Raw genomic sequence first — 103,575 nt, forward strand, 5'->3', positions numbered from 1 at the left:
TATTTATACCCAAGGTGAACACCGGCAGCGGCAGCAAGAAGAGTACTCTGCAGATCTCCCTGCAGCCCCGTGGCAAGCTGAATGGAGAGCTGGAGAACAGCATCGAGGGCGGGGAGCCAGGGGTCTGCGAGGTGGGAGCGGGCAGTGGCTCAGATGGGGGCTCCTGTAGAAACAGCACGGCCAGTGACGCAGGCTACTGCAGCAGCAGCAGCATCTTTGAGCCAGAGCTCCCAGATCAGCGTAGGGCAACCCAGGAGAGGAGTCTGCCCCGTAGGAAAGCCAGGGTCCCCCTGAGACGCTGCTCCTCCCTGGTTATATTTCCACGGAGCCCCTGTAATACACCACCAGCCTCCCCGGTCAGCCCTGTGGCTCTTCCCGCCCTGCCTCCAGTCAGGGGCTCCTACCAGACTTCTCACCAGCTCCAGTTGTCCCCCAGTGAGCCCCTGCAGGAGGACGAGACGGGTACCTCGAAAGCGTCCATCGCCACGGCGATGAACGGCCTGCGACTCTCTAAGAGCAGCTTTCCGTCAGTGGAATTCCGAGACGCCAGGCCCATGGTGCATTTTAACGTTCCACTTCTGGATAAACCTAAAGACAAAATGGAGGAGTGTGAGAAGACTGACCGCTCTGAAAATTTAGACCGACACTCTAGTGTGCTACTGCACTTTGCCCACCAGCGACTAATGTCTGGGAAGGCATCTACAAACAGAACAACAGTCAATGTTGAATGTCCTGAATCTCTAACCCAGGACCCTCAGTTGGAGGGTGAGTGTGGCCCTCGCCACATTAAGCTGTATCGCAGCACCTCGGCTTGCTTGCTCCCCTCAGCTAAACTTTCAGAGAGGAGCCAAAGTGCCCGTCGCGCAGATAATGGAAATGGACAGGAAATGCCTGAGGAAAACCATTGTCATCACGCCTTACAAAGGAGCTTTTCTCTGGAAGTCCCCTACCATAATACTGGTATTTCATGTCGCGTTTCCAACCAAAAACTAGCTAACTCTCCACATGTGCACATCCATGTGTCCCACGGCTCTGGGGCAAGGGTCTCTAGCCCTGTCATTGACGTAAACACTAACCACAAAAGGGATCACATACAAAAGAGCCCTGCAAGAAAGACCACGGTGAGTTTTTTTTACCTTCACTGAGTGGGGTAGGATAGGAGCTTAGCAAGGCTGAGAATAGAGAGAAATTAGGCCTATGCTTTGGCAAAATGTAGTAGAACGGGTGATCCATTTATTGGTTAACTTAAGGAATTGATGTTTTCAGCTGTGTAGTGTCATAGTGTATTGGCTCATTGTGGTTGGTCTGTATTTGTACTTCTAACCTTAATAAATAGAGATAGGGAACACCACAAAGTGGGGTATTTATGTTGTACTTGTTATGTCCATCACCCATAAGATGGCTTATCTGAAATGCTCCGTTAGTTTCCATTTTAAATATATTGTTCTGTTTAGTAAAGCACTAAACCTACTCTCTAAGAGAGATGGCTGAGAGTTTGTGTGTAACTTTCAGTGATGTCCATTTGATAATGCTACCTCTCTTAATTATATCTAGTCTGTACCCTACATGTTGCTCTGTTTACTCAACCTTTGGGCTCCCTGCGAGCAAGCAGAAGCTACGTTCAATAACTGAGAAGACAGAGTCAGCTAAGTCATGCGGTTAACAAGCCCAGTGTGGACAAAAATTCAATGGTATTCAGTTGTATAACAGTAAACCATTAACATACTTGAACCCAGCATAATGCTAAAGGAGAAAGAAAAGAAAGCCTCCCTCATGCAATACTTGTCTGCGACGGCCTTGTGAGCATTTGTGTACACACGTGCTTTGGTTTAGAGGGGTTTTCCGTTTTTATTGTTCTATTAACGCTTTGAGTAATCAGTTTAAGTATTTACCCCTGGCTAAATTTAGTTGTGAGAAAATCATCCCCCTCCCCCCCGCTATAAATAAATAAAGCTCCTCTGAAATATTCCCTGACTCCAGATAGTCTGTCCCGCTGATGCACTGGCCAACCCTGGCCAGCCCTATGAATTCAAATTGAACAACGTGATACTAGAGAAGCGCTCAGTTATGCCAGCCATCCGCAGGCCTGGGGATCATGTTATGTAGGTAGTGGGTGTTTGGCGACGGAGCCTTTTACAGTAAAAGGATGGTGTGTTCCCTTCCTCGCGGGTCCTCCTGCTAGACCGTGTTTGTAAAGCATCATGTGTCAGTCCTCCCCCTCTTTATCACTCATGCTCCATCTCCCTCTTTGCATTTAGCAGCTAGTCAAGTAAGACCTGCACCAGCAATTAGCCAGAACTGTAACCTTTTATAACAGCTGAACTCTTATATAATCTCATTTAGGACATGAGATCCCCTCCTCTTCATACCTCTTGCTTAAGCCCAGCAGGTCATAAGCATCGGTGCTCCTGTTTTTATGATTTATTTTAATCCAGTGATAGGCTCCTAGTGAAGCTCCTCTGGAAACATAATCTGAATAACAGTTGCAAAACATGTTTATTCCGTTTATTCCACAGGACACTTTTGTTGACATTTTTGACTGGTATATTAACTTTAATTAGCTCCAATCTGTGCTGTTTCCTGGCAATGGCTTGTGCCATTTAAAGAGGACTGACTGATGCCATATGTTCCTGTATTTTGACTCTGTCTCAAAGTAAGAGTTATCTCTGATGTAGGGAAACTAGATACTCAAAATGCTGGTGTATGTGTAGCCTGTCAGTGGAGTGTGAAGAGAAGGAAGACAAAAGCGTGCTGCCAGAATTGTGCCAGTGTGGTTTAGTCACGCGGCGAGAGCTTTGTTATTGGAATCAGAGGCGAGCCCTCATGGCCTCCACTGTGGCTACATCTCCTCACCCTTTTTTATTTTTTTCCCGTTATTTTACCAGGTAAGTTGACTGAGAACATGTTCTCATTTGCAGCAATGACCTGGGGAATAGTTACAGGGGAAAGGAGGGGGATGAATGAGTCAATTGTAAACTGGGGATTATTAGGTGACCGTGATGGTTTGAGGGCCAGATTGGGAATTTAGCCAGGACACCGGGGTTAACGCCCCTACTCTTACGATAAGTGCCATGGGATCTTTAATAACCTCAGAGAGTCAGGACACCCGTTTAAGATCCCATCTGAAAGATGGCACCCTACACAGGGCAGTGTCCCCAATCACTGCCCTAGGGCATTTGGGATATATTTTTTAGACCAGAGGAAAGAGTGCCTCCTCATGGCCCTCCAACACCACTTCCAGCAGCATCTGGTCTCCCATCCAGGGACTGACCAGGACCAACCCTGCTTAGCTTCAGAAGCAAGCCAGCAGTGGTATGCTGGGTGGCAAATCAAATCAAATTTTATTTGTCACATACACATGGTTAGCAGATGTTAATGCGAGTGTAGCGAAATGCTTGTGCTTCTAGTTCCGACAATGCAGTGATAACCAACGAGTAATCTAGCTAACAATTCCAAAACTACTACCTTATACATACAAGTGTAAAGGGATAAAGAATATATACATAAAGATATATGAATGAGTGATGGTACAGAGCGGCATAGGCAAGATGCAGTAGATGGTATCGAGTACAGTATATACATATAAGATGAGTATGTAAACAAAGTGGCAGAGTTAAAGTGGCTAGTGATACATGTATTACATAAAGATGCAGTAGATGATATAGAGTACAGTATATACGTATACATATGAGATAAATAATGTAGGGTATGTAAACATTATATTAAGTAGCATTGTTTAAAGTGGCTAGTGATATATTTTACATCAATTCCCATCAATTCCCATTTATTAAAGTGGCTGGAGTTGAGTAGGTGTGACAGCAGCCACTCAATGTTAGTGGTGGCTGTTTAACAGTCTGATGGCCTTGAGATAGAAGCTGTTTTTCAGTCTCTCGGTCCCAGCTTTGATGCACCTGTACTGACCTCGCCTTCTGGATGATAGCGGGGTGAACAGGCAGTGGCTCGGGTGGTAGTTGTCCTTGATGATCTTTATGGCCTTCCTGTGACATCGGGTGGTGTAGGTGTCCTGGAGGGCAGGTAGTTTGCCCCCCCGGTGATGCGTTGCGTAGACCTCACTACCCTCTGGAGAGCCTTACGGTTGTGGGCGGAGCAGTTGCCGTTCCAGGCGGTGATACAGCCCGCCAGGATGCTCTCGATTGTGCATCTGTAGAAGTTTGTGAGTGCTTTTGGTGACAAGCCGAATTTCTTCAGCCTCCTGAGGTTGAAGAGGCGCTGCTGCTACAATCATCTCCTTAGTTTTGTTGACGTTGAGTGTGAGGTTATTTTCCTGACACCACACTCCGAGGGCCCTCACCTCCTCCCTGTAGGCCGTCTCGTCGTCATTGTTGGTAATCAAGCCTACCACTGTTGTGTCGTCCGCAAACTTGATGATTCAGTTGGAGGCGTGCGTGGCCACGCAGTCGCGGGTGAACAGGGAGTACATGTATTACTTTGTCTCTCTCGTTCTGTCTTTCCCACTCTTCTTCCCTCTGCCTCTGTCCCTTGCCCATCTCTCGTGAGCTGACCATATGCCTTTTGGACATTGACAAGGCTAAGCACCATCTTGATCTGAGCTCTGATACCTCACTGAGCTTGATAAGTGACCATTTCTTCTGGTCAGTCGATACACCTTAATCGCTATTTGGCGGTTTAAAGAGTAGCAGCCTCAGAATCACGATCAGCTCAGTGTTGTGGCCAAACACAGAGGATAAACAAGACACCAAGCACAAGAATGAAGGAAAGGAGAATGAGATGAATGACAGTCTCATAATGTAAACAGTCAATCTCCCTAATCATGACGATCAGTCCCCAGGCAGTGAATTTCAACAGAGTTCAAAGGTCATGCTCGTTATATGCATCCCATCTGAGTGTTTTCCTGGATGATGTAAGAATTACCTGCTTTTCCTTTCAAGGTCATGTGTACAGATCCTGTATAGTAGCATAGCTGTTGGCAAACAACACTGTTTTCTAGGACCAAGCTGGTTAGCTACAGTAATTGGACTCTACCGAAAATGAAGAGCAGGTGACCGCATGCGTTGTTCCCTCTAATTTTTGCGGCACTGAGCAAATTTCAGGTCCGATGAGCACAAACTTCAACGTTGTGAAAATTCTCTGCAACTTCCGTTGTGAACACTGAGGTTGTACCCCTTTTAATTTACTGTTTTAACAGTGACCAGGTAGGCTACTGTGACTATTTGATCATAATCTAGGCCTACCATAAAAAAACTATGGAGAAAATGCATCAGAGAACCACTGTTTCCATATTCAAATGTTATATCATTCAGCCTACAGAAGGCCTACATTCCATGAGACTTTTGAAAAAAACATGCAGGGCTTGACATTAACCTGTTTATCCACTTGTCCTTCAGATGAGGTGGTGACTGAACATTTTTGTTTGATGCAAGAAACCACTTTACAAAATAAAATGTATTATTATTCCCATACCATTATTACAGAGAATCAGACACATTATGCTACCCTCTGCCTATTGGTTACTTAGCTTATTCAAGCCAAGGTCTACTGCAGCTCTGATTGGTTAGGGCGCACCGGTCTGTGTAGAGTGCAGGTCTGAGTCGTGCCTGTCAATGCAATAGAAATCCTACTCCGATGTGCTCTGCCAACAAAATCTCTTGCATAGTTAGTTTTGCATACTAATTATTTTTGTTTCGTTATGTTGCATTGAAAGTGGCTATTGCATTGATTCGATCACAATTCCCACAGTAAAGGGAAATGTTGATATTGTTAAATAATGGGGAGAACTCTAGAAAGTTGAGTAAAGTTCAATCTCGCACTTCTTTGCGCAGGCTGATATTTCTTCTGCTTGGCAGTTCTGACCACATGTACGTTTTTGTGTTCTTTTTTTGATGCATCAGAGCACCAGAACATATTCTTTTCTAAATTGCCTTAGATCACTATCAAGGTCACAAGGTTTACTATCAAAATGGTGTAATTTGTTCCCCCTGAACTCTTCCCTTTTTTTATCTGGCCTGTGATCTTATCAAGATCTGAGGCAACTGTGTATAAGACCTCTTGTCTTGCTGGATTTAGCTTCAGTAGAGCGAATAAATACAAAGTGAGTAGAGCGTATGGAAACAGTTTTTAAGATGAGAAAGGATTATGTGATTTGTCTTGTTTTCCATGTTGAGAGGCTCACTTAATGTCCATGGATATGTGTATGGACGTTTGAGCAGTACAGTATGCCTGGCTGAACCAGTTTTTCTGCAAGCTGTGCTTTTGGAAGCTGCTACAGGAAGGGGCTTTGTTTTGTGGCAGAGTGGCTGCAGAGCATGTGCATCCAGACCAGAGGACCCCACATGCAGACCCAACTTTGTCCCTCTCTGAGGTGGTTTGTTGGCAGGCAGACTCTCTCCATGGAGCAGAAAATTGTCCTCTTCTCCTGCACAGACCATTAACTAACTCCTTGCAGTTGAAACACTTGGCCAAGGCCGTCCTTTCCCTTACATTACCATCACAACTGAGGCTTAAAAACAGAGGCTAATTGCAAAGCATTCTTCGACTTATAATTATTTTTTATACATACCGGTAAGTGGATGTTTTATCTGATAAACCTCATCAAAATAAATCACTCTGGCCCTTCTCTACCCTATAATGGGAAAGGTCTGTTCAGTAGGAGCTGCACTTATTCAGAATTCTACACAGCTTTTTCATTGTTTTCTATTTTCATTATTGAACTTATCTTTTTTTAAATGACATTCTTTATGACAAGATAATATATCCACCACACCGGGGCTCCAGAGACCGAGAAAGAGAATTCCTCTACTTTGTGGTTTGACTTTAATTTTCAACATATGATGTGTTTTCCTGAGAGAACCAGGGCATGGAAGAAGAGGAAGATTATGAGTAATATAGTCTAGTACTTTCACATTTTGGATGGACTGTTTACTGCTCTGTTTGTGTAGAGGCCTTCCATACATTTGGTTTTGAAAACCAGTTCAGACATCGAGTCAGACAAGAAATATACATTTAGAAACACTATACCTTTTTGAAGTGGACTAAATCGTTGTTTTATTCATTTGAACATTTAAAAAAACAAGCACACATAAAACTTGAAAAAGCCATACACAGTATGGCAGTGAAATAATAAAACAGAAAAGAACATCTATCATCATTCCAGTTACATCATAAATTTTATTCATATGGGCATAGAAGACATCAAACATATTTTTACTTTATTTTTAAAGCTGCCCAGAGAGGATGTTGCTTTTATGGGCAGAGGCAACTCATTCCATTCTGAGGCTCCAGTATACAAGACAGTACCTTTCCCAGCATTACTCCTGAACTTGTATAAGCACATATCAGCAACACCTGATCTGGTGCTGTGATTGTGTACATCCCTAACACGAGGAAAGTCATCACTTACATATCTGGGCGCATGACCATAAATACTCCTGTAAACCAAACCTAGTCTAATCTGGGTCACCCTAGCCTCAACAGACAGCCAGTTTAGTTCCTGAAAGCAGCTCCTGCCTATGTGAGTACGTGGAATCACCTTCAATACTACCCTGATCAGCTTATTCTGGGCTATCTTGAGCTTCCCCTTCATATGTTTAGATAAGCCCCCAAACCAGGAAGTAATAGCAAAGTAAAAATGGCATTAAATAAGGGCAGTAGCTAGTACTTTCATGGAGTCCTTATCAAGCAGCTTGGACTTTCTAGCCAAAAACATAGTCCTGGTGTTAACCTTCCCTAGCACTTTATTGGCCATGCTCACACCTCCAAAGCTTCCATCAAGGATACATCCCAAGTAGCTAACATAGGTTTTAGTAGTCAGCACCTCACCCCCTAACTCAACTCTGATTTCAGATGACCTACACACATTAGGTCTGGATCCAAAAATAATTGCTTCAGTTTTGTGCAGAGAGAGCTTATTACCTCCAAGCCATTTGTTAATGTTAGAAAGCTCTGCGCTAAGTATGCTCTCCAACACAGTTTTACTTTTGTGAGACACAATAAGTGTATAGTCATGACTGAAAATCATACATTAGACCCTGTTTGTTAACATATTCATACATTTGCTCATGTACAACTCTCCATGATCTTTGATGTTACGGAGGATAGATACAGGCCTATAATTCCCAGGGTCAGATGTTATCCCCTTCTTATACAGAGGTATAACTTTAGCTTGTTTCATGTCCCTGGGAAAGGTACCTTGTTCATGAGAGAGATTAACGATATGCGTAGTACAAGGGCCAATTTTCTCAGCAGAATCTATAAGAAACCGTGCAGGAATATTATCCAGGTCTGTGGCTTTGGAGTATTTAAGCTCTTCCAGCATACTGACTATTTTGGCTGTTTCTACCTTTGCAAAAGAAAAAGAGTTTGGTTGAACCCCTAACTCTACATAATACTTCTTGACTTGGTTGCTTCCATACAAACCAGAACTGGTGGGCAGCTTGCTAACCAGCTTGCTGCCAACAGAAGTAAAAAAATAAAAGTTGAATTCATTGTCAACCTCTGCTTTTTCATATATCATCTCCCACTTGATGTTCAGTCCAATACAGTTTTAGTTTGTTTTTGGTAGTACTACTACAGCATAGTTACTTAAATGATTTTCAAAGATTTTTAGGGTAATTTGTGTTCTCAATTATTTACTCAGCAAAGTAACCCCTCTTAGCTTTATCCATCCTGCTCTGTGCTTCATTTCTGTGATGTTTATATAGGACAAAATCATGCTGCTCTTGAGAGTTCTTTACATTTTTTTAAAGTCCTTATTCCTTGCTAGGAAAAATTCTATTCTATTTCATGATTAAACCAAGGGCTAGATCTCTGCTTTACCCTGACCCCTCTAATGGGAACCATCACATTCACCACATCAAGGAATCTACATTTAAAGACTTCCCAGGCACTGTCTACCCCTACACTATCTTGCATAGGTGACCAATCAATTTTACCCACTTCCTCCCTAAACTTTTCAACACAGTATTTTTTGAGTCCTCTGATTCTAACGGTGTTGTGACACTTAAATAACATATCTTTAAAAAGCCTCCTTGTGCAAAATGTAATAAAATGATCACTGATTCCATATACTATTACTCTACTCTGCAATATTTTAGATTTATCAGACACCAATATTAAGTCAATCATACTTTGCACTGTTTCACATATCCCGGTGGGATCTTTTATCATTTGGGTCAGAGCAAGTAATCTACAAAAGTGCATAAATACATTGTGGGTTGGGCTATTCTCTTTGCAGACATCAGTATTGAAATCCCCTAACAAAATTATTTCCTTCAACAGGAGGAAATATGAACTTTGCACATATGAACTTTGTTTAATCTCATCAGTTATAATTGTTTTAACCATTATGTATACCATTAAATGCTGAGAAATTTTAATGACTGGTCAATTGGAGTGTATTTGAGCCTAGCTCAGTAATAGCAATAACAAACGTTCATGTTTTACGTTTTTGAGTGAAGAAATCCGCGCTCTTACTTGACAGTTTGAAAATTACCCATTTTAAAATCCAGACTTATTTCACCAGCTGGAAACCACCAGCTGAAAGCCTTTTTGTCTGGTGGCTTTGAATCCATCACACACATACACTTCCTCTCTTTTTGAATACAATCACAATGCCGTATATCCAATATTTGGAAATAGAAATAATGATGATGACTTCGTAAAGATATGCAAACTTGCGAAAATAACATTATCATTGCTATGACTTAGTCAGAAATACACTATGTACAAAAGTATTTGGACACGCCATCAAATTACTGGATTCGGCTATTTCAGCTACAGCCATTAAATCGAGCACACAGCCATGCAATCTCCACAGACAAACATTGGAAGTATATGGCCTTACTGAAGAGCTCAGTGACTTTCAACGTGGCACCGTCATAGGATGCCGCGAAGTGGTAGGCCACGCAAGCTCACATAACGTGAATGCTGAAGCGCATAGCGTGGAAAAATTGTCTGTCCTCGGTTGCAACACTCGCTACCGAGTTCCCAACTGCCTCTGGAAGCAACGTCAGCACAAGAACTGTTCGTCGGGAGCTTCATGAAATGGGTTTCCATGAGCAATGCCAAGCGTCGACTGGAATGGTGTCAAGCTCACCGCCATTGAACTCTGGAGCAGTGGAAATGCGTTCCCTGGTGTGATGAATCACACTTCACTGTCTGGCAGTCCGACGGGTTTGGCGGATGCCAGGAGAACGCTACCTGCCCGTATGCATAGTCCTAGCTGTAAAGTTTGGTGGAGGAGGAATAATGTTCTGGAGCTGTGTTTTATGGTTCGGTCTAGGCCCCTTAGTTCCAGTGAAGGAAGATCTTAACCCTACAGCATACAATAACGTTCTAGATTAGTTTGGAGAAGGCCCTTTCCTGTTTCAGCATGACAATGCCCCCAATGCCCCCGTGCACAAAGCAAAGTCCATACACAAATGGTTTGTTGATCGGTGTGGAAGAACTTGACTGGCATGCACAGAGCCCTGACCTCAATCCTATGGAACACCTTTGGGATGAATTGGAACGCCGACTTCGAGCCAGGATTAATCGCCCAACATCAGTGCCCGACCTCACTAATGTTTACTTGTTTTATTTAAAAATAATAATAATAATAATAATCACCTTTGACCATGTAGGCCAGTTGAGAACAAGTTCTCATTTACAACTGCGACTTGGCCAGGATAAAATAAATAAAATAAAAGCAGTGTGACAAAAACAACAGTTACACATAAACAAACAAACAGTCAATAACTCAATAGAAAAATCTTTGTACGGTGTGTGCAAATTTAAAAGAGTAGGGAGGTAAGGCAATATAGGCCATAGAGGTGAAATAATTACAATTTAGCATGAACACTGGAGTGAAAGATGTGCAGATGATGATGTGCAAGTAGAGATACTGGGGTGCAAAAGAGCAAGAGGATAAATAATATGGGCTTGAGGTAGTTGGGTGTGCTATTTACAGATTGGTGTGTACAGGTACAGTGATCGGTAAGCTGCACTGACAGCTGATGTTTAAAGTTAGAGAGGGGGTTCCAGTCATTGGCAGCAGAGACCTGGAAGGCAGTGTTGGCTTTGGGGATGACCAGTGGAATATTCCTGGTGGAGTGCGTGCTACGTTGCTATGGTGTTGCTATGGTGACCAGTGAGCAAAGACTTATAGATGACCTGGAGCCAGTGGGTTTGGCGACGAATATGTAGTGAGGACAAGCCAACGAGAGCATACAGGTCGCAGTGGTGGGTAGTATATGGGGCTTTGGTGACAAAACGGATGACACTGTGATAGACTACATCCAGTTTGCTGAGTAGTTTTGGAGGCTGTTTTGTAAATGACATCGCCGAAGTCAAGGATCGGTAGGATAGTCAGTTTTACAAGGGTATGTTTGGCAGCATGAGTGAAGGAGGCTTTGTTTGTTGTTGTCCACATATTCTAAGTCAGAACCATCCAGAGTAGTGATGCTTGTCGGACTGGCGGGTGCAGGGAACAATTGTTTGAAGAGCGTGAATTTAGTTTTACTTGCATTTAAAAGCAGTTGGAGGCCATCGATGGAGTGCTTTATGGTATTGAAGCTCGTTTGGAGGTTTGTTAAACCTCTTGAAGCTAGGGGGCACTATTTTTATTTTTGGAAAAATAACGTTCCCAAAGTAAACGGCCTATTTCTCAGGACTAGATGCTAGAATATGCATATAATTGACAGCTTAGGATAGAAAAGTTTCCAAAACTGTAAAAATATTGTCTGTGAGTATAACAGAACTGATATTTCAGGCGAAAGCCTAAGAGAAATCCAATCAGGAAGTGACTCATATTTTGAAACCGTTGTGTTCCTATGCATCCCTATTGGCAATTGAAAGGGATATCAACCAGATTGCTTTTTCTACGTATTCCCTAAGGTGTCTACAGCCTTTAGATGTAGTTTCACGCCTTTATGTTGAAGAATGAGCATAAAGGACCACATTGCGTAAGTGGCCAGCTGAGGGCTCTGAGTGATTCTTGCATTAAAAGAGGTAGCCATTTGTCCTCTCGGTCCTACTGGAAAGCCAATTGTCCCAGTTGATATTATCGAATAGATATTGGAAAAACACCTTGAGGATTGATTATAAAAACTGTTTGCCATGTTTCTGTCTATTATGGATATAATTTGAAATTATTTTCTGCGTTGTCGTGACTGTTATTTCCGGTGGATTTCTCAACATAACGTGACAAACAAACGGAGGTATTTTGGGTATAAAAATAATCTTTATGGAACAAAAGGAACATTTGCTCTCGAACTGCGAGTCTCGTCAGTGAAAACATCCGAAGATCATCAAAGGTAAACGGTTCATTTGATTGCTTTTCTGATTTTCGTGACCAAGCTTCCTGCTGCTAGCTGGACATAATGCTATGCTAGGCTATCGATAAACTTACACAAATGCTTGTCTTGCTTTGGCTGTAAAGCATAATTTCAAAATCTGAGATACGACAGGGTGATTAACAAAAGGCTAAGCCGTGTTTCGCTATATTTCACTTGTGATTTCATGAATATGAATATTTTCTAGTAATATTATTTGGCCGTTGCGCTATGCTAATTAGTGTAGTTGATGACAATTCTCCAGGATCCGGGATGGGTAGTTCCAAGATTAACACAGTGTCCAAGGAAGGGCCAGATGTATACATAATGGTGTCTTCTGCGTAGAGGTGGATCAGAGAATCGCCAGCAGCAAGAGCGACGTCATTGATGTATACAGAGAAAAGAGCCGGCCCGAGAATTGAACCCTGTGGCACCCCCATAGACTGCCAGAGGTCCGAACAACAGGCCCTCCGGTTTGACACACTGAACTATATCAGAGAAGTCGTTGGTGAACCAGGCGAGGCAGTCATTTGAAAAGCCAATGCTATTGAGTCTGCCGATAAGAATGCGGTGATTGACAGTCGAAAGCCTTGGACAGGTCGATGAAGACGGCTGCACAGTACGGTCTTTCATCGATGGCGGTTATAATATCATTTTGGACCTTGAGCGTGGCTGAGGTGCACCCATGACCAGCTCGGAAACCAGATTGCATAGTGGAGAAGGTACGGTGGGATTCAAAATGGTCAGTGATCTGTTTGTTAACTTGACTTTCGAAGAGTTTAGAAGGGCAGGGCAGGATGGATATATTGTTCTATAACAGTTTGGGTCTAGAGTGACTCCCTTTGAAGAGGGGGATGACCGTGGCAGCTTTCCAATCTTTGTGGATCTCAGACGATACAAAAGAGAGGTTGAACAAGCTAGCAATAGGGGTTACAACAATTTCGGCGATTGATTTTAGAGAGGGTCCAGATTGTCTAGCCCAGCTGATTTGTAGGGATCCTGCTTTTGCAGCTCTTTCAGAACATCAACTATCTGGATTTGGGTGAAGGAGAAGCGGGGGGTGGGGTGGGGGGCTTGGGCAAGTTGCTGCAGTGGGTGCTGAGCTGTTGGTAGGGGTAGCCGGGTGGAAAGCATGGCCAGCCATAGAAAATGCTTATTGAAATGATTATGTAGATTTATTGGTGGTGACAGTGTTTCCTAGCCTCAGTGCAGTGGACAGCTGGGAGGAGGTGCTCTTATTCTCCATGGACTTTACAGTGTCCCAAAACTTTTAGAAATTTGTACTACAGGATGCAAATTTCTGTTTGAAAAAGCTAGCCTTAGCTTTCCCAACTGACTGTGTATATTGGTTCCTGACTTCCCTGAAAAGTTGCATATCGCTGGGGCTATTCGATGTTAATGCACAACACCACAGGATGTTTTTGTGCTAATCAAGGGCATTTAAGTCTGGAGTGAACCAAGGGCTATATCTGTTCTTAGTTCTACATTTTTTGAACGAGGCATGCTTATTTAATATGGCGAGGAAAGCACTTTTTTTTTAAAGCACAACCAGACATCCTCAATATCCTTCCAGGATACCCGAGCAAGGTCGATCAGAAAGGCCTGCTCGTAGAAGTGTTTTAGGGAGCGTTTGACAGTGATGAGTGGTGGTCGTTTGACTGCGGACCCATCACGCACGCAGCCAATGAGGCAGTGGTCGCTGAGATCCTGGTTGAAGACAGCAGAGGTGTATTTCGAGGGCAAGTTGCTCAGGATGATATCTATGAGGGTGCCCATGGTTACAGATTTAGGGTTGCACATGGTAGGTTCCATAATAATTTGTATGAGATTGAGGGCATCTAGCTTAGATTGTAGGACGGCTGGGGTGTTAAGCATATCCCGGTTTAGGTCACCTAACAGTATGAACTCTGAAGATAGATGGGGGCAATCAATTCATATATGGTCTCCAGGGCACAGCTGGGGGCTGAATGGGGTCTATAACAAGCGGCAACGGTGAGAAACTTGTTTCTGGAACGGTGGATTTTTGGGCACAGACGTAGATAGTATGACAGAACTCTGCAGGCTATCCCTGCAGTAGATTGGAACTCCGCCCCCTTTGTCAGTTCAATCTTGTCGGAAGATGTTATAGTTAGGGATGGAAATTTCAGGATTTTTGGTGGCCTTCCTAAGCCATGATTCAGACACGGCTAGGACATCAGGGTTGGCGGAGTGTACTAAAGCAGTGAATAAAACAAACTTAGGGAGGAGACTTCTGATGTTAACATGCATAAATCCAAGGCTTTTCCAGTTACAGAAGTCAACAAATGACAGTGGCTGGGGAATGGGAATGGGAGTGGTGCTGGGGGCTGCAGGGCCTGGGTTAACCTCTACATCACCAGAGGAAGAGAGGATGAGTAGGATAAGCGTATGGCTAAAGGCTATAAGAACTGGTCGTCTAGTGTGTTCGGAACAGAGAGTAAAAGGAGCAGATTTCTGGGTGCGGAAGAATAGATTTAATGTACAGACAAGGGTATGGTAGGATGTGAGTACAGTGGAGGTAAACTAAAGGCATTGACTGACGAAGAGAGAGGTTTTGTCTCTAGAGGCCCCAGTTAAGCCAGGTTAGGTCACAGCATGTGTGGGGGATGGAACAAAAGGGCTATCGAAGGCATATTGGGCAGGGCTAGGGGCTCTACAGTGAAATAAGACAATTACTAACCAAAATCGCAATAGATGAGGCATAGGGAGAGGCATGTGTAGCCTACTGATCATAGGGTCCAATGAGTAGCACTCGATGAGTCAGGGAGCCAATTCCGTAGTCGCTGCTACGCTAGGTGAGCTGGAGACACGGCGATTCAGACCGCCAGAGGGCCGGGGCTAACAGATGGGCATCTGGCGACGTCGCAACGGAAGAGCCTGTTGAAACTACCTCGGACAGTTACGACAGACTAGTCGCGTTGGATTGACAGGGCTCCGTGTCAGCAGTAAAGGGTCCAGGCCAATTGGCAAAGAGGTTTTGTAGCCCAAGAATTGGCTGGTGGATCTCTTTGGCTAGCCAGGAGATGGCTAACTGGTGCTTGCTTCGGGACTGAATGGATGCAAGTCCCCACAGCGATGTTCCAACATCTGGTGGAAAACCTTCCCAGAAGAGTGGAGCATTAAAGGGGGGGGGGTCCCAACTCCATATTATCAAATCAAATGTTAGTCACATGCGCCGAATACAACAGGTAGACCTTACAGTGAAATGCTTACTTGCGAGCCCCAAACCAGCAATGCAGTTTAAAAAAATACGGATACGAAATATAAGTAACAAGTAATTAAAGAGCAACAGTAACATTACAATAGCGAGACTATATACATACGGGGTAGCAGTACAGAGTCAATGTGCGGGGGCACCAGTAAGTTGAGGTAATATGTACATGTAGGTAGAGATAAAAATAAATAAAAGTTATGCATAGATAATAACAGAGTAGCAGCAGTGTAAAAGGGGGGGGGGGTAATGCATAAAGTCTGCGTAGCTATTTGATGAGGTGTTCAGGAGTCTTATGGCTTGGGGGTAGAAGCTGTTTAGAATCCTCTTGGACCTAGACTTGGCGCTCTGGTACCGCTTGCCGTGCGGTAGCAGAGAGAATAGTCTATGAATAGGGTGGCTGGAGTCTTTGACCATTTTTAGGGCCTTCCTCTGACACCGCCTGGTGGCAGGAAGCTTGGCCCTGGTGATGTACTGGGCCATACGCACTACCCTCTGTAGTGCTTTGCGGTCAGAGGCCGAGCAGTTGCCATACCAGGCAGTGATGCAACCAGTCAGGATGCTCTCGATGGTGCAGCTGTAAAACCTTTTGAGGATCTGAGGACCCACACCAGTTCTTTTCAGTCTCTTGAGGGAGAATAGGTTTTGTTGTGCCCTGTTCACGACTGTCTTGGTGTGCTTGGACTGTGTTAGTTTGTTGGTAATGTGGATACCAAGGAACTTGAAGCTCTCAACCTGTTCCAGTGCAGCCCGTTTATGAGAATGGGGACGTGCTCGGTCCTCTGTTTTTCCTGTAGTCCACAATCATTTCCTTTGTCTTGATCACATTGAGGGAGAGGTTGTTGTCCTGGCACCCCACGGCCAGGTCTCTGACCTCCTTCCTATAGGCTGTCTTGTTGTTGTTGTTGTTGGTGATCAGGCCTACCAATGTGTCGTCGGCAAACTTAATGATGGTGTTGGATTCGTGCCTGGCCGTGCAGTCATGAGTGAACAGTGAGTACAGGAGGGGACTGGGCACGCACCCCCGAGGGGCCCCTGTGTTGAGGATCAGCGTGGCAAATGTGTTTTTACCTACCCTTACCACCTGGGGGCGGCCCGTCAGGAAATCCATGATCCAGTTGCAGAGGGAGATGTTTAGTCCCAGGGTCCTTAACTTATTGATGAACTTTGAGTGCACTATGGTGTTGAATGCTGAGCTGTAGTCAATGAACAGCGTTCTCACATAGGTATTCCTTTTGTTCAGGTGGGAAAGGGCAGTGTGGTGTGCAATAGAGGTTGCATCATCTGTGGATCTTTTGGGGCGGTATGCAAATTGGAGTGGGTCTAGGGTTTCTGGGATAATGGTGTTGATGTGTGCCATGACCAGCCTTTCAAAGCACTTTATGACTTCAGACATGAGTGCTACGCATCGGTAGTCATTTAAGCAGGTTACCTTAGTGTTCTTGGGCACGAGCACTATGGTGGTCTTCTTAAAGCATGTTGGTATTACAGCCTTCTGGAACAGCTGGTGCTTTCATGTGTCAGTGTTATTTGCCTCGAAGCGAGCGTAGAAGTAGTTTAGCTCATCTGGTAGGCTTGTCACTGTGTAGATTTCAAGTGTGCTTCCCTTTTGTAGTCTGTAATGGTTTGCAAGCCCTGCCACATCCGACGAGTGCCAGAGCCAGTGTAGTATGATTCGATCTTAGTCCTGTATTGACGCTTTGTCTGTTTGATGGTTCGTCGGTGGGCATAGCAGGATTTCTTATAAGCTTCCAGGTTAGAGTCCCGCTCCTTGAAAGTGGCAGCTCTAGCCTTTAGCTCAGTGTGGATGTTGCCTGTAATCTATGGCTTCTGGTTGGGGTATGTACGTACGGTCACTGTGGGGACAACGTCATCGATGCACTTACTGATGAAGCCAGTGACTGATGTGGTTTTCCATCAGAGGAATCCCGGAACATATTCCAGTCTGTGCTAGCAAAACAGTCCTGTAGCTTAGCATTTGCTTCATCTGACCACTTTTTTTATTGATCTAGTCACTGGTGCTTCCTGCTTTCATTTTTGCTTGTAAGCAGGAATCAGGAGGATAGAATTATGGATTTGCGAAATGGATGGCGAGTAAGAGCTTTGTATGCGCCTGTGTGTGGAGTAAAGGTGGTCCAGAATTTTATTTATAAAAAAAATTTAATTTTTTTTTTTTTTTTTCTCTGGTTGCACATTTAACATGCTGAAAGAAATTTTGTAAAACTGTTTCCAGTTTCCCTGCATTCAAGTCATCGATTTTATTCTCCAAAGATTGCACGTTTGCTAGCAGAATGGAAGGAAGTGGGGGTTTATTCGATCGCCTACGAATTCTCAGAAGGCAGCCCGCCCTCTGGCCCCTTTTTCTCTGCCTCATCTTCACACAAATCACAGGGATCTGGGCCTGTTCCCGAGAAAGCAGTATGTAGTCCCCGTCGGGCTCGTCAGACTCGTTAAAGGGGAAAAAACGATTCTCCCAGTCTGTGGTGAGTAATCGCAGTCCGTCATAAGAGACGGTAGCAGCAACATTATGTACAAAATAGGTTACAAACAACACAAATAAAAAAACACAATCGGTTGGGGACACGTAAAACATCTTCCTTCTTCTCTGGGACCCTTTTACTCAGTTAATGCCCATAATTTTGGAATGAGGTGTTCCACGAGCAGGTGTCCACATACGTTTGGTCTGTAGTGCAGTTAAAGCCTTTTTGGGATTGGGTTGATAGATTTACATGGAAATTAAGTTTATTTCCACCAGAAACCATTCTTGCTCCCATTCACCTCTGACTTGATCAATCACACACTCCACTCTTGGTAATTTTGATATGGCTGGTTTGACAGTTCTTTGAGTGATGTTAGTAAGCATGTGAATAATCCCTTAATGAGTCCCCTCTGTGATGTTCCTGAGAGAATGTCACGAGATCAGAGTAGCAAATTCTCAGGCTGTACATTGTGTCCCTCAACCTGGACTCTCCAAAGCCTGCTTGTCTTGGCTTCACTGCCAATGAAAGGCATGGGGAAGGAATGAGAGGAGGAGGGGAACAGTCTATATCCATTCAATTGAACCGTCTCCATACTATTGCTGGGCAGTTTGATGTGCCGAGGGTGTTTATTTGGTCATGAAGCTGACCCGCACAACACTGTGTTTTCAGTTGTTGGTGATGTTGGAAGGTGGGTGATGTATGTTGCATAGGAACATGTTACAGTAACTGCGTTATAGCAGTGGTCACATTGGAGCCTGTCTCTAGAGACGTCACTCAGTCAGAATCACCTTTTCTAGAAAGGACACTGCTCCACAACTACATATTAAAATGTCTAATGCTCTAGCTATACTGTGGGCTACCCCTGAATTATTCAATCCACATGTCTAATACAGTGGTTTCAAACCTTGGGGTGGGCTCCCCAGAAATTGAAATGGGGTCCCCTGAGAAAATGGGTGTAAAATGCAACCTTTTAGTGTCAGCCACTTACAATAACCTTTAACACTATTAGAATGCAATTTCATGTAATTATGTGTTGGGACAGCTTGCGGGATGTAAAATTGAGTGAATATGAATACACACCATTAAAGGGATACTTTGTGATTTTGGCAATGAAGCCCTTACCTTTTATTTTTTTTAATTGAACCTTTATTTAGCTAGGCAAGTCAGTTAAGAAAAAATTAGTATTTACAATGACAGCCTAGGAACAGTGGGTTAACTGCCTTGTTCAGGGGCAGAACATCCTTGTCAGCTTGGGGATTCGATCTAGCAGCCAACCAACTCGGTTACTGGCCCAACGCTCCAACCACTAGGCTACCTGCCACCCTTTTTGTCTTTGTATCCAGTATAAAGGAAGTTAGAGGTAGTTTCGTGAGCCAATGCCAACTAGCGTTAGCGCAATGACTGGGAGTCTTATGGTATATGCTCGCACTGCAGTTACATAGACTTCCAGTCATTGTGCAAACACTAGTTAGCAATTGCACTAACTTTAGTCAGCAACTTCCTTCAAACTGCACGCAGAGACATACAAATGCTATCCATGAGTTCATCTGACTCTGAGGAAGCAGATAAAGGGCTTCATTGTCAGAATCCTGAAGTTTTGCTTTAACTAGATATAATTTTTCCAAGTGGGGTCATCTGCATTTTCTAATGTCAATTTGGGGTTGTGTGCAGTGCCATTTTTGGAACGCCTTGTCTAATAAGACTGTGTATAATGTGCCAATGAATACATTTACAACTAAATCATCCATGAGGGCACATAATGTTGTGGTGCTGTAAAGGTGACTCTGTCATGGAAAATGTTTATCTATCTAGGCCAGTCATGTGGTATACTCTGTGTGTGTGTATGTGACTCATACCTTTTGTGCTTGAGCTGTGTGTGTGCGTGCATGCGAGTCCGCAAACATGCCCGATACATTGTAACCACTCCCTTGTTTGATGGACTCTCATGAATGACTACTGTACATGACTCCCCATTACAATCTCTTATATCCTTCCACAGACACGTGATGACTTTCTGGGGCAGGTGGATGTACCATTACACCAGATACCGGTGAGCCTAGTGCAAGGAAATAGTTTATTTAGCACTTGCATAATGTATGTGGAAACCAATTCTCCTAAATCAACATGTTTCCAATCCCATGTCTAAAGGAGTAGGATAGTCTCTGCTGTTTGGTGTTCCATGTTCTCCTTTAGATATAATTTGTCGGAGATCTGTACACTTTACATAGTTACTTATCTTCACCAATGAACTGTCATAGGCGCACTCAAGTAAACATAAACACCCTCATGTCAAAGCCCTTTCCACAACATTGTCCATAGTTATGGAATTACAGTCCTCCATGTTTGTTAACTTTGTTAACTTTGCCTTCCTTTTCATAGCATTTACAGCAGACCTACCTTACTGTCTATACAGGACTGCTGTTGATATACAGTTACTGCATGTGTAGATGTTATGCAGCAAATATCTTTATAGAGCATTTCAAATGTTTAAATACTTTTTTTTTTTTTTTTCAGACAGAAAATCCTAACATTGAAAGGCCATACACATTCAAGGATTTTCTACTTCACCCGAGAAGGTTGGCATTATTTCATGATTATTCAAGCCTCTTATCCTTCCTGGTTTAACATGGATTTACTTTGTGACATTTTCCTTGACATTTTTATCACATTCAGTCTTGGCATTTCATAAATTAATTTGAATTATATCTTGTTTAATTCCAGTGAGTTTGCCTTTCTTTCCTGAGGTGTATAAATTAAGCTCAAATAGCTACATAAAGTACATATTGATTTTGCCTTGGAGAAAGCTCAATTTCATATTTGAGTCAGTCACAATGATAGATTGTTGGAATGACATTTGTGTGTCTGATATTTGATACACCTAAGAGGCTCACATTACTGTTGCTTAGAAGGTGCACTGTTTTCCATGTATTTTTTGTTAAGTGTTTAGTTTATGTTTTGATGCAGTCACAAATCCAGGGTCAAAGGTCATCTCCGTCTGAAGATGACCTACCTACCCAAAAACAACTCAGAGGATGCTGCAGAACAGACTGAAGACATGGATGTAAGACCGCCACCCACCTAACCAACCTGCCCCCTGTCCTCCTGCCCTCTTTGCCCCCTGACCCCCTGAAATTGAATATTCCCACGCAGTCACCCCCCTCCTCCTTTAATTTTACAGTGTCTAATCTACGTGCCTTGGCTGTTGCTCAGCCGGCGTGCTTCAGTATATACATGTAACAGCATATTAGTGCTCAGAGCCAGGAGAAAAGACACCAGGCTCATTTTACCAGTGTCAAGCCAAGATGGCTGATTGCCTGCCATCTCCATCCTGATAGTTATTGATAAAACCAGCCAGTCATCATTCTTGAACATGCTTAATGTAAGCAGTGGCTAGGAACACCATGTCCAAAAGGCCAATCTATATTTGTCTCACCATGGGTCCAGGGCCTTTGATGAATATGCTGACATCTTCCTTAGAATGATTTGAAGCCAAACTTCAGTAAAGTATGAGTCCCTATGCTTGCCACTGAATTTTCTGAGTAGTGGCCAAGACATTGTTTGACTTGAACAAACATGTAGAGGATTTGGGCAATGTTGACATCTGCATGTGCCATGTTGTGTAACAGTTGTTTTTGTTGTGCAGCCTAGTTGGGAGTTTTTAGAGGGCCAGGACATGTCCGGTCCCAGGCACAACCACCTGCTGCCTGCAATGCCCCCTGGCTGGGAGGAGAGGCAGGACAACCTGGGTAGGACCTACTATGTCAACCACGAAACCAGGACCACACAGTGGCACAGGCCCATAGTACAGTAAGTCTGGGGTTCTCCTTCTTCTCCCAGTAAGTCTGGGGTCTTTATTCTGACAGCTTGAACTTAATCTAGCGCTATTTTAACACTTTGGTAGTATTGGAATACAGTAACACCTGGTTGGTCAAGAGATGAGAAGTTGACTGTGAGTGTGTGTGTTTCCCTATGTAGAGACAGCCAGGTAGAGGCAGAGCAGAGGCAGAACATCCACATGGAGGCGCAGCACGCCTTCACCGCCCGCAGGCAGATCTCCGACCAAGAGGACTCCAACGACAGACAACAAGAGTCAACTGAGGTTATTTTCAAGTCGAAATTCAATCAATGTATTGAAAAATTCACATTTAAAGTTAAATGTCACTTTAAATTCAAATGTAATTACAGTTATTCTCCTGAGTTTGATATTGAATTGGAGATGAGATTAAGTTTTATCTTTTTGTGGTCTCTGGTACGATTATGAAACAACTGTACGTGGTGTGCTGTCCAACTACACGACCTACCTAAGGTATATAGGCCCAGACCTATAAGGACCATATCTTACGACCATGTTTTCTGGTCCTAGCCCCTCTTTAGAGGCTGCTAACTGAGCAAATGACTAAATGTCAGGATAGTTCAGAGTGACCCTTAACAAGATCAAGTTCACGATCAGGGTGTTCCTCAAAGTCCCCCCCCCACCGTCCCGTCCCCCACCCCCCAAAAAAGATTGCCCTACTGAAATCATATCACATGTCAGTTTTATGTAATAAAACAGAACAAGCAGGTCAGAACTGTTTTCTTAGCTCACAACCAGATGAGAAGACAATGACTTAACACTATCAAGACATCCTTCAGAACAGATGGTAAACTCTTAATGTGTCTTGTTTCCTCTGCTCCAGAGTTGGGAAATCATAACAGAGGATGAGTCCACCTTGTACAACAGCCAGCGCTCCCCCCCTCCACCCCACTCCCCCTGGAGTTTCACTCCTTCTGTGACGAGCTCAGTCGCCTCCAGGCCTTGGGTGCCACATCCGGCAACCGACGTACCTCCCTCCAGGTGAATAATTTACTGGCCAGCGCTGACCGGGCTCCCATTACCAATCGGCCGACACCCAAAGCCAGACTGGGGATATGCTTCCTGAACAGGGTCCTTCCACAGTTCTAAGAAGGGACTGAAAATGCACTGTGTTATAACAACACAGCTGTAATCAGTCTCTCCAGTATTTCGCTGGGATTTTTTGTGATAGATTTTGCTACATCAATTCTAACATTTTACATGGCAGTTTGCAAAGTTTTTATCTGTGTGGCTTGATTGAACCATATTTTGCAGTAAATAGGCACTGCTGATTGGTTGAAATTGCAAGTCCTTGCATAATATTAAAGAAATTTAATGCAATTGCGGTATCCTTGAGGGACTTTAATATTTGAGTATTAGACAGGTATTAGTGCCTGTCTAGAGCTGGAGAATATGTGCCTATTAACACGTGTATGGGTAATGACTGTAGTTTCTGTCGTCTTGCTCTCTTCAGCTGCAGGGCCCTTCCAGTCATTCAAGTCACTCCAGTCGCAGAGGCAGTGCCCAGACTCTGACAGTAGAGGAGCACCCTGTTCATCCTGTGGTCAGTCATTCAAGTCACTCCAGTCGCAGAGGCAGTGCCCAGACTCTGACAGTAGAGGAGCACCCTGTTCAACCTGTGGTGTGTGTTACGTTCCCTGAATCCCCTGTGCCCACACACACACACACCGCAGCACAGGGAAGCACAACACTCCTGTATTATAGCAATATTTGTGGGATAGGGTCATCTGAGCTCAGCTTCAGCATGCAAGTGTGGCTTCCATAGTTTTCCCAGATGATGTAAGGACAGTGAGAATGCAGTCATCAGGTTTGAGCATGTAGCTCAGTGATTCAGAGGAAGTTATTGTTCTATTCACTTGAGGTATTGTTGTATGGATTGTTTGATGCCTCTCTCTATGTTGTTCAATAGTTGTTAGCAACCTCAGCGGGGCTGCCTCCAGGCTGGGAGGAGAAGCAGGATAGTAAGAGCAGACCCTACTACGTTAATCACAACAGCAGGATAACCACTTGGACACGGCCACTCATCCAGGTTGGCTGCATTGCTCATTTTGCTCTCACTTTCTCTCAAACCACAGTGCACTAAAGAAGTTTTCAAAGTCATGTGAAAAGACAATCAGCACCCACTTAACTTGTGTAGATACAGTGCCATTGGAAAGTATTCAAACCCCTTGACTTTTTCCACATTTTGTTACGTTACAGCCTTATTCTAAAAATGATTAAATATTTTTTTTCCCTCATCAATCGACACACAATACCCCATAATGACAAAGCAAAAACCGGTTTCTATAAACTTTTGCTAATTGATATTAAAAAATATACAAAAAAAATTATTAAATTTACATAAGTATTCAGACCCCTTACTCAGTACTTTGTTGAAGCACCTTTGGCAGCGATTACAGCATTGAGTACTCTTGGGTATGACGCAACAAGCTTGGCACACCTGTATTTGGGGAGTTTCTCCCATTTTCTCCCATTCCCATGCAGATGCTCTCAAGCTCTGTCAGGTTGGATGGGGAGTGTCGCTGCAAAGCTATTTTCAGGTCTTTCCAGATATGTTCGATCGGGTTCAAGTCCAGGCTCTGGCTGTTCCACTCAAGGACATTCAGAGACTTGTCCTGAAACTCTGTGTTGACTTGCCTGTGTTCTTAGGGTCGTTGTTCCAGTCTGGGGTCCTGAGCACTCTGGAGCAGGTTTTCATCAAGGATCTCTCTAAGCTTTGCGCCGTTCATCTTTGCCTCGATCCGGACTCGTCTCCCATTCCTTGCCACTGAAACACATCCACACAGCATGATGCTGCCACCACCATGCTTTACCGTAGGGATGGTGCCAGGATTCCTCCAGACGTGACGCTTGGCGTTCAAGCCAAATAATTCAATCTTGGTTTCATCAGACCAGAGACTCTTGTTTCTCATGGTCTGGGAGTCTTTAGGTGCCTTTTGGCAAACTCCAAGCGGGCTGTCATGTGCCTTTTACTGAAGAGTGGCTTCTGTCTGGCCACTCAACAAGAAAGGCCTGATTGGTGGAGAGATGCTTGTCCGTCTGGAAGTTTCTCCCATCTCCACAGAGGAACTCTAGAGCTCTGTCAGTGACCATCAAGGCCCTTCTCCTCTGACTGCTCAATTTGGCCGGGCGACCAGCTCTCGGAAGAGTCTTGGTGGTTCCAAACATCTTCCTTTTAAGAATGGAGGCCACTGTGGTCTTGGGGACCTTCAATGCTGCAGAAATGTTTTGGTATCCTTCCCCAAATCTGTGCCTCAGTACAATCCTCTGTCTGTGCTCTACAGACAATTCCTTCGACCTCATGGCTTGGTTTTTGCTTTGACGTGCACTGCCAACTGTGGAGACTTTTATATAGACAGGTGTGTGTCTTTCAAAATCATGTCCAATCAATTGAATTTACCACAGGTGGACTCCAAGTTGTAGAAACATGGAGTCAAGGATATTCAATGGAAATGGGATGCACCTGAGCTCAATTTTGAGTCTCATAGCAAAGGGTCTAAATACTTATGTAAAAAAGGTATTTATGTTTTCACTTCATCATTATGGGGTATTGTGTGCAGATTGCTGAGGATAATTTTGTATTTAATCCATTTTAGAATACGGCTGTAACGTAACAAAATGTGGAAAAGGTCAAGGGGTCTGAATACTTTCCGAAAGCACTGTAGATAATGTTGATGTAGAATCCAGTTCACCCTCCTATTGAGTATATCAATAGTGTTAATCTTAGTCTCTCCTTCCATGGTTCAGATAACCTCAGACGCAGCAGCCCAGGCTGTTCTGTCCCAGAACGCCACTGTGTACCAGCCCCCCATGCTTTCTCCTGAGGGCTCCCCCCAGCACTCCCCCGGCTCACAGAGGGAGTGTGGCTTCATGCCTGCAGGCTGGGAGGTCCGCAATGCTCCCAACGGAAAACCCTTCTTCATCGACCACAACACTAAGACCACTTCCTGGGTGAGAAAGCAAGCACCTGCATACCACCACTCTTAAAAGGACATGCAGTACCAGTAAAAAGTTTGGACACACCTACTCATTAAAGGGTTTTTCTTTATTTGTACTATTTTCTACATTGTAGAATAATAATGAAGATGTCAAAACTATGAAATATCACACATGGAATCATGTAGTAACCAAAAAAGTGTAAAACCAATAAAAATATTTTATATTAGAGATTCTTCAAAATAGCCACCCTTTGCCTTGATGAGGCACACTCTTAGCATTCTCTCAACCAGCTTCATGAGGAATGCTTTTCCAACAGTCTTGAAGGAGTTAGCTCATATGCTGAGCACTTGTTGACTACTTTTCCTTGACTGCGGTCCAACTCATCCCAAACCATCTCAATTGGGTTGAGGTCGGGTGATTGTTGATGAAAGATCATCTGATGCAGCACTTCATCACTCTCCTTCGTTAAATAACCCTTACACAGTCTGGGGGTGTGTTTTGGGTCATTATCCTGTTGAAAAACAAATGATAATCCCCCTAAGCGCAAACCAGATGAGATGGCAAATTGCTGCAGAGGTGGCCATGGTAACCTTGAGTTCTAAATAAATCACTGACAGTGTCACCAGCAAAGCACCCCCACACCATCACACCTCCTCCATGCTTCACGATGGGAACCACATATGCAGAGATCATCTGTTCACCTATTCTGTGTCTCACAAAGACACAGAGGTTGGAAGCAAAAATCTCAAATTTGGACTCATCAGACTAAAGGACAGATTTCCACCGGTCTATTGTCCATTGCTCGTGTTTCTTGGCCCAAGCAAGTCTCTTCTTCTTATTGGTGTCCTTGAGTAGTGGTTTCTTTGCAGCGATTCGACCATGAAGATCTGATTCACGTAGTCTCCTCTGAACAGTTGATGTTGAGGATGTGTCTGTTACTTGGACTCTGAAACATTTATTTGGGCTGTAATTTGAGTGTTAACTCGAAAGTAACTCTGGTTCTTCCTTTCCTCTGGCGGTCCTCATGAGAGCCAGTTTTATCATAGCGCTTGATGGTTTTTGTGATTGCACTTGAATTAGCTTTCAAAGTTCTTGACATTTTCTGGATTGACTGACCTTCATGTCTTAAAGTAATGATGGTGTGTCGATTCTCTTTGTTTATTTGAGCTTTTCTTGCCATAATATGGGCTTTGAATTTACCAAATAGGACTATCTTCTGTAACCACCCCTACTTTGTCACAACACAACTGATTGTCTCAAACACATTTAAGAAGTTCCACAAATAAAATTTTACCAAGGCACACATGTTAATGGAAATGCATTCCAGGTGACTACATCATGGAGCTGGTTGAGAGAATGCCAAGATTGTGCAAATCTGTCATCAAGGCAAAGGGTGGCTACTTTGAAGAATATATTTTTTTAATGATTTGTTTTACACTTTTTTTGGTTACTACATGATTCCATATGTGTTATTTCATAGTTGTGATGTCTTCACTATTATTCTACAATGTAGAAGATAGTACAAATAAGGAAAAACCCTTGAATGAGTAGGTGTGTCCAAACATTTGACTGGTGTCGTTTTTCTTGATCAGGTCACATGATCAATAAATACCCCCAGGCCCTACCTATAGGGTCTAGTCATGCATCATCATGGCCAGAATGACCAGTTATCCACTGGACAATACTGCCATTCTCACTGCTCCTTCCTGTTTGTGTGACTTATTTCCTTTTTATCTGGCTGTGAACAGGAAGACCCCAGGTTGAAGATTCCTGTGCACATGAGGAGGAGACCTTCGCTAGACCCAACTGACCTCGGGCCAATGCCGGTAAGCTTTACAATGATATCATATCCAATAGCATTCTAAGAAGGCAATTAGCAGCCCAGTGTCATGAGCCTCTTAAAGTTGAAAGTTGCTGAGTGAATGGTTGATTTTAAGGGAAAAATTATGTGAGTAATGTTTGCTACCCTTATCTTAGCCTGGCTGGGAGGAGAGGGTCCACAGTGATGGGAGGATATTCTACATAGATCACAGTATGTATGACATATACTACAATTTGTAAAAATGAGTGAAAAATGCATATGCCGACTACCAATGCTGAATAAATCTGATGTATTTTCAGACACGAAGAACACACAATGGGATGACCCCAGACTGCAGAATTCAGCCATAACTGGACCAGTAAGTATAGATGATATTTAAAAATAATAATAATAATAATAATTTAAAGCTATAGTTAGAGATTTTTATTTATTAGATTCTGGTAGAGTGATTTTAGGAATGCAATATGGCCCATTCTCTTTTTGGAGTCAGGTTCTCCAGGTTGGCCATAAAACCGAATAATTCATCATGTGTTCATAATTGATTTCTGGTCATTGGATCTCCTATCCTTGTCTATTCTAGGCTGTGCCTTACTCCAGAGACTATAAACAGAAGTATGAATACTTCCGGAAGAAGCTGAAGAAACCGGTGAGCAATGTTTTTCCCAAGACAGGGAATCATTGTAATTACTGAAGGCCCTATGCTCTTAATGTTCTGTTATTACAGCTAAACCTCACTTATAGGTCAGATATACAGCATATTCACACTGTAAAAGCCTATCTTGTCTTTCTCTCAATCATCCTCAAATCTTCTATGACATTTAGTCCAGCTACATCCCCTGACCTGATGTCCACTCACTCAGCATGCTCTATCTCCAATTCCAGGCTGACATCCCCAACCGCTTTGAGATGAAGCTCAGGCGGAACACCGTGCTAGAGGACTCCTACAGACGAATCCTGTCAATCAAGAGGGCCGACTTCCTGAAGGCGCGGCTGTGGGTGGAGTTTGAGGGAGAGAAGGGCTTGGATTACGGGGGCGTGGCCAGGGAGTGGTTCTTCCTAATCTCCAAGGAGATGTTCAACCCCTATTATGGGCTGTTTGAGTATTCTGCCACGTGAGTCTCTATTTGAATGTGTTAGAATTCCATTTTCAGGCAAGGAAAAATGGAACAGGCCCTTAATGGAGCTGTTAGTGAATAACATCTCTGATAGCATTATGAATCATTTTAATGATGGGATATGTTCTGGAATGGATCAGAGAAGGATTTGGATGACTTTAGAGCTGTGTTAAGTTTCTCCTCTGCATGTTCTGGGGCAGGGACAACTACACTCTGCAGATCAACCCCAACTCAGGCCTCTGCAATGAGGACCACCTGTCCTACTTCAAGTTCATTGGCCGTGTGGCAGGCATGGCTGTCTACCATGGAAAGCTGCTGGACGGTGAGTCTCACTGCTGGTGATTTCACTCATGAACTTTGTCTGTTAAAAGTTCATTAATTCGTATAATAGTTGTGTGTGTGTGGAGAAACTAAGAGCTGAGGACTGCTCTATGCCAGGGCCACAAGGATTAGGCGTGTTGCACAGATACTGACATGTTTTTTTCTAGCCTTCTTCATCAGGCCTTTCTACAAGATGATGTTGCAGAAGCCCATTACTCTACAGGACATGGAGTCTGTGGTAGGTACCTAATACTATCTAGATTACTCTCACATCTTCCCATCACCTAATCAGATAGTAGAGATGTGATAAATCAGACATCTATAACAGCAGTGTTTCACCATTAGTGGTAATGGTGTTTGTGTGTTGTTATTTCAGGACAGTGAGTACTTCAACTCCCTGAAGTGGATATTGGAGAATGACCCGATAGACCTGGATCTGAGGTTCACCATAGACGAAGAACTCTTTGGACAGGTGGGACCTGCTTCCTATTTGTTGTTTGGCCCAAGTATTTTCTGTTCTATCTTGTGCCTATTGACTGAAGGGGTTTTAAAATCGATGCTAAGTGGTACTCTGGTATCTGTCATGCTGACATCACATTTCCTCCTATTTAGACACACCAGCATGAGCTGAAGCCAGGAGGATCTGAAATAGTAGTCACCGATGACAACAAGAAGGAATACATCCAGTAAGTACCAGAGCCCTCTGCTGGTAGAAAGAGGAAACACGCCTCGTACTCACTGCCATGTAGTGCTGTTCAGCTGGTTACCTGTAGGTGACCCACAAGTCACATATTTGACGGGTTTGCAAATGGACAATGAAACCACCACCCACCACATGTCTGCATCATTAGATAAATGAGAAATTATTAGGGCTTTTGAATGCTTCCATTTCAAAATAAACAATTTTTTTCAGTCTTGTCATGCAGTGGAGGTTCGTGAACAGGATACTGAAGCAGATGACCGCATTCAAGGAGGTAAACACTAGGTTTTATTGAGATGTTTTGATTGTTGTGATAAGATTGAAAGAAACGGTTGACTTATTGCGTGTTCGTCTCTCTTGTCTTAGGGATTCTATGAGTTGATACCCCAGGATCTCATCAAGATCTTTGACGAGAATGAGCTGGAGGTGGGTCTCATTCCTATCATTCTGAGATGTATGCATGACTAAGAGCCTATCTTTACAGATCGTTTAGTGATGTTCTGTCTGTTTTTTTTTTTTCTAGCTCCTGATGTGTGGCCTGGGAGACGTGGATGTGAATGACTGGAGGGAGAACACCAAGTACAAGAATGGCTACTGTCCCAACCAGCCTGTCATCCTGTGGTTCTGGAAGGTAAGAGGATACTCCACTACTAGAGCAGAAGCCTCTGGATTCTAGAGTGTTTTTTTTAGGGATGCACGGTTTATTGGTGACCATATCGGTATCGGACGATAATTGGGTAAAAATATTATGTCGACATCTGTCTGATGTGGAGACAAAGGACAATGATGGGGACTGAAATGTATCCGCTATTAGTGGCAGAGACAAACTGAGCGGTCTGTGGCATTTTTTTAAAAGGTGGTCGGCACAACTTGAAGAAAAACTCATCCTATGAATTTGGCTTTAGCGTCCACATGGTTTGAGCTATTAGCTATTATTAGCACATTCCTGAAAGTGAAAACTCCCAGGAACACATTGGATATCGGTAAATATCTGATATTGGCCCAGAATTTCCACATCGGTGCATCCTTAGTTTTTGGGTGAATTCTCAATATTCATTACAGCTATTTGAATGATATTTTGTCATTCTCAGACTGTTCTGCTGATGGATGCAGAGAAGCGTATCCGCCTGTTGCAGTTTGTGACTGGCACCTCCCGGGTCCCAATGAATGGCTTTGCAGAGCTCTATGGTGAGTCCTCTTCTCTACTTCTCTGTATTAAGACTCATTTGTATAATACAGGGTACATTCTAGGTATGTTTTTAACCATTTTGTCATTACATAGATTGATATGAACTTTGAAACATGGATTCTGAGTTGTAACCAGAGGTGTTTGTATATGATTCTCTCCTCCTAATCTTGTTTTTTGTTATGAAATCACAGGGTCTAATGGACCACAGCTGTTTACCATTGAGCAGTGGGGAACACGAGACAAACTACCTGGAGCCCACACATGGTGAGTAACTAACAATACAGCAGTTTGGCTCATAGTCCTACCTGGTTACTGCAACAAATGTGCATTTGAATTTTGTTTTGTTTTACCGTCTTCAGCTTCAACCGGCTGGATCTGCCTCCCTATGAGTCGTTTGAGGAGCTGAGGGAGAAGCTACACATCGCCATAGAGAATGCACAAGGCTTTGATGGAGTGGATTAGGCGAGTGTGTGGCCTATGGCGCAGATGTTAAAATGGCAGTTACTGCCAGTGAACTTAGGGCTAGCACCAAGTTTTGTGCTGTAGTTCTGTTTAATGCTGATAAAACACACAATATTCAGGTCCAGACCTGATCTGCCAACCGCCTGAGAAGATGGAGAACAATCACAGACAGCAAAGTCTTTGGTGCTCCCCTCCCCTGCACAGTGGAAGGGATGGATGATGAGTGAAAATCACTTCTTAAATCACTCTTGGTCTGTGAAGTTTACAAATAGTTTTTTTGTGTCTCGTAATTATGTATGTATACTTAAACCAGATCTATATACCATTTATCAAATGCATTATATCATACAGATATTACTGTTCATCTATGATAAATATTCTATCATGAGGAGATTGACATTGGACTTCGATATACATTACCGTATATACACTGGTGTCGAAAGCGTTCCACAGGGATGCTGGCCCATGACTCCAATGCTTCCCACAGTTATGCCAAGTTGGCTGAATGTCTTTTGAGTGGTGGACCACGGGAAACTTGAGTGTGAAAAACCAAGCAGTGTTGCAGTTCTTGACACAAACCGGTGCGCCTGGCACCTACAACAATACCACGTTCAAAGGCACATAAGTCTTTTGTTTTGCCCATTCACCTTATGAATGGCACACAGACACAATCCATGTATCAAGGCTTAAAAATCCTTCTTTAACCTGTCTCCTCCTCTTCATCTACACTGATTTGAAGTGGATTTAACAAGTGACATCAATAAGGGATAATAGCTTTCAGCTGGATTCACCTGGTCAGTCTATGTCATGGTAAGAGCAGGTGTTCCTAATGTGTTGTTTTTTTTACAATCACAAAGTATGTGTCTGAGCAATGGACAGTGAATGCACCTTTTGTATAGCCTACTGGGGATATCACAGAACGGACGACTCCACATTAGACTCCATTGAAAAACCAAGTTGCCATTGCGCTCTCATTCTTGCACACACACTTGCAAAATATGTTTCCTCTGCTGATTTTTTAAAATTCAGTGATGGATGTATTATTTTTTTATTCCGCTATTCCAGGGCTCTCAACCCTGTTCCTGGAGCACTACCCTTCTGTAGGTTTTCACCTCCAACCCCAGTTGTAACTAATTAATATAATCAGGAGTGCTGGATTAGGGTTGGACTGAACCTACAGGACAATAGGTCTCCAGAAACAAGGTTGGAGAGCCCTGCTCTATTCATGGGTGTTGTAGAGCAGTATAATACTCTATTTTTAGTACATGTATTTTTTTTCAAATTGCTCTATGTAATAACTCTATTGAATTAATATCAAGAAATTGATAGTATCAATTCTCAAAGATTTCTGCGAATGTATTTTTTAGCCTTTGATTATCTTGAGGGAATTGACTGTACATATGCAGTGGTGTGCTCTATCAAAGAATGTATTGTATGAATGGTACAAAACATGTTTACACTATCTGGTATGTTTACAGATTGTTGAAGGAAAATATGTTTTTATTTTATTTAACTTAAATCAAAATGTTATAGTTGTGCTTTTATAAGGTAAAGCACTTTGTTAAAATAGTTATAAAAGTCTTAGTGTCTTGATCTTTGCCAAACTATCAATTTCAGAATGCATACGTTGAGTATGATTTCATGCTAAAATCCTCTGCTTTTAAGTGCACATTTGACTTGAGTACATTTTACTTGCCATGGAAGAAAAAAGCACATTTCATTTCACTGGTAATTAAGACTTACATTACAAATGAAGGCATTGTAATTTATCATAGAATTTGATCATCCTGATCTTTGACATGCTCTTATCCTTTAGTTGAATGGATCTATTGTTAACATCCGATACTCTATCATTCATTATTTTAAGAGATACTTAATTTATATATTGTGTCAAATGTAATTCTGACAACTAAGTGGATTTTCTATCATTGCTTTAATGAAATAAAACTTCTGTATCTTGTTGAAAACAACATGTTTTGATTGCATGCCAAAGTAAATGGCAACATATTTAGAAAATCAAATCAATTGAAAATGCCACCTTATCTTCTTTCATATTATTCTGAACAAAAATATAAACACAACATGTAAAATGTTGGTCCCATGAGCTGAAATAAAAGATCCCAGAAATGAGCCAGATGCATAAAAAGCTTATTTCTCTCAAATATTGGACACAAATATGTTTACATCCCTGTTAATGAGCATTTGTCCTTTGCCAAGATAATCCATCCACCTGACAGGTGTGGCATATCAAGAAGACGATTAAACAGCTTGATCATGACACAGGTGCACCTTATGCTGGGGACAATAAAAGGGGGGACCGTGCAATTGGCATGCTGACTGTAGGAATGTCCACCAGAGTTGTTACCAGAGAATGTAATATTCATTTCTCTACTGCCTCCAACGCCATTTTAGAGAATTTGGCAGTAGGTTCAACCGGCCTCACCACGTGTAACCCATGCCAGCCCAGGACTTCCACATCCGGCTTCTCACCTGCGGGATCATCTGAGACTAGTCACCCGGACAGTTGATGGAACTGAGGAGTATGTATGTCTAATAAAGCCCTTTGGTGGGGAAAAACATTCTGATTGGCTGCGCCCCTGCCCAGTTGTGAAATCCATTGATTAGGGCCTAATGAATTTATTTCAATTGACAGATTTCCTTATATGAACTATAACTCAGTAAAATTGTTGCATGGTGCGTTTATATTTTTGTTCAGTATAGTTGTTCGATATCTACAAGCCAGAGGATTACTTTTATAGACTAGTTCATTAGACTAGTTCATTTCATGCAGCTCTTTACTATTCAGTATGTGTCATATGCTCTTTAAGTCAACTGCAATAAGCACTTTTTTTGTTATATACCTTTAAAAAATAGCTTTTTCCCGTCCACCGGGATACAGAGGTTTTGTTTGACCACAATGAACACTGCCTACATATTGGCTGTGTTCGAGCGCATCAAATCAGTGATGTTGTTAGTCAATTTGGACTGATTCTAACCCTAACTTCATGCACACATCCCAGGTCAACCACAAACCTAACTCTAACCCTAGCTTCATGTCCACCATCCAGATCCACCCTCAACCAAAACCCTAACTCTAACCCTAGCTTCATGTCCACATCCCAGTTCAACCCTCAACCAAAACCCTAACTTCATGCACACATCCCAGTTCAACCCTCAACCAAAACCCTAACTTCATGCACACATCCCAGTTCAACTCTCAACCAAAACCCTAACACTAACCCTAGCTTCATGTCCACCATCCAGATCAACCCTCAATGACAACCCTAGCTTTGAGTCCACATCCCAGTTCAACCCTAGCCTCAACCACAACCCTAACCGTAACTTCATGTCCACAATCCAGATCAACCCTCAACCAAAACCCTAACTCTAACCCTGGCTTCATGTCCACATCCCAGTTCAACCCTAGCCTCAACCACAACCCTAACCGTAGCTTCATGTCCACAATCCAGATCAACCATCAACCAAAACCCTAACTCTAACCCTGGCTTCATGTCCACATCCCAGTTCAACCCTAGCCTCAACCACAACCCTAACCGTAGCTTCATGTCCACAATCCAGATCAACCCTCAACCAAAACCCTAACTCTAACCCTGGCTTCATGTCCACATCCCCAAATAAGTGAATGGAAGTCTCCCCCTCTAAAGCAGGCAGGGCTCATTCATACGATTCAGCTTAACCACAACTGTCCTCTTTTCCCCAAAGTGCTGGCTAAAGACCAACACCCCCAGGCTGAAGGGTCAGGTGGTAGGACACACACAATTCAGGCCAGCCTTTTGGATGCTGCTGGGGTCAGTGAGGATGGGTCTGTATGGAAGCAGGATGACACTGGGCTTGTCCAATAGCAGAAGGCCTTGGATGCGCCGGATACCCCCCCACCCCCCTTTTAACCTATTGATCTGGCCCCAGAGCTCGACCTCCATCCATGTGCAGTTCTATCTTAACTCCACCCCCTAACAGTGTCGTGTTGGCAGGTGCCCAAAACCAATTCCTAATCGAAACATCCTCAAGAGACCCCCCCCCCTTCCCATGTGAGGGGTCACCATAAATGAGGCTGCATATTCACTTTCACATTTTATTTAAGTGCAGGTTAGAATGGGTCACAAACAAACATCTTTCTAATACAATGATTTGTTAGGACAGTACTGTAGTATATCTCTACGCAGCCTACTGGACGTTATCGTGATGGATCACATGGTTGTAGTAATATTACATAAGAGGATCATAGTGTGTCCGCAATGATTGTTCAGACCAACAAACAATATTAGGCTAAGTGATTGTATTAGTTATTACAGTCATAAGGCACTATATATTGTAAATCAATGTGAGTTCAAAATTAGCAGATCTTAAATTAGATTTTTTTTTTCAATGAAGAATCATAAGTCCTTGTACTTGCATTTAACTTGAAATATTTCACGAGTTCAGTTATATTTCCTAAAATAGTTTTGTATCACCACTTTTACACCTTAGCTGTCATCCATTTTCTCTTTGTTGCAGTGCACACCTTGATCCTTGACTGTGAGAATCAGCTTTTGGTTTGGTTATATTTTGGGCTGGGGACACTCAAGGACACAACAGCTGGGCCTCGGGCCCTGCTGCTGAATGAGAGTCCAAAGCAGGGAGGAAGGTCAAACTCACTCCATAATACAACATGGACACTGGATCAATATCTGCATTTAAGCAGCAGCTGTCCTGCTCCTACCAATGCTTCCTGGTAATTGCTGAGCCTAGTTCTCAGTGGTGGAGAGAGTGCCTCATTTCCATAAACAGTTTTTTCTCCTCCAGAGTGACCATTTGCAGGGCAGTTGTCCTGTTTGACATGGAGTGACTTGTACCGGCCCATGTTGAAACAAACACAAATGTATCTATCTTTACCCATATGCCTTAATAAAGGTCTATGTGACCGAAACATTTTCATTTGTCAATTATGTTTAATTACGCAAGTATACACAATGAGTTCTTCAACCAGTTCTCTATATCCATGTCGTCACTTTCAAAGTGGGAACATTGGTCAAGATGTGATATAGAGCAAATTTTTCAACACCTTCTTTCCGTTGGTCAAGTGTCCCTGAGTTGTCTTAAAACGCATCATACTGGTGTTGGAATAGAGCTGTGTCCTTGAGAGCCATTAAAAATAAATGCATGGTGTAAATAGTATATGGCATTGGCAACTGATAGTGTGTAAGGCCAATATGCCAAGAGCTTTTAAAAGTTTTAAGATGTCTGTAAGTGTCTGAGCATTATGCAATGGAGGTTGCTATTTTAATGACACTTCAGAGTTATGTTGGCGGATATCTCACAAAGAAAGTTACTGAATTATTGAGACTAACTGGGAAGTGTTATGATGCTCTGTCAACCTAAACACTTATGATAGGTAATTATCACCACCCTCTTTATTTTCCTATTGTTCTCTAACTGTGGCTATTAGCAGTCTTAACTGCAACTCCTTTGTGTTAGAATACAGACTCGTCATTGAGGGGCATTACAAATAAATGCATGCTTGGAAGACAACATGATAACCAGTGGTGGAAAAAGTACCCAATTGTCATACTTAAGTAAAAGTAAAGATACCTTAATAGTAAATGACTCAAGTAAAAGTGAAAGTCATCTGGTAAAAGTCTCAAAGTATTTGTTTTTTGATATACTTAAATATAAAAAGTAAATGTAATTGCTAAAATATACTTAAGTATTAAAAGTAAAGGTATCAATAATTTCAAAATCTTCATATTAAGCAAACCAGATGGCCCAAATGATTATTTTTTTCATTTACTCATAGCCAGGGGGACACTCCAACACTCAGACATAATTTACAAACAAAGCACTTGTGTTTAGTGAGTCCACCAGATGAGGCAGTAGGATAACCAGGTAGGGTCTCTTAATAAGTGTGTGAATTGGACCATGTTCCTGTCCTGCTAAGCATTCACAATGTAACAAGTACTTTTTGGGTGTCAGGGAAAATGTATGGAGTAAAAAGTACATCATTTTCTTTAGGAATGTGAAGTAAAAGTTGTCAAAAATATAAATATATATATATAAAATATAAATATATATATAAATAGTGAAGTAAAGTACAGATACCCCAAAAACGACTTAAGTAGTACTTTAAAGTACTGATCATAACTCACCTTGTCAGGTGTAAAATATGTTATATGCTTTGTTGGACCAATATCCTTTTGGCTATATAGTATCTGAAATTAAATGCAATACCTTGGTTAGAGTGGGAATTTGATCTACAGTCTAGCTAGCTGGTATAGGATGGTTCTGAGTAAATCTGAATGGACTTTTGAACAGAAAATTGTTGGGATAACCTAATATGAATAAACACACGCACGCACACATAAACATTAGACCCAGAATATAACACGATGCCCTGGTTCTTTTTACAGACAGTATGATAAATTATTTATTGCATATCCAAACTATCCACATGAACTACAACTCTAAAGCCATTTCCACACAAACACACTTTTCCTAAGGAACTGATGCTTACCAGGAATTACATTCTTAGTAAGCAATAGACCATAGTCACACCTTGCACATTAACAACTGTGAGTTTCATGGTGGGTTTCCTCTAGTCATCATTCAACACTGCACTCAAGGCAGGATAGCTGTGCATAATGCTCCCCAGATCTATGAGGGCATGTGGATCATATTCTCTCAATGATACTCAATCATGTTCCATGGTTGAAACTCTATAGCCTTGTTTATTTAGGTATGTCTATGTCCAGGTGAATTATCATTCTAATTCCCAAGCCTCTTAGTTATCATTGAATTATCATTGATCCTGATGAGTCATCAAAGTAAAGGTCTGCTCCATGTTTTCAAAAGGCATAAGGGACATTAACAAACCATATGCATTAATCGCACAGATGTGTTGTATGCATTAACTTTCGTGTATTAACTTTACAGTAACACCTGACCAAAGTATACCTGCTATGGCACTCGTAAAAAAATAGAAGTGATCAAGATGTTGGCCTGTGTATTGATTCGCCGACTGATGGTGGCAAAGGAACTCTCCCATACATCTCCCCCATGAATTACTCAACCGTAGAACACAGCACTGGGTGGGGTGATGTCCATCTGCTCGGAGGAAAAAGTAATCCCTGCTGCGATCAGGAGCGCAGTCACTTTCCTCTTGGATTAGCACGTAGTTCGACTGGAGGTAGTGGTTGAGAAAGTTAGTATGCGAGAACAATTTGAATAAATGGAGTCTTTTAAAAGGAAATTATATCAGCGCTTCCTGTTTTTTGCGTTTTTCCTTCCAATCTCAGGTAAGACAGTTAATATTGTGTTTGAGTTTATGTCAAATTGAAATGATAGTGACTGATTTAGTGGTGGGAAAATGCCGAACTGGACATTGAACGTGTGTCCGTACTCATAACGTTACTCCTATCCTAATAGGGGTTGCTATTTAAACTGATACACATGAAGTTAGTTGACGTTAGTTGAAGTGGTCTGTACTAACGAATATTCCACATTGAAGAGTTTAGCCTTAGTTGCGATTTCTATAGATGAATGGACGCACTGCCACTGCCCGGAGTTTAGGGGGCAATGAAATGGCCACGCTGACAACTGACTGCTTCGACTATTGCCCTGTGTAGGCTATACATTTAGATAAACACAGAACCTATACATGTTTATGCTTGGTTTTTGCTTGTGTCTCGAGTTACATGATAACCCGGGTTTCTAAATAAAATTGAATACGTGCAGCACAACACAGCAATCAGATACACGTGGATTGTGCAATATTACCAGCCCTGGTTTGAGATATTGATAAACGCAAAAAAAACATATAGGTTAGCAATTCCTAACTCATGTTATGTTCATTCAGTACATACAACTGAATGATTATATCAATAGAAAAACTGGCTACTGATTTTCTCTCCATAAATAATCCACTTTGACGTTTGATGCAGTCAATTAAAATAGGCAATTAACAATTAATAGAATGTTGTGTAAATTGCTGTGGGAAGTAGCTGCTCCGAACATGGTGATCAGCTCAATGTTTAAAATATATACATATATATTGAAATTGATTTCCAACAATTTAATTAGTGAATGGTGTTGGATTTTTTTCTTCAAGTAGCCTACATCAAACCTTTTTGACAGCTTGTATTTTCCCCCTTCAGGAAATGTGTAGGCCAATTTGATTATCAAAGTGCATGTGGTATTTCTGAAATATATATAGTAGGCTATACTGGCCTATAATTTAAATAGGACATGTTTTCATCTATTCATTTACCTAATCTCCGGTGTTGTACCATAGAGACATGGGACGGGGTCCCCCAGCTCAGATGGAACTTGACCAGATCAAGTATAGTGTTTGTTTATTGGAGAATATGTGTTATAGAAAGTATTCAAGTGTTATAAAGTGTTATGTGAAGTCTTATACTGGTGAACATGCCTCAAAACATGTTGCCTGGGTTTATTTAGCACTAGTTAATTCTGATAAACCAAAGGTAGGCTACAAGGTTTGCAGTCTAAAGTGTTAAATTAAATGGTTATAAGCTGTGAATCCCATAGTGAATCCCATAGTTACCTCAGAATGTTTCACAATAAATTAGGAATTGTTTAACATGAAACTATTAGTAGCCAACAGAGCAATTAACAGTAGATGGTTGAAGCCATCACATTTGATTTGGAAAATTATAAAGGCTTTTGCTTCCTGCCTGGATTGTTACTTTATTACAGCTGGCAGTCTTATCATTCAAAGGGGAGCTACTTATGCTTTTAATGCTGGGGAGTGCAATAAAACATCTGTGACTGAATGGAGCCATGAAATCAGTGACTTCATAGCTTTGTGAGACATGAGTAATAGAATTCAATTGGAGCAGAAAGAAATTAAATAGGAGTACTGTACCTCAGTACACCGAGACCTGCTTGCTGTTGGATGGGCTCCAAGCCCTTGCCTGTAGTCACTATGATGTTAACATGCTTTCAAGTGTAGATCCTACCAAAGCAATATGCCTGTGGACAAAGTAGAATAGTTGTAGGTCCTGGCCTAGAATTGTCGCTAATTTCACATTGCGTCTTCTCCCACTCCAGCCAGGCACTGACTCTGTTCTCTTCTCTTCCCCACAGGTGTTTTGTGTTTTAGTGAGTTATTTTTTATCAAAGAGCCCCACGATGTTACTGTCATGCGGAAGGATGCCGTTATATTGGACTGTCAGGCGCACGGAGAGTCGCCTATTGCCATCAGGTGGCTTAAAAATGGAGTAAAAGTTGCAGAGAATGACCGCGTCTACATTCTCTCCAACGGCTCACTTTCTATTTTGGAGGTGGAGAGCAGGAGAGGAGACAAATCAGATGAAGGGTTTTACCAGTGCCTCGCTCAGAACAAGTATGGAGCCATCCTGAGCCAGAAAGTCTGTCTTACAATTGCAAGTAAGTATCATACTGGAGTTGTGTATAAGCATCACATGGAATAATGGAGAGGTTATGCAGGACCTCCAACCTTTGGGCCACAGAAGATGTACATCATTGGTCATGTTGGTGCCTGGTCATGGGGAACTTCATAAACACAGTAGAAAAGTAGACAACAATTTACATTGGATGTACATTGTACACTTACTTACTTATGATAAGTAACATAAACCATCCACATTCTCTTTCAAATCTCTTAGTTACTGTGTAGATACATATAATTACCATTTCATGTAACTGCATAGGATCTGTGTAACTTATTTTAATGTGTTTAATACTTTGAAAGGTTAGCCAAGGCTTACTCTGAGGATGTTATGTCATAGCATGTCATAATAACATTTAATTGATGAACAAAGGAAGTCATGAGTCACCATTGTGTTTTCATCTTGAAAGCATGGTAATGAAATCCGCTTTAGAGGTGAGCTTAGTACAAGCCCTGCACTATCAGCACAAGTTCTTAACTTCTTAGCAGGTATACAACTGAACAAAAAGTTTCATGTACGCTCTTAGAAAAAGGTTTCCAAAAGGGTTCTTCTGCTGTGCCCATAGGAGAACCCTTTTGGGTTCCGGGTAGAACCCTTTTGGGTTCCATGTAGAACCCTCTGTGGAAAGAGTTATACATGGAATCCAAAAGGATCTACCTGGAAACAAAAAAAGATTCTTCAAAGGGTTCTCCTATGGGGACAGCCGAATAACCCTTTCAGGTTCTAGATAGCACCTTATTTTCTAAGAGTGTAGAGCAACAATCCTCTGTGTTGAAATGATGATTTAACAGTGAGAGATCTTGCTGCTAAAATGTTTGCTGACATAGTCATTGCGGAAGCATAAAATAGGCATTTCCCAGCTCTGAAACCGAGGAAAAGGGGGTCTTTCTCTCATCACCAGCAGGGTGCTATCATTTTCTATGTTGTCTGGTGCGTCTATTCTCCTTTCTTTCTTTGCCAGTGTAATGCCCAATGTTGCGTTTTGGGCATTCCGGTTATCTAATCCACCTAATAGCTGAGGAAAGGAAGGCATTGGAGGCTTCAGTGGTGTCATTGGGGGGAAGGGGGGTTACAGCCTTCAAAGATTGGGGCCATAAACCAAAAAGATACTCTGAGTAGAGGAGAATATGTTCATTGGTGTGCAAATGAGGGAGCTGCAGGTTTGAAAGGTTAGGAGCTGTCCAGGATGCCGGTTACACCAGTGTTAAAGAGCAGATGACCCCTATTCACTGGACTGGGCTTTCATGTCGTTGCTCCATGATCACTGGGAATTGTTCTTTTGGAATGCTTTTTTTCTCTCCCAGTAGCACGTATATGAGCCTGCTGCCTATTCTTTTAAAGGGCCAGTGGAGCAGCTTTAGCCAGAGCTGCTCTTTAGGGACCCTGTTCCCTGGTGTCACCACCCCCCAGGCCATGTTTCTTGCTGTGCTTCTTTTGCACAAAGGAATTGGTCTTTTTTTTCCTCCCTTGCATTCCCTTTCACAGGGAAACCTGAGCTTTTACGTGGCACTTAAGACATGCACCCATCCAAGAATATTGTGATGGTTACTAATTCTAATTGTATGTGGAAAAGTTAAGTCCTGATCCATGTAAAATTGGGCAGGATTGTTGTGAAATTATTTCGTTGTTCAAATCAAATCAAATCAAATTTATTTATATAGCCCTTCGTACATCAGCTGATATCTCAAAGTGCTGTACAGAAACCCAGCCTAAAACCCCAAACAGCAAGCAATGCAGGTGTAGAAGCACGGTGGTTAGGAAAAACTCCCTAGAAAGGCCAAAACCTAGGAAGCTAAAATTGTTAAAATGATTTACAGCTGTGAGGTCATGGTTCCTGAAGAGCCCACTGGTTGGAATACCATTCTTTAGGAGCACATCTCCTGTCTGATATGATCCTGACAATCCACTGACAAGTAGATGTTGAGGGACAAGAATGTGTCAGTCCTGGTTCAGTTCCCTAAGCTGACCTATAAACCTATAAAACAAACAGACACCATTGATAAAATGTTTGCTTTCCAGATAGGCCTAGATTTATATGTAAGAGAGAAAAAGTTTTGGGCCTTTACAGGCACTTTTGAAATGACTCTCAGGGTAATCGCTCATGGACAGATCTACTTAAACATAACCGGTACCATCGCATCTGTTGGGAAGTAATGGGAATTGTTGGATAATGAGCAGCAGTAGTTACAGTGTTTGGGTTTTTCGCCACTGCTTATTTGGACAAATCACGATTTTGCAAGTGTACGTATCTTTCGCATTCCGGAAGGGGAGGGGACATGTGGCCCGTAACTTGCGAAGAGAGAGGGTGAAGCTCCTCGTTCTACCATCTCTTGATCCCTTCTCTTAACATGTATGGACCCAAAACTTAATCGATCACCTGACCAATTACGCAAGACTTTTGTTCTGGGTTAATCGAGATTACTATCAGGACAATTGAGTGCAATACAACCTCAATCTTTTTTTGTTTTGGAAGATGCCACACAGACTTGTAGATGCTACACCAATAAAATACAGAGTTAAATGAGTCTTGATTTGCATGAGGTACATGAAAACAGTGACTGCCTTAAAGCCACTAAAACGACATTGACCCTCTCACATGCTATACAACTAGTTTCAGTCCGCTATTACAGTGGCCTGTGTCCTTACTGTGATTTTTACAGGACGCTGTGTGTTTGTAGTTTTATTAATTGAGAGGGTTTGTGCTTTTATATTACGAACTTAAGAGGTGATAAAGGCTGCCAGTGGAGTTTATAGGCTTGTTTTAAAGGGACACTTAGACCTGCTTGACGGTCTATCTGGAAGCTCATAAAATTTGCACGTACCTGAGAAATGCTCAGTGGTAGAAAACAAAGGTGGCAGTGGGGGTTGTCGAGAATCACACACACACACACACACACACACACACACACACACACACACACACACACACACAGTACACACAGTACACACACACACACACACACACACACACACACACACACACACACACACACACACACACACACACACACACACACACACACACACACACACACACACACACACACACACACACACACACACACACACACACACACACACACACACACACACACACAGTACACACACACACTATTTTGAATTTGCCGTTCCCTCATACCACAGCCTTTCCTCGAGTGTCTAAATGGCCAAACTTTATTGCATGGCCAGCCAGTGAGGCAGAGGCTAGTGGTCTCCTCACTATGGTTTTCTGCTCTGCTACTCTGAAGAATTAATGAAAAGCTTTTCACTCTGGCCTTCTTTGTCCACCTTGCCCCCAACTGCCCCCTGACTAAAATGAGTTATTAGGGGGCATTTGTTTGTCCAGAGATCAATGGTTAGGACAGCTGGGCCTATTCACTGCAGACAGGGTAGTTATGACAATGGCACTGCAGAGTTTGATTAAACTTTTTAAATTTAGATTTTGTTTTTTTAAATCAAATTTGATTATACTAACTTCAATTATGCTTTTTCAATCAACTCTTTTTAAGTTTGAGAAAGTTACTTTTTGTAAATGATATGACTTTCCGAAATGGCCTATTTGTTTTGTATCCTTAGGTCTTAAGATTCTTTTTATTGATGTTACTGTGCCCTAGGTGTCGTTTATGACGCCCCTGGTTGCATTGAAAAAACACTCCTCATTGAATGCTGTGAAAAGATTTCAGAGTGAGCATTACTGTGGCTCTGAGCTTTTCATGTGTTTGCATCCTTCACCAGGAAGATTGTTTGTGCAACATGTGGGGACCTTTTGTACCTTCTGCCCAGAGGCTCTTCTCACCTCTGCCAAGTCCTTTCTGATTCTGGCCTTTAGAAAGACTGTGGCATTATTTAACAAAAAATAACACCAAATTTGGTTAATTGTTTTTTTATTTGATTTATTTCACCTTTATTTAACCAGGTAGGCCAGTTGAGAACAAGTTCTCATTTACAACTACGACCTGGCCAAGATAAAGCAAGACGGTAAGTAGTAATATGAGGATGAGGTAGTCAGGTGTGCTATTTACAGATTGGTTATGTACAGGTACAGTGATCGGTAAGCTGCTCTGACAGCTGATGCTTAAAGTTAGAGAGGGAGATATAAGACCCCAGCTTCAGAGATTTTTGCAATTCGTTCCAGTCATTGGCAGCAGAGAACGGGAAGGAAAGGCAGCCAAAGGAAGTGTTGGCTTTGGGGATGACCAGTGGAATATACCTGCTGGAGTGCGTGCTACAGGTGGGTGTTGCTATGGTGACCAGTGAGCTGAGATAAGGCGGGGCTTTACCTAGCAAAGACTTATAGATGACCTGGAGCCAGTGGGTTTGGCGACGGATATGTAGTGAGGGCCAGCCAACGAGAGCATACAGGTCACAGTGGTGGGTAGTATATGGGGCTTTAGTGATAAAACGAATGACACTGTGATAGTCTACATCCAGTTTGCTGAGTAGAGTGTTGGGGGCTATTTTGTAAATTACATCGCCAAAGTCAAGGATCGGTAGGATAGTCAGTTTTACGAGGGTATGTTTGGCGGCATGAGTGAAGGAGGCTTTGTTGCAAAATAGGAAGCCAATTCTACATTTAATTTTGGATTGGAGATGCTTAATGTGAGTCTAGAAGGAGAGTTTACAGTCTAACCAGACACCTAGGTATTTGTAGTTGTCCACATATTCTAGGTCAGAACCGTCCAGAGTAGTGATGCTAGTCGGGCGGGAGGGTGCGGGCAGCAATCGGTTGAAGAGCATGCGCTTAGTTTTGCTAGCATTTAAGAGCAGTTGGAGGCCACAGAAGAAGTGTTGTATGGCTTTAAAGCTCGTTTGGAGGTTTGTTAACACAGTGTCCAAAGAAGGGCCAGATGTATACAGAATGTTGTCGTCTGCGTAGAGGTGGATCAGAGAATCACCAGCAGCAAGAGCGACATCATTGATATATACAGAGAAAAGTGTCGGCCCGAGAATTTAACCCTGTGGCTCCCCCATAGAGACTGTCAGAGGTCCAGACAACAGGCCCTCCAATTTGACACACTGAAGTCTATCTGAGAAGTACTTGGTGAACCAGGCGAGGCAGTCATTTGAGAAGCCAAGGCTATTGAGTCTGCCGATAAGAATGCGGTTATTGACAGAGTCGAAAGCCTTGGCTACGTCGATGAAGACGGTCTTTTATCGATGGTGGTTATGATATCGTTTAGGACCTTGAGTGTGGCTGAGATGCACCCATGACCAGCTCGGAAACCGGAAACTAGATTGCATATTGGAGAAGGTACGGTGGGATTCGAAATGGTTGGTGATCTGTTTATTAACTTTTTTAGATTTTAGAAAGGCTTTTACGTTATAAAGATTTTAGAATATGTTTTTTTAAAGATTTTAAAATGGTTTTATGTTATAAATGTGGGAAGACCATCCCTAACACCATCTTAGGCTAGTTCTGTTTTCAGATCTGGTTTCTACTCTTTGAAAATACCTTTTTCCTCGGAGCAGATGCTGCCACTTTGAAGCCGGGGCTCCTTCTTTACCTGGTATTTTTCTGAACAAGTAAATGTTACAGTGTTGAGTCAGAGATAATGATTTAAGTCGACCATTACAGGCAGGAAATGGATGGTTTGAGAAATGTTAAATGTCAGTTGCCCTGAGAAACGATGATAGGGGATTGTGTCTTGATGAACGGCCATGTGACTGAGTAGCTAACCACGTGAGTGCTGTCAGTAGGCCTCCTCAGATTGATGGGGTTCTCCGTAGAGACAGTCTCATGTGTATGATCCCTCCAGGCATCCTAAACCATGTTTCCAGAGGTTCACAGGGCATTACACAATACACAGACATTGTAAAACCATGTCTTTATCCATGTCTTTATCCATATCCTTATCCATCGGTTCCGATGCAAGGTCTTACTGTGAGTGTGCTGGGATGTTTTTAGTTGATTCAAAAATTAGCTCCCAGTTGTGTTTTTTCGAGGTTACAAAACCAGTGTAGATAATATATCTTGCTCAGTGATTTCATAAGAGAGAATAGATAGGAGGCATAAAATATATAACGAATCACACACATCCCTGATGAAAAAAATTGCGTAGAACAGCATAGGTTGGTTCAGAACAGGTGCTTGTTTTGTTGTGTTTTCATGGTGTCTTCGCTGTATTTTTGTGGTGACCAGCTTTACCTGTATTTTTGCTGGTGACCTGCATAAGCTGGTCACCAGACCAGGATCAAGTCACATCATGCTGGCTTGCAATGTGATGTTTCATTCCTAATGGAATCCAGCCAGAGTGTGGATATCCAACAATTGGAAGTTTTTTCCCCCACAATATGCATTCAGAATGACTGCCAAGGTTAAGAAAAAGAAGAAGAAATGAGACTACCCAAATAATAAACTGGAACAACCATTTCAGTAATGGGTGCAATAAATCCAACTAACAGATTGGATTAGTTTTGAAAAATGTATGTTATTTATCTTTGTGTAGCATAAGATTAATTAATCAATCAATGCACATGCAAAAAAACACAACAAACAATTCTAAAAATCAACTGTAATGGAGCATGCTGGGAAATATGATAATGATGGGCGTAGTCAGACCAGCTTTCCCAGCTAAAACCAGCTTGATCACCAATATACTACACCAACATAAGCTGGTATAAGTCCAAAACACAGTGAAGGCTGGTCACCAATGTCCAAAATACCTCGAAGGCTGATCACCAGCAAAACTTGCTAGACCATGCTGGCCAACCAACATAGCTAGCTGGACCATGCTGGCCAACCAGCATAACCAGCTATAACATGCCGGTCAAACCAGTTTGACCAACATCTGTCCAGCATAGACCAACATGGACTAGCAAATACCAACATGGATCAGCTTGAAATGTATGCTGGTCTCTGCCGTTTTTTTTCAGCAGGGATTTGGGATCATTTTTGACTACCCCGATAAATGACAAGCATGTAGTGAAAAGACACTTGGCCCCTGGAGTAAGCATACAGAATACTGGTTGTAAAAAATGGAGTACATGGTTATAAGGATTCCTAATGCTGAACAGTTTACTAACTTCATATTGTGGTCCACAATAAAGCACCCAAATGACTATTCCACAGCAGACTTTGTGACTCCAACAAAATGGTTGTTTGACCCCACCAGCTCTTTCTGTGTGTGACCACAGCCCAGTGTTTATTTTGGTTGCTAAGGAATGTATTAGATCTGCAAAGGCTCTGCAGCATTAGGACCACAATAAAGGAAAAGCAAACCTAAAGGCACAGTAATGGATTGAAGTGAATGTTTGAAATAATTATTTAAGAGAAATAAGTCTCTGAGCCTGGCTTCTTTTCTCCCTCATGAGCATCTGGAATGGTTTCCATGGTTTCCTTGGACTGAAGTTCCAGAGGTCCAAGGTTTCTTTAGATTGCCCAAAGATGTTAGGTACTTAGAGTACTCACGATTTAAATCCTCCCTGCAATAATGCTAGACATTCCTTCTCATTTATCAATTACTTCAACAGTCCCCTCTCAGTGCCCACTCAATCTACAGGTATGTCTACCCGAAACATGTGTTATGTTTTCAAAATGTATTCCATTGGCATCATCTCCTATTGGATTTTGAGCACAAAGCCTTATTTTGTGGTGACTTGTTTTCATTTTAGAGAAACAAAGCATGACACTATAATTGATTCAGAGGGGTTGGGTTAAATGCGGAGGACACATTTCAGTTGAATGCATTCGGTTGTACAACTGAATAGGTATCCCCCTTTTCCCTTTCCCCTTAATTAAGTAGAAGACTGTACTGATTTGAAAATTAACTGTTTAAAACCAGCACTCTGATGAAGAGATTAGACACAATGAAAGCACTGTCTCTGGTGGGTGAAGGGCTGATGTTGAATGATTGGAGAACTTTGACACCAGATAAGAGATGGAAGGAGGGGGCAAGTGTCCCTGTCTTAACCCCACTCCCCCACTGGCCAGGGGACAGAGAGGTCACAGTGCTCATGGGATATATGCTTTGTTTGCCCTGGGCCAATGACCATTGGGCTGTTCTGCAGGCTCTATGGAGCTTCCCCCAGTAGCCTGCTTCCTGGCCCAGCCCAGCCCAGCTCGCCCGGCCAATGATTAATTTGTGGGGCTGTTCAACATTGCATTCTTCCCCTCAGTTGCCAGGCTGAGCATTCTTTTTCAGGAACCCTTATTATTTATTAAACGGGGAAAGACAAACGTGGTGTGGGGTCTTGGTACATTATGAGGGAACTCATCACTCAAGAGTTTCTTGGGTTCTGTTCCATTGGAGGCATTCCATTTGAAACTCATTAAATAGCCTCCTTTAAAGCAACACAAGGAAACAAAGCAAAGGATCGATTGGACAACACGCTCCTTTTGTTTCCACTCAGAGTTAAGGTTAGGAGGGTGAGAGACTAGCCTGAGCTATTCTTGTTACATAGTGTGGAATACCTAGAACTCATTCTGATGCGTGACGCATTCCAATGTACAGAAAAAGACCAAAGCACTACGTGACTCAGTCCCTCTTGAAAGAAAGAGAGATACCTGGGTGTTCCTCTTATCTTAATGGATAGTTTCTGTTATTTTCTGGGATTCTCAGTTCTTTGCCACCTTTTGACCTTACATAAAATGTGAGCAGCAAGCCAAGGCAGTGTCCATTTACATGAAACCTCAACAGTTTAATATTTACTGCTTGCTTGCTAAACTGGCCATTCATGTGTCATTTGCATATGAAGTCAGGAAAGGAGCGTTCCTCCCCGCCCACTCACCCTCCCGTACTGAACCCTTCCCTGCCCAGCTCTGTCCACAGCCCACAACACAGATCTGCTGTCCCTCATTTGAATGAATTGCACAAATCAATATCACCATGTCAAACATTTGTCAGATCATAGTAATTATTACAGATTTTTTTTTTCTTCTAGAAATTGGTTGAAATTAAAACCAAATGCTTAACAGCGTTAGTTGTGTTGTCTCTCTCTGACAGGTCTGATGATGTTGAATACTAAAGTGGTTAAATGTTCTATTGGGTTCAGTACAGAACTGTCAATATTTGGACCTTGAGGCCAACGATTTTTGTTGCAGTCATAAATAGCTGTTCGCTTCTTCCTCTCTCTTGTAATGCTGTCCAAAGAAATCATTCTTCAGTCCTACTGTTTAACACTTACAGTAATGTTATTTGTCCTGTCACTTATGACTCATAAGGGTGGGAGGAATCAATACTCCTCTATACTTTCACTGATTATGAGTAGGGCCCAGACGGTTTCCTGACCACATGACCTGACCAGGACCAATTCCAGTGTCTACCTAGTCATAGTGAAGCTGCAGGCCTGGCCCAGGTCATCTGCAGGAGTAGGGCCAGTATTTCCACTCAATTGCTCTGCAGATCTCTTTTGACAAGCTGCCAGAGCAGATCCCCCGACCAGCCACTCTGGATCTGGCCTCAGTGCTCATCCACCTTGTTCCAATCAGGAGCGAGGAGAAGCCACACATGTAGCCAGGGCCTTGAAGTAGATAGAAAGCTCCAGTTCTGTCCCCTGCTTGACCACTCACTGTGTTTGTCTACTGCTAGGAACCGAGAGGCCTGGAGGAAATTAGTGCTGCAGAGGAGACCTCAGAGTAGAGCTCTGAGCAGAGCTCAGCAGCAGCCATTGACTTGTTGACAGATGCCCTGGCGAAACTCTGAGCTCCTCTGCCCCTCCAAAAAAAAACGTAGTTACAGCTCAGAGAACAACAAAGTAAACCCCTGACCACAAAGGAATGTATCTGAATGCACACGTATACTGACTCTGCACACTTGCTTTATGGTTTTCTTTGCTTTTTATTATTAGTGGATTATTCATGATCATTGGGCACGCTCAGTGGCTGTGTTGAACATGTCCATAACAAAACCTCTCCATACAGCTCGTATAAAACACATTCTTTCCACCTCATTACAAGTATCTTTTTTACCTACATAGTAGTGAGGTAGAATTTGTGCCTGCAGTGTGATTCTTCAAGCTATAGTAATTAGAAGAGAGCATATAACTGCTCTGAATATTGGATTCCCGTTTGTTAAAGAGCATGTCCCCGGGTGGGGTGGGATGGGGAGATTTGGGTTGATAGAGAACCCTGTACTGTGGAGGAACCAGGGGGAAGGGGGACAGAGCTGGCCCCTGAAGTTTCTAAGGGAACCTTTGTCTGGGCTTGACCTGTCCACTGACCTGCTGTTTACTGAGCCTCTGGCTTCAGCAGGCCTCTCGAAAACAAAGAGATTGGCCAGCTGGGAGGCAGGGCACGGAATAATTCTATAGTTTAGTTCGGACATTGGTGAATGTGTTTTCAGTGGTCACTCACAGATTTTTTTTGTTGCTGTCAAACTTGTTTCTGTTTCTTAGGATAAGGGTCCAAAGTCTGCATGCCGCAGAACCTTAGAGCAGGATTTGAATGGTCATAACTAATAATGGAATACCCATCATTATCTTTTGTGTTAGAGATTTGATTTATTGTGAATCTCCACTTTGTTCATGATCAATAGCAACAGATTTTTTTGCAACTCATTACCATCATCTTCACAGTAAAGCAAACCAACATCTCCCATCTGCACAGTGACTAAATGAAGAAAAGCATTATGCAAAGCATTGTTTTACTGTGCCAGAATGGAATGGCAGTGGACAGGGTTTAAGACAAAGAGCATGTTAGCGGGGGCATTTCGTATCTGTAGGACGGATGAGTACCCTCCCAGTTTTAGGAGGCTCTGAGTGATTGATTGGCAGTTTGCAGAGAGCCAGGGGAACGTTAGGCCACCCCAGCAGTGCTGGACAGAATTTGTAGAGGTTGGAGGTCAGAGGTGGGGTCACTGCAAGGGGCAGATGGCCAGATCCTCTTTTTGTGTTTCTTGGCGCAGTCATTCACCCCATTATTAGAAACAAGCTGGACAAAACATCCGGGTAAACAATAAATTATTTTACAATTTAGCTAGGTGGGTTTGGTAGTTATATATTCTCCATGTGGTTGAATGAAATCATTAAGTAACATAAAAACACTGTGTAAGGTGGAGAATAGTCAAGTCACCTTTTCATTTATGGAGTCCTTTCTCAATAACTGGATACCCAAAGCTTCAGGGGGAGGTGCATATGATGAGCATTTGCTGGCAATACAGAGCACGTATTTTATTCTTGATGTGTTTCAAAAGTCATCTGTAAGGTGACTGGAAGAAGTAAATGGTAAATGGGCACACAGAGATAGTTGAAGGTATAATCTAGTCATTGTAGTGTGAGCCTCAGCTCATCTGCTTTAATATTTCATTTAGGAGCATTAGGTGCCGCCTCTAGCGACCATCATCACTCAAAGGAGATGGTCAATCACATATTTTGGGCAGCCATGTCAGTGACCACAGCTCGACAAACCCTAGCAGAATAGATTTTAGACTGAGGCTTAGTAGTTAATCAATAAGGATCTCTCTGTTTGTCAATCCAGCATTTTTTGTATCTGGGAAGCTCATCCTCTCATGCCCCCAGGCCCTGGGCTACTGGGATGGATGCCTCCATGTTGCATTGCTGCTGTTGTGCAACACTTAGGAATGTATTTGATGTTGATTAGAGGTTCCACATTTTATTCCTCCATGGGAGCGTGTTGCTGAGGGATGGGCCCCTGTATCCATTCAAAATCAAATCAAATCAAATGTATTTATATATCCCTTCGTACATCAGCTGATATCTCAAAGTGCTGTACAGAGACCCAGCCTAAAACCCCAAACAGCAAGCAATGTAGGTGTAGAAGCACGGTGGCTAGGAAAAACACCCTAGAAAGGCCAAAACCTAGGAAGAAACCCAGAGAGGAACCAGGCTATGTGGGGTGGCCAGTCCTCTTCTGGCTGTGTTGGGTGGAGATTATAACAGAACATGGCTAAGATGTTCAAATGTTCATAAATGACCAGCATGGTCAAATAATAATTAGGCAGAACAGTTGAAACTGGAGCAGCAGCACGGCCAGGTGGACTGGGGACAGCAAGGAGTCATCCTGTCAGGTAGTCCTGAGGCATGGTCCTAGGGCTCAGGTCCTCCGAGAGAGAGAAAGAAAGAGAGAAAGAGAGAATTAGAGAGAGCACACTTAAATTCACACGGGACACCGAATAGGACAGGAGAAGTACTCCAGATATAACAAACTGACCCTAGCCCCCCGGCACATAAACTACTGCAGCATAAATACTGGATGCTGAGACAGGAGGGGTCAGGAGACACTGTGGCCCCATCCGAGGACACCCCCGGACAGGGCCAAACAGGAAGGATATAACCCCACACACTTTGCCAAAGCACAGCCCCCACACCACTAGAGGGATATCTTCAACCACCAACTTGCCATCCTGAGACAAGGCCGAGTATAGCCCACAAAGATCTCCGCCACGGCACAACCCAAGGGGGGGGGGGCGCCAACCCAGACAGGAAGATCACATCAGTGACTCAACCCACTCAAGTGACGCACCCCTCCCAGGGACGGTATGACAGAGCTCCAGCAAGCCAGTGACTCAGCCCCTGTAATAGGGTTAGAGGCAGAGAATCCCAGTGGAAAGAGGGGAACCGGCCAGGCAGAGACAGCAAGGGCGGTTCGTTGATCCAGAGCCTTTCCGTTCACCTTCCCACTCCTGGGCCAGACTACACTCAATCTTATGACCCACTGAAGAGATGAGTCTTCAGTAAAGACTTAAAGGTTGAGACCGAGTTTGTGTCTCTTACATGGGTAGGCAGACCATTCCAAAAAAATTGAGCTCTATAGGAGAAAGCCCTGCCTCCAGCTGTTTGCTTAGAAATTCTAGGGACAATTAGGAGGCCTGCGTCTTGTGACCGTAGCGTACGTGTAGGTATGTACGGCAGGACCAAATCAGAGAGATAGGTAGGAGCAAGCCCTACCTAGGTTAGCAGTAAAACCTTGAAATCAGCCCTTGCCTTGACAGGAAGCCAGGGTAGGGAGGCTAGCACTGGAGTAATATCATCACATTTTTTGGTTCGAGTCAGGATTCTAGGAGCCGTATTTAGCACTAACTGAAGTTTATTTAGTGCTTTATCCGGGTAGCCGGAAAGTAGAGCATTGCAGTAGTCTAACCTAGAAGTGACAAAAGCATGGATACATTTTTCTGCATCATTTTTGGACAGAAAGTTTCTGATTTTTGCAATGTTATGTAGATGGGAAAAAGCTGTTCTTGAAATGGTCTTGATATGTTCTTCAAAAGAGAGATCAGGGTCCAGAGTAACGCAGAGGTCCTTCACAGTTTTATTTGAGACGACTGTACAACCATTAAGATTAATTGTCAGATTCAACAGAAGATCTCTTTGTTTCTTGGGACCTAAAACAAGCATCTCTGTTTTGTCCGAGTTTAAAAGTAGAAAGTTTGCAGCCATCCATTTCCTTATGTCTGAAACACATGCTTCTAGCGAGGGCAATTTTGGGGCTTCACCATGTTTCATTGAAATGTACAGCTGTGTGTCATCCGCATAGCAGTGAAAGTTAACATTATGTTTTCGAATGACATCCCCAAGAGGTAAAATATATTGTGAAAACAATAGTGGTCCTAAAACGGAACCTTGAGGAATACTGAAATTTACAGTTGATTTATCAGAGGACAAACCATTCACAGAGACAAACTGATATCTTTCTGACAGATAAGATCTAAACCAGGCCAGAACTTGTCCGTGTAGACCAATTTGGGTTTCCAATCTCTCCAAAAGAATGTGGTGATCGATGTTATCAAAAGCAGCACTAAGGTCTAGGAGCACGAGGACAGATGCAGAGCCTCGGTCTGATGCCATTAAAAGGTAATTTACCACCTTCACAAGTGCAGCCTCAGTGCTATGATGGGGTCTAAAACCAGACTGAAGCATTTCGTATACATTGTTTGTCTTCAGGAAGGCAGTGAGTTGCTGCGCAACAGCATTTTCTAAAATTTTGAGAGGAATGGAAGATTCGATATAGGCCGATAGTTTTTTATTTTTTCTGGGTCAAGGTTTGGCTTTTTCAAGAGAGGCTTTATTACTGCTACTTTTAGTGAGTTTGGTACACATCCGGTGGATAGAGAGCCGTTTATTATGTTCAACATAGGAGGGCCAAGCACAGGAAGCAGCTCTTTCAGTAGTTTAGTTGGAATAGGGTCCAGTATGCAGCTTGAAGGTTTAGAGGCCATGATTATTTTCATCATTGTGTCAAGAGACATAGTACTAAAACACTTGAGCATCTCTCTTGATCCTAGGTCCTGGCAGAGTTGTGCAGACTCAGGACAAGTGAGCTTTGAAGGAATACGCAGATTTAAAGAGGAGTCCGTAATTTGCTTTCTAATAATCATGATATTTTCCTCAAAGAAGTTCATGAATTTATCACTGCTGAAGTGAAAGCCATCCTCTCTTGGGGAATGCTGCTTTTTAGTTAGCTTTGCGACAGTATCAAAAAATAATTTTGGATTGTTCTTATTTTCCTTAATTAAGTTAGAAAAATAGGATGATCGAGCAGCAGTAAGGGCTCTTCAGTACTGCACGGTACTGTCTTTCCAAGCTAGTCGGAAGACTTCCAGTTTGGTGTGGTGCCATTTCCGTTCCAATTTTCTGGAAGCTTGCTTCAGAGCTCGGGTATTTTCTGTGTACCAGGGAGCTAGTTTCTTATGAGAAATGTTTTTTGTTTTTAGGGGTGCAACTGCATCTAGGGTATTGCGTAAGGTTAAATTGAGTTCCTCAGTTAGGTGGTTAACTGATTTTTGTCCTCTGGCGTTCTTGGGTAGACAGAGGGAATCTAGAAGGACATCAAGGAATCTTTGTGTTGTCTGTGAATTTATAGCACGACCTTTGATGTTCCTTGGTTGGAGTCTGAGCCGATTATTTGTTGCAATTGCAAACGTAATAAAATGGTGGTCCGATTAGTCCAGGATTATGAGGAAAAACATTAAGATCCACAACATTTATTCCATGGGACAAAACTAGGTCCAGAGTATGACTGTGACAGTGAGTAGGTCCAGAGACATGTTGGACAAAACCCATTGAGTCGATGATGGCTCTGAAAGCCTTTTGGAGTGGGTCCGTGGACTTTTCCATGTGAAGATTAAAGTCACCAAATATTAGAATATTATCTGCTATGACTACAAGGTCCGATAGGAATTCAGGGAACTCAATGAGGAATGCTGTATATGGCCCAGGAGGCCTGTAAACATTAGCTATAAAAAGTGATTGAGTAGGCTGCATAGATTTCCTGACTTGAAGCTCAAAAGACGAAAACGTCTTTTTTTTTTTTGTAAATTGAAATTTGCTATCGTAAATGTTAGCAACACCTCCGCCCTTGCGGGATGCACAGGGGATATGGTCACTAGTGTAGCCAGGAGGTGAGGCCTCATTTAACACAGTAAATTCATCAGGCTTAAGCCATGTTTCAGTCAGGCCAATCACATCAAGATTATGATCAGTGATTAGTTAATTGACTATAATTGCCTTTGAAGTAAGGGATCTAACATTAAGTAGCCCTATTTTGAGATGTGAGGTATCATGATCTCTTTCAATAATGACAGGAATGGAGGAGGTCTTTATCCTAGTGAGATTGCTAAGGCGAACACCGCCATGTTTAGTTTTGCCCAACCTAGGTTGAGGCACAGGAACTGTCTCAATGGGGATAGCTGAGCTGACTACACTGACTGTGCTAGTGGCAGACTCCACTATGCTGCCTGGCCGGCACCCTATTTCATTGTGGAGCTAGAGGAGTTAGAGCCCTGTCTATGTTGGTAGATAAGATGAGAGCACCCCTCTAGCTAGGATGTAGTCCGTCACTCCTCAGCAGGTCAGGCTTGGTCCTGTTTGTGGGTGAGTCCCAGAAAGAGGGCGAATTATCTACAAATTCTATCTTTTGGGAGGGGCAGAAAACAGTTTTCAACCAGCGATTGAGTTGTGAGACTGCTGTAGAGCTCATCACTCCCCCTAACTGGGAGGGGGCCAGAGACATCTTTCTGGCTGATTTAAAAGCTGAAGCTATGTTGCTCTTGGTGATCTCTGACTGTTTCATCCTAACATTGTTGGTGCCGACGTGGATAACAATATCTCTATACTATCTACACTCGCCAGTTTTAGCTTTAGCCAGCACCATCTTCAGATTGGCCTTAACGTCGGTAGCCCTGCCCCCTGGTAAACAGTGTATGATCGCTGGATGATTCGTTTTAAGTCTAATACTGCGGGTAATGGAGTCGCCAATGACTAGAGTTTTCAATTTGTCAGAGCTAATGGTGGGAAGCTTCGGCGTCTCAAACCCCGTAACGGGAGGAGTAGAGACCAGAGAAGGCTCAACCTCTGACTCCGACTCGCTGCTTAATGGGGAAAACCGGTTGAAAGTTTCTGTCGGCTGAATGAGCGACACGGGTTGAGCATTCCTACAGCATTTCCTTCCAGAAACCGTGAGAAAGTTGTCCGGCTGTGGGGACAATCAATGATGGTCCCAATCAAATGCCTGCCTGCACTTATCTCCACAGCAAATATTCATCTGCAGAGGGCCTGATACACAAGAGGCCTTAAAGCTCAGAACTAATTTAATTAAAAAGTGGCCAGGGGCTCAGTGAAAGGATCAGTCTCCTTGTCTTCAAAAGAACTTTACACAAAGAAATGGGCCTTTACAGCAACTGGTGGGACACAACCCATTAGATAAGTTAGCATTCCATTTGAAAGTCAAATACTAGAAGTAAAGCGCTCTGAAAATTAAAGTTCAAGGCAAAGTGGCGCAGCTCTCTAAAACTGGTCAGGGTTGACAATGTAGGTTGTGGCTCCCAAAATGAATTGGGTTCATTCTGACTTTGCTCATGAACGCTCTGCCCGTGGCCAGTGAAAAAAACAAGGAGGTCTTTACCTTGAAATGTCAGAAGGTCAGCTGCGTTTAGGAGGGACAGAATTCCCCTTGCCGCCTTCCTCAAGACGACATGGAGTAGATGTCAGAGTGCAGTGCGCTGATCAGGATTCACAGAGAGCCCAATCTGGCAGTCAGGGCTTTCCCGCTATTCAGCACCACGACACCTCGAAACCCAGGTTACGTCCAGCTATCCATATCGGCCGTTATAGAGGCCAGGACACAATTCAGTGTGTTTATGATGGGGTGGAGTTTACCTTTAGGCAAGGTTTCTTGAGAGCAGTGCTTGAGATTTACGTTGCTTTTAAGTAGTACTCTAAGAAAGGTTTGTTAGGGATACAGCTAGAAGTGCACCACTTGTGCTGCGTGCTGATTGTCAGTGAAATTTGATGAGTGGTAATAGTTAAATTATTCAGACTTAAAGTGCAAGAAGATGTTGATTGGGTTCCTCTCTGATGTCAGTGGCAACAGCTGTTCAATCAGAAACGATGAACCTTGCACCTAGTGAGGATTTGCCTCGCTTTAAATCTGAGCTCCTTGTAATCTTTACACGGCTCCTCGTATGTTTTCTTCATCTGTTGGCTCTTCCCCCCACTCTTTTCTCCCCTAGCAAGCCTGCTGTGTTTGATGTGCGTACAGGGTTTTTTGTGTGCAGAATTTAGAGAAGAGGGGTAATTTCTGTGATAAGGTTAGTGTGGGAGCCTCTGAAAGCAAACACTGGGTAGAGTATCTCATTGTTACACTGGGCTAGCGAGATAACTGAGCCTGGGGAGGGGGGAGAGAGTTGGATGGAGAGAGAGAGAACCCAGGAGAGGTACTCTGATGACCCTCTCCCCTCCCCTCCCCTCCCCTCAGACTGCCTCTTCATCTGTGAGTGCTGATGGCTGCTCGCCCCTGCAGCACAAACAGCATCGGATGTGTGCAGAGGTCAAAGAGCACTGCAGTCTTTTGTTAATCCATTACTTAAGTGGTGCGCATTGCATTCTGAAAACATGCAGCTGTTTTGAATCTGAAGACACATGCCACGTGTATCTTTGAATTATCTGATTCCTTTTTCTCGGGATAGTAAATGGGTGAAGAGGATTTTGTTTTGTGGTACTTGCTTTGGGTATTTCTGATGTAGTCTTCTTATATAGTCCTTCACTGATGTAGCCTAGTATGTTGGTTGCACTGGGTCGCAGTTGTTCCAGGAGTGGTTTTATTTGTTTATGATAATTAAGTTGATGTTATCCAGCCCTGGGGCTTTTTGGTAAATATTTTATATATTTATTTATTCCAAAAATGTGATTTAAATTGAGGTCTGTATCAAGAGCAGCACACCGTAATTTATTTTAAAGTAACTGTCCAGTGTTTCCAGATTTCTATGAAATATGATGTATTATTAATTACAACATGAGTGAAATCATTTTCTTTCCAAAAAAGTGTAACTAAGTGTGTTACAATACAGTTTTTCTGTGTTGGAATGGTGTGGGCATGTGACACACTCTATTCAAGCCACTTCGATATAAAGTGATTTTCGTAGCAGATTTGGAGAGCATTTTCACTGACCCTAACCATAACCATTTTCCTAACCGTAACCTCAGTCTCCTAATCGGCTTTGTTAAGTCTCCTAACCTGCTATAAAAAAGTAATTTCGGTATCAAAGTGGCATGAAAAGAGTGTTTCCAGTGTGGGTGTTCACCAACAACAGAGTAGAGTTGACTGGTCATATCATCCTCCTCAGTCGGTATCAAAGTGGCATGAAAAGAGTGTTTCCAGTGTGGGTGTTCACCAACAACAGAGTAGAGTTGACTGGTCATATCATCCTCCTCAGGATGACATCATCCTCCATGAGGTACTAGCAAGCATTTTTGAAACAGTCTGTTTGAGATACAAATTTTATGTAGGTTTTTTTTAAGTGTTTTTTTCTCCAATTTATGCTTTGGCCACAAATACGAGTATACGTACGAGTTAACGTATTATTAAAGTTAATTATATTATTTAAAGTAATATTTTCACTGGACAGTAACTTTAACAAACTATTGACCTGAGGTGTCTTTAGTTGAAAAGGGGGATGGGAGGGGATGACCTTAATGGCTTTTTTTTTTTTTTTACTGCTTAGTGACTGAAAAGGGGGGGGGGGGGTCATAATGTTCTAGATGATTTTGTATAACCTTTTTGAAACGATGAACAATTTATTCTAGACATTGAACTACTTGCAACATCATTCTTAACGGTGGATAAGGTTTAGGTGAAATCAGTAATGGGACACACGCTGTGTACATGAGGGTTCTCATGGAGTTTAGTTTCCATACAGTTTAGGTGGTGTCTGAACTGTATGGAATCGAAGCAGGATGTTGCCAGACCTCTCTACCAATCATCACCGTCCGGCTGCACTAATCCTCCTCTTTATCTCAGGGGGATTAAAGTATAAAATCAGTAGCAAATAATATGATGGTAACAGTTATAATTATGTATTAATTTCTATAAGCATATGAGACCTAATGTATCTGTTGTCTCTCTAGGAATAGACCTAGAGGTAGACCTAATTAGGATGCTGTGTGTCTGTGAGGACTGTGTGTCTGTGAGGGCTGGTTACATGTGATGTTGTCCTTTAATGCTACTGTTAGCATAGAGCAGTCCTTTTAGGTTCCCCCTGGCTGGCCATTCATCTGGCCTGTCAAAGGCCTCACTTTCAGTATCATCTTTCACTGACTGATCTTCCCAAACTCTGCTGCTCCATGAGGGGGAAATGAATCAATGATCTCAAACAAAATGGATCAAGCTTCCCCTCCTCCTCCACACGGCCTCATAACCAGCTGTGGGCTTAATGACTCTGTGTTCAAATATAAAGAGTTTTACAGCAAGCATATGAGGAATTTGATTTCAGTTAAAGTATTAGCAGTAGTCATTAGGTGGGCCACTAAAAGCTTGTGTGCATGGCACACATTTGACTGATTAACCTCTGCTCATGTGCGTAGATGTGCATAGTAGAGGAGCTAATTAATAAGATGGGCCTAGCAGAGATTTCCTCTGCTCTCTGATCTCCTCAGGGTTTAATGTGCTCCAGCCAGGATGAGCTGACAGGTACATGTAACATGCTGGTTTGTTTAGGTTAGTTAGGGCCTCGGGAACCCCGTCTGATATGTGATGTCTGGTGCTTGTATAACACCTAATTTGAGGGAGAACTGGAGCTTGTGCATTTTCAAAGAGAAGGTGAGAGACAGGGCATGGAAAAAAACAACAGCTGATTTCAATAGTGGACTAACCAACATCTCAGGGCAAGGGGTCTTCCTGTGACTGTCTTGATTAGACGGCAATGCATCAACACATGAACTCTGTCTAGGCTGTAAGGAGAGGAGGTCAGGGAGAGAATTTGTTTTAGAAGGGTAAGGTTGGATAGATTGTGGGGCTCTTCAGATCTTGCTGTCAACAGCCCATATGAGTATTCTTGGCAAATGTGCTAATGTACAGAATTTAGTTTGATTTGAATAGGATAGAGCTTTCTCATTGGGGCATGGCAGCTCCTTGGCAAGTAGTTTCATGAACAATTATATGAATAAAGAATAAATAGTAAAGATAGGCAGTAGTGATCATTTCGGTATAATTGTGCACATAGATTTTCCTATTTTATATATTTTTTTAAAGCTCTCTCTTCTTCTCCCCAATTTCATGGTATCCAATTGGTAGTAGTTACAGTCTTGTCTCATCGCTGCAACTCCCGTACGGACTCGGGAGAGGCGAAGGTTGAGAGCCATGCATCCTCCAAAACACAACCCAACCTAGCTGCACTGCTTCTTGACACAACGCTCATCCAACCCGGAAGCCAGCCTCACCACTGTGTCGGAGGAAACACCGTACACCTGGCGACCTGGTCAGCGTGCACTGTGCCCAGCCTGCCACAGGAGTCACTAGTGCGCAATGAGACAAGGATATCCCTGCCGGCCAAACTCTCCCTAACTCAGACAACGCTGGGCCAATTGTACGTCGCCCCATGGACTTCCCGGTCGCGGTCGGCAGAGCCTGGGCTCAAACCCAGAATCCCTGGTGGTACAGACCACTGCGCCACCTGGGAGGCCGCAATTTTCCTATTTTCAATGAAAATTCTAAGAATGAGGTTCAGCTTCACAGCACAACAGTCTCACTATCAGGCAGATACTGAAGTGGGTTGGCCTTTGCTGGGTATGGCTTTAGTGAGATAGTAACCTGAAAGTGAAGTAATGTATATTTATAAGATATGCCTGGCAGCTCAATATATTCCCTTATTTCCATAAATGTCATTGATTTCCATTTGAACTGAACAGTCCTAAGATACAGAGGCTTAGTTTGACTGATAGAAAGGCATGTAACCTTATCCACTAAGATGAGCTGCCGAGCAAGAGACGATATTGGGCCATGAACATACATTTTTGCGATGATTGGTATTATAGATCCAAATGGGGGAAAATGCAATACTAGAAAAACAATTTCAGAGTTCTTGCTTTCTAAAAGTTGCATGGCTTGCTAGCTATCTGTCTGATAGAACTTAGTGCACTCAATTTGATGTGCTTATGTCTGTTAAATTGTCTGTCTTTAATGGTGTGCCCCAAGGCTCTGTACTTGGTCATCTCTTATTCACTATTTATATAAATGATTTAGAAAAAAATGTCCAAAATGTGCAACTTCATTTTTATGCTGATGATACTGTTATTTACTGTTGTGCCGCGTCTCTCACAAAAGCTTTCCAGAACTTGCAAACTGCTTTTTATACTGTTCAACATACCTTGTGTCAATTGAAGCTCATCCTCAATACTGACTAAACTAAACTAATGGTGTTTTCTAAAGCAAGAAATAGACCTCTGAACCTTTCACCTATTACTACCTGTCAGGGCAAGGAGATTGAGGTTGTAACCTCATATAAATATCTTGGAATTTTAATTGATGACGGCCTCTCTTTTAAATTGCATATTCAACAACTTACAAAAAAATTGAAGCTGAAATTGGGATTTTATTTTAGGAATAAGGCCTGTTTTTCTTTTGAAGCCAGAAGGAGGCTAGTATCAGCTACATTTATGCCTTTACTAGACTATTGGGATATTTTATATATGAATGCTTCCGCTCAGTGTTTGAGATCAATTGACACCCTTTACCATGGCACTTTGAGATTTATTTTAAACTGCCAAACGCTTACACACAACTGCACTTTGTATACCAGGGTTGACTGGCCTTCTCTAGTCACTCGTAGGCTCAGTCACTGGTATACTTTTATTTACAAAACCATTATGGGTTTACTGCCTTTTTATTTGGGCATTTTTATTGTTAAGAAATGTGGTGGGTACTCTCTTCATTCGCTGGACTTTATCCTGCTAACTGTTCCAAATGTCCGAACTGAATTTGGTAAAAGGGCTTTTATGTACTCTGCGCCATCGTCTTGGAACGCCTTACAAAATACTTTTAAACTGGAAGAACTTGTTCCGTTTGGTATTTTTAAATCACTGATGAAGGATCTTGAGACTGATTCCCTGACCTGTCAATGTTTTTAATTTGTTGTTTTTGATTTTGTTATACTCTTGTGAATTCTATGGTTTTTACTAGATTACTTGTATTTTTTCATGTTGTTTGTCTGTAATTTTTGTAATGACTTGGTGCCTACAGTGGGGCAAAAAAGTATTTAGTCAGCCACCAATTGTGCAAGTTCTCCCACTTAAAAAGATGAGAGAGGCCTGTAATTTTCATCATAGGTACACTTTAACTATGACAGACAGAATGAGAAAAAAGAATTCTCCAGAAAATCACACTGTAGGATTTTTAATGAATTTATTTGCAAATTATGGTGGAAAATAAGTATTTGGTCACCTATAAACAAGCAAGAATTCTTGCTCTCACAGACCTGTAACGTCTTCTTTAAGAGGCTCCTCTGTCCTCCACTCGTTACCTGTATTAATGGCACCTGTTTGAACTTGTTATCAGTATAAAAGACACCTGTCCACAACCTCAAACAGTCACACTCCAAACTCCACTATGGCCAAGACCAAAGAGCTGTGAAGGGACACCAGAAACAAAATTGTAGACCTGCTCCAGGCTGGGAAGACTGAATCTGCAATATTTAGGCAGCTTGGTTTGAGGAAATCAACTGTGGGAGCAATTATTAGGAAATGGAAGACATACAAGACCACTGATAATCTCCCTCGATCTGGGGCTTCACGCAAGATCTCACCCAAAATGATCACAAGAACGGTGAGCAAAAATCCCAGAACCACACGGGGGGACATAGTGAATGACCTGCAGAGAGCTGGGACCAAAGTAACAAAGCCTACCATCAGCAAGGGCATTGAAGATGAAACGTGGCTGGGTCTTTAGCATGACAATGATCCCAAACACACCGCCCGGGCAAAGAAGGAGTGGCTTCGTAAGAAGCATTTCAAGGTCCTGGAGTGGCCTAGCCAGTCTCCAGATCTCAACCCCACAGAAAATCTTGGGAGGGAGTTGAAAGTCCGTGTTGCCCAGCAACAGCCCCAAAACATCACTGCTCTAGAGGAGATCTGCATGGAGGAATGGGCCAAAATACCAGCAACAGTGTGTGAAAACCTTGTGAAGACTTACAGAAAATTTTTGACCTCTGTCATTGCCAACAAAGGGTATATAACAAATCAAATCAAATCAAATTTTATTTGTCACATACACATGGTTAGCAGATGTTAATGCGAGTGTAGCGAAATGCTTGTGCTTCTAGTTCCGACAATGCAGTAATAACCAACAAGTAATCTAACTAACAATTCCTAAACTACTGTCTTATACACAGTGTAAGGGGATAAAGAATATGTACATAAGGATATATGAATGAGTGATGGTACAGAGCAGCATAGGCAAGATACAGTAGATGGTATCGAGTACAGTATATACATATGAGATGAGTATGTAAACAAAGTGGCATAGTTAAAGTGGCTAGTGATACATGTATTACATAAGGATGCAGTCGATGATATAGAGTACAGTATATACATATGCATATGAGATGAATAATGTAGGGTAAGTAACATTATATAAGGTAGCATTGTTTAAAGTGGCTAGTGATATATTTACATCATTTCCCATCAATTCCCATTATTAAAGTGGCAAAGTATTGACATAAACTTTTGTTATTGACCAAATACTTATTTTCCACCATAATTTACAAATAAATTAATTAAAAATCCTACAATGTGATTTTATGGATTTTTTTCTCTAATTGTGTCTGTCATAGTTGAAGTGTACCTATGATGAAAATTACAGGCCTCTCTCATCTTTTTAAGTGGGAGAACTTGCACAATTGGTGGCTGACTAAATACTTTTTTGCCCCACTGTATCTTGGCCAGGATGCTCTTGAAAAAGAGATTTTAAATCTCAATGAGCCCTTCCTGGTTAAATAAAGGTTAAATAAATAAAATAATGGCTGCATTACTAGTAATCATCTCTTCGCAAACATGTACTGTACATTAGAGAATGTGTCTACTCTTGTAGTACACAGTGTCTCACCATTCCTTGTTTTGTAGGTATCTCCCCCTTTACAAATCAGCCAACATCTATTGTGGTGACAGAAGGATCAGTCGCCCGTTTCACCTGCAAAGTCACTGCAAGCCCTCCTCCCATCATCACCTGGGAGTTCAATCGGGTCATGTTACCCCTGGCAACTAAAAGGTATGCATTCTCATTATTTCATTATCCTGCCATGTCATTAACTTTATCTGTAAATGGCATTTGAGAGTATTGTAAAGTCTATTACGATTTTAAACTGTACATGTCAGAGTGATAGAAATATCAGAGCTGTGTGCTCATCCACCATTATATATGATGTCAGTTGCATTGATTGTCTTTGTGTTCTTGTCTGTCACAGAATCACAGTCTTGCCCAGTGGCATTTTGCAGATCCACGGGGTGGAAAAAGGGGATGCTGGAAACTATCGTTGTGTGGCGACCAACATCGCCAACCGTCGCCGGAGTACAGAGGCAACCCTCACTGTCACTCCAGGTGGGAGATAGTGGAGAATTTGCACTTTTTTCAGATTTAAACATAATATATTTACAAGCATTGCATCAAACATTATAAGCCCAATAAAAGCCAAGTTTTATTTATGTTGAGTAGTGAAGTGGACACCCTGGTCAAATCCTGTCTCCCCTCCACAGCTCCAAGCCCCAAACTGCCTCAGAGGCCTCGTATCATCGCCGGGCCCCAGAATGCCACTGTGTCCCTGCACCAAAGTGCCGTCCTGGAATGCATGGCTACAGGGAACCCACGACCCCTCATCTCCTGGAGCCGAGCCGACAGCAAGTCCATCGATGTTTTCAACACCAAGGTGCTGGGCAATGGCAACCTCATCATCTCTGACGTCAAACCCCAACACGGAGGAGTGTACATGTGCAGAGCCACTACCCCTGGCACACGCAACTATACCATCGCCACAGCCAACATCACTGTGCTAGGTAAACACATGTTAGTCATCTATGTAGAGTGTCAGTTGTTATTACAGACATGGTTGTTGGTGTTTGTTACATCTATGACGTTTCCCTTATTCAGCTCCTCCGTCCTTGGTGGAGTGGCCGGAGAGCCTGACCCGTCCGCGCGCGGGCACGGCCCGCTTTGTGTGCCAGGCTGAGGGGGTTCCCCTGCCCCACATCACTTGGCTGAAGAACGGAGAGAAGGTCCACTCCAACGGACGCATCAAGATGTACAACAGGTCTGAGCTCTAACACCAGATCGTATTTGTCTCCCTCTCAATTGTTTATTTATATGATCATCCCATTGTTTTATAAATCCCTGCCTCCTAAACACCAACCATATTGTATGTTCTGCTGTATGTTAATTGAAACAGAATCCCTAATTCCTTTACCCCACAGGTAAGTTGTCTTTGTTGATTGGAAACTCAGTCCCAATTAAAAATTAATCAGCCCTTCACTACAAAAGAAAGGATGCTGAATAATTTACAAACGTGCTAATGGCATTTCAGTGGATTTCCCACTCATTTGCATCCTCTGCTAATACCACTGCCTTGGCTTGTTAACGGTTTCTGATTTGAAAGAGAATGATAGAGCTGGTAAGCGACTGGTTAAGTATTGGTAGGTGAAGCTGGAGGAGGGACAGAAGTCTAATATGGCCATGTGTGTTTTGTCCCACAGTAAACTGGTGATCAACCAGATCATCCCTGAGGATGATGCCATCTACCAGTGCCAGGTAGAGAATGAGCAGGGCTCTGTGCTGTCCATGGCCCGGCTCATAGTGGTGATGTCAGAGGACCGGCCCAGCGCGCCCAGGAACATCCGGGCTGACACTGTATCCAGCTCTGCCATCTTGCTGGCCTGGGAGAGACCACTGTACAACTCAGACAAAGTGATCGCCTACTCTGTGCACTACATGAAGGCTGAAGGTGAGATATGATGGCCAATTCAGGGGAGCCTCTTCTTTGTCTTGTACCTTTTCAAGCAGAACTCTTCTTGATGTTGGCAGGAAATAGTTAATGTCGTATATATTAGGGCATTCCATATTAATAGCCTTGGTAGCCCCAGGAGTTAACAGTTAACACTGTTTAGAGTCCTGAATGCTCCGCTTCCTCCTTGCCCCCAGAACGGAATGTGGGAGATTGACCATCTGTTGTTAATAGTTGGTTGCTAGGCAGAGGTCAAGGAAAAGGATGACTACTGCACCTAAGAAAGAACAGCAGCTTGCTCTGTACAAACAGGACTGGCCTTCCATAAGCGATCTCAAGCCCTGTGCATGGGTTTTAAAGGTGCAGGAACACCCTACACTAGATGAGATGCAGGATAGACAGAAAACGATCACAAGAATACAAGGGCTGCACTGTTGTCACTAGTCAACCCAGTCATTGACTGCTGGATCTTTAGCTTTCCTGGGAACCTGTATTGTTGACGAAGAGGCACCAAGAGTCACATTCAAACAATGTAACAGTTCAGCACAAATGTTATCCAGTTCATTCAGGCACTGTTGTTCATCGCCGGCTATGGAATACCATTGTATAGGCCAAATGTACGAATTCCATGCAGCAAAAGAAACACCTGCTAGGCTATATAAGGATAAGGACGTTAACGGAAGTAAGTTAGAAAATCTGCCCCTTTCTCCTTAAATAACTTGCGTCTTTAAAGGATTTGGTGCACTTGATTAAGATTACGTGAAACATTCTGTCCGGTCTCAGAGAATTGCTGGCCGTTGAGATTGACAGGAGTAGTAGCACCAATGCATTCGGCACCTGAGGTCTCAGACACAGAACCTTGGCACTAAATGGAGATTCTAATGAAAGGAGGAACTAATTAGTCTGTGTGTTGGAGTGTGCTAATCCAACAGAGGAGATTCTGTCAAGGCACTGGGACAGCATGAGCTGGACTGGGAGGGAGGCTTTGTATGTCTTTTCAGGGAGGTTTCCTGGGCCTTTCAGGCCCCTGGACAAGGCCTTTTCTGTTTACTCTCAAGGGTCTTGTTTACCAGGTCAGAAATCAGGCTGGACGATTCAATACGTCCTGGCTACAAGTGAGTCTTTTGTGGGACCTTCCTAATCTGTGCTAATTAAACTGCGATTAGGCTCAGCCAGCAATGTGGGAAAATTGAATGCTGGAATTTGGCTTGAGCAATGTTGATGAAATTGTCTATAAAAGGGGAAGGAACCAGTTTGATTGAGTTGACACTTTTTGTATATTGTCCATACTAAATGGACCAGAAGCCCACCGTTAGAGGCAGATGTACAGTGTAACTTTGTAAGAATCAGGCAGCTCAGACAAGGAGGTTCCTGAAGCCAAAGTGATTATGTTCTAATTGCTCTGTATACTGAGAGAAATCATTGAATGATGATTATGGAAAGTTATCAAAAGTTGTCTTTGTACTGAGAATGTATGCAAATCTTCATAGACCCTTTTATGATTAGGTCCCCCTTTAGTGCCCTAAAGAGTTTGCATTGAAGGATCAGATCCCCTCTGAACTCCTTGCCTGTACATGCAGCTTACAACTCTGTGGGTGGTAATTGATTAATTGATTAAATGTGTGTCCTTTTCTTCCCTAAAACCAGGCTTGAACAACGAGGAATATCAGGTTGTCATTGGCAACGACACAACCCGGTACATTATTGATGACCTGGAGTCAGTGCGGAACTACACCTTCTACATCGTGGCCTACATGCCCATGGGAGCCAGCCGCATGTCAGACCATGTGTTCCAGCACACCCTGGAGGATGGTGAGGCCTCGTCGTTAGCTCCCACATGCACAAACATACAGTCCACCCTGGCCTTTATCGGGCTGTAACCCAGGGAAACAGAGGTAATGTGCAGCCATAACTGTCACCCCAGGATGAATAAAAACACCCCCAGATGAATAGTAATGAGAATGCTTCATATTGATCCTGTAGTCATTGTGTAAGGTCTTCTATCACTCTAATGGAGGACTCAGAGGATGTTTTCCAGTGTGTTTAAACTGTAATGAATAGGCTGTAGAGAGTGTGCAGTACTGTAGGTCCTGTAATGAATCTAGTGGGGCTAACCCCTGGCTGTCTAATTGAGGTCGTCTCTTAGAGGTGCGCCAGAGTAATAGCGGAGTCTAATAAGGAAGGATTAGATGGTGGACCACTCGGCTAGTTAAACATTAGTCAGGCTGATATTTAGAGATCAGGAATGACCCTCTCTACTATGATCTAACTCCCCACAAGGGCCCTTCACAGTTCACACCACCCCATTAAATGTTTCTGCACTGTGCAACCGTGACCACCACTTATGATCAAGGATAATTACATTTCTTTCATATTCCACAGAAAATACTGGCCTATTGTCCTTGACTAAGGGAATATCTGTCACATGATTGCATACCAGTCTAAATCATGTCCCATCTATTTATTGTGTACACTTGCAGACTTACTGAATTGATTTTCCAGTATGACTGAGTGTGACGCACAGTGAGCTGATTTGTATCTCTGGGTTTGTTCATTATAGTCTCAGTAGCTAGCTGTTACTTTAGCAATCGCAGCTCTTCCTTTGGTCCCCACCAAAACACGATACAAAACGACCATAAATATAGACAGAAACACAGTAATGAACAAGTTGGTGACTGTATAAGCCTCAACATGACCACTCTGTCTCCCTCTCCACAGTGCCCCTGCGTGCCCCAGAGCTCAGCCTCACCAGCCGCAGCCCCACAGACATCCAGGTGTCCTGGCAGCCCCTTGCAGCCAAGATAAGCCGCGGCCGGGTGTCGGCCTACCGCTTGTCCTATCGTACCAGCGCTGACCAGGCCGTCACCCAGCTGGAGCTTCCTGGGGAGAAGACCCAGTATCTCCTGGAGGGCCTGCAGCCCGACACCATCTACCTCCTCCGCATCGCTGCAGCCACTAGCGTAGGCTGGGGGGAACAGTCAGCCTGGACCTCCCACCGCACCCCTAAGGCATCCAGCGCCAAAGGTACTTACACATGCTCCTCAGTAGTAGCGATGAGTTATTGGCTGCTCCCTGATGGTCCGATGCTCCAGGCATTCAGGCATGCACATTATATATTTTTTTAAAGTTAAACATGTGCTCTGTGTGTCCCAGTCTTATGACTAGGTTGCCGCGTGCACATATGATGCTTGTACAGATGATTACAACTGTATGACTTCTAATCAATTAAAGTCAAAAGACAAACATAAGCCATAACATGAACCAGAATTTCAACCTTAGATTTGTAAAGCTACCACATCACAGAAATAAACATGTAAGGCCTTACTTCCTGCACGGACTTATCATGCACACTAAAACCATCATGCCTTGCAGGCGCCCAGTGAGAGCACACTTCCCTCTACACATAGTCAATATAGGAGCAAAGAGGCTGGATTATCTCTGAACCTTTCTTCTTCCCAGTCCTCTGCTGAATGTGTGAGGGAGAGCCATGAGAAGAGCTTGCTCTAATAATCTTGTTAAGGCATTGCGTTTGTTACTTCATGACCTTTGGCCCTCTCTGTCAGTAACATCGGAATGGCTTCAGTCATGGGTCATAAAAGAGAGGCCTCTGGGTGGGAGGAAGAATAGTTATGTTTAGAGCTCCATCTGAGCCTCAGGGGTGGGGGAGGGGACTGCTGCCCTCTCTCACTCTGTCCTTTTGGAAACAAACAGGATCTTTTCTAGAATTCTGCCAGGATCATGTCGGCTGAATAGGCATTCTGTCAGTAGAACTAAGGACCTGGCTCATCTCTGCTATTGTGTGTTTGTGCCTGGCTGTGTATCTGTGTGTCAGGCTGGGGCATTGTATGGATGTACCTCTGGTTGGGGGCTGCAGGCTGGGAGCCGGTTATTTCCATCAGGTAAAGCCAGTGAGCAGCTGGGTGGAGATCATTCCTGTTTTCAAGGAACAAGACAAGCTACAGAGTCAACTTGCTCCCAGCCTACCACCCTGCATCTCTAACAATTCAATACGTTTTGGTGACTTTGCCCCTATTTATTCAGCAAATTATTTCTGGGAAATCTAAATAAGCATGTTTCTGCCATATTAAATGGTTTACTCTTAATCATTTGGGTATCCCAAACAAACGTGTGCCTGAACAAGTCCTTAATTTGTTTAGGACTAGCTAACCTTTCATAATAAATAGTTATGGACTGTTAATAGTAGCAAGGCTCTGAATGGTATCTGAATATGAAGCAAATTGACCTTTATGAACACATTGGTGTTGGCCATTGGGCTTAAGGTAAAGAAGATCGGGAAGCAGGGGTTGGGTGGGTTTCATATTCTCCCTTGACTTGGTACTATTTCAGATGAGCTGGTTAAAATAGACATCTGAATAAAAATGAATAGTCATGCAGGTTGAACTCTGTATATAAATAGTACACATGACATTTAAAAAGAGAGATTATGTTGAACCTTACATCCTCAGAACTGTCCTCAATAAATCAAATTGTATGGGTCACATACACATATTTAGCTGATGTTATTGCAGGTGTAGCGAAACGCTTGTGATAAGAAATAACACACACACACAAAAATACTGCAACGTTGCTTAGTAGCTAGAAGCATAGCTGCCATCTCTTCACAAAAGAATTACATTAAATAAATACTCAGATGTTTACTGTGACTCTAACCACAGGTCTCTCTTCATGTCTCCTCAAAGTGACTCTAACCACAGGTCTATCTCTCTTCGTGTCTCCCCACAGTGACTATAACCAAAGATCTATTTCTCTTTGTGTCTCCTCACAGTGCCTCTGGCCCCTGAGCTACAGTTGGAGCCTCTGAACTGCACCACCATCATAGTGCGCTGGCAGCTGGCACCAGGAAACTCTGTCAGCATCCAGGGCTACAGGCTGTTCTACCATGAGGAGAGCCAGGCTGAGAGTTCCCCCATCCAGCTGCGTGTCCAGGAAAACAGGCACACCATTGGTGGCCTAGGTGAGTAGACTCCACATAGTACACCCGCCCTATGATCTCACATTGTTGCTGATGACATTTGTCTTGATTTTTGATTTCAATTGCAAGATTAAGTATATGTTCTAGTCAATAGCATGGTTACACAATGAAAGTCCTCCTTAAATTGGATTTGGATCAAGGATGCTCTTAAAAAACATTTTCTGTGTCCTCACCAGGCATGTTTAAATTCTTTTTAGGATCAGAAAAGCCCATTAGTTTGGCAAGGACAAAGTATTTTCATGTGAGTTGTGGGGGCTCATGTCCATAGGTCCCCAACACCCCCATGACCTTACGGCCCTGGCCTGGTTTCCAATGTATGTCCCCCCAAAAGATTTAGAAATAGCTGCTAGCTGGGACTGAGGAAGGGGTGTTGGGGACATATGCTGGTTCTCTGGCCTCTGGGTCAAATTCATTTTGCCAAGTTGGAGAGTGTGGAAGGAAAGGGAGTCCCACACTACTGCAGTGGACAACTGACCATCTGTGGCCAGAGGAGGTCGGCCAGGTGGCCAGCAGCTGAATTTTGAATCAGGAAGCTCTGGCACTAGACCAGGATTAGAATGCATAAGGGGGAGGGGGGTAAATACAGTATGTGTCCCCTTTTACCTTTTTGTTTTCTTGCTACAGTATGTGTTTTGTTTTGTCATGGAGGGGTCTTACTGTGAAGGGGGCGATAAATATGACTGCTGAAACTTCCCCCATTTTGGCACCAGCTGTTGTTTAGAATGACACAAGTAGGTTTTAAAGTGAGGAGGTTTTAAAGTGCTGTACTTTATGAAGTATTTGTTGTTTTGAATGGATAAAAAAAAATTCAATAGAGAGTATTTTTATGAAGCTTGATGTAAAACCTATTGGAGAAATAGAACACAAAAAGTCTGGCTTTTTGTGTATATTCTCCTTTTCCTCATGAACCACATTTTCCTCCTGGAATAATGAACATAGTGGACAAACAAGTTGTAGTAATGTGACATAGATAGATATCACCAAAACACACTTACTATGCCTTGGTTTTTCATTAGTTTCTCATTGAAACAGTTTAAATATGCTTGTTTGATAGAATAGCTGGCAGAGGTGTATTCCAGGGTTGTCTTTAGAGGAGAGGGAAGCTGTTATTGTGGAGCAGATTTATGGTGTGTTTTATGACTGCTGTGAGCAGAGCATTTGGAGGAGAATTCACATCAAAGGCTTTCATTGTGTTAGGCTTTAAGGGCCACAAAAGAGACTTAATTGACCAAGAGTCAACCAAATTCAGCCCCCTCACTACTGGTAGCTGAGCTTTTCTGTAAATACATATCCATGGAATGTGACTTGTAGTATGACATGTTGAAGAGAAGTATGCATCTCATTTATCTTCTCAAAGGTTTCCCCCCTCAAGGAAGAGACTTCCTGTTGGAGAAGAGACACCGCAGTTTAATTTGTCACGTATTACTGTCAGTGTCAGATAGGTTTTAGGTACGACTTCAGTGCCTGCCCATGGCACCACATTTTTACAACGTTGATTTCAGTAAGTGGTGTGTTAAACAGAGAGACAGCTTCAGATAAAAATATTGACTTGACTCAGCTTTCCCTTCGGATATATGCTTTGGTCAGTTTGGTGTGACATTGATAATAAACCAATATGAGAAGTGTAACATCAAGTCATTTTTTATTTTCGTGGAGGTGACCCACATCTCCAAACAGGGTATTGTAATTAAAACGGGGTGTTCTTATCAATTTGGGTCTGCTTTAATGCCCATGTTTGCCCATAATTGAGTAGTCCCTGTCTCGATTTGACCTTCCATGCACAGAACTGCAGTGGAAAGGGCATTTCCCTATTGATTTTCTTCAATGTTGTTTGAGTGACAAACCATGACTTATGTCCTTTAATAAACTATACATATTGTGCCCGGTAGGACATTGTTTTCTTACTTACTTTTAATCAGTCTACTTACTATTGAATTGATGAAGTGTTTTTCCATTAGAAAACACTCTGGATTCGTCTAATAACAAGATTATTTACCCTCCGTGGCATATCTGAAGTAGAAAGCAAAATGGAGCTTCAATTAAAATGTTAATTGGATTTTATCCAGGATAAAGGATTACGCTGTAATGTCTCTGATAGTAATGCAATTAACAGAGGATTTAAATTTAACTCTTTACTTCACTCAAGGACACTTGTGACTTGTGACAGTCACACGGGTTTGGAAACAACCACAACCACACACAGACTAGAGAATGTGTTCGATCAGTCAGGGATTATGAACAACACCAATCTCACTGAGTGACTTGATAAGTATTTCAGATCCCTGGGACCTAAATTCACTTAGCTTTGATGTGGTAAAGACAACAAGCCAACCGTTACTGTATTATTGAGTCAATGTTGCTCTAAAGTGCACAAATAACATACCTCAGAAAAAAAGACATGAACATGGTTGAGTTCTAAATGTGTAGTAGAAACAGACCAGCTCTACTCTGGCTACTAAATGATCTCTTAAGACCATTCCACATGACTGAAAGGGCTCTCTAAGTTAGGAATGCGAGAGGTTGTAGCTCAGTGTATAAAAGACATGGTGTTGAAATACTGAGGTCCCATTCATGTTTATTCTTCCTGTGGCATAGTCGCGGTTGAAATACCTCCCATACCTGTTGGCACCAGGACTGGGTGTACGGTAGTATCTCATAGCTTGGGGCCACCTTGCCCATCGTGGAGTGGTCTTTTCTCTGGGAAAACATTAGTTATTGCATGCCTGGTGTCAGATAAAAGATAGATGGGTATTAGTGAGCCCACTACATCAATAAACTGTGTTTGCCTGTGTGTGTGTGTGTGTCAGAGGGAGATATACGCTCCCCCTATGGTATATGCTGCTTTGTGGATCAGTGTGGGAGTTGACATTTATGGCCCTGTCTCAGACCCTTCTTGCTGTGGCCTGGGGGGCCATTCTCAGGGCAGAACAAAGCCTTTGGGGCCTGCAGGATCTGCAAAACGGCTGTAAAAAAAATCAGGTGACCACAAACAGCTCAAGAATTTCCCCACAAATACAAACTGGCATCATAATTTATGGGGAGAGAAAAGCCTTGCAAGATTAACCCAACAGGCATGACGGGAAAATGAACCAACTTCACTTTGGTGCATCTTTACGCAATGACAGTAAGGGTTAGGCAGATTGTTTATTATTCTGAGGAAATTAGTTATGAACTTTTCTCAAGCAAAGTGAGTAAGGCACAACAAGTTTGAGTGGTTAGTTTTTGTGATACCTAACAAGAAACATTTGGCCTTGAATCCACACACAGGGTGATTATTGCCCATTTTATATGTGGCAACTGAAGCATATCTTATCTTTGTGAGGGATTTGGTATTGTTGAATGAACCAGGGCTAACACACATTTCCTTTTGACCAGGGTTTATTGTGAGTGGCGGTTAGTGCAAGCATGGTTGACTCCATACAGAGGGGGAGGTTTGTGTGGACACCTCTTATCTTCAACCATGGAGATCCCTGATAACCTTACCCAAAACCATGTGTATTACTCACTGATTTTAAAATGAACACTTCAATACATTTCCATTAAGTAAAATTCCATATTTTCTCCTAAATTGCTTATAGAAAACTTTTGCAAATTCTGAATTTGTTCAGTTTTCTGAATTTATACAGAAAACAAAGTAGAAACTTACGTCACTCCTATGTTTCAAAGAGCAGTTAAGCTGAACAATTGAGCTTGCCATATCTAATCATACTTTCATTATATCGGCTATGAAATTGCCCATTGAAGAGTTCTGCTCTCTCGCTTTACCATTTCCTCCTATTGACACTATTTACCGTCACCTATTTAGTGACTTTTTATTTTTGTCTCTTGGTGTTTTTCCCCCCTTTTCTGCACAGTTCCCCTGCTTGACCCTCCCCCCTGAGAGCAGTTTCCATAACCCTTCCTTTTGCAGGATTTAGCTTGCCCAGATTCCATGTCAAAGGTCATGGCCCAGATGTCAAAGCCCGCTCTCGCAGCCCCTCTCCTGCATAATTACTGCAGGCCCATTGTGCTGTGGGGCTGGGCAGGGTTGGGACTGTGAGACCCTGACTGCTCCTCTTCAGAGATTGGGGCCGAACAAAAGCCCCTGAGACTGTCCAAAGCCCGGCCAGCCTGTCTGTGGACACCAGAGTGGACATGTGACAGGAGGGACAGAAGAGAGCTATGCTAGTGTATACTAATTCATTGTCTTTTCCTAGAGAAAGTAAAGATATATGAACCTCACAAATATGTGCAATTATTTTCCTATCGTTATTTTTTTTAAATAACTAATTAAGATAACTAAATGTTTTCTGTAACAAATGACTACAGTAGCCTAGTCGTTGACCTATCTATAATGTAGAAATATAAAGAGAGAAGCTTCATATTTTTATGCAATCATATTATCAGTAACATTTCCTTTGATCCTATTCTAAGTTGTTGTATCTAATCTTTAGAGGATACCACATAGATTTTAAGACACTTTGAAGTATTTTTTTCTCCCCTCCTGCAAGTCACTTCTTTCTTTCCCAATTAAGGCTTAGGGGCCAGAGAAAGGGCACAGATTCTGAGGGAGAAAAAAAGAGGCTCAACTCGTATTCTACACCCATGACCTCAGATTCCTTCTGAGTTTTATCTAGGCCTGACCTGCTGGCTCCATTGAAGCTCCGCAGGGCTAGGGGTCTTAGTAGCTCAAACCACACCCCTCGGACTCTCCTCTTGCCCATCCCCCTGCCTCCCATAGCCCTGACTCCACCCCCTGGACCATCCCATAGCCTCAAGGCTCTCAGACCGATCCTTGAAAAAACACAGTTGTTTTAGAGCATAGTAAACATGATGAGATGGTTGTTCAACAAAGTGGTTGGATTTTTCACAGTGACTGTAATTGCTTTTTGATATGTTCAACTCTTTTGAAGATATAGAGCCTGCTCATCATTACAACATATATTTTCACACAAATGCAGTGAATTTGATCCTCTTGCAGTTTGTCAGATGATCAACATGGGTTACCCTTGGGTTTAGATAATCTAATTTAAGGTTTCCAAAACTCGGTCCTGGGGCCCCTACTGGGTGCACGTTTTGGTTTTGCCCTAGCACTACACAGCTGATTCAAATAATCAAAGCTTGATGTTAAGTTGGAATCAGCTGTGTTTAAATTGTTTTTATTTAACCTGTATTTAACCAGGTAGGCCAGTTGAGAACAAGTTCTCATTTACAACTGTGTAGTGCTAGAGCAAAAAACTAAATGGGGGGCAGGTCCAAGTTTGGGAAACCCTGATCTAACTGACTACCTTTTATTGGTCTCTGAGACATGATCACAGAAACTGTTAGTAACGTAGAACTCATAAATGACTGCTTCGGTGACTGGAACTGAGGATAGGCATGACTTCAGTTTGTATCCACACTCCTGTGCTCCTCTCAACGTATGCGTCCTGGAGCACAACCTAGTGGTCATGTTCTTCACTGCATTACTGTTCCATGGCAAAAGGGAAGGGGGATACCTAGTCAGTTGTACAACTGAATGCATTCATCTGAAATATGTCTTCCACATTTAACCCAACCCCTCTGAATCAGAGCGGTGTGGACGGCTGCCTTAATCGACATCCACGTCTTTGGCGCCTGGGTAACAGTGGGTTGACTGCCTTGCTCAGGGACAGAACGACAGATTTTTACCTTGTCAGCTTTGTGATTCGATCCAGCAAACTTTTGGTTACTGGTGCTCACTATTCCACTGATGCTAGTTATGTTATTAGTACCTGTACAACTTCTCATGAAGTACTGCGATCTAGCTGTATAATTCTGTAAAGCAGAGATGATGTTCTTCTATACAGCCTACTAAAGTTACCCCCACTCTTCAGTTGGATAATGATGTGTCATCCCACAGCCTCTTACGTAGACAGGCCTATGATGTGCTGTAAGATCTCATGTAAGGCCGTGCAGCACTTCAGTTTCCTCTAGACTAGACTGTATTTCAGTGCTGTTTCGACAACTGATGACTGAAATGCAAATCAATATGTCCCAGGTGTTTTCAAAATAAACGTATTGAATTAACACTCACAGATTGAAGCTAATTTGCTTAGATTCCTCTGCTTACTCTGTGTGTAATGATGGGTGACATACTTTGAAATATTGAAGAACCTTGGAATTCCTAGGAGGCAGTAAGTCATAAGTTTGATAGATCCTCAGCTATTTCAGCAAGGTCCTCAAGGTTGCAGCAGGAGCTTCCTGTAATTGCCTGTGTAATGATATTTTAATACACTGCAGCCGGTTCACCCAATACAGCTATACTCTAGCTCAACCAATTTTTCTGGAATGAGTTATACTATTGTTACGCACAAGACAGGGTAATAACACATTAATATGATGAAGTATTACCTTTCCAACCCTATCCTCCTTATCTGAATATGTCATGCACAGTAACCTGGTTATTCCAGGATGACAAGAGATCGTAGTCTAGGAGACAAATTAACCAATCAATGCCGATATGAAGTGAAACATTTGGATAGTGTTTGGCCTGAACATTATATCAGTGGCCTGTTGGGTACAGAGAGCACATTTAACTTAGCAGCGTTTGTTCTACCTGGGGTCTGTTATGCTACTGACTCTGGCCATGTGATTGACCGCTCTGTCTTTCCTAGGGAGGGCATTGTCCTGTGGTTTAACCCCCCCCACCCCACCCCACCCCACCCCACCCTGGAGCTGAATAGGACTGCCCACTGGCCAGCAGCCCTGGGTAGGGCATGACATTCTCTCCTACTCTCCCTGAAAAGGCAGAGTGATGGATAGAAGAGGCCCTCTATTGTGTGCCTCAGTGCCCTGAGCAGGGCAGGAACTGACCTAGGGACCGGCCTCCCAGCACTCAGCATCTGTCGCAGAGCTCCACAGCCAAACCACACTGACCTCTCAGCCATGCTCTTTCTGATCCAGCACCCTCACAGCCCACTTGTTGGAGAAATCACATAGCCTCTGGTTCAGTGTAATGCCCCCCAGTGGACAGATACGCTCACTTCCACTGTAAGGTCACATTGGTCAATTTGAGGTGAAAGTCTATATGATGTATGCAAAAAAGTATATTACACCCATAGACCTACAGTGAAAGATATGTACATGCTGTTATTTTTAGACCCAAGAAAGAAGTACCATGTGAAGCTCCTGGCGTTCAGTTTCATAGGCGATGGCTACCAGGCAGACCAGACTATCAGCACCCCTGGATGTGTCTGTAAGTTATTCACATAAAGCAAGCAACCATTGTCTATTGAGATAGATGATAGTTATCAATCCTTCGACGCATGAGTACCTCTAACATAAAAAAAATTCTGTGTGCATCAGCGGTTCGTGATCGTATGGTGCCCCCTCCGCCACCCCCTCACCACGTGTATGCCAAGGCCAACAGCTCGTCTGCCGTATTCCTCCACTGGGGGCGTCCAGCCTTCACCTCCAGCCAGATCGTCAACTACACCATCCGCTGTAACCCTGTGGGCCTTCAGAACGCCTCCCTGGTACTCTACCTGCAGACGTGAGTGTCCTATATAATACCTTCCTCTTCATACCCCATAGCACATAGTCATTTAACTGGATAGAGGGCACTTAGTATGGTCATAAAACTCAGGTTAGCACTTAGTACAGATTTAAGAATTTGCAGGTCAATTGCCAAAGTATTGGATCTGATTAATAATCTCCATATACAGTATATGTTCTAAATCCATTTTTATCATTGTGGTTCTCCTCTACAGTGCTGAGAAGAACATCCTGGTCCCGGACTTAGAGCCCAACACCAGGTATGAGTTTGCTGTCCGCCTGCACCTTGACCAACTGTCCAGCCCCTGGAGCCCTGTGGTCTACCAGAGCACTCTGCCTGAAGGTGAGCACCAACATGGCTTCATACAGCAGCACATTAATAGAATATTATCTCACCCTTTTTGGGCTCCGATGGTATTTCCTAGCCTACTGAAATAGAATACTTACTGGAATTATTGTGCCTGTCTTAAAAATCTCCCCAGGACTCTCGCAGTCACGTATCCATAAGGCTCTGCATTCTGCAAACAAATCACAAATAGAGCGCAACCACTTGACAGAGCCTCGCCAATGAGCTCTCATTTTCCCTCTAATGGGGTTTTGCTCCTCAAAGGATTAAAAAGAGACACACAGGAGCAAATTCATTGAACTGCACAGTAGTCTATATGCTCACTCTCTCACTGCATTATTACACACTGTTGCCGCCTGCTACCGACCCCCCTCAGCTCCCAGCTGTGCCCTGGACAACATTTGTGAATTGAACACCCCCCATCTAGCTTCAGAGTTTGTTGTGTTAGGTGACCTAAACTGGGATATGCTTAACACCCCGGCAGTCCTACAATCTAAGCTAGATGCCCTCAATCTCACACAAATCATCAAGGAACCCACCAGATACAACCCTAACTCTGTAAACAAGGGCACCCTCATAGACGTCATCCTGACCAACTGGCCCTCCAAATACACCTCCGCCGTCTTCAACCAGGATCTCAGCGATCACTGCCTCATTGACTGTATTCGCTACGGACCCGCAGTCAAACAACCACCCCTCATCACTGTCAAACGCTCCCTAAAACACTTCTGTGAGCAGGCCTTTCTAATCGACCTGGCCAGGGTATCCTGGAAGGACATTGACCTCATCCCGTCAGTTGAGGATGCCTGGTCATTCTTTAAAAGTAACTTATTCACCATTTTAGATAAGCATGCTCCGTTCAAAAAATGCAGAACTAAGAACAGATATAGCCCTTGGTTCACTGCAGACCTGACTGCCCTCGACCAGCACAAAAACATCCTGTGGCGGACTGCAATAGCATCGAATAGTCCCCGCAATATGCAACTGTTCAGGGAAGTCAGAACCAATACACGCAGTCAGTCAGGAAAGCTAAGGCCAGCTTCTTCAGGCAGATATTTGCATCCTGTAGCTCCAACTCCAAAAAGTTCTGGGACACTGAAGTACATGGAGAACAAGAGCACCTCCTCCCAGCTGCCCACTGCACTGAGGCTAGGTAACACGGTCACCACCGATAAATCCATGATTATCGAAAACTTCAACAAGCATTTCTCAACGGCTGGCCATGCCTTCCGCCTGGCTACTCCAACCTCGGCCAACAGCTCCGCCCCCCCGCAGCTACTCGCCCAAGCCTCTCCAGGTTCTCCTTTACCCAAATCCAGATAGCAGATGTTCTGAAAGAGCTGCAAAAACTGGACCTGTACAAATCAGCTGGGCTTAACAATCTGGACCCTCTATTTCTGAAACTATCCGCCGCCATTGTCGCAACCCCTATTACCAGCCTGTTCAACCTGTCTTTCATATCGTCTGAGATCCCCAAGGATTGGAAAGCTGCCGCAGTCATCCCCCTCTTCAAAGGGGGAGACACCCTGGACCCAAACTGTTACAGACCTATATCCATCCTGCCCTGCCTATCTAAGGTCTTCAAAAGCCAAGTCAACAAACAGGTCACTGACCATCTCGAATCACATCGTACCTTCTCCGCTGTGCAATCTGGTTTCCGAGCCGGTCACGGGTGCACCTCAGCCACGCTCAAGGTACTAAACAATATCATAACGGCCATCGATAAAAGACAGTACTGTGCAGCCGTCTTCATCGACCTTGCCAAGGCTTTCGACTCTGTCAATCACCATATTCTTATCGGCAGACTCAGTAGCCTTGGTTTTTCTGATGACTGCCTTACCTGGTTCACCAACTACTTTGCAGACAGAGTGCAGTGTGTCAAATCGGAGGGCATGCTCTCCGGTCCTCTGTCAGTCTCTATGGGGGTGCCACAGGGTTTAATTCTCGGGCCGACTCTTTTCTCTGTATATATCAATGATGTTGCTCTTGCTGCAGGCGATTCCCTGATCCACTTCTACGCAGACGACACCATTCTATATACTTCCGGCCCGACTTGGACACTGTGCTATCTAACCTCCAAACAAGCTTCAATGCCATACAACACTCCTTCCGTGGCCTCCAACTGCTCTTAAATGCTAGTAAAACTAAATGCATGCTTTTCAACCGTTCGCTGCCTGTACCCGCACGCCTGACTAGTAGAACCACCCTGGATGGTTCCGACCTTGAATATATGGACATCTATAAGTACCTAGGTGTCTGGCTAGACTGTAAACTCTCCTTCCAGACTCATATCAAACATCTCCAATCGAAAATCAAATCTAGAGTCAGCTTTCTATTCCGCAACAAAGCCTCCTTCACTCACGCCGCCAAACTTACCCTAGTAAAACTGACTATCCTACCGATCCTCGACTTCATCTACAAAATAGCTTCCAACACTCTACTCAGCAAACTGGATGCAGTTTATCACAGTGCCATCCGTTTTGTCACTAAAGCAAATTATACCACCCACCATTGCGACTTGTATGCTCTAGTCGGCTGGCCCTCGCTACATATTCGTCGCCAGACCCACTGGTTCCAGGTCATCTACAAGTCCATGCTAGGTAAAGCTCCGCCTTATCTCAGTTCACTGGTCACGATGACAACACCCACCCGTAGCACGCGCTCCAGCAGGTGTATCTCACTAATCATCCCTAAAGCCAACACCTCATTTGGCCGCCTTTCGTTCCAGTTCTCTGCTGCCTGTGACTGGAACAAATTGCAAAAATCGCTGAAGTTTGTAGACTTTTATCTCCCTCACCAACTTCAAACATCTGCTATCTGAGCAGCTAACCGATCGCTGCAGCTGTACATAGTCTTATCGGTAAATAGCCCACCCAATTTTACCTACCTCATCCCCATACTGTTTTTATTTATTTACTTTTCTGCTCTTTTGCACACCAATATCTCTACCTGTACATGACCATCTGATCATTTATCACTCCAGTGTTAATCTGCAAAATTGTAATTATTTGCCTACCTCCTCATGCCTTTTGCACACAATGTATATAGACTCTTTTTTTTCTCTACTGTGTTATTGACTTGTTTATTGTTTACTCCATGTGTAACTCTGTGTTGTTGTCTGTTCACACTGCTATGCTTTATCTTGGCCAGGTCGCAGTTGCAAATGAGAACTTGTTCTCAAATAGCCTACTTGGTTAAATAAAGGTGAAATAAAAAAATAAAAAAAACACATATCTACACATCTTGGTCTAGGTCCTGGTTCAGACATACATTTTCAGTATTCCTCAAAACTCATTACCAGTTACGAAGAGCATTTTTTATTTTTTTATGGCAGATGTACATCTTCATCAGTGATTTAGCCTCAGGGTTAAAACTGGCATTTCTTCTTCCCCAGCACCTACTCTGCCACCGTCAAGTGTGAAAGTGACTCTGATAGAGGACGACACAGCGCTGGTGTCATGGAAACTTCCAGATGAGCCCAACTTGGCGGTGACACGTTATACCATCTTCTATGCTTCCAGGAAGGCCTGGGTAGCTGGAGAGTGGAAGGTGCTGCAGAGGGAAGGTAAGCCAAAGAGAGCGAGAGAGAGAGAGAGGCTGCAGGCTAAACTGGGCTGCAAAGACAGAGCCCTACCCCAGCTCCACACCATACAGGCCATTGGAAATCAACAAATGTCATCCTCTGATCCATTTCTGTATGTAACTAGTCCTTGTGATCTCAGGTTGTTCTTAGATAACTCCCTCCTGTTGTCTTACCAATCAAAGGATGGATTCTATACTTGGAGCTTTGATTTAGCACTGGGGGGGGGGGTATGATCTGTCTTTTTGGCTTTAGGTCCAATATTCTCATTCTCCTCTTTTAAGTGAGTGAAGGAAGGACTTCAATCACTCAAGATTGTAATCATTCAACCTGAAACACACTGGTCAAGAGTGCTGTAGTTACTATGGACTACTACCATATAGTTAATGTGGCCATAGCAGCACACACATATGTTTTGTGTACCCAAAGGCCTGACGTGTGGCAGTAAGTATTACTGGAGTGTCCAGCTCCTGGGTAAAAACACAGATTCTGGGTAGCATAGGCGTAATTGAGAGCAGCTGACTCCAGGAAATGTGAGGCATCTGATCTTTCCTTTCTAAGCCACAGGTGAGGGGGTCAAAAGTGAGGCTGTTCACAAAGCCATCCTGCCTTGCCCCAGCCCCCCACCACTGGATATCAACCCTGTCGCCCCAACCGTTACTGCAGGGGAGCTGGGTGGTATTGGGGGGTTAGAGCCCTCTGATCCCCGACCCTCTGTCCTTTGCCTGACAATCTGGTCACAAATATCCCCTCATATGCCTCAGGTTTTTTCCACTGAGTTGTAAAACCCCTGTTCTTCATGGGTCAGTTGAAAATGGGAGAGAGGAGCAAACAAAATCAGGCCTGACATATTTCCTCCAGTTCATTTATTTAGAGATGAATTTGAACAGCTATATTTATTACCACGTGGTGAATGACAACACTGCAGCATGTTAAAACAATATTCACATTTCCATGTCCTTTTATTGCTGAGGCTCAAATGGGTTGACATAGGTCACTAATCACATATTTCTCGGTGATAGGGAGCATCACCATGGCTCTACTGGAGAACCTACAGCCGGGGAACATCTACCTGGTCAAGGTGTCTGCGTCCAACGATATGGGAGACGGGCCGTTTTCACACACCGTGGAACTGGCCGTGCAGAGCGATGGCTCCACCTCCGGTCACAACCCCAGGCGCTCCCATGGCTCAGCTACAGGTTAGTGACGAATGTGGTGCATACTTAGTCTTTCTTTCATTGACTTTCATGACAGGATTCCTCTTGTTGTCGTCACTTGACCTACTAGATGTAATTCAAATTCAATAGCTTGGCCTGCAGCCTTGGTCTCCTGCTAAATTATTTACACTGTAATACATCTCTGTGAATGTCAGGGGAGGTGATTGCCAGCTGTATTGATTTTGATACACAGTGTGGAGATGTAGTACCCACACAGACTCTAGATAGGAGTGTGTCTCCTGTGGCTGTCTACTCACTTGTGACAACTGTCTTGCAGTGTTCTCTAGTGGTTTCTACCACCTGGACCAGAAGTCAATGACAGGGATCATCGTGGGGGTTTGCATTGCACTGATCTGCATCATCATCTGTGCCTTCATCCTTGTCTGCAGAGGCAAAAACAGGTAACCATTTTAACAGATTTAGTGTGTTGTTGTAACTTGATATGAGATTACTTTTCTGACTGCCCAGTTGGTTTGGATAGAACCTCTGCTGTTATTTCTATATTAATATTGTATGATTGTTTGACAGGAAATCGTCAGCTACTAAAGCCATCAGGCAGGAGGCTGGTCAGGTCCCCTCTGCTTCGGTCCACGCTGAGAATGCTGATGTTATGGTGCCAATGATGAGAGCAGACCACTTCATTGATGCCAAGGTAAGGGGATATGGCTCTGAAACGCCCTTCCTTTCCTATAACATTTCCTCTTGCATTATGTCTCCAAAGTACATGGAAAATAACCAATGTAGACAGATTCAGAGCATTGCAAATTTTATTTAATTTCCAGGGGGGAACAAATCTGATCATCAATAGCCTCGGACCAGTTTATCCAATCACTGAGAAGAGAAATAAGTGGTTTTCCTTCAGTAATCAGAAAAAAATGAATGCTAAGAAAAGCCAGGTAAGAAAGATAAAACAAAAGTGTTCAAGTAAAATAACATTACTTAAATATAACATAATCGGAGGTGAGACCAGCTAGATATTCCTCCCTTTATCTATTTTAATTCCCTTCTTTGTTCTCCCTTCCTTACTTACTCAGATCCAGAGGAAGAGCCATGGAATCTGCTCGTACCAGCCAGGAGCAACAGTGCTGTGCTACAAGGATGAGTCTCTGTCGTCACCCAACCAGCCCACCTCCCTGCAGGTCCTGTTTGGTCCACCTTTTGACACAGAGGGCTCCTCCAACAGCGAGGGCAGCCACGAGACAGGCGACTCGGGCCGTTACTCTCACGACGAGACAGAGATGACCAACCTGTCCTCTGGTCCCAGCAGCCGCCCTGCGTCTCTAAGAGAGGAGAGTGGGGGGTCATTCTGCAGTCCTGCCCAGGAGAGTGAGGGGGAGCTGGAGGAGCAGTTTCACCTCGACCTGGAGATTGGAGACTCCATGGAGAAACCGTGCAACCATCACCACTATCAGGCCCCAGACAATTCCCAGCCTGCACTTTCTCTCTAGCAGTCTCTGTGACCTCCCATCAATCTCTTAACCCTAAACTCACTCCACTGTTTTAAAAGACAATGAGCAGAAATCCAAAAATCCAGGTCTTTGGAAGAACTGGGCTCTGGTTTGGGTTCTGGTGATTTCTATCAAAGAATCTTCTTCTAGTGAATATGTACTCATTTTATTTTTATTCAATGTTTGTGTGTATGTGTTTGAAAGAAAAATCTCACCCACCATGAATGTTTCAAGAGATCGTCAAAAATGTGAAATGTGACTTACATTTTTGACATTATTTAAGAGTTTATCACTGGAGCAAAGTGTAGAGTGAGCCCTTCTTTTGCTGATTATCTACCTCAGTTTACCTCTCGGTAAACTCCAACTATATATTTAATAATAACGACTTATACCTGAACTATATAAGGGGTCTCTTCCTTTATGGAACAACTGATACTTCCTGATGCCAATAATTAGTTTTTGCTAGGTAAAATTGATCCCGTATTCATTTTCCTCCTTGTTTATAATGAAGTACGGGATTGTAAGGGTACTGCAGATCTCAATTACAGCGTTGTTATTTTCTTCTTTATCACAGGTTATTTAGACTATTTCTCAGGTTACTTTACAATAAGCTTTGAGTGTTTGGCTATGGTAGATTAAGGGCCAGTACAATTTACTACATAAGTTGCTGAAATTCAATAATAAGCCAGTATGACACAATGTACTTTTCAGGTTATCCATAGTAATAATGGTTATTTATATAGTAGTAATAACCATAGTAATAATGGTTAAGACATTTTTCTTTTTTTTCTTTGTCAATGTGCAGTTGCCCTTACAATTCCTGTTTTATACTACCTCTTTTTAAGCATTATTTTGTTGTGTTACTATTTTCCTAAACTCAGGGAACAAGGTTTAGTACATTTGAAAAGCCATGTGTAATGTTCCATGGTTGACTGACAGGGTATCTTCTTAGTCCTGAACTGCTCATTGTAGATGGTAGTTGCCATAGATCTGTATTGAATGTATCTCTAGAACATTGTCAGTTACGGTTCAGAGCCTTGTGATGCCCCACTCACAGGTGGAAAAACTTCAGTTTGAATTCAGTTGGAATAATGTGTCTGTGGTATGGCAGGCTATCTTTTTGGTTATTTTGGGAAAGAACATACCAAAAATGCTTGTGTCGATGTGTTTCAACACAGCAGACCTTAAAAGCTTTATAAATGGCCTTAAATGGGGAAAGAGACCCTCAGATGTCGGAGACAAGCAGAAAGGATCATATACCAAAGTCCGATCCATCTGAGGTCCAACTCTTTGACACATGGGGATGGGAGAAGTGTGAAGAATGATTGTTGAAAACCAAAAGCGTTAAATCAGTGCGATGGAAGTGAATGGAATGAACACCAAAAAAACATTTTATCTCTAAAGATATCTATATTTTTGTTGACGTTTATGTACTACACAGTACAGATTTTAGTTACTTTTGTTCTTTAAGTAGTTGATACTTTCCCATAGAGTAGAAAAATAAGTTTAGCACTTGTCAGATTAGTTTGATTTGTTGATCACAGCCAATGTGCAGCGGTGACTGATGCTATCATACAAAGTAATTGTTTGCTCCCTCTGTTTGTTTTTGATCTCTCAGCAGGTCCCTGGGAAAATTACAATGAGGTTTTTCTCATGTATTAGACCAAAAATCTAACGCAGATCAGTTGAGATGCTGCTTCTAAGACAAAGCTTTGCACATGTGTGCCCCCGTTCTGTGACCAACTGAGTTGAGATGCGGGTTCTCTCAGAAAGTGCCCCCAGGATTTTGGGCCCTTGATAATGGTTAAAATGACAATTATAATCAATGTCATGCACACTAATCAAGTCACCCTATTACTGGTTTTCTTTAGAGCTTTACTGTTGCAACTAGATGTGTACATTGTAGGGAGAAATTATATTCCGGAGCTATATACAGAATATTATATTGATTCTCATCCTACATTGCAACAGTATTTTCAATCAACGGATTTGTAACTAATAGGATGACAGTTTGCATGAAGTGTGACACAATCAGTTTTACTTTCTTTTGAATGGCAAACAATGTATACCAAAGAATTCAGTTCACTGTTGCGCATTGGCAAGAGATCCATTTAGACATATATCTCTGCATGATATTTTCTCATTTTATTTGGTTCCAAAAGCTTTATCCCCATTTAGGTTTTGATTACTACTTAATAAATGGGTGTCTATTAGACCACAAACCAAGATGAAAGTGGTAAACAGTTAGTGCTTTTAAACATGCATTGTTATTTGTCATTGAAGCAAAAAATAAACTGATTTTTATACATTATTTTTTACTTTTTCTCACTGGAGGAGAAATACATATTATTGTTTTTTCAATGGGGTTTCATATACCCCAGTTTTGAGAAAGTACAAACTGAATTTAGTTTTTTCCTAGATGCCTAAAATGTATTAATCTTTGATACGAATGTGAATACTTCTTTAAACTGTTGTAGATGATCATTAGTCTGAAAAGCTGTGTTAAAATGTCAAGTTCATATTATATATGGAATATTTTAGTTATTTTTGCTTTTTATTTACATGTGTAATCCTCTGCATTGTTATAATGCCCGGTGACTGCAATCCAACTCTGATAACAACTAAAAGCTGGAATAGACAAGTTATTATTGAGCAGTTGCAGTAACAGTATTGTTTTTGTCTTTTCAATTGTGATAAAGAGTAACCATAGGTTTCTCATTCCTATATATGTTTTCAGAATCAGAATGTTTGAGAGGGTTCTGCATTCTTGTATTGGTTGTGAATGTCCAATAAGTGATACCGTCTTCTACCTCAGGTTCCTCTTCCAGCTTTTGATAGAGATGTGATGGATGCTATAGCCAGAGGGAGCCAAGAGATGAAAGAACGAGTGATGCAGATCCAGTCCTGTGTCTCTTAAATTTCAAGAGTTGTGTTCTCTTGAGTCCCCTTTTCTTCTGCAGTCACATTTTTCTGTAAAGGCTGTGCTGCTGGCTTAAGCTGCAGTGGTGGAGTGCTGTGGGTCATTTACAGTTAAACTCAGGGGAACCCACAGCTGCTCCACAGTTGTAGCGAGAGTAGCTTTGGGACACAACATTGGGAGTCTATGTAACCAATACACACTCTCGTTGTTGTGTTTTGTCATTATTTTGTGTCAATGTTGTTTTCCTTTTTTCTGTTTGCTCTTTGATCACAACACCAACAGCTTTTCTTCAAGGTATTCAAGCAAGCCTAGGTCCTTACAACATTCTTCATGACAAAAATGTTATAGCCTACTTGTCCAATTAAAGTTAAAAAATAATTGAAACAATAAATAATTCTGAGAATGACTGATTGAGTTTAAATAAACAATGTGAACTTTCTTGCACGTATTGGTATGTCTGTCCTCACCAATATTAGAGTAGTATTATAAAACTATTAGAGAGACTGTATTAGAGTAGCTAGTATATTTAGTACACACACACACACACACACACACATCAACACTGACTATAGGTTAATTTGATATTGTTGTAGGTGTATGCAATAGCTTAGTTAGCTATGCAAAGTGCCAGATAGGTAACCATTTACAGTAACTGCTGTTAATTTTTCCTCTGTCAATAAACACCATCAGTCGACAAAAGATATAGGATATAGCTAATCTGACCTTTCTGCAGCAGGTAGCTCTGCCAAGGCAGCTTTATCTTGTAGCAGGTTTAGGGACTAACTTACTTACACTAACTACTACTAGCATGTATGACTATAGCATAGCCAGTAACCTACTAGCCAACTTTGTTCAGTTGTTGTTGAGTTTGTTCTATTGGCATGCAAACTTTATAATAAGTGCTGCATCTTAGCTAACATTAGTAATTTTATCTTCCGGTCACACTCACACAATCAAATCCTCTCTTTGTGCTACCGACCTAGACTGTAAACACTCCCCCTAAACAATGAATATTCTATGAGGGGGTGTGTACATCTGGGTATGAATAAAACAAGAAACGAAAATCCCAAAATGTAATGATATTTTGATGTTATTTGTTTTCCATTATTCCTTGTCCAACTTTGACACAATAAATGAGAAAATACATTGACTTTGTTTTTCCACTCGGAAATCAAAATAACAAAATGTACACAGACCCTGGCGTGCACTTGTAAGGTCATGTCCTTTGGTCCATGTTGTGACAATGGTTGTCTTCCTCACCGAACTTTGGGTCCAAAGACTGAAAGCTTCCTCTTGTAGTCAGTTAAAGGCCCCTCTGGCATTACCTTCAGTTATTACAGTCCATCCAATCATTGGTCTTCCCTTATCTGAAAAAGCAGCAGTTAATTACTGTTAATGGATGAGAAACGTCAATACATAGATTGTTTAACCCCATGTGTATGACAGTAGTGCCTCTGGAAAGATCTGAAACCTACAAAAAAATGGTGTGGTGTCAACAGATGGCTGTGAGTAAGAAACAAAAACATCTATAGTGTAGCCTATACAACAACTTTATTATTTTAGTTTAGTAAAACATTTAAGCTTTTTGTAAATCCTGTAGCATATTCCTACAGTAAAAACAACTTTTGAAGTGTGTAGAGTAGTAGTTAGGCCTATTAGGCTGCAACTCCTTATCATGACTAAGCAGATATCACTTCAGAAAATGAATAGTGAAAAACTCAACCAAAGAGAGTGGTAAGTATGTAGTAAACCTCAAATAAACCGTTCTTAGACAGATATTGCCTCTAAATATCCAGACTGGATTTATTAGCTTCCGCCCCAGTCGCATCATTACAGTACACCCACACTTGACGGAGCGACAGTGTAGACACATTCAACATGCCATTGTGGAGGGGGTTCTGTGCTGTCACACAAAGGTTCCGTTTGTCAAAATCTAATATTAACCGTGCTTTACAAGTGCCAAACATGTGCCACGTGGAGAAATATGTGACAATGATACAATGTTAACAATAATTTCCCTGCGTGACACAGGATATCATGAAGTTGAATTTGTCTGCTCCTCCCAAACTTTGCAAACGATTGCAGCTTTCCTCGTCACACAGATAGTTGTGATTGCTGCTGGGGGAAGAGAGCGGTTGGGTACTGTTACCTTCTCAGCACAATTATGCACGTTTAAGTCATGTAAGAAGCTCTGTAATGTCAAACGAACAGGATAAAGATACCTTCTCGCTCAAAAGAAACCGAGGTAATGCGCGTTTTTGATATTTTTCCCTTCCTGCGCGTGGTATGTTGCTGTCTGTGGGAGCACGATACGCTGCACACAAGTCTCGACCATAATTACGACGTTGAAGGAGCTTATCGGCCTACCTCAAGGCCTTTGAAGTATTGAATGAAACTCAAAATAAATAGACAGCGCTGGCATTTTCAATTGAAAAATAATATCGTAAACTATTAAAATCTAATTGACCTTGCTGACGTGAAATGTTCGTCAAAACTTTCACTGTCGGAATGTGTTCGCAAATTTGGAACTGCCACGAACTTAAAAAAAAAAAGTGATTTTTTTAATGTAGCCAGCTGACTTTCTCTTATTGCCGTGAACGATATAGGAAGTGCATTTAAGTGACATGTAAGTTGTCAAAATCTGACGAGTCTTTTAATTTAGTTAACCGACTGTCTGAGACTTGAGTTTTACCTCTGTGGGACAAATTATGTTGTATAAACTGTAGGCCCTATTTATTTATAACAAGATATAGGCTACAGAAATTGAAAACATTGATGATCATTAATCACATGCGCCAGTAGACGACTGTAGGCTATCATACAAGAGCTAGCCTACTGTTTTGCGAAAAGCATTTTTTTAATAACGATTACACAAACTAGCCCACAAATGGAGATGTGGGTGTTTTTAATAGCATTGAACAACTGTTACATGTTTGACATATTTACATAGCTGTGTGTATAGGCTAATAGATACCAGGCCAGTATGACCCCCCAGACCCAGTAGATAATAGATACCAGGCCAGTAGGACCCCACTCCCCCAGACCCAGTAGATAATAGATACCAGGCCAGTATGACCCCCCACCCCAGAAGATCATAGATACCAGGCCAGTATGACCCCCCACCCAGAGCCAGTAGATAATAGATACCAGGCCTGTATGACCCGCCCCCCGTGTAGATACCAGGCCAGTGTGACCCCCCCCCATACTCAGTAGATGATAGATACCAGGCCAGTATGACCCCCCCCTGACCCTGTAGATAATAGATACCAGGTGAGTATGACCCCCATTCATATTCAGTACATAATAGATACCAGGCCAGTGTGACCCCCCCATACCCAGTAGATAATAGATACCAGGGCAGTATGACCCCACTCCCCCAGACCCAGTAGATAATAGATACCAGGCCTGTATGACCCCCACCCCAGAAGATCATAGATACCAAGCCAGTATGACCCCCCCCCCCCCCCCCCCCCAGATCCAGTAGATAATTGTAGTGGCATAACAATCCAACATGTCTTTGTGATTGAGCCTTTACTGTACCTTTGCATCTTTGAGGAGCCTTTGGGAGGATGTTGGTTATTGACCGTGTATGAAGACTGGGAGGCTGTCAGGAACTCCAGGCAGGTGTCGAGTCTATAGACCAGGGTTAGGCCCCAAATGGCATCTTATTGCCTATTTAGTGCACTACTTTAAAAGGGTTAGGTCCAGAGTTCCACTGTATTGATCTATTGTGGTAATATACCCTGGAGAGGAGAGGAGGGGAGGCTACAGCTGAGTACTGGTAATTTGATTCTGTTTACCAAGTATACTGACTATACCATACTTAGGTTACATGAATTTACAGCTTGCCACATATCATATGGGCAACTTGGATAACGTGATAGGGGCAGCAATCTGCCAAACACATTAGATTCTTCTCAATGGAGAAGATTGGACCATTGAAATTGGGTTAAACTAAAAGAAAACAGTGTGCAGACAGCCTTTCTTATAATTTAGTCCTGACACTGCTTGCACATGGACTTCACGAAGGTGTAGGCAATAAGCCATTCATGAGAAAATTAAATAAATTCTGTGGTGTTCAACATATTGGCATGCCACAAGTAAGTTTTCTATACAATGTCTGTCAGAGTGAAAAGTGTGCCTTGTAGTTTAAGGGGAAACCTGCATTTTATGTGGCTGTATAACATTTTGTGTAGTTTCTTTCTCAGGTAGAGATGGTGGGCTTGATGATCTAGGAGGGCCGGGTGTTCTGCTGGATAGCCCAGACAAGAAAAAGTGCAAGTCGAACGCACAGGTAAAATACCAGCACAATAGTCTAACTCTTGAGATTCCCTTTCTTTGTTATAGGTCGAAAATCTTGTGGTTTCCAATATTGACCAACCTCATTCAGTCAAACAATGCTATATCAAGACAAAACAAATATGCTGGTCACTTATTCATCAAACTTTTGAGAAGTTCTCTGAATTGCTGTTGATAGTCAAGTGTTTTACGCTGCTTGCATAGTTCTGTATCAACTACCTTTATCATTGCCTTTTCATGTGTGTCCCCAGGCCCATTTCTTTACTCCCCTATCTGAGTATGCTCCACCACCAAACCAAAGTGCTGACCACCTAGTGGCTACCAATCCTTTTGATGACAACTACAACACACCATCTTTCAAGCCTCTGTCCTCTGGGAACCCATATTTTGGCCACCCGCACTACCCTGGCTGCAGTGGCTATGGCCTGCCCAGGATGGACCACCTCATGCCCAATAGGATGCCCTCTTCTTACAGGGGTCCCTACCAGATACGAAACCAGCTCCACCCTTTTGCCCAGACTCAAATGGGCATGGGGTTCAATCGACCCCCTGACTTTAACTATGGTTACCATGAAAATCCCAGTTATGGTAACCATCCACCATTAAGCAACAACAGTAACATGCCACTTCCACCCAATCAGCCTTTAAGACCAGGTCCCCATGACAACTTGAATCAGGTGCATCTGCATAATGTGACCCAAAGCACTTCTCCTGACATGGGCCTGAGCTTTAGATCAGCAGTCAATCCAATTGGGAATCCACCTCCCCAACCCGGCATGGACCCTAGTCCTGGTTTTACTCGGCAACAGCAAAACAACAGCTTTATCCAGTCCAATACACCGACACCTAAACAGGACATGAGTGAGGTGGTGTCAAGCAAAAGTACATCCCAGAACACAACTCCACGGAAACAAAGCCATAGCTCAGAGGAGATTATGGGTCAGAAAAACTCTGTCGACCTGAAATCAAAGAATAGAGGCGCCCTGGTCTGTCAGGGTGCAGGTCAGCCTAACACCACAGAGAAAATCAACGGCATCATCCACCCCAATAATGATTCCCTGAAGAAGTCCCCACAGTCAGGCAGGCACATGGAGGCAGCCCCCCTGGAGCGGAGTAGAAGCAATGGAGGTGGTGGTGTGGCCATCAATAAGACATTGATGCATCCTAACAGGCCTAGCCACTCCTCCACGGAGCCTGTGTTTCCATGTGGAGTATGCCTGAATGAAGTGAATGATGACCAGGAAGCTATCCTGTGTGAGGCCTCATGTCAAAAATGGTTCCACAGGGTTTGTACTGGAATGACTGAGACAGCTTATAACCTGTTGACAGCAGAAGTGTCGGCAGTGTGGGGCTGTGACATCTGCATGGAGGAGAAAGGGGCACAGCTCCATAGAACAAAGGAGGTAACAGGGCAGCCAGCAGGGCAGCAGTCAACAGTTAACAGCGAGTGATATGGTCATGAATATGGGCCGTCAGTAACATTATTCTATCTTACACTGGTAATTTTCTTTGGTATGCTTCCTTTGTAGGTGATTCTTCCTTACGTTTTTACAAAGGGTTACATTTTTACCATTTTGTTGTTTTATTTTGACATTTGGTATAATTTGGATAGCAGTTTCTGTCCCGAGCTTAGACCGATGCAAAAGCTAGACTGAAGTTCTGTTTAATGTCATATGTATTCCCTATTATTGGGCAGGTACCATTGGCCATGTTGACCACAATAATGCCATTCTCTTAACGAGGTCCTTACTGTTCCTCTCAACTTTCCTGGCCTATAGTTTATTTAAGCTATTACAACATCAGTATGAGTAAGCTATCCGGGAAGGTTAACTGATTGACGGATGCAAACGTATTCAACGTTTTAATCCGATATGTTTTGCAACTGCTGTTATAGTTTGACAGATTTTGAGCAGTATGATTGTTTCCCAAAAACTTGATAGTCACACCTGGAGTGGTGTTCCAAAGCCATACACCTGTACTGTATGCTATACAACCAGATTTGGATCTGATACATTTTTTAGAAATGATTCGATACATGTGGGTCGTTCCACAAATTTGATGCCTTTTGAGATGTATAAAAAAAATGTTTGACAGTAACAGGGTTGAAGATGTCATCTTAAAATCAGCCATAAATTCCCTCGTGGCAGGGGAAATGGATGTTGTGTGTGCAACAGTGAGGGGCAATTGAATGCAAGCTTTAAAAAAACGTATAAATGTTCAAACATTTTTAGCCTGTCTAATCTATCTATGGGTAAACAGGGTTGACGTGTTATGCTCGACCCACTCGGTTTCCCACCACAAAACACCAGACAATGGCCAAAAAGAGTAGAACCACCTGCTTTTACACTAGGATTTGGCTATTAGATGTTCAAAATTTATTTTGTAAACATTTTTTTTTTAAAGGAATCATTTCACAATATTAAAACAAAAGTTCAGTTCACGTAACAGGGTTGACCTTAAAACGAAGGCCAGGGTTTTTTTTAACCTTAAAAATAATCACCAATCACATTAAATAAATAATCTTCAGAAATTACTTTGTCAAAGCAACAAAATAACTAGGGGTTTACAACTTGGATAAATCTTAAGGTTTAGTGGGTTAATATCTCCCTGGAAGTCAGAGAGTGCACGGAGGAACATGTCAAAATTGTGGCACTTTAGCAAGTCTTTATTCATATTAAAAATCAGATTTGTTGAATTCTCCATGTGGTTTATATTAAAGGGCACTTTGAATATAACAGGCTTTTAAAATTCAATATTGGTGCACAATTTCTAATTAAAATATCAAAGGGATGCAAAAGGCACTAATTTCGTGGAACAATCCATGTGTGTTTTTCAAACTGTTGATATTGAATGTATTTAGAGCCTTAATGAATTTAGTTTGTAAAACATTATGCAGAATCAAATCAAATGTATTTATATAGCCCTTCGTACATCAGCTGATATCTCAAATTGCAGTACAGAAACCCAGCCTAAAACCCCAAACAGCAAGCAATGCAGGTGTAGAAGCATGGTGGCTAGGAAAAACTCCCTAGAAAGGCCAAAACCTAGGAAGAAACCTAGAGAGGAACCAGGCTATGAGGGGTGGCCAGTCCTCTTCTGGCTATGCCAGGTTGAGATTATAACAGAACATGGCCAAGATGTTAAAATGTTCATAAATGACCAGCATGGTCAAATAATAATAATCACAGTAGTTGTCGAGGGTGCAGCAAGTCAGCACCTCAGGTGTTGAACAGTTGAAACTGGAGCAGCAGCACGGATTAAGCTCATTTAAACCTATTATATAAAAGACATGTTATACTCTAAAAATATGTTTTTAGCGTGTGTGCACTTTGCTTTGCTCTAATTGTATTATTTTTGCGCCAACATGATGCATTTAAATCAACATTTCTTTATATTTTGTTTTCATTTTAGGAAAGGTAAAATAATATGATAATTAGTAATAAGAGACATGCTTACTGCATAAAGGGAAAATAACCTTGGTTCAAAATAAAACTTCTTTGTCAAATTATAGTTTCAAGCATGGCTTCCATTTTTGCTACTAGGGAAGGCAGTTTTAGAAGTAGTTTAAAGTAAACTAAATATATTTTTAAATGGTTTGATTTTCTCATGTAGATTTGTCTTACTGTTTGGAGAACTTTTCATTAAGTTCGATATTGCAATATTTTGGTGATTCAACTATTTTCTAAATACCCCACCTACTTTCTATGGGAGGATATTGCTCAAGTTAGGCTTCGGCCCATCGGACAAATATTGGTAGTTGATATTGATCAGAAATTTGTTTTCATATTGTCAGTCATAAAAAATAAAATCTTCTATAAAACAAATCAAAACTACTGATCAAAACTACTCAACAACTTTTTTTTAACTACTCAATGTGGCATTGTGAATGTATACAGTACTGTGCTCAATTTTGTATCATGTAATTGTATCAATGTTTGCTTCCTTTTTGAACTGGTATGAATGAGTAGTTAATATTTACTGTTGATTCAGTTCTAACATCAGGATCAACAGCCGTACAAGTGTTTTGATACATCATCACTTCCAGATATTTTGCTTAATATATCAAGTGAAAAAACTGCATTTGTATGTTGTTGACTGTTAATTTTTTTGCAATTTGTGATGGAGCTGAATATTGTGTGATCAAAATATTGATAATGTTTATAGGAATAATATATTATTTTCCCATTCCTAATGAATTGATAATGGTTTTGAATCCAGTTTTATTCGATTTAACACAAAAATGGTCATGTACCAACATTTTATTTCATTTCAGAAGTACATTCCTTACAGAATAACAACTCCACTTACATATCTCGTTGTTTGCAAAGTGCAGTTAGCTTGATTTTCAAGTTAATTTTTAAATACTAGATGATTGACAGCAGATGCCTTATTTTCTTGACAGTTTAAAATGTTGTTTATTAGTAAATGTAATGTATGAATAACCTGTGTGCTCACTGTACATGCACATGAACTGTTTGTACTTTTCCTACATCGATTGGCCACCAAAAAGGATATAATTTTCAGATGAGCACCTTATTATATTACCTTTAGAATATTGAATGTACCGGTACATGATATCAAATGTTAATTTCACTCATAATTACAACAATGTTATTGTGGTTTTATGAAAATTATGCAGAGGTATATATATATATATAAAAAAAAAAGGCAAACGACTCAATTGTGAGGTCTGGTAGTAGATTAGATATGAGCCTCTGTAGCATGAACAATATGGTTTAATTTCTTCAATGACCCAAAGCTTAATTTGTTTTGTATTCTGTTCCTTATAATGAATGTATGCAGTAATAGTACAGATTCCAAACTTTTTTTCTAAATTGACAAACATTTTATTGTAAAACTTATTTTAATAAAAACAACTTTGAAATCGTGTCTTTGCTTTTGTGTTGAAAATGTTGGGCTATCAGATTTACACCTTCAAACCAGACCTTAAAAAATAGCCCCTTAGAGCACTAGGAAAACGACATTAGAACATTTAGAACTATCAGATATTCTTTGCTTCAACCCTTCAAGTCCAGCTGGGCTCTAGGATCTGAACGTAGGCTGGCCTGGCAGTGGCCCTTTAACTGGCGCTAAACTTTGAGACAGGAAGTACACCAATCGTTCGTGGAAACAACTTTATTTCTTCCTTGGCAACCACCAATAATGTTGTAGCTACTACCACCACACAACAATTTAGCAAATCAAAGTTAACTATACAATTGGTTTGAAATACCTTTGACTGTCAAAGATTACACATGGACCCAGAAAGAAACGATTGGTAACATAAATGTACCATTAAAAGGAGTAAGTTAAAGGTTGGAAAAGTATACATATTTTCCACAGACGAATATCTGAAGGGAAACACCCTAAAGCTAGCTAGCTACCTATCTAAATGTTGTCAACAGTAGTAAATGGTAAATTGCTTTGGTTTGTCTCCTTAATTTTAGGTACATTTCCCCCCATTTTTTATTTGGTTTGCCTCCTTAATTTAGGTACATTTCCCCCGTTTTTATTCGAAGCCTTTCCTGTTTGAGCCGATAGATGATGACAAAAGCACAGCAAAATTTGGAAATGGAGTTGCAGTTTTCACATTGCAGAAAAAAGGAGACTGGGAGCACCTTGTGATTACTAACAGTAAGTCATTAGCTAACAGAAATAAAGATATTAGTCTAATTAGCTATGTAAGCGATAATCGACGAGGGGCTATGTATTTGAAAATAATAAATGACATGGAAGACGCTTTAGCGGAGTGGAATAAACCTTCCATGGAGTTGCAATATTTTCCAGAGAACGCATTAAGAGCCCCGAGTTGATATCCCTTTCATAATACGGCTATACTTTTGCTGGAAATTTGTTCAACATCCACCGAAGTAGCTAGCAAGTTTACTAGATAGGCTAGCTACAGTAGTTGCCTTGGTAATGTGAGGATTCTGTGTTATGCACTATAGCCCGTTACCATATATGTGATTGAATATTATCTGTGGATGTATGTGTTATGCAACATAGCTGACTTGAGACATTGTTAACAGTTTCAGGGCCATGGGCCTTTCTCATGATGGAAAAACACAGAATAACATGAAGACAGGAACTGTGCATGAGTTGTGGGGGCATATTCAGAACGTAGTGTTGCGAGAACAAACGGTCTTTTGTTAGATAACAGGAGCCAGGTGCCTGATAACTGTATATTCTACAAAACTACAACGACTGACCGCTGAAGCGCAAAGGGGGCTGGGACCAGCTCGGGCGCCAACAATCAACGATAGACTGGGTGAGTTTAAACCACGGCCAGTCTCTACTCTGACAGGCCGGCTCGGAAGCAGGAACTACCTCTGTCAGAGTATATTATAATACTTTTGTCAGGAACAAGTCAGTTCTCTGCTTGCCTTGTGTGGTGATACAGTGAACCTGTATATATGAAAATTGCATTTGCCATTTATTTCTTGAATTTAATTAAAGACAGATTCTGACTTTTATTCTTCCTGATACCGGATTCGAAAGACGCAACCACTTACAGTAACCAAACAAACAGACTTACTAGTTTAGCTAACCAAACCATCAGTCCTAGCATGCTATTATTGAAATCGAATTCAGCAATGCCAATAATGTTTTCAGTTCGACTTTTACTTTCAAAAGCAGCTCCGACATAGAACATGTAAGAATGAACTAATTCTACCCTGCTGATATACCGTGCCTTATAGGGAAATAATGCACGCTCTAGAATGCCCTTAAAGCCAAACAGAAACAACTATTCAACAACGTCATGGGTATAAAGTAGCTGCAATACATTATGCAAAGTATTCACACAGTATTTTACAACTTAATTGTATGTATTACATTTGACCGGAAAATATTACATGTACCCAGAACATCAAACCGATGCAAAGTCAAGCATGGTAAATAAAATTCTGGTACAAATTGTACATTCTGCAATCATAGGTTTGTTGATTGGTTGAGTATTCCATAATGAATAGCATCTGCTTGTTTCTTACACAGATCAGAAAAACAGTGTTCAATCAATCAGCAAGAAAAAAAAAACAGGTGGATTTGCCAGCTCCAAGATCCACAGGCAACATTCAAATCAATTTCACACCACTAGAGTTTCCCAAGGCCCTACGAGAATCAAGAGTACCAGAGGAGGAAGAGGTGTAAACTCATCTTTTCCCTTTCCACTTTCAAGTATTAACCAGGTTTTCTCATCAGTGAATCTTTGGAACTGTGGTTTATTAAAGGGCAATTCTGCCACTTGTCAACCTCATATCCATTATCAGCACCATACCAGTGTCTACATACTGTAACGACCCTGGGTTTATATGCGTGGAAATCGACCCTGCGGCACAGTCGCTAGCGCCCCGGACCTCTGGCTCGAACGTCGAGGGTTCGAGACCTGCTCCCTGCTGTTTCATTACATTGGTGTCTGAAGTGATCGGACCTTGCATCCACGACAGTGCGTGTGCTTGGGCGGTGAGCTCGTTCCTGTAAGACGTAGAGTCGCAAGCTAGCGTGAGGACGCGCTCTTTGAAAGGAGGGAATAGGGTTTATAAGCGCAGAAATCAACCCTGCCTCACGAGCATGCTTTTGCGGCACAGTCGATAGCGCGCCGGACCTCGGGCTAGAAGGTCGAGGGTTCGAGACCTGCTCCCTGCCTGTTTCATTACAATACTATATGTTAAAACGGCACGTTTCTATGATCTGTGCATAATAAGAACGGTCCTAAAAAATGCTTCTCTGTGACATGTTTGAAAATCACTGTTTTTAAAATGTTTTAACTTTTGATTATGTCGTCGGGTAGAACATTTTCACTTAGAAACGTAGAAATGCGCCAACTTCACATATGTAAACACTGTCACAACAGACACCCTGGTTCGAATCCAGGCTGTATCACAACCACCTGTGATTGAGAGTCCCTTAGGGTGGCACACAATTGGCCCAGCATCATCTGGGTTTGGCTGGTGTAGGTCATCATTGTAAATAAGAATATGTTCTTAACTGACTTGCATGGTTAAATACAATTTATTTTTAGATTATATTTTGTTTCTTCTGCCCAGAATGAAAAGCCTACTGTCGCCTTGTGACTGAAATAATGCAGCTGTGGATATCCTAGGCTAGGAAGTAGGGACAGCTGGTTTAGCAGACTATCCCTACCATGGCCTGTGCAGTCAGCTAAACTTTTTTTATTCCTTGGAAATATTGTCATAGGTCTTCAGGATTACCAGGCTGCTTTGAAGATTGATCCTCAAAATGAAACTCTACAAGCTGACACAAAATCAGACAAATCATCCAAGGGAGTGCACCCTGTCCTGAATTAATAAATAAATATATGTTAAATACATTTGGAAAACCCTGTTTTACAAAACACTACAAGGTTCAGACAAACTTTGTAAACTCATAAAGTAAGATTTACCTTGATAGTTGGTTGGTGAGGACATACCTGTCATGGATTCAGGATGTTGGTTACCGTAGCTACCCTCCTTTGCAACGGTTTTGACGCGACAGTTGAAGTAGATGTACTAGATCGGAAGGATCAACCTCCTTGGTTAATTTCTCTTCATTCTAAGGCTTGTGTGTATTATTATACAAACTTTACATAAAGCTGGGCGTATTGAATAAAGCCAACCCATTGACATATATTCATTGCAGTAGACTAAAATCACGAGTTTAGTATGTTTGTTTAAATCTTCGCATATATTTCTCAGCTGGTCAATCACGTGATCCAGAAACCATTTCATATTGGGAGCTGTAGTTTCCAACTTTGGCAAACGACATGTGCTCACTTCATGCAAGCTCAAAATTAAATCTACAATTCCCCCTCGTCATGTTACACGTTGTTCAGCCTCGCAAAGATCTGTGTTGTTATTAGCGTCATGACAGCAGCATTAGCGTCTCGGCGGCAACATTAAGACTTCCGGTTCGACATTTTTTCTCCAAAACAAAAGTCGGGGGTAAAACACTATGATTTTTTTTTGCAGCTTTGCATAGCCATAGTGCATAATGTAAATTGTTGTATTATAACTACATCAGAAAATCTGAACTAAAGAGAATTACTACTCTATATAAGATAAAGAATGTTATGTTTTTAATATGTAATTATTTATTATGTATAGGACTGGTGCTATGCTTACAAGTTTTTCTTGCTTCTTACAGATCCTATCACGGTTTCAATTTATTTCCAGTTTGTTTGAGTTGTATTTCTGGATGATTATATGGCCTTGTGGCTTATAGCTTCATGTGTCTTGTCCTAGTAGCATCCTCTAGTGGCGTAAAGCCTCGTCTTATCCTAGTTCTGTGAAACCATAACGCTATGTGATGTACCCAGCAGTTGTCTTATTATCGTTTGCTAATAAATACGAATTATTAGGTAATTAAGAGTTTGTGACTATTTACCAATGCAACAGAACATAGCCAGCAATGCAGTTCACTGTATATGGAATACATATTTAACTGTATCACTGTAGAGGAAAACATTTACTGTCTCAGCTAAAATGAGGTGCAAAAGACTCAGTAGGTTCTTTACTAATGTTAATGTTTCATACTGGAGAGGGAATGCAAATCAACAACGCTGGACAGAATGGAATCAGGTGTATCAAAAAGGCCGTTTATTGATCAAAGATATCTTGTCCCGCAGTTTAACGTGCACGGATCTAGTTCATATGACCCGGTAAGGAGTCAGGTGAAAAAGAGGCCTAGATATTGGTCACAGCAGATTTTATACATGGGATATGTAGGTGGAGTCTTGTCGTGTTGGTCTTCTGACTGGTCCTGAAGAGTTGGAGGCGGGCCTTGCTCTCGCCAGAGCGGCCCCATTGGTGCACAGCAAAGTCCTTTGCTCTTGGCACCTGATCAGTAGGGGGGTAGAGTGTGAGTGTACAGTGCTTAATATGTATGTGTGTCCAGGAAACGTGGATATTGGTAATGTCTGCTTTAGGCTCAGGTGTTTCCTGTCTTTGCAGGAGTGCATGCAGGGTTCAATGCCAGTGAGATAGCTTGGCACTTCTAAGCTCGTTAGTGTTGCAGGATGCTCTTTGTAGTTTTACAGGGGAGTAATATTTGCATGATGGCAGTTGTGTGTCCTTCGGATAATCATGTTATTGCACACAGGCTCTAGACTTGGCTGAAGACACTGGGCCCAGAGTTATCTGAGGGCATCCGGTTTAACCAGAGCTTTGGTCTGCTAGTAACGCTTTATATTAGATTATGTATATAACACTAACCAAATACTGTACCTACCATTTCTCTCCAAATGGACCCTTTTCCACTCTTCACAAGTCAATGTAAACACACCATTATTTGGAGTGGTATGCCTGAACCA

At 42.4% G+C, this 103,575-nt stretch overlaps 3 protein-coding genes and 1 long non-coding RNA gene across 5 annotated transcripts in view; all 4 read left to right on the top strand.

The window, feature by feature from the left end:
• LOC135549356 (E3 ubiquitin-protein ligase NEDD4-like) overlaps positions 1–33,537 on the top strand; it is a 51,249-nt gene extending 17,712 nt beyond the window's left edge. Inside the window, 25 exon segments of the mRNA XM_064979353.1 lie at positions 19,996–20,046; positions 20,511–20,572; positions 20,961–21,057; positions 21,640–21,803; positions 21,972–22,095; positions 22,673–22,745; positions 22,748–22,830; positions 23,303–23,392; positions 23,759–23,878; positions 25,597–25,800; positions 27,537–27,614; positions 27,766–27,820; positions 27,910–27,968; positions 28,191–28,256; positions 28,493–28,722; positions 28,926–29,047; positions 29,214–29,284; positions 29,423–29,518; positions 29,659–29,732; positions 29,960–30,020; positions 30,113–30,172; positions 30,270–30,377; positions 30,838–30,934; positions 31,127–31,199; positions 31,295–33,537. Coding sequence (XP_064835425.1) covers positions 19,996–20,046; positions 20,511–20,572; positions 20,961–21,057; positions 21,640–21,803; positions 21,972–22,095; positions 22,673–22,745; positions 22,748–22,830; positions 23,303–23,392; positions 23,759–23,878; positions 25,597–25,800; positions 27,537–27,614; positions 27,766–27,820; positions 27,910–27,968; positions 28,191–28,256; positions 28,493–28,722; positions 28,926–29,047; positions 29,214–29,284; positions 29,423–29,518; positions 29,659–29,732; positions 29,960–30,020; positions 30,113–30,172; positions 30,270–30,377; positions 30,838–30,934; positions 31,127–31,199; positions 31,295–31,397 — 2,421 coding nt within the window. The 3' untranslated portion in view covers positions 31,398–33,537.
• A 5,082-nt stretch (positions 33,538–38,619) lies between these two features.
• Positions 38,620–86,259, top strand: LOC135558781 (protogenin A-like). The gene is made up of 19 exons (XM_064992956.1): positions 38,620–38,686; positions 40,497–40,799; positions 65,105–65,249; positions 65,446–65,579; positions 65,735–66,031; positions 66,126–66,285; positions 66,725–66,972; positions 68,620–68,784; positions 69,691–69,996; positions 71,759–71,947; positions 79,065–79,160; positions 79,271–79,457; positions 79,675–79,802; positions 83,200–83,370; positions 84,408–84,584; positions 84,880–85,003; positions 85,131–85,254; positions 85,385–85,498; positions 85,637–86,259. Exons 1-19 carry the CDS (start codon positions 38,620–38,622, stop codon positions 86,048–86,050), a joined length of 3,549 nt encoding a protein of 1,182 aa, XP_064849028.1. The 3' UTR covers positions 86,051–86,259.
• A 4,814-nt stretch (positions 86,260–91,073) lies between these two features.
• LOC135549367 (pygopus homolog 1-like) lies at positions 91,074–98,157 on the top strand. Of its 2 annotated transcripts, none has more exons than XM_064979358.1 (3): positions 91,074–91,215; positions 93,167–93,264; positions 93,521–98,157. In XM_064979358.1, exons 1-3 carry the CDS (start codon positions 91,167–91,169, stop codon positions 94,718–94,720), a joined length of 1,347 nt encoding a protein of 448 aa, XP_064835430.1. In that variant the 5' UTR covers positions 91,074–91,166; the 3' UTR covers positions 94,721–98,157. The 2 variants fall into 2 exon arrangements, with proteins under 2 accessions (XP_064835430.1, XP_064835434.1); XM_064979362.1 differs by having other exon boundaries at positions 93,179–93,264.
• Positions 98,158–98,426: 269 nt separating this feature from the next.
• On the top strand, positions 98,427–100,941 carry LOC135558861 (uncharacterized). Its single transcript, XR_010458411.1, has 3 exons — positions 98,427–98,903; positions 99,299–99,537; positions 100,263–100,941. It is a non-coding gene; the product is annotated as an uncharacterized LOC135558861 (long non-coding RNA).
• The last annotated feature ends 2,634 nt before the right edge of the window (positions 100,942–103,575 follow it).

Source organism: Oncorhynchus masou, chromosome 1 (genome assembly GCF_036934945.1).
Source record: "Oncorhynchus masou masou isolate Uvic2021 chromosome 1, UVic_Omas_1.1, whole genome shotgun sequence".
Lineage (NCBI taxonomy): Eukaryota > Metazoa > Chordata > Actinopteri > Salmoniformes > Salmonidae > Oncorhynchus > Oncorhynchus masou.

What these genes read in the sequence shown, in the direction of transcription:
- LOC135558781 (XM_064992956.1), top strand. Translation starts at nt 38,620, where the DNA reads ATGGAGTCTTTTAAAAGGAAATTATATCAGCGCTTCCTGTTTTTTGCG. An exon ending in AGTCTGTCTTACAATTGCAA is followed by an intron (nt 40,800 to 65,104) that starts GTAAGTATCATA and finishes CTTGTTTTGTAG; the next exon opens with GTATCTCCCCCTTTACAAAT. An exon ending in CTCCCATGGCTCAGCTACAG is followed by an intron (nt 84,585 to 84,879) that starts GTTAGTGACGAA and finishes ACTGTCTTGCAG; the next exon opens with TGTTCTCTAGTGGTTTCTAC.
- LOC135549367 (XM_064979358.1), top strand. Translation starts at nt 91,167, where the DNA reads ATGTCAAACGAACAGGATAAAGATACCTTCTCGCTCAAAAGAAACCGA. An exon ending in CTCGCTCAAAAGAAACCGAG is followed by an intron (nt 91,216 to 93,166) that starts GTAATGCGCGTT and finishes CATTTTGTGTAG; the next exon opens with TTTCTTTCTCAGGTAGAGAT. An exon ending in AGTGCAAGTCGAACGCACAG is followed by an intron (nt 93,265 to 93,520) that starts GTAAAATACCAG and finishes GTGTGTCCCCAG; the next exon opens with GCCCATTTCTTTACTCCCCT.